Source organism: Gopherus evgoodei, chromosome 12 (assembly GCF_007399415.2).
Source record: "Gopherus evgoodei ecotype Sinaloan lineage chromosome 12, rGopEvg1_v1.p, whole genome shotgun sequence".
NCBI lineage: Eukaryota > Metazoa > Chordata > Testudines > Testudinidae > Gopherus > Gopherus evgoodei.
Genome location: NC_044333.1, coordinates 26,106,095 through 26,250,273, shown reverse-complemented (window position 1 = coordinate 26,250,273; position 144,179 = coordinate 26,106,095). Strand labels below are relative to the sequence as shown.

Here is a 144,179-nt window from a genome sequence, read left to right as displayed (position 1 = left end):
GAAATCAGTTTAAGGGGTCTGAAGGCCCCTTAACATTGAAATTGCTACAGAGACTTTTATAAATACTGATTGGTCATTGCTGGGACCTTTATTGAAAATTGGCATTTTGTGATACTGCAATGTTGTTTGATTTTGATAGCTGTTATTAAAATAATGTATATGCCTATTTTGTTTAGGATATGAATTCCATGATTTTATAAAACCAATCTTTATTTTAAATTCAATAAATCCAAGAAATAAAAACTTGTATTGCTATTGTAGGTTTTCTATTTATTTTTCCATCTTTATATTATTATATTAACACCAATTATTGTTTCTGAAGACAGACAAAAGTCAAATCATGTCACATCAGATGTATTAAAATGAACATACTTAAAATGTAGAGCACCTAGAACACAAACCAAGCAAAATAAAGTACACTCTTCATTTTAATAACGATATATATATAGATATATAAACACTCTGCTGGTATAGTTTTCTGTGAAGATCCCAGATCCTTTACAGATGTTAATAATGTTCAAAGATAGAAATATTTCAGGAGTTGTATAAAATGTGACATTTATTTGAGTTAAAGGCCAGCTGGGAAATATGGAATGTGCCAGTTCCTAACTTTAGCACTGCACATTATGAGAAATTTGTTGCCATTAAAAACAAAGTAAGTGAGTAGCAGCTATCTATAATGTAGAATTATTTATACCCAGTTGTCATTCTAGTGTAGTGTGCAGGTGATGACATATACTGCAAGAGTAAAGCTTGAGTAGTTACTATTATTATTATTGTCGTTTATGGATTTTCCAAGATGTGTTTGGCACATTCCAGGCATACAAGAAGGGATAGTTCTTGACTAAAAGAGCTCTGTTGTCATTAGAACCCATTGGAACCCTATATTGATAACGAACATGATAATGAACACTTTTCTTTTTTGCTAACTTTTTCATCTCTTTCCTGCTGCTGCAATCATGACTTCTCCACTTCTGGTCTGTGTTGGTTTCTTTCTCCTTCCTTTGTAAACCAAACATGCTGTCGAAGTTTTTTTTTTCAGTCTAACGAATTAAAAAATATATTTATAACAAATTTTGTAAAACCAGCCATCTGATAGCTTAAAGAGCTAATACATTATGTTTCTGAGCAGTTAGTCTGTAGAAAGCTTTGCTGACACACCTAATCCAACCTCTCAGTATTAAATTGAAGTAGTTATTTTATTACCAGAACCTCAGGTTCCAAGCCTTAGTGAACCTACGGGACCTTGTTTGCTTCCAGACCTCATAAACCAAAACTTGAAGGATCAGTTAAGAAACTTATAAGCTGACCTAAACAGTATTTTCTCAGTTCCTGACTGTCTTCTTGGAGAGAATACAGGCATTAAATGGGCCCTGATGATCTGCAAAGGACAGTTATTAGCTATTTTGCTTTTCATTGTTACATCATGTTCTTGAGGCTGACATTCCTCCTCTTTCTCAGAAAGAGAACAGCAGGAATGGCCAGATAATCGCTTCATACAGGACATTGAAAAAGGCAGCGTAATAGGCTATACTAAGGCTTCCTCTGACCGAGTGTATCAAGGATTTAAAACCCAACTTTTGTAACAAATATTGTAATGGGAACTGAAAAAGGCACAACATGAATCCAGTTTCAAGGCCACAACTGTAATAAGAACAGGGAAGTGGCAGAAAATGAACTCGTGCTTTACAAGCAAGGGATAGATTTTTAGCTAAGGGAACAACAAGTGAACTCATAAACAAACACAAACTCTGACTGTCCTTTAGCTACTATTCATATGCCTGGTTACTCAATCTATCTGTGCAAATGCTGCATTGTGTGCAGTGCTGGGTTTTGCATGTTCAGAGGGGTAGCAATATGGGCCCACCTGTTGCAGCCATGACCGAAGAGCTATCCCAAGACTTTTAAAATTTGTCTCTCTTGGATACCACAGAGCAGTGGTTCCCAAACTAGGGACATCGCTTGTGCAGGGAAAGCTCCTAGTGGGCTGGGCTGGTTTGTTTACCTGTCGCATCCGCAGGTTCAGCCAATTGCAGCTCCCAGTGGCTATGGTTCCCTGTTCTCCGCCAATGGGAGCAGCAGGAAGTGGCGTGGGCCGAGATTTAGCCTCACCCCCACTCATTCATCTCTTATCTTAGTAAAATATGTCTGTCTGTTTCTCCTCCTCCCCAAAATCCCCAGTCTTGTTGATTGATATCTTAGTGCTAGTCTCTTTTAAAACAGAGATGACTTAAACAGAATCTGTGCTTATGACAAACTATTTTTGGCATTTCTTTCTAATGACAGCAACAAAAAACTCCAACCCAAACTCCCATGTTTTTCAACAAGCTACACAAAAATTCTCTTGCAAAATGAGTGTGTACCAAGATTCAAACAGAAATGTGATTTATCTAGAACTATAAACACCCCAAAACAGGAGGATGATCACAAAACCTCTACTGCTTTCTCCTCCACCATGGCACAGATGCAATATTCTAATTCACTACAGATAGTACCAGTTTCATTCTCTAATAAAACATGGTGCAACCAAAATGCCAATACCCTTTAACTGATCTCACTGGGAATGGTAGTACTTTTCACTGGCACCAGAGAAAGTGATAATGCCTGTTAGCTGACATGACAATGTTTAACTAAGATCTGTGAATATAATTCTGCCCTGTCATTGACGTGACTTTGAGAGAAAGTTCAAAAACTATTCATGACTCATTGAAAACTTTTAAAGAAAGAAAATTACAAACAATTGTGGAACTACATATATGTATAAACACACAGACAGTGTATTACATTCTTCTTCAAGTGATGGTCCCCACATGTATTCAACACGGGTACGCATGTACACCGTGACCCTGAGTTTGGGATTCTTTTTACAAACTGTGTCCGTTGGCCTGCACGTGTGCTCTAGCTCTCCTCGTTCTCTGAAGCAAGGGCTGATGCCTCTCCAGTTCCTTCTTACTGCCGTATGGTCCAAGTTGGAATCTTCAGTGTCCCTAACTCCTTTCTTCTGCATCATTGCTGTAAAGACATAGTATACAGTTAGTTTTTGCAGTGTTGTTGTAGCTGTGTTGGTCCCAAGATATTAGAGAGACCCAATGAGTGAAGTAATATCTTTGATTGGACCAGCTACTGTTGGTGGGAGAGATCAGCTTTTGAGCTTAAATTAAGCTCTTCTTCAGGTCTGTGAAAGGTACTCAGAGGATATGTCTATACTGCAATTAAACACCCATGGCTGGCCCATGGCAGCTGACTTGGTCTCGTGGAGCTCAGGCTACGGGGCTGTTTAATTGTGTTGTAGACATTTGGGCTGGGGGACATCTACACCTCAATTAAACAGCCCAGTAGCCTGAGCCCCACAAGCCTGAATCAGCTTACACAGGCCAGCCATGGGTGTTTAATTGCAGTGTAGACATACCCAAAGTGTTGCAGCTAAATACAAGATGGAACAGATTGTTTAGCATAAGTAGTTAGCACACATTTCAAGAGACCATTCAAGATGAAGTGGACAGTTAACAACTCTCAAGTCACAGGGAGGAAAGAAGATGGGGGGGAGCTGGGGTAGGGGTAATGGGTTATAGATTGTCATAAAACCCCATACATCCAATGTCTCTATTCAGTCTATGATTTTTACTATCTAGCAAAGTTATGAATTTAAGCCCTCAGGGTTGTCTTTTTTGAAGGTGTTGTGCAGGTTTCCTTTGAGGAATAAGGACTGATGGATCAACTATAGAGTCATCACTTTGTGAAAAGTGTTCACCCACGGGTGATATGTTGTTTTTTGTCTTTTGTCATTTTTCTGTGTATGTTTATTTGAGAGCATATTGATTGTCTCTTTTTATCCACATAGTTGTTATTGCATTTAATGCACTGGATGGGTTACAGCTGCAGCTTTCTTTTCCCTTGTGTCATCTCAGTTCTGCTGGCCGGTGCATGGCAGAACAGAACCCAGATGTAACCCATTGGCTTACAGGGGTAGAAGGAAGGGAGGCAGAAGTAGCCCTGCAAATCTTTCTTTCCTCTCGAACCTCATAGTCACTATCCAGAAAGGCTGCATAGGGGTGGGCTTTATGCACCTTGCTCCTCAGAACAGGTATCTATGGACAAGTGACAGCTTTGTCCTACATGAAATACTCCAAGGGCCTATGCTGGTTTTGTACCTGGTTTTCAGGTGCCTCATATGGTGTATATACACTCTTTGTTTTTGTAAGTTCCCTGTTGCAGATTAGTTCTCTCTGAGGAGCTATAACTGAAATGGACTGCATTCAATATTAAAGTTACCTAACAGGAATCTTTGACAATCAGATTATGCTTTCATATCAGATTGTGGCGATGCACGTTTACTAAATCACCCAAAAGTTATTTGCTTGGCTAAAATGTTGTAACAATGCGTCAAAGAAGGAATTGTTCAATTCTCTCCCAGTGGAGTGACTAGCATATGAAAACCCCATTAGCGGTGAATTTCATTATGACCTATGCTAACTGTGTTTGATGGCCTCTGTGCCCATTTCCCACATCTAATGTAGGTTTGTTCTCTTTGTTAAATGGACTGTACATCACATTCTAAACCTAATCTGCCTTTATGAGTATGAATATGTTTTTCTTGTTTGCCATTCCACTCTCAAAAAACCTGCCCACTCTCAGTTTAATTCTTTGCAATTCTTTTGAGGGTTTGTTATACATATAAGTGGAAAACGGGTGAATTAAGGATAAAGGTCACCTGGAACAGTCACTTGGGCAAGACCCTAAACTCTTTGGGAGGAAAGGATCCTACTGGGAACAAATTCCACAATGTGTCTGGCTATGGGGTGACAGAAGGTTTCAGTCTGTTGCTACTTTTTTGTTTTTTTAAAGTCTGCTAGTCAGGGGGTGTTGCTGGGGAAGGAAAAATGGGTTCCCCCTTCTCTGGGCATTGGTGTCCCACTTTAGAACCCAGAAAGCAGATAACTCTTTCAAAGGATGGTGCTGAGCACAGTCAGCTCTAATGGTAAAAACATCATAGCTCTTCCTATAATAATGCTAATGAATCTGTTGTCAAAGGCTTGGGGAGTGAAGTCCGGTGGGCGGGGCGGGAGAGAGGAGAGAAGGATTTCTGGACATATTGCTGTTTAAGAAAATGTTAAAAATAATGCTTTGATTTATGACATTGCAGTCAGAATGCCCAAGCCTTCCCTTGCTTTCGGAGCAGAGTAACAGAACATCAAATATAGATGTGGATCACTAAGTGGATCCATTAAGTTGTGCATGAGTGATACAAGGGGTCGGGGTCTGGAGAGGAAGCCCTAGCGATGACCATTGCTCAAAATGTATGTTTCAAGTGCAGCTATTTCTTTTCTGTGAGAGGTCAGTGTCTCAAAATCGATGCTTTAAACTTCTGTAGTTCCTGGTTATGGAAATACTTGAAATATGCTAAGCTTACTCTGATTCCAACCCACATACCTCATGTATAGAATTTCTGGCAATATACTTTGTGTTGGCATCTCCTGAGTGGTCTATTTGTGTCTCCTCCTGGACATGGGGAATTCTGCCTTTGTGAAATAATAAGGGTGAAACCATGTGACACCGTTAGCCTGGAGGAATCTCTGCGGGCTCCCATTGATAGTTGGCAGGTGCACATATTACACAGATGAATAGAGCTATTCAGTTCTGAGTAAAACACCTACTGACTACTTATCTGCCTGTTGCTTGCTAAATGTCAATTACAGCAATGTCTGTGTATGTCTGGGGAGGGGAGGAGATATCAAACTTAGTGCAAAACATGTACCATATCAGTCACCTGTGCTGCTCTCAGCAGAGTTTCGTTCTCACCCATCTCCTCAAATGAGGGGGACAGGAAAAAGCCTTGCTAAAAGTTAGTCTCCTGTCAGTTTGCATTGTGCATCCTTTAACAGCAAGGTTCACCTTTGGCACCAGATTTTTTTAAAAGGTTCATAAATGAACTGATAACATGTGCATGAACAAACAGCATCACGACATTCAGCTGTACAGTTTTCATCATTAATGGTTATTTTAGTACCTTCCCAGCCAAGGGTAAGTTATAAGAGAGTTTCAGGTATTGGTTCTGATCTCCCTCACACTATGTGTATGGGTAAGGAATGGTGTCCCTAGCCTCCGTTCGTCAGAGGATGGAGATGGATGGCAGGAGAGAGATCACTTGATCATTGCCTGTTAGGTTCACTCCCTCTGGGGCACCTGGTATTGGCTGCTGTCGGTAGACAGATACAGGGTTAGATGGACCTTTGGTCTGACTTGGTACGGCCGTTCTTATGTTCTTATATGTAGCTCCACTGACTTCACTGGAGTTACTTTCCATTTATACTGGAGTGATGGGGCTTCAAGTCAGCCTCTGAGAATCAGTCTTTCAGTCTAGCCACTCACCTACCCTTGCAGAGTTGTGTGTAGCATGCTGCCAGTACACCATCACTTGACTGACACATACAGGGCAGCCCTAGGGTAACATTTATGACATTGGGGAAGGTTTCTATTCAAAACACACATGGGGAAACTGGAGGAGAGAGGCATGGATCTAGGGTTTGATCTGTTACACTGGTCTGAATCCTGAGTTGCTTGGATGCCACTGGGGTTATTCAGGGTGCACACCAGTGTAAGGGAGATCTTAGTGTAAACTAGAGCCTTTTACAATTGATCACACAGCACTTCATAATAGTATGTAACTACTTCCTGGTGTTTAAAGTGAGCACTCAAGCCTGCTAAGGGAAGGCTGTGTTGCTATAATAAGACGAATAGAAGGTAGAATCAGTCAAGTCCAAAGGGAACTCTGGGTTCTTCTAGTAAACTATGGCAGAAGAGGCTTCTTCATATGAAATAAATGTAAATGGTGGGTTAAATTCAAACCTGGTGTAAGACGGTGCAACTCCATTGCAATTGTCACCGTAGCTCCATTGAGCTCTAATACTTTCTTAGAATATTTCCGTTTTTTCATTGACAATTTTTCAAAGCATGAGTGAGTGATTTATTTTTAGATGAAGCCTAGAAAAATTCCTCACATCCCTTTGAGACCTTGAGCAAGTCACTTCATCTCCTTTTGTCCCCCTACCTATTGTCTGACACATCTCATTAGACTGTAAACTCTGCAGGCTGGTAATTTTTTTTTGATCTGTGTTTATATATCACCTAGCACCATGGGGCTCCAACTCAGGAAAGAATTCTCCTCCACCCTAGCTAGATATTTTTCTGTACTTCAAATTCTGGTTGGCTTAATATATTCTGACTTACTAGTTATCTTTGTCTAGCTCCCCCACCCCCTCTGAGATCCGTACAAATGAATTACTTAGTGAAAGATACACTGCAGAAAGATGTAGGTAATAAAACCTACAATAAAACCAATCCTCCAAGATTCCATTCAGACAAACCTTTACACCAAAACAGAGTCCCAGTTAAGTCAAGGGGCTATTCATGGGTGCAAGGATGCAGCCACACACAACTGCCTTTAGGATCGAACCTTTATTTCTTTCCACTTAACTTTCGAAAGACTAGACTTTGCCACAATTCTTTGGGGTTCTTTTTTTTCAATTCAGAATTGATTTAGTCCAGGAAGAGCTTTTAGAATTGGACAAATGTTACAATGAAGGGAGATTTTGTACTGAGAAAAATAACTCATTCACCTCCACCAATAAATCCACAGGACAAAGGACTGGGGAGAGGCATTTTATCTACAGGAGGATTTAATTAACTTAATGATCAATTGCATCTACATTATCATGCACCTAAAATAAATAGATATGTGAAGTTCTAAATTCAGCTGTTGCAATGGAGGACCTACGCTTAGAAGCTAATTAGGTCAGATTTCTAATCCTTTCAAAGTAATTGTGAATGAATTGCATTCAGCAGCTTTAGAATGTATACCCTGATGTCTGCTACAATAGCACTGGTTGGAATCATCCTACTCTCAGATAAGCAACTTATCGCACTGGTACTTAGGAAAACATTTATTTGCAAGAAGAAATTAGGGCCTATGAACTGACTTCATGTAAGTGTTGCTTTTAGAATGGTTTCTATTCCTGCCTCTGCTGATGACCTGCCGTGAGATTTTGGGCAAGTTCCCACCCATTTTCTGACATGTCTCATTAGACTGTAAACTCTTCAGAGCTGGTGACTTTCTTTTGCTCTGTGTTACACAGCACCTAGCATAATGATGTTGGATCTCAGTGTTACTTTAATACAATTCTTTAACAATTAGTGAACAGTTCCAATTCCTAGTATTACAGCTGCCTCATCTTACTGCAAGTTGAGAGAAAATTTGCAATATCTGAAGAACTCTGAACTGGAGTGGAAATGAGACCTAAGTGAGCTGAATGAGAAATATGGAAGAAAAATATTTGCTGAAAATCATAGTCATATAAGTAACAGTTTTAGCTCCTGCGGGGACTAGACAGCTATGTACATTGATATGGGAAATTGTTTTTTGACTTTTAAATCACTGTTTCAAATTCAGTTTAGTTCTAAAGAGGCCAGGTGTCCGTCTTCTGGTGTTTTAAATAAAATGACTTTGTAGTCTCAGTTCGGTTTCTAGCAGGCAGGTTGCAATTGTCATGAGATTACCAAGAAGGATGGAAATTTTCAGCAGAGAGGTCAAGATGTGAGTGGGCCACAAGCTTGAATCCTCCATCCCCTATTGCGGGTCTCTCCAGATAACACCAAAGGCACGGTATGTTGTATCTCCATCAGCAAACTCAGCTTGTAGTAATAGGCTCCCTTGCACCCTGGCATTGACTACACTAGCAAATTTCATAGTCCTAATTCACCACTGGTGCGTGCACTTCCACTGGTGGGGGCAGTGATGGAAGCTGTGCTTCAAGCAGGGCCTCCAGCATGTTTCCTAACTTTACTGAGCTGACAGCTTCCACCTTTGCCATTCCATCGCTGCTGGAGCTGCATTAGCAGTGAATTATGTTTACAAAATGTGTAGCAATGACAAGGCCCTAATATGAGGAAGCCTGCAGCTGTCTATGTTATGGTTAACAGGACTTTGGTCTCCAGAGCCGTGAATCTGGCAGCTGTCACTAGTACCATCTTCACTTATTTCAAAGATATTATACAAATAAATTGTCACCATGTAGTTAACTCAGAAAACATCTTACGGCTGGGTGATAACCAGCCATGGAATGTAGCTGAGCAGTTCAATTCAAAGCTATGCTTTGGTGTTGCACTGAACCTCAAGCCATTGGATAATTTAAAGCCTCTTGAAGTGACAAGTCCTTAATATCGCAGCAGTAAAGTAGAAAAGCACATGTGTGAGAGCAGTCTCCATTTTCTAGGTCAACTGTTTCTTTAGTGCATATAAATGTCTGCTAGAATAAACATATTCCACTATCTTTAACAGAAGCCATAAGCTCTGTGACAGGGTCCAAGCTGTGCATGAAGCTAGTCACATGGGCCAAAGGTCCTGGAAAGTTTCTCCAAGTCTTTATGCCAAAAATAGCAAACGCTCAGTATCTAAAATCAAAGGGTTGCTATAAATAGACGCCTCTAAGCCTGCTGAATATCCATGTCATTTGTCAGGAAGGTTTATTTTTGTTGAGAGCGTTGACACCACCACTTGAAAATCAAAGCTGATAGAAAGACAGCGGGTGAACCTTGAGCTCCGAGAGTAACACTGTACAAAGAACAACGTGACTCTCACGTGAGCTAAGCAGGGGAAGGCTATCACTTGTGAGCTTTATGTAGTTATCTGGTCTCTTCAGTAGGGTAAGATGGACCTCCCCTCGTTTTGGTTGGGTCCCCTAGCATCCCTGCATTTTCCTTCATTGAAAGGCCCTGCCGCGGGGTGACCCTCCCTCTACCCAGAAGGGCTGGATGCTGCACTGTGTGTCGGCCACACATTGTTAGATATTTGAGTGTCACCAGATACCATTCTACCAAGAGTTGAGTTTTCAGCTTCTGCATTATCCCAGCCCTTTCTGACCTGGAAACATTGAACTCTGACTCAGTGATCTGCTGCTAGACTCCCTGGCTCCCTATGTATCTTCTTCAGATGGTTGATGTCCAAAGCCATGCTTCAGGAAAAAGTCTGAATCAAAGGGGTCTTTATCTACTTATAGATCCATCATCATGTTACTCATATGAGCACCTCACCATCTTTAATATATTTATCTGCACAACACTCCTGTGAGGTAGAGCAGTGCTATTATCCCCATTTACAGATGGGGAACTGAGGCACAGAACAGTTAAATGAGTTGTCCCAAATCATACAGGAAATCTGCGGCAGAGCAAGGACTTGACTCCAGGTTTCTCAAGTCTTAGGCTAGTTACCTAACCACTAGGCCATCCTTCCTCTCCCTGAGGAATGGTGAGTTCCTTCCACATGCTGATGAGTTCAGTACAAGGTGGTACAGCAGAGTTGGAAAATCCTGTGAACTCTTTGAAAAAGGAAGCAGTCAGCTATTTTCTTTTTTGTGTCTTCTGTGGATGTCGTAGATGTACACAGCGATTTGCAACACAGATAAAGAGAGACTCCCTACCTTGAAGCTCTTATCAATCTAAAGAATATGGATGAGCACAGCAGGAACAGATGACACAGAGCAAGGGAGGATGAGAGAGAGGACAGTATAATGACTGGTCACTTGGGAAGCTAGGAGACAGGCCTTGAAAGTGACAAATAGGTTACATGAAGACTCCCCTCACCAGAGCAACCAAAGCTAGGACAGACACCATCTGGTATGTCCTCTGTGACAGGAATTCTTTGGGTGAAGGGCTTCATCCTGTGAGCCAGGCTGGGCTTCTGAACTCGAGCCATATCCACCCACTATCTTCTGGCTAGAGCCTGCTGCTGATGGCAGCACACCCACTGTGCTGAGGTGGAGCAAGATTCGTCCTTTTGAGAGCATGGTGTGTGGGATGGCCACTTAGCTAGCTGAGCTGCCAGTGCATTGCTGTGTGCTGTTGATTCATCCTGCCTGACTGCTTGTGTGTGTGATGGGGAAGAGGGTTCCTGTGGCCTCTTGGCCCATCGACTCTACAGAGGGCAGGACTAAGGCCTTAATTTCCTTCCAGTTGATTAAAAATAATGAATTACCCAACTGGAAATTCCAATAAATCAGGCAGTATTTCATGCCGATGTTGAATGAGAGCTCCATAGACCTGTCTTTCCTCTGCTTTCTTACCTCCTTATAATTTTTTTTTAAATCTCTTTTGAAACCAGACTCCCCTCCTCCCCTTTTCTCACTGCTGAGTGCAGGAGGCAACATTTCTGATCAGCCAGGAAGCATGTTAAATATAGTGCAGCTCTGTTGGAAGATACATAGCTCAGTCTGGCCTGGAAGTCTAACAGCAGGGTTTCCATGTTCCCTATGCCAGCAGTGCCTGGGGAGTACTGTGGAGGCAGGATGCTCAGCCCTTGAAGTCAGAAAGAACTTCACATGGCCATGGAGCTGCCCACCAGCAGACATGCAGAGTGTGAGAATAGTGCAGGATGGGGTCTTTTTGGAGGGCTGATGGGGAAGTAATGGGCAAGAGGGGAAAGGCCACTCCTATCCTACAAACGAATAGACGTAGATAAGTCTCTGAGTAAGTCTTTTCTGCTGCAGCAGGACTGTTTATGCAAAAGTCTCTCCATTTGGTTTTTGGGTTATGTAAAACAGATAAAATGTGGAGAAATCTGTGCATCCGATGCTCACATAAACGAGAGCCTGCCTTTGCCTCCGGCCTGAGAAGCATCCTTAAAACCATGCAGTCCACACAGTTTTGAATGTACTTTTTGCTGCTTTTATGAAATGATGAAATCAGTTAAACTAAATCTCTTTTGTATGAACAAAGTCATGAGGCGTGATTCTTTTCTATTTACACTGGTGTAAATCTGAAGGAACTTCACTAAAATCAATGGAATTAAACAATTACAAAACCAGTTCGCATGACAGCACAATCAGGCTTTATAACCTACATGTTACCAGAGGGAACATAACTCCAGTTCTCCTTAGAGGCTCACAAATTCTTTGTCACACTGGTTACGCAATTTTTTTCTCCATGAACATGGGAAAATTCAGACAAGTCTAAAAACAATACAATTGATTTGCCCCTGAGTTTTTGTAAAAGTGAAGCCCCTGCCAAGTTTCCAGGGAATGTGTTTGATAAGAGCTGGGCATCCTCGTGACCTTACTAAATACTACCCTTAGTGTGGGAATATATCTTACACACCATGCTGAATAAGAATAGTAACAAACAGATAGCTAAAAACAGACTACTTCACACCTTGCGTAAATTATTCCAGTATCTGGTAGGCGACGTGCTAAAACCAATGTGTGAGACTGGAAGTTTGATTTAAAAATAAAGGAGTATAAAAAGAGTGAACTCAAATGGTAACTCTAGGGTAATTAAAATATTCTCTTACCTAGCTTCTTTCTGAAGCTAAAGTTACACATGCAGGCTTACATTGCAGTTCACCACATTAACTATGAATAATAAGATAGACACTGGGGAGCTCAAGTTTCCTTCTTCTCCATAGGTTGCTAATGGAAAAATAGCATTTCACAAATTAGAATGTCATGAAGTGAAACTAAAAGTATTGGGGTCACCACTAAAGAAAAATACAACATTTCCCTTCAGTATCACACTATGGCATCTGAAAACAACCTGTTATTTCCCATGTTAAATATAGGGAAATAAGACAGTTTCTCACATATTACAGTCTGGTGACTTAATAAATGTTGACTTTTTTAATTATGACACCTGCCTGGCTTGGCATTTAATGAATAACTAGAATTTCATTCAGTACCAAAATGTATACAGAGAGCGTTGCCTGTATTTGACATAGTCTATCTTTCTCTGTTTCCCAATTCCACCTGCTAGTTTAATGTCCTCTCCTACTGTGCAACAGTTAATATACAGTCCCAGGCCAAGTGAAAAGGTACATATGGGGGTTTGATGTTCATTTCAGTATTTGTCAACTGTCTGCTTTATAGTGCACTAAAGGTCTCATGAGAAAGTTTACAGCAGAGATCAGGCTATATTGATAAATTTAATTAATTATTGATGATAAATTTACAGACTCTTCGTAAATGTGTTTGATTGCCATACTGCCTAGTTCCCGTGGTAACAAGGCTTCACCATTATGTAGTAAACTACAATAAAATATTACAAGAGTACAATTTGTTCTTATGTAGTGTTGACAGCCAACCAAACTGGTTAGCAGCATCTAGAATGATTCAACTGATCCAAAACGCATTAGCACACCCAATCAATGCATCAGGTTTTTTTCTCAGTCACGATTATGAAGAATGTCAAATTACACTGACACAGAAATGCTCTTTATTGTTTAAATGATCAATTAGGCTTCTCCCAAAGTAATGCCTCTATTATGTTAACCAATGAAAACCTGTGCAGCTCAGCAGTTACAAACCTTTGAGATATAATTAGAAGTCTCATTATTTTTTTAATCAAATGTAGGCTTTTTGTTTTAAATTTCAACTTCCTCTTGCAGGCCTGAGGAAGACTCACAATTTATTCTTGTTTTATTCTATCTTAAATATCATTTTTACTTTTCACACAGTTGACCTTCCAACTAAAGCAACTAGTTTCAGCAGTATAAATAGACACAGGAGCGCCTTTCATTCTGATTGTGAACAGGGCTGTGAGAACATACTCTCCTACTATGATTAATATCACCATCCACTCTAGACTACTGGAAGCTGAGACATCCGTCTGACAATAGAAGAAAAACACCTTGATAGATTATTTGTGTATTAGAGGTGATACAATTTAGTTCATCTCTCATAATCAGATCAGTATAATCCTTTCTTTTTTATAATCTTATTTTTAGATTCCAGTGATTTCCTCCCCCACCCTTCTATACACACCAAGTTTTCATGAAAGATGCTTTATAGTGAGCACAGAAGACCACAAACCCTTCTCACTCTTATTATAGGACAGGTACAGCACGGACCAAGGAAACTGGCCAGATTTTCAGCAAAACTCAGCCATACTTTCAAATGTGCTCAGCATTCATTACTCGGTTCAGATTTTCAAAGTGCATGGCTCCTCTTTAGGCAACGAAATCAATTGTGGGTGCTGAGCCCTTCTGAAAATTCTGTCTAATGTGCTGAAAACTGTAGGGCCTAATCCTGTAAGATGCTCATCATCTTCTGAGAGTTGGTTAATCATTGAAACCAATGGGTGATGAAGGAGCCTAGCAATTTACAGGAAAGGGGCTTAAATTAGGCAGGTATCTACGTAAATAATGTGAGTAGGGAGTCAGTAAATTATGCAGAGAGAATGCAGCCACTAGGAGAGCATTACTGGGTCCTAGTAGATGGCGTAAGCTGCTTTGGTTTCTGTAAAGTTATTGATACTATTAAAAGCTTCGACTCCAACGCTGGTTGAGACAGCGCTAGAATGGATATTAAGGGCCTGATTTAATGCCTTCTGAACTCAGTGGTAAGACTGACATTATTTAATTGGGCATCAGATTGGTTTGAGCCCTAATTCAGGAAAGTTAACCAAAATAAATCCGTTTTGAGGAGGGATTATCCATACTAACCTTAGTATCTCTGCCTGGTCTGTCAAGATCCTTATCAGTGCCAGTTCAGATTGTGGTAATGGTGATGTGTGGATAATTAAGAAATGGACTGAGCCCACCAATTTCATTAGCTATTAAGAAAGTCCAGTGATTTATTTTTTTCTTTTAAGAAAACCTGTACTGTTCTCCTCCACTCTTATTCCTCCTTAATCTTTCTAAAGCCTTGATAGTATCTTATGTGTCATTGCCTTTTTTATTTTTATGTTTTGTGTTATCAAGTTAAAAGCTCTTATTATTAGAGCTTTATTTTCAAATGCAGAAGTCTAATACATTATTGACATTTGTTAATGAAGCAAATTAAATACTGAAACTTTCTATCCTGTGGCTGAGTGGGTTGCAGGATGTTTGCTTCTGCACTTTTTTCTTTTTAGACAAAAGTGATGTTAAATTGTCTTTAAATTCTAACATTTACATTATTATAAAATGTGGCAGAAAAATCTCACTTTCCTGTTATATGTTTAAGTATATGACCTTGCACTTTAAATTTTCCTATGTAATAGTTATTTTGCTCTTTAAATTATATTACAAGATGCAATGATTTACCATTCGGAATCAAGACAAAATAGACTGTACTGTCTGACAATAACTTTTCATATATTCCCCACTGGCTCCACCTGCAAGGCACCCTTTCTGATAACAATGGGTCTTTTAATATTATACTTTCTACTCCATGCTCTGCAGATATAACTTTCAACTGGAAATTGCAGTGTTCTGGGAATCCTTGCAGACTCTGGAATGTGCCATAAATAGAGCATGCACTCAGAGGTAGGAAAGCATGACTTACTCTGTAACTGTATACTTGCCACAGATCCAGCTTCCATCCAAAGTCAAATTGTTCTTGTCAGGGATGCCAAGTTGTCAGTCATGCAGAGAAAGCACTTGCAGTGTGCAAGGTGACTTCTCAGACCAGGGAATTGGGGGAGGGGGAGAAGGGGGAGTGAGGTTTCCCTTTTGCTGAGTAACTGCTCTCAATCATTTCACTAGGCTTGGTTTGTTTTTAATCTGAGTTACCTTCCCAGGCTAAGATCAGACTGATTTTTGCCTGTTTTCAAGGACGCTGCAGTACACTATTCTGAGGTGTGTTCTCTGATGAGCCCATATTGGGAGCAGTGGTTCTGCTATTGAGAGGAAAGCGAACCCCTTGCCCTCTCTCCCGCCCTCCCCCGCGGAAGATGAGAATGTAATTGGACTAAAAAAATGAACCTTCCTCTTAATTCTGCGCAACATTCTCAGTGGTTAATGTAGTAATCCTTCTGGCTCTTCTAGAGGAAGAAACCAATGTGGGGATAGCTGCTCCCGCACTCGACTACATAGGGCGTATATTCATATTCTAGTAGGGGGCTCCAACACCACAGGACTTCATTGAATTGCTGAGCACCCAAAGCAGAGGCATAAGGGACATGCCCTAAAGTGCCCCTAATTAATAAACATTGGTGCAGTTGAAATAGGGAGGAATGCCCCTCTTCACATTGAAGCTATGGAAAATACTGAAGAGTGGAATACTGGAAAATCGCTTGTTTCTCTTGAGGGGTGGAGGGGCAGAAGGGGGGAAGAAAGATTCCATTAAGTCCTATGTATTTTTTGTATAAACAAATGAAGAAAACATTCAGTACAAATGTTGGGGAATCATGTGACTTTATAGGGGCATGGTCGAGTCACTAGACTCTAGTGGTCAGAGCACAGGACTGGGATCCAGAAACCCCTAAAATCTAATCCTAGCTCTGGCCTTAGACAAATCAATTGTCTTTGCTTTAGTTGCCCTACCTGTAAAATAGGAGCAGTATTATCACCCCAACTACTTCCTAAGAGAGTTGTGAGAACTGAATAATTAATATTTGTGAAGAGCTCCAAAGATGAAAATTCTTATGCAATATCTAGGCTAGAAGCTGTGGTACCTCCTGAATTACTGAATATCAGAAATATGTAAAGAGGCAGCTCATAAGGGCTGCTACTTACCCAGCCTCATCCAAAAAGGGCAGGGCCAGTTCTCAAAGTGAAGCTTAGCAATAAAGGAAGCTGCAAACACAGAATAAGTTGTCCCTGCGATCTGTTTTCTTGGTCTTTTGGAGGATGGGTAGTGGGTCCCCTTCACTTACTCAAGTCTGTGACTAAAAAGCTGTGGGAATCTGTTTTTACCTCAGGAAAGTACCTGGATTTCATTTGCCAGATATGAATCATTTGTTAACATCACCATTGGGGAAAATTCTTATATGCCAATCTGGTCCCATGAGACTTTTTGTCTTTCTCCTCAATTTCTTCTGTGTGTGTGGGGGTGATTACCCTCCTCTATGCAGTTTTAGTATTGATATTGGCACTTCTGGCCTGTAAATACTCATTACTCAGCTCATCAAAGTAATTACTCCTGCCTTTACTCCTGATGAGCTGAAATGAAGAAATCAACCCTTCTTGTCTGATTTCAGAAAAACAGCAGGATCAAGAGACCCAGTCTCTCTGAAAGTAACTCAGATCAAGTTCGGGGAGATGGCAATCGTGTTCTGAGCTATTGCTTTCTGAAAGTGTCACCCAAGTGATTCTGAATTTTGAGACAAAGATAGAGACAGGTCATTTATGGGTTTGTGTGGGCCCCACTGGTGCTAGTTTTGTCTTTAAAACAACAGCATCCTTTAAGGTGATTTAGCTAGCAGCCATAATAGAATCACCTCAGCCTAGGTGATCCTCCAATAGCATGGAGCAGGTATAACGGCTCCTACACCTCCCTTCTCCCTTCTGCCAGGAAAGGAGGAGTGGGTGGGGAAGAGGATGTGGTTGGGCTTGCCCCTTGTCATAATGATTCCTGGTTTTAATATCAGCTCCTTGGGACTATAGGCAGTCAGTGTAACTCTAAGCAGCCTTCAGGCTTCTGTAACTTACACTGGGGGGAACTTGTCTGAAACGCATCCACCAGACCTCCTCTGCATCCCCCTCCTCATCTGAGCTAGATATAGCTCAGAATTTGAGCCAATATTATAAGATGTTTGTAAGCTCCAAAAATATTTGCGATCATAGCTTCAAAGGGATTCTGAAAATGTGGCACATTTGAAATAAAAACTGTGCTGATGATGTAAGGGATTGTTAGTGGTAGCAAGAGCCAGGTACCACGCAAGTAACTTTCCTTGCTGTTGAGGTCCTCAGTCCTAGCCTGTCACAGCCTTGCTTTTCTAGCCCTGGTATCCTAATGATGCTGAATTATTGAAGCACTGAAACACAACATACCACCAACCCTCCTCTGTATTTAAAAACTTTTACTATTATTCTTTTCTTGGTAATTCCACTGGTTCTAGTTAAAGCTTGGCCTGTCTCCTGAAGTAAGTCAGATGGGGTCTCTTTCCAGTCTAGTCAGCTTTTTGTCTTTTTGTTATTGGGAGGCACCATGAAAGTTTAGTTTGACAACTGTGGTTCTGCTACATGTTACTATAGTGCTCTGAGTTTGGTCCAAATGACAGAGGAAAATCTGAGGCACATAAAAGAATCTTTGGGTACATCTGTGGTAATAAAGCAATAATACTTATAGCCTCTGGCTGGACCCTGCAACATCTTCACTTTTCATTGGCTTCTATGGGAGCTGAGAGGATTGGGCCCTTGCAGAGCATTTCATCCGATGAGCTCGAGGTATGTCACAGAAATCTTGAAACCCCCTCTGCCAGGCAGCAAAGTCTTATCCCCATGATACGGAAGGGCAGGATGAGTGCCAGAGAGGATAAGTAAGTTCCTGGCAGTCATACACTGAGTAAAATTCAGCTGTCCACCCTCCCACGCTAACCACAAGGTACATTAGAAAGTAGATAGGAAAGACTCAAGAGGAGAAACCCAGGCAAGGTGGGAGCATGTTGCAGTGCAGCCACATCAGGAAATACAATCTCCTACTTAGGCTGAAGAGGAAGCTTTAAAACCAATTTGTCTTTTATTGTGAGTAACACATGGCTCAGGGACATCATTACCTTCCTAGAAGAAGTCGTAAAACCTACTAAAGAAAGAACACACTGACGACAGTGGAGTTCTGTTGGGGTACCAGTAGGTAGAACTCAGATCTTAAAGAGACAGGATATTCAAGGAAAAATTAACAGACACTTTGCCTGGGATTTTCAAAGGGACCAAAAGGAGTTAATTAATAGAAATTCACTGAGAGTCAGGTGCCTAACTCCTGTATGCTCTATTGAAAATCCCACCCTGCAGACTTTTCTAAACTATTATCCATTCATAGGGGAACTCTTTTTGTGTTATTGGAGCACATGCACTATTTATTCTTTATTCACATATAGAAATCAGCCAGTCAGGGTCTGAGCGCTGGACAAAAATTAAAAAGAACGTGGCTTGGGTCAGAAACGCCCTAAACAGACCTCCCCACTGTCCACAATGAATCATTCTCTTTTGTTCTGCCTGTCAGCCTTTCCCAACTCCCTGCTCCCTCCCTCCTCCCTCCCTCCCCCAAGCTATGGAAAATAGAAACATCTTGCCAAGTGCTCTGGAGTCAGCACACATGGGCTTTGCTGGACTAGTTTGGTAGAACTGCTGTCCTCTGGGACAGTGGTTGCAATCTCTGGATATTCTGAGCAGGGAGGAGAAGTGGGCTCACTGGTCCTCTCCCTAGGACTGTGCACAAGAGAAGCAATGAGCCATATGAATTCCTGGTGCAACTCCATCTAACTCAGTGAAGTATCCATAATGGAGCAAACCCATCCCTAGTGTAATCTTCTCCATAAAACCCTAAAAAAAATACAAATTGGTGGGAACAGCTCTTCCTCCTTCCCCCAGTGTTCCCAGGGCATGGCCTTGCTTTGCTCCTTCTTTTCATAGAAATCCTGCTGTGCCTGTATTTATTTCTGGTTTGTACTATTTCGATACAGCTACAGTAGATCCTTACTTGCTGGGAGGGTTACAGAGAGTTCAGCCTTATAGTTTCTTTGTATAAACAGCTCTAGCTTTAGAAAGACACTCTGAGCCTCCTTTTGGAAAAGGATTTTTTTCTTGAAAAGGGAGACTTCCTTTTTCCTAAGGGCACTATCCAAGGCTGACAGTGATTCTCTTTTTCCACTGCTTCAGCTGAACTAGCCCTTAGAAGAAACCTGTGTCATACATACAGACAGAGCTGCAGTGTGGTTTCATTTGAAAACATGCTCTTGGAGGTCTATAATCCCTACGAATTACTGCACTGTACCATGAGAGCCAAACGCATACAGTTCTCATCACCTTTGTATGGCATTATGGCTCTGATTCGGCAAGGTACTTAAACAGATGGCTAACTTTGTGTCTGATTAGTCCCACTGAAGTCAGCACACACTTACATCAGTTGTTAATTAAGCACATGCTTCAATCAGTGAATTGTGGGTGCAGTACTGTGTACACAAATTTAAAGGCTGACTTTTAAAAACATGGCCCTTTGTCCTCTAAGCAAACAGAAATGCCACGGAGCTATCTGAATAAAAATAAAGTTACAGTGGGTTCTTACTAAGCAGCCATACTAAGAATCCACACAATAGACAGCAGGGAACACATTTCGACAAAGGGTAAATTAAAAGCTCTTTTTGAAAATCTGACTCAATGGTGTATTCTTACTAATTTGGGACCTGATTCAGCAAGGTACTTAGGCATGTTCTGACTTTTCAGTGAGGTTGTTCGTTAAGCACATGTTTAAGTACCTTGCTGAAACAGCCATGATGCATACAAAGGAGTAGATAAGATTCTGATCTTTTATGGACCAGCTACATGCCTGATTTGCTCTAGATTTAACTTGAACAACTTTTATAATACTGATTTTTGCAATTTTTTTCTAAGATCTAGATAAAAATCTGAATCTTGTGTAGGGCTTAGAGACAGCCATATCCCTGCCTTAACTCTCTAATTCACTTTAGACCGAAGTCAACTTCATTGTTCCAGTTACTGTATTTAAAATGTGGTGCCCAAAATAGCAGGAGGCTCACAACAGACCTCTATCTAAACAGAACATGTTTTCCATGTTTTCATATATACGATTTGTAAAGAAGGAAGCTGGGTTGCTGTAATGGGAGAAGAGATGTTACTGCCTCTGTCAGGGTGGAATAATAAAAAGAGGTTTAAAATAAGTGCTGAAAGGCACTGGTGTTAGTGAAACAAAAGGAATTTTTAATAGTGTCACAGTAAATAGGCAGCTTTGGGATTGTCACCCACTATGGTGCAGAGTGAATCTCATGGTACCAGAATGGCCCATTTCATTGTAGGGGAAGGGAAAGTCATCCTGGGGGTAGGAGCAGATTTAATCCTGCTGGAGGTAGGTGGAATTTAGGAGCAGCGGCTGCAAAGACAATTCAGTGGCACTACCTCCTTCTTGCCTGGTGCCCTCCTTATGGGGGATGTGCTGTCTGATTGTGCCATCCCTGCAGGCACCATGCAACTCCCTTCCTGACAGACATTCCAGCTGCAGGAGCCCCTCACCAAAGTTAGCATCAGCTCATACTGGCACAGACCCTGCATTAGGGACCCTGGCCCTTTAAATCAGTGCACTGTACAGGATTGTTAAAGAAAGCTGATTAAACTAAAATCAGAGCATCTTTGGGAGGGGCCAAGTGCTCAAACTTCCCCCAAACTGTGGGGTGTCTTGGTTCAGACCCCCCTGCTCTGTAGTAGACGTGCAAATCTTTATTTTGAATGTACTCAGTGTGCTGTGATTCCAGCTCACCCTCACCTTTCATTGGTCGCTCAGATTTTGTTTGTGGCCACAAACCTTTGCCCAAGCCAGTCATGGCTCTGGGTTTCCTTTGGAGATCCACAAACCTCCTGAAGACGCTGCTTGCTGGTGGAATTATTGTTTTAAGTATGTTAACTGGCAAAGGTGACCTGGGGAAAGTTTCATAGTTTTTCTCCTGGATGGGTCAGCCTCTCCCATGTGACCAGATGATCAGCAGTAACATTTTACTTGGTTTCTCAGAAAGAAAAGCTGGATTTTAGCTGAGATCTCTGATCTAGATGGAAAAAGCAAGGGGGAATCCTAGCCCTGTAACTGACTCATTCAGGCAGCAGCCTGAATTTGCACATCATTGTTCTTTCTTCCATTAGTTGTTATTATTTATATCATACTTAGTACTGTCACAGTTTTGAAAGAGAAGAGTTCCCTGAGTGGCTGCAGTTTGGATTTAAAACATCAGCAGGGAATTGCCAAAACACTACTGTTTAATGTCATCCAACAGAAGGCAGCCATGGGCTAACACAAAGCAGACTCTGAGACATGTCAGGGTTGCGACTGATTATATCGGAATGCAAATCTCAGAGCCTCCTTTTTCACATTTGGCTTGTAAGTAGTGCGTGAGTCTCGGTTTGTGCGTGTGGCAGGTTGGTGCACACAAATCTGCACTTCAGAAGATTTGTAGCTGAGCTGTCCATGTCCCAGTGACAAAGGCCCTTGGAAACATGAACATTCCCAGTATTGTGTGGAAGGACAGTGAAACAAGGCTCAGAAAGCCTATGTGGGGGATTTAAAAACAAACTTAGTAGAAATGGACTGAATAATAAACCTTACATAGAAGCATAGTGGAATCTCTTCCTCTCCCTGAAAGATTTATCTCCTGTGGCCATAATATAAATATCAAAGCACTGTGGAAAAAAGGTCTAAGTAACTCCTGCCTTGATTTCAGTGAATCTCTGTTGGAGTTACTCTATGCCCAGACATATATGGCCTGAGGCACTTTATTGCTTTCAGGTTAATTGAAATCCTGCCCAGTGTGTCAGGTCTGAAATCTCAGAATCAGGGTACAATATATATAGAATATTTCCCAGGCACTCCAATACCATTGTAATGAGTACACTATAAATACCTTGATAGATGACATGAAAATGTGGAGATTTCTGGGTCGCTGGAATCTTTTATCCTTTTGAGACTATAACAGTGGACAGAGTCCATTGAATTGCCTTGCTTTTCTAAGTCAGTGCTCCTTAGCAATGAAAAAATTAGGATCTGAAATAAAAGAAATAGCATTAAATTGTTATATTGTCAACTCGTAGGTGTCACTGTGGTTACTGGAACAAATTCCTAAGTGGTAGGGAAGGAACAAGAGAAATCATTTATAGTATCTATCTGGTTAGCTAAATATTTAGTAGGTCCAGACTTAGCTTTGTGTATAATTTATTAATAGAAACTGTTTCACCTTGTTTATTTCTGATGGGGTTTGTCAGGAAAATGTTTTGAAACATTACAGTGTTGTTGTTTATATCTGTTCTGCAGTGACATAAGCAGAACTTGCCAACTTTGTCTTCAGGGAAAACTCTGCCACTTGGGGCTTGATCCGTTTATGAGATTATTCATTCAAGGAGAATCTATATAAAGTAAATTTATTCCAAGCAAAAATAAACACATGTTGCAGTGTTTTCCTTCTGTATTGTTAACAAAGTTGTTTATTGCTTTAAACGTTTAATACAACTCTATCTTTGTGCTTCTTTTCACTCCACCGTATATTCATTTCTAAGCATCTTCACACCCTGGGCTATTGAATTTTTATCTTTTTTATTGCATTATGGAAGAGAATTCCTATTCTAATGAAAATCTGCTGAGATGTTGTATGAATCAGTTATTCATCATGCCGACAGCCAGATAAATAAAGACTGCTACCGAAATATGCTACATTTTAAATAGATTCACTGAGAAAAAATCATCAGTCTTCAATGGAATATTAGGTAAAGTGTGAAGGAGTGACAGGAGTAGGAAACTGTCTCAGTTGTTTACCATAGCATGGAAAACACAGGCACTGATTGTCAGGTTGAATGCTGAAAACAGCTGAATTACTACTTCTTCCTTTAGTGATTTGTGTGAAAGCACATTAGCGATGCTCAGATGCGAGAGTAGTGGGCATGATATAGTTAGACAGAGGCTGGTGATGTTGCGACCATTGGGTTTGCAATTGTTATTTCTCTGCATTCTGTATTGAAATACAATATGGAAAGGGCAGAACATCTCTGGAACTAGGTACTGAATGTGGGTACTGGATTGTGTACTGGCATGTGGGCTGAATAAAATATGATTCCAAAACAGGGTTCTTTAAATAAACTTTAGGGAAAACTCAGTCTGTGGGTCTACAATCCTGGAGATCCTGCCCTGGAAAACATTTTTGTTGCCCAACAGTAAGACCATGGGATCATAATTCATAGGATTTTTTCAAAGAATACTTACTGTACAGAAACACCCAGTATTTCCCTTTTTTACAGAGATCCATGTAATAAATCTGTTCAGACACCCTAAGAAAAATCTTTGGCCCAATTCAGAACTACAGTAAATGAGTGCAGCTTATGCCGGGTCTGCATTTAGTCTTGTATCTCTAGGCCTTGTCTTTCATTGGAAGGACCCTAACATTCCTTGGATGGGCCTCATGGTAAAAGATTCCAAAATAAGTTACATCGGCTTAATTACATCATCTTTACATGGCTGATTAACATAATGAAACGAGCTTTGAGAAGGTAACATGCATGGACATAGAAGGGGAAATATAGTGACTGAACTGGTTTTGAGAGGCCATGAAGATAACTGCAGGTTTGCTGACAGAAAGGCACATGCTCAAGGAGGAAAGATGGAAGCATAGCCAATTCTGTACTAGGATAACAGCATATCCATTCTTCTAACAATTGTCCATACTACAAACACAACTGAATCAAGTGACATGATGGCAACACAGTTGCAATCTGTAGAGTGGACAAGACCTAACGATGTTTTAACTATGTTTACAGAGGTAAGGTCCTATTTACACTACAGGTTGCAAGTGTGTTCCATCTAGGTCAGGAGTCAACTGGGTTTCCTGACTCTCACATTTATGTATCATGAATGAGCCCTTAGCAGGTGGCTGGTGAAAGAAATGCAGGTTAGCTATGTTGGAAGCTATGAAGTATGGTAACATGAGTTTTCCTATAGAGGTTGAGGAGGTTGCATGGTGCCAGGGATCAGAATGTTGCCAATGACTGGCCCAAGGCCCCATCATCGGAGCGCATTGTCTGACACCTGTGCCCTATCTGACACCTGCCAACCAGAGACCTCAGACACAATGCAGGGTTAGCCGAGGTGAAAGCAGACACCTGAGATGTCTATTTCTGCAAGTACAGATATTTGTGGCACAGTCCCATGCATCAACGCAAACATTGTCATTTGATCAGATAAGGCCTGTGCTGGGAGAGCTATTCATTATGGGTCTGCTCCCGTGAAGTGCTATGAACTCCTTCAAGGCATTTGGCATTTTGCAGGATCGATCCCTGTGTGGATAGTCAGGGGACAGTGATATGTTTTTTTTCTTTTTCCTGTTTATCTTCCTCCATTATATAGCCATTTAGTCCCAGAATATGAGAGACACAAGGCGGGTGAGGTAATATCTTTTATTGGACCAACTTCTGTTGGTGAGAGAGACAAGCTTTCGAGCCACAGAGAGCTCTTCTTCAGGTGTGGGAAAGGTACTCCCAGCATCAGAGCTAAATGCAAGGTGGAACAGACTGTTTAGCATAATTAGTTAGCACATATGTAAAGGACTGTTCAAAGGAGAGTGGCCCATTAGCACCTCTGCAGTCATAATACAAAAAAGAGGGGGGTTACAGATTTTAATAAGCCATAAATCCACTGTTCCTTTCCCAGACCTGAAGAAAAGCTCTGTGAGTTTGTCTACACATGCCAGCTAGTTCGGGCTGCAGGGCTGTTTTATTTCTGTGTAGACATAGCATGACTGGAGTGCAGGCTCTAGGACACTGCAAGGTGGGAGAGTCCCAGAGCTCAGGCTCCAGCCCAAGCCCAGAAGTCTACACTGTAAAGAAACAGCCCCGCAGCCTGAGCCCCACGAGCCCGAGTTGGCTGGCATGGACAGCCACGGGGTTTTTCTTTGCTGTGCAGATGTACTCTGTTTGGCTCAAAAGCTTGTCTCTCTTTCTCACCAACAGAAGTTGTTCCAATAAAAGATATTACTTTCCTCCATTATAGGTTTCCTTCTGTGCTTATGCTATAAGAACAACCCGTGTGACTGGAACTTGAATATTTTAGTGTGCCCTGGCTTAGCCTAGGGTACTTGCTCCTCTCTGGATTGTTTATGTGCTGCTGTTTTGCCTTTGCTGTTGGGCAAACGCTAAAAATAAGAATTTGCTTATCTAATTTGCATGGATCTTGGTTCAGTGCGTATGATTTCATTGACTCCCTTTCCCCCAAGCAGTGCACAGATGTTCAAAGCCTTATGACTATGGACTATGCATTCATTTCTGTCATAAGGCAGAGGGGTGTTTTTTCTTCCAAAAGTGACATGCCAAATTGAGACAGCCTTGATTCTTTCTATGAGGAATAGTTAGAGAGCATAGTTCCTTGCTCTGTCTGAGCAGACGCTGGGCTCTGTGCTTTGGGGATCTAATTATATTTATTACCAGGACTGGAAATCTCATTAACAGCTTCTTAAAAATCTGTATTATAAAGATGTTTTGTAAAATGTGTTTTATGGGAGTTAAACCAATAATTTTCTCGGTCTGTGTTTTTGCTTTAAAATAAAAGTAGGGCTTGTGAATAGCATAGGGCTGATAGTGGGAAGGTAGAAGGTTACTATTTACCCAGAGAGTGGTTATGGTACAAGTAGTGTCAGTGTAAGCTTCCCCCAGCTGCCCCACACATGTACTTTGAGCCTTGCATGGAGAAGCCATCTCTAGGAATGAAAAGGTAGCTCGATCTCCAGGCCCATCTTGTCCCTGGCTGCTGTCAGGACAACGAACACAAGTACCTATTGGTCAATTGCAATATTGTTTTTCATTGTATGGACAGCTGTCTGCTAAGAACTGGACTTAGACCACCAGCTTACATCACATTGGTCACCAAACAGGTCTTATATGGTAATGATGTGGGTTGGAACCAGAATGGCCATGTATTCCATTACCAAGCCCTGCTCTGAACCACTGGAATGTTTTGAAATGTTACCTCATGGTAGTAGTTTAGAGACAGGCACAGCTGTATGCACACAGTGGCACATACCTAATTGCATGCAGCTATCTAGTGTATGCACTGTTAGGCAGAGAGCTATACGGTTGCACTTATGATTTACACACATGCATTGGGTATATACGTGCACTGCTAAGGCATGCTCAAATGTATGAGTATAACTGCATGCACCAGTCTTCAAAAAGCCTAGTTTCTGATTATCTCCTTCCAGTCAACTGGAAGCAAGTACTGTGGAAAAAAGGTCTAAGTAACTCCTGCCTTAATTTCAGTGAATCTCTGTTGGAGTTACTGTATGCCCAGATATCTATGGTCTGAGGCACTTCACTGCTTTCAGGTTAATTGAAAGCCTGCCCAGTGTGTCAGGTCTGAAACCTCAGCATCAGGGTACAATATATGTACCAAGCACAGGTCTTAAATAAGGCAGAGTAGCCATTTTATTTATATGTTTTGTTCTTTTCTGACCCAAATCAGTAAAAAGCCACACCTGGGTGGTACACCACTGATGCTTACACATGGCAGGAAACCCCTCCCCCATAGATTGATTTCCCATTGTTTCTGTGGTCTTGCACAGCCTTCTGCACCTGCTTACAACTGATAGGTTTGGTTTTTGTAACTAAAATGAGCTATTAATCATTGAGAAATATCATATAAATAAATGACCTTGATCCAGATTCGGTCTCAGCCACACCTGGGTAAATCCAGAGTCATTCGAATGACTTCGGTTGATTTAGTCCAGATTTACACCAGAATAGCTCAGATTATAATTTGGTTCCTGGACTGCAATCTCTTTTTCGGTCTGGGATGGGTCAGACTCTTTAATGGAATAACGAAACAACTAAGGCAAATCGGGCAAATTTCCTCTCTGACAATGTGATGGCAGAAAAGGCCATTATAACTTTGGGTTACATGCACTGAGACCCTCCCCCTTCTGGATGTGGGGCGATAATATAGTATCCTCCTAATACAGCACTTGTGAGGGTACCAGCAACATTGTATTCAATTATTACCAGGGAGGTAGAGACAGACGCAAGGGACTTCAGAGAGGAGAAACTCAAAGGATTAAAGGGCTGCAAAGATGAGCAAGATTAAAAGAACTAACTGTGTCTATGTGATGCATTAAAAGGGGGCTGATAATTATATGCAAATATTGAAGCATGGAAACACTGAGGAGGAAGAAGAATTTTTAGCATGGTGTTTTGCACACTGACCAGTGGTTTACATACTTCCTCTGAAGAATAATCAGAAGGGAGTAACCAGAGGCAGTGTAAAGAAATTCAGAAAAGGACATTTTAAATTAAACACCAAGAAAAATTTCCCAACAGTGCTCTATGCTGTAGTCTCTCTTGGGCAGTGGTTGAAGCCCCTATTGCATGAGATATTTAAAACACCTTTCTATCTTCAGTTTCTATAGCCTGAGCCTGTCAGGCTGTGCAGGTGCTACCTTGAAGATTCCAGGTGAAATTCGGGCCCAGTTGAAGTCAATGGGAGCATTGTTATTGTCATCATTGGGGCCAGGATTTCACCAGTAATTTGCAATAATAACATCTATGTATGTGGTTAGAAGAAGTGGATAACCCATTGTGGGCCCAGAGTTTCTTAAATATCCTCTGTGTTTAATGAAAAAGTGCAAGATAAGTCACAAATGGCTCTAATAAAGTCAAGGCCTACCTGGATGTACCTCATTTGGCCTTAATGAAAGGACCTGAATTTACCCCATTGATTGTAAAACCAGGCTTTCGGCTTATCCTCATTTACTTAGCTTCATAGTCTTTCTACTGAAAAGAGCTTTCAGAAAGACATTTCTGAACTTTGTAGAGACATTCTATGCTCAGACTGGCAACGAGGAAGTAATGTAATAATTACAATTATGCAATGGCACTTGATAAATTAATGTGGACTCTAATGGAAGAAATAAAAGCTAATGCTATTTCTGAGATGCCACTTAGGAAATATCTTGAATAAAGACATGGAGCATAGTTTGATCTGGAGGTCTGGGGGAGGTAGATTACACTGAACTTACAAAGGACAGGGGATGTTCTCTCTTTGTTTCCCAGCTCCCTGACCAGAAGGACACATTTCACCTGAACATTTTTTAAAACTTCAAAAAAAAGTTGGGTGAAAGGTGGTGTATGGAGAACGATTGAGAAGCAACTCCTCTGTGTCTCCATAGAACAAGGAAAGCACAGGCAGGGTTCCCAATACCCATGTGCCTCAGTCTTGCCTCAGTACTTCTTTAGTTCTTGTCATCTCTGCTGGGCTGATAACGGGTAATCAGTTAATTCCAATTGTGCTGGTTAGCTGGGTGATGTGGGAACTGATTACTAGGGGCTCGAAATGAGACCATCAAACTAATTGTAGAACCACCAAACAGCTCTGTAGGGGAAAAAACTATGAGTTCCATTTTGTTTAGGCACTTTGCCATTTTGTTTATAAGGAGTTGTTGTTTCTCCACCATGTTGGTGACCTTCTTCTTGAGACAATTGGTGCCTTTTTCTCTCTAAGGCTGGAAAGAGCAAGGGTCACATGGCCTGTGTTCTGCCTAGTAACAAGAAAGCATAAAAGACTCCTGCACCCAAGAGGAGAGGCTGTCCTTCCTGAATGGCAGCACAGTACGTGTCCGAGCCAAGACTTCAAGGGAGCTACAGAACATCACAGAAGAAGATCCAAATTCCATAGTTCCAGTTATCAGTTCCTGATTGATACCTGTATCCTGAACTCCTGTGTCCTCACCTTGCTATCCTGATGTATTCCATCCGTGATGTCCTCTGTCATGGGTCCATTCCTCTGAACTTGGTGTAGTATGCTGTGTACCTCTGTACCTTACCTGCAGTAAATTCCCCTTTGTCCTCATGGGTTTGGGACCTTGACTTTATGTCAGTTTGTTGTGCCAACTTGTACCTGTCTGCCCTTTGTATATTGTTTTGCTGGGGGTCTTATAAATTACTGTTTCCTGTTTGAGTCACTGTTTAATAAACCAGTTTGCTTTATAGTTAATCCTGTTCTTTGTTGATAGATGTGGTTTGGGGGAACAGGTCTTCTGGGTGGGGACTCTGAGGTGTGGAACCTAAAGCACATCCGTCTGCATTGCATTTGAAGAACTGAGGTTTTTGTACCCACGAAATCTTATGCCCAAATAAATCTGTTATTCTTTAAGGTACCACTGGACTCCTTGTTGTTTTAGAGCACATCCAGTTCCTGGTTAACAGCTCCAGGATGCTAATAACAAACAGCTGCTACCAACCAGGGCACATTCCCAGCTGAAGCCAGGATGTACTTGTGTGTGGATAAGCAGAGGACTGCAATCTCTGGGATTATTAATCCAATGTGTATTATGAGTACTCCATTCCTCTATGATAGAAGTGTGACCATTTCTAAAGCTCATAAATGACCTTGCAAGGGCAATTGCACAACTCCAGGTGAACAAATTCCAAGCATTTCCTGTGTAGTGCTTGCCCCTGATACCTACATTCTGAAAGAGAGGCCATGCGAAAGCCAGCACTCCTGCAGGTTAGGGCTGTGTCTGGATTGCTCACCGTGAGAAGAGCTGTGGGTGGATGGAAATCAGAAAGGACAGCAGTGTCTGAACAAGCTATCCCAATGACTCAGATGAGGAGCTCCCACTGATGAGTAGGGGAGTTGGAGCTGACAGGTAGAAAAGCCAAGGCATGAATGTGTGGGCTGCTTAACAGACTTCTGTCACAGATGTACGAGTTCTGACACTGAAAGAATCAGTCTCTGCAGCAACAGAACTTGATATCACAACCCAGCCCTTGCATGTTGTTGTTCTCATCTTTGTCCTCAAAATTGAAATGCAAATTAATCTTCCTTTTTTTAAATGGATCAACAGAACAATTCTATTCCACCTTAATGATTAAGAAGGATTCCACTAATCTCATTGCCTGGGTTTTGGAAATTTTACAGTAGATTAAATTATTCCCTATCATTACATTTGCAATGCAGGCTAAATTTATGAATGTATATTGTGGGGTGATTATTTTTTTAAGTAAGGCTGCTTTGATAACATTTCCACTATATTATCTTTTACAATTTCATTTATCCATTTACATTGCTTTTTAAATTCCTTCCTCCCTTCACATTTGACTGACAAAACTGAGTAATAAATTTGAGTTGCTATTTATAAATTTCAGTGGGGAAGGTTGTTTTTGTGTTGATTACATTGTATAGTTCCTTCAGTTCTGTTCCTTCAAGTTTATCCAGTTCTTGTTCCTCTCCTAACAAATCAATTGTGCAATAACAGAAACAGCTGCACTGATAAGAAAAGCTGCTGTGTGAATTCTGTCGTGCACTGGGGATCCAATAGCACATAATGCAGGGGCTGATTTGTTTGCTTTCAACTATTTATTTTTTAATTGCATGTGTTTCCTGTCCTGAATGGGGAGCAGCTTCAATAAGAGACCCAGACAGCCCACGCAATAGACCTGAAGCTTTCATCCATATACATTTACAAAGCTTGATTAATGTTGTGTTATCTCTGCTTTCCTGTATAAGAAGGGAGTTTGTATATAGCGCGTCTGCTGTGTAGGGTTGCCAACTTTCTAATTGCAGAAAATGGAACACCCTTGCCCCGCCCCTTCCCCAAGGCCCGCCCCCGCTCACTACATTCCCTCTCCGTAGGTGGCTCGCTTTCCCCCATGCTCACTCACTTTCACTGGGCTGGAACAGGGGGTTGGAGTGCAGGAGGGGGTGAGGGCTCTGAGGTGGGGCTGGGAATGAGGAGTTTGGAGTGCAGGATGGGGCTCCGGGGTGGGGACAAGGGATTCGGAATGTGGGAGGGAGCTGTGGGTTGAGGACGGTGTTGGGGTGTGGGAGGGAATGAGGGCTCTAACTGGTGGTGCGGACTCTGGGGTGGGGCCATAAATAAGGGGTTCAGGGTGCAGGAGGGGGCTCTGGGCTGAAGCAAGGAGTTGGGGTGTGGGAGAGAGTGAGGGCTCCGGATGGGGATGCGGGCTCTGGGGGGGGCTGGGGAGAGGGGTTTGGGGTGCAGGAGGGGTTCCAGGCTGGGAGGTGGGGCTGAGGGATTCGGAATGTGGGAGGGGGCTGCAGGTTGAGGCAGGGGGTTGGGGTGTGGGAATGGTACTGGCTCTGGACTAGGGGTGGAGGAGGGGGCTCTGGGTTAGGGGCAGAGCTCAGGGCTGGGGTAAGGGGTTGGGGCTTGGGGTGTGGGCTTACCTCAGATGGCTCCTGGTCAGGGGCACCATGGGGCTAAGGCAGCCTCCCTGCCTCTCCTGGCTCTGCACTGCACCCCAGAAGTGGCCAGCAGGTCAGGCTCCTAGGTGGGAGGCTCCAGGAAGCTCCATGCACTCCTCTCACCCCCAGGCACCACCCAGCTCCCATTGGCCACGGTTCCTGGCCAGTGGGAGTGTGGAGCTGGTGTTCGGGGCAGGGACAGTGCACAGAGCCCCATGGCACCTCCACCTAAGAGCCAGACCTGCTGGCCACTTCCGGGGCACAGCGTGGTGCCAGGATAGGTAAGTACCAACTTGTCTTAGACCCACAGCATCGCAGACTGGACTTTTAATGGCCTGGTTGGTGGTGCTGACCATAGCTACTAGGGTCCTTTTACGACCTGGAGTTTTGGTCGAAAACCAGACACCTGGCACCGTGTGATGCTATTGAGTTGCCTTTGAGAAAGGATTAAGTGTGTGGAGGAAAATAGCACAGGAAAGGGAAAGGTCTATGCTAAACAGACCCCTCATAGTCTTCTTGACTCTTTTTCTGCATTTTTCAGGAATATGATTTTTTCTGTGTGACTGGTAGTGAGTCGCTCTGACCAGCTGGGTAAAGGAACCTTGTGGACACACTTTCAAAATCTACCTAATTCTGCATCCATCTTTTTGCAGGCATGCTCATTAGCACCTGGCAGAATTCTGATTGTGAGGAAAAGAAGTCAAGACTGTTTTTTTCCACTTCCAGGTATGTTGTTAGCATCATTTGCCAGAGTGCCTTTGACGTTAAGAAGGCAGAATCTGCAAGCTAGTTGACTACCCAGTAGGGCTGCCAACTTCAGATCCAGATCCAAACTCTTCCAAAGTTTAGAGGTCTTTGGAACTGATTTTTTTTGTTTGGGCTGTTGTTTTCCAAATTTGTATGCATAAATGCGTACTCCTGAGGGAATTTTGCATCACTGAGCATGTGCAAAATTAATGGCCCCCGCCAGATTTCTTTGCTTCCCCGTAGAAAAATGACTCCTAACAGGGAAGCAAAGGGAAGCTGCAAGGGCAGTCATGCACCTCTCCACAGCAGTGTAGGCAGGTTAGTTTGGGCACTTAGAGCAGCCGGTAGACACATAAATCACTGCCAGGGTGGGAGGGCTCAGCAGTCGTGCATGTGAGAGAGAGAGACTCTATCCTTCTTGCTCACTATTGTGGCATGCTCAGAGTGGAGAGTCAGGGCTTTGGGATGAAGTAAGTGTGGGGCAGGCTCTGACCCTCAGGCAGAGCAGAACGTAGCAGCCTGCCTGCTTAGTGAATTGTTCCCATTGTTCTTAATGCATTACCCCAGGAGTGTAAAACATGTAAAGATGTTAAGGCTCCTTTACGTTGCCAAAGTGGTGTAAAGGAGCCTTACTGTAAAGGACAGTATGGCCTTACAAATGCTTATGGTGCTTTAGCGATTAGAACTGGTCTAAATTTTTGGACTGAAAAAAATTCCTATCAAAATGTGCTCCATGAACTGTTTGCTACTGGCCTTTCTGGAGATGGTCAGTAGCCAGTATAAATTGTGAGTTGGAGTCCCCAGCTCTCACTTGCTCTTCAGTTGCCTATGATGTAACACTGAGAATATGGCTGCATATGTTTGTTGACTAATAATTGAAAGTAAAGGATCAATACTAGCTATGTTACTATTAGACAGAGGGGGTTTGATGACTTCTTCCAATGCCCCCCACTCCCATTCTCGATTCATTGTTCTATAGTTTAAAGAAATTACCAAAATAATTGAAACGGGCATGATTATACTGCATTATTTTAACAAATAATATATGCAGAATTTTGCAGAATTTTAAAATATTGTGTGCAGAACTTTAAAATTTTTGGCCCAGAACTCCCCCAGGAGTAAATGCTGTTTCAGTGTGGTTAACTTGCATGATGTTAAAAGTGCCTCAGCAGCAGTTAACGTAACTAGGATAAGGGGGTGTGTGTGTGTGCGCGCGCACACATGGATGCACATACAAGGTAGGAGTGTATTTATATATCCACAGTTGCATACATGCCTGCTCCCTAAAATCACTTCCGAGCTGGACCAGGGGCAGTTAATTGAGCAGCGTGCCCACTCTTTCACCTTCGCAACAGTTATGTATTCAAGTCAGACACACTCATGCATAAACCAAAAGGGTCAAGAGAGAGCTTATAAACTTTTACATCTGTTTCAGGTCTAGAGAAAACAATTACCATATTTAAGGTGTTATAGCCACTCTGGGGATGGAAAAAAGTTTAAAAATACACTTCATGTTTACATTCCTTTTACAGTAATGGCTCTATTCTCATTTTTGGTTCATTTGTTTAATGGCTGATTGCTGATTTTAAAGCTTATTTTGGATTGGAAACTGTCTAGTTTCGGCCCCTCTTTAGTTGCGTACTATATATGGATCTGAACAACTATCACTCAATTTCTGTTTCAGCCGTGACTGCAAAAATTGTATGAGAATTGTGGGAGTGGGAACGGATGTGCTGTCAAAGTCATCAGTGTATAACTGTGAATATCTTACACTTTTAACAGTCTGGTTTTAGAACTTTAACAAAGTACGATTTCTGTTCCCCTTAATTGCTTAGCTGCTGAATGTTAAGGTAGGTTCTGCCAGAATGCACTTTCTGTGCTGCTAAAAATATCAGGTATGTCCTAATGATTTCCATGGAATGTTAATGGTGTAGTATAGACCCACTAGTAAAAGAATTAAGGAACTTTGCTGCATTTGGCTAAGTGAAATCTGACTGCCCAAACGAAGGCTTTCCACAAATCAGACAAATCAGAATGTTTTACTCAAATATGGAGCTACAATACTGGTTTATCACTATGGCACAAGAGACTTTCATCTGACTTGTTCCTGAAGAGGGACTGTGATACAATCTGTTACCTTTTGTGCTGCATGGCTCCTGTTTATGACTTGAGAAGCACCTTGGGAATTAAGTTCTTCTTGATATAAAACTTAATTCTCAAGGAGCTAATGCATTTTTATTTGCCACTCAATCTTTTTTTTTTTTAAATCTCTTACTCACTAGAGGAGACATCAATGCTCCATTTGTTTAATTATAGTTTTACTTTAATGAATGCAAGTGTTCTTACAGTTTGAATTATAACTGAATATACTGTATTCATTCCATGCCGCAATGCATCTTGCATGATTGCAAGGCGTGAGTTTGTGTGACCATCTCCTGAGGACACTCTTTGAAACAATGGTTCAGCTTTTATCATTGGCTAAGTATTAGCAATTACAATACTCCTCAAAGCACCTGCTTGAACCTGGGCACTATTCCGTGAGCTGGGAAAGAGATTTATTTTACTCATAGGTATCACCTTTTTAGGACAGGGGATGAATATGCATAATGCAAGGACAAGAAGAGCAGAAATTCAGCTAGTTTTCATGCAGTGAGGTTGCACATTTATTATGGGAAGCTTTACTTAGCTATAGCAAAGCCATTTATAGAAATGCCTCCCCATTCTAGATCCTAGTTCCTTCTGCCTCTGAGAAAGCCTCTAACCTGGTAGAAGCTAGTTCACTCAGGTTTAGTACTAACCTCACTGCGCTAGTGTTTAGGGTTCTAGGACCTAAAGATCAGCTCTGCATCCCTGTGTAGGGTGGTAGAATCCGGCACCCTTCTGCTACGGGATATCAGTTGTCTCGGTTTGTGAGGTGGAAACTCCACTGGAGTTTACTCTCTTCAGAAATGGAATGATGGGCTCATGGAAGCATGCCCTCCCCAGGAAACCAGCAAAGCATATTTTGGTCTCAGATCTGACTTCTGTGCAGGGTTCAGTCTCAAGTCTAAACTGAACAGGCTGTACTGCATGCCCCAGTCACATCAGCCTCAGGAGGTCAGTTTTATTTTCAGAAAAAAAGAAAAAAACAACATGCAGATGGTGGATTTAATTATTATACAAGTTACAAGCTTTGAGATCAGCTTCAATTGTAACAAAGGTCTCCTCCCCCACCTTCTCTTTCAATAGAGCTTTGTTACAACAGAACCAAAACCCTCTTCTAATCCCTGGGGATAGTTGTGTGTATGGGGTTTTTGCTGTTTTAGTTTTGTTTTTTATGAATTATAAATCAAATATTTGGATTGACAAAAGCCCCCTCAGCCAATTGACTGCATTTTAGTTTCTAAAAATGATTGTTCATTTTTTATTGTTTAGACCAGAAGGGGGCTGAAGTTTCACCATGTGAGCATGACCATGTAAGAAAATGGCCTTAAATGCAATCACAGGCACAGGCTGTGGTTCTTAAAGGTTACTTTCATCAGGCAGTGAAATGAAACTTTCTGCTAATCAAACATAAGCGGGTTAGATCCACAGAAAGCCGATGAGCAACTCCAACTGTAAAGCTAGCTAACAAGGAGGTGTCTACAGCTACCAGGAAAACAATAGGTGGCTGGATTTCTTTTGCTTGATTTAGGAATAGTTCATGCTGCTTTTGCTCCTTCCTTTATCATCATGAAAACCTAATTGGCAGTGACATTCTCAGTATGTGCATGTCTCTGTATTTGCCACCTTGGACTAATAAAACAGGACATCCCTGTCTAATTAAAAAGACAACATGTAGCTTGTGGTGATAGCAGATATGTGTCCAGAGGATGCAAAGAGGGGATGTTTGCGCTTGCTCACAGAAAGCTGAAAAACAGTCAGGGAAAGGCCAGAACTGAAACCTCCTTTGTTTTAAACACAGTTTGAAAGGGGAATTAGAAAAGGGAGGCCGAGTTGACAGAGTGGCCCCTCCGTGGATTTGCTCCATCCTCTCAGAGTTCTCCCACGTGGGTTAGTGTGTGAGCTCCTATAACGATCACAACTGGGGGGAAGAACGAGAATTCTTGCTGTGCATACAAGAGCTGTGCAACAGAGCTCCTTCCAGAAGGTAACAGGATGACTTTCAGGACATAATCTCTTATGGCTAACAATATCAAGTGGAGCAAAGAATCCTGTGGCACCTTATAGACTAACAGACTAACAGATGCATAGACTAACAGATGCATCTGAGGAAGCGGGTATTCACCCACGAAAGCTCATGCTCCAAAACGTCTGTTAGTCTATAAGGTGCCACAGGATTCTTTGCTGCTTTTACAGATCCAGACTAACACGGCTACCCTCTGATACTGAATATCAAGTGGCTACTTCTTAGAATTGCCTACCCTTGGTTTGAGTCTGGGATTTTCAAAGGAGCCTAAGGGAGTTTAGGTGCCCAGCTCTTAGTAAATTTCAGTGGGAATTGGGCACCTAATTCTCTGTCTCCTTTGAAAAAACCTAGCTTTACACACTAGATTCTATTGACTGTAAGGGATCATTATGGAGCACTGGGTAAAACCCACATCTTTTCAAATGACTGCCTAGCACACAATACATAGACTCCCAATACCACAGCAGGTTGTGGAAAAGCCAGGCAAGACTATCAAGTAAATAACATGGTTTTCGGAAAAGTACAAGGTTGTATTTCTAGTGAGGCCTAAACCCAGCCTCTTGCTGTCTGCATGCAATCTTGAACATGCACCTGCATGCACACCTGTAAACCCTGTTGAGATTCTCACACCTGCATGTCCAAGTGATAGAATTGTCATTTCCTATCCCATCAGCTGAGTGCACAGGGGGGTAGAGTCTAGTACCTCTGCTTGCAGGTGGTGCTGCATTGCAGTGTACACTCAGGAGTGTTCCTGCGCAGAACTGTGCAAACACAAATGGGAGCCAGGCTCTGATAATCCAGGCCCACCCGATGTATGTATCTGATTTTTGGTTACACAGCAAAAATAAAGGAAATCATGAGCCAACAACCACATTCAAATAACACTGATTACAAACAACCCTCCCAGAGAGTTGAAATGCCACCCACACCTTGTCTCCCCTGTCACCATCGTTGTGCTGAGGAAAGTGGCTTGTTATTACTGTCAGCAACTATATCTGCATCTGCCAGGCATATTGTTACCAGTGAAATGCAAGAACACAAACTTTTGAGCTATTGTTGCAATGATCCAACTTTTGTACATACCAGTTTGGCTTAATGAGTTATAAAGTGAGTTTTAGGGAGAGGAACTGTTACTATCAATGTCCACACAAGTCCTTACACCTTTTCACCTCACTTTGTAAGCCTCTGCTTCACCTAACCTGTCTCCATATTTGGGCACTGAAGGCAAAGCAGAAGTACAGGCCATCTTAAATAGTCAGTATTTTAATAGATTACTCTATGAACTGCCGCTGATTTATAGGTAGTTTCTGTGGTTGTCTATGAAAGAGACATCGCATTTTTCCGGCTAAAATCCAAGTTACATGTTTTAATAGAATCTCGGTAAGCTGTGCCACCACATCTAGGAGACACGGGGGGTAACATTTTCAAAAGTCACTGAGGCCTGGTGTACACCTAAAACATAGGTTGACCTCACAATGTTCCTCAGGGCTGTGAAAAATGTTCTATTCTGTGCAACGTAGTTAAGTTGACCTAACCCTCACTGTAGACACTGCTGGGTTGACAGAAGAATTCTTCAGCTGACCTAGCTATTGTCTTTAGAAGGGGTGGATTTACCACAGTGATGGAAAACCCCATTCCATCACTGTAGCAAGTGTCTACGCTGCAGCATCACAGCAATGCTGCTGTAGAATTTATAGCATAGTCAGACCCCTAGGTAACTTAGGAGACCTAGGGGCTGATATACAAAGATAGGCATCTAAAGATAGGTACTTAGTGGAATTTACAAAAGCACCTAAGCAGTTTAGGTACTTAACTCCCCTTTACTTCAATCCTGATGATGTCAGTTAAAGTCAATAGGTATGCAGAGGCTGTAAATCAACACAGAAATTGTCCCACAGCTTTAAGTACCCAAATGAAATGTCCATCATCGTCCAGGACATTAAAAATCCCTAAAAGCAATATTTTAACCTGTAAGAGACAGCTCGTAGAATCACAGTCACTGTCAGTGAAAGTATTTAGTGTGTGTGTTTTATACAGAATTGCATGTGTCACATAACTACAAACAACAGGCTGGATCCCTGACTGTGGCTGAGATACTCTTGGTGCAGCTGGGCTGGCCTGTGAGCAAAGTTACCTTTGTGTGCCCTCAGTCTTGGAGCCAGGCCAGTCCCCAGTGGAATTCTGGGTGGCATTAGGGTCCATTCTGGCAGCCAGGGATCATCAGGGTGGAGTGAGTGTTGGAGCTATTCTGGCTGTTTTTCTACCACCCAAGGATTTCACTTACACCAGGGATTCCTCGGGAATTCAGTTCAGCCAGCTTCCCAGCAACTAGACTAGACCTGAGATTCAGGCCCAGTAAATATTAAATCTCCATGTTTATTGGCAGTGTTTCCTTGCTGATGTTTCACGGCCATGGGAAACAATGCAAAAAGCAGTATCTTCTCCTTATGTAGATTTAATTGAATAGAAGAGATCTGAAATGAGCGTTAATGTTGTTGCTTTAATTTCTTATAGTGCATATTTATTTTTCAACATCTGGACATAATATAAAGACAAGCAGAGACATACTTTAGTGAGCAGAGTCTTGTTTATAGGTCACTTAACGTATCAGAGAAAACAAAAGGGTCATTTAATTACAACATTTAATAAACTCCATTGGATTCATACAATTTATAGCACTATAAAATTCATGAGCTCCAATCATCATTTAGCCTCCCAAATTGCTTAGTGCCCCATGAAAATTTCACAGCAGGTAGAAAATGATAGCTTCCCAGAAATCTACAATTCTTTAATATCTTTTAAAGCAAATGTCATTATTTTTCACTTGCAGTAAGTTGGAGCAGAAGGAACAGAAGAGTATTTTTCTGCAGTGCTGAATTGAGGCCACTAGAATGGTAGCTCTGAAAAGTATTTCAGCTTTCATTTGCAGTTTCTGATCTTGTCACTGAATAACTAGAACCCATGAACTTCCAAGGGGCAGGAAGAAGAGAGTAGAAAGTATTATTTGTAAGAATGAACAGGGATGTAAAATAGCTACTGATTGTTTTTCAGCCATTATTGTTAAAAATTCTGTCTTATAATGGGAGATTGAAGTGAATTATACACACACAATGTGATTGGGCTACTCTATTACGCTGCAATACAGGCTAACACTGCTTATCACGACAGGGATGCAAGGCAATTTTCTAACGAGAAGTACCCTAGCTAAAGAAAAGAGCGAACAAGTTTCTACCAAATCAGCAAGGCTTCCATGGAGTCCAGACTAACCTAGACCTTGTGCTGCTCTCTTACTTACTTGGGGCTTGATCCTGCTTTCATTCAAGTCATCAGGAGTTTCACTATTGACATGAATGGAAACAAGGTAGGACTTTCTATTTGGGCTCAATTCTGCAAGGTGCCGAATGCCCTCAACACCCAGCTAAGAGTACCTATTCAATACCTTTTAGAATCAGGCCCTAAAAGAGAGAAAGGAATCACATTTCCGTTGCTCAAGATGATACAAACCTGGAGTCCCTGGGACTTAGATACTCTCTGTCTGTCCCCAATTTACTTTTTCAACCCAATTCAAACATTCTTACACTGACAAAAACCATTCTAGTTTGTTTTTTCTAGTTGAAGGAGGTTTCCTAATAAAGAAATATGACATGTCAGTTATGTAGGGAGTTCAATCACTGCACTATTTGTGATATATACTGTATATATCCCATATACTGTACCATATTGAATGTGATTAGACACACTGTGTCAGCTGACCTAGCCATTTGCAAGTGTTTTGTAAAATAAGTTGGACCATTATTTTGCTGTGTCATGCTATGGACTATAAAGGTTGTCACAAGCTTTGCATTTCTTCTTTTTATTAGCTCCCAGGAGGGTCAAATGAACAAAGATTATGAGCACAAAGAAACCTGGGGGGAGAAATGGAAAACAAAATGAGTTTAACACTAATGAGCTCTTTGTCAGTGTTCACATTTTTGTATTAGAACAATTCACAAACCAGTCCTTGTTATTTTTTGCTTTCTTTGTTGTTGGGGTTTTTTTTGTGTTTGTAAATGGTATTGGAAGTGAAGAAAAAAATGTGAATATTATGGCAGGTAATAGTAAGAATATCAAAACAAAGGTTGTGCATCAGCGAATACTTCCACTGAAATGCTACCTCGGCTACAAATGAGCAGACATGGAGTCTCTAAAACAAAGTAGACTCTGGTTTCTTTTGTTTTTGTGGGCAATTCCATACCTATTGTTCCCAAGGTACCAACGATAATGCTCACTGCAGAAATCACTGTAGGCTTCCCTTCCATCCTTCCAACCTCTTGCATGCATTCTCCTTCCATGGTACACAAGCAAACAGTCACTGGGTTCAAAAGGAAAGACAAAGAATTCAGGATTAACTCCCACGAGGGAGATCAGAGATGAATAGGGACAATCCCCTGAGTTGAAAGAGCATTCTCATCAGAACTGACACTGGAGGGGAGGATGATGAACTCCACATGGACAGATCTTGTGCCTGCCTGGACCAATCAGTTCCCATGTGGGCACATTCTCTAACATGTTCCCACCCTCTTGCCTTCCCACCCCTTATTTTGTTTCAGTCTGTACTAACAATAGTTGGATATGGCATACCTGCCTATACTGCCTCCTCCACCAAGTCCTGTACTGATTCTTGTGGTAAAGTATAGTTAAAATGTAAGGCAGGGTGTGACGTTATCTAATTAGAGTATAACGATGCAAATAATTGTTGCTACCACTGTTATATAATTGCAAGGAATCTTATACAAAGTGTGACGCATGGCCAGAAAGGGTTAAGCAGCTTGCAGGCTGATTGACCCAGATTCAACCTTTAGGGACATATTGGTAGATAATGTTTGTATTTGCATATATATTGTTATCAATGTAATTTAGCAGTCCTTGTCTATGCTGTATTCTGTGAATTCAGAGATCAAAAGGAAATATTAACATTTAAATGAGCTGTAAACATAGGCTATGGCTGTATTCATCTCTCTTTGAAAGATATAGCAAATCACCTGCAAATGGTGAAAACAAGCAATTGCCTTATGTTAATATGTTGCTAATTACCGGTGATGCTTAGGAAATAGGTTTACTTCAAAGTCTCCATGATTGCCTACTGTTCACCTAAGGACTCCGACCTGTCAAGAGAAGGCCTGGAACTGTATAAAACCCCTTTGAATCTTGATCCTTTTTATTTCAGATCTACTTGATGCTTCATGCAGGGGAAGCTTAAGTCATAAGGCTGAGATCTCCAGTCCTAACTGGATTACCCTGAATATGGACATTGACTATGGACTAAATCTGAAAGAACCCTTTACAACTACAAAGCTCACCATCTCCACTATGAATCTGATCTCAGAACTGTCCTCATGTCTGTAGGTATACTGATTTTTTAACCAATACACTCTCTCTTTTCTTTTTTAATAAATTTTAGTTTAGTTAATAAGAATAGTCTGTAAACGTGTATTTGGGTAAGGTCTGGAATATTAATTAGCCTGGGAGGTAATGTGTCCAATCCTTTGGGATTGGTAGACCTCTTTTATATGATGAATAAGATTTTCAGTAATCCTCATCATATTTGACTTGGGTGTCTGGGTGAAGGCCTGATGCTGGATTGCTTTTAGGGAACTATGCTGGCTTCTTGGTAACCAGTAAGGTATTATAGAAGCTGTTTTTTGTTGGTTTGGTAAATCTAAGTGTGGGAATATCCACCAGCTTTGGGGATTGCCTGCCCCATTCTTTGTAGTTCACCCTAATTGAGTGACCTCAGTGCTGCTCCTTTGGGATCCTGGTCACACAGGATTACAAGGTTGGGAAAGGAAAAGGATCCTGAGTTTGCAGCTGAACTCAGCTCTGCCTTATTTGTACCAAAATAAACTCTCCTTGACAATCCAAGAATGGGAATCAGAGAAAATTATCTAAAACTATGAAAGAAAAGGATAAGCAGGCACAGGCAAAGACCTGGTATTCATATGGGTAAAACTCAGACAAATGGGAAATCAGGTCATCCTCAGACTAGGATTCAGAGTTTATTTTGCCCAGATTAGTTCGACTATCCCCATTCTCAACCAAATTTTTTTGATGAGCACCTCTCCTATCAGATGTAAACAACCCTGAAGCATTTCTCTGCCCTTGCCTAGCTCTTTGGCAAAAATAAAAACCATCTTCTGTATATTTTTAGCCCTAGCTAGCAATGTGACAGGGAGAGAAATTGCAAAGAAATCATTAGCAAAATTATTTTAAAATAGTAACATCTTCAGTAATAACAACTTTCCAACCCTACTTAGCACAGTTAGCGTTATAAACTAACATTTTAAAAGCAAGAGCTTGGCTTGTATTCAACTCTGTATGTACCAACGAAGCCTCAATTCTGAGATATCAGTCTTAACCCTTTCATGAGAAAATCATTTGCATTAATAGAACCCGGTGAACAACTTACAATAAATAATGTATAAGGTGAATTTAGCTCTTTTCCCAGTTCATAGATTGTCTGCAAACAGACCTGTGATTTTATACATTTGAGATTCAAATTGTTTGACAAAAGCTTTGTGTGACCAAATCTCTGTGAAATTCTTAGGCACCCATCCTGCAAAGATTTATGCATGTGCTTAACGTACACATGAGTGGTCCTTTTGAGTTCAGTAAGGCTAATCATGTATTTAAAGTGGAGCATTTGTCTACCTAAACTTACAGATGCACTAGTCAGTTTCACTAAAGACCCAGTCCCAAGACCATTGAAGTCAAAGGGAATCTTTCTATTGACTTCAATAAGACTTGGATCATGGGACATTCAATGAAATTAAAAGGTGGCAAATTTAAAACTGATAAAAGGGAAGACTTTTTCACACAGTACATAACGTGTAGATCTCATGGCCACAAGAAGTCACTAAGGCCAGGAACTTAGCAAGATTCAAAAAGGGACTTGTCATGCAATGGATAACAAGAATATCCAAAGATATAACAGTTAATGCTCACAAACATTTTGGAAAGGATATTAAATCTCATACATCAGGGTTTAAATCAATGTCGATTAGATTAGATTGGTAGATTAATGGGAGATGTCAAATTTCCCAGGTCTGCCTATTGTGGGTTCTTAGACCTTCCTCTGAAGCATCAGACATTGACTTTTACAGCTACGTCTACAAAGGGATAAAAAACCCACTGCTGGTCCAAGTCAGCTGACTCGGGCTCATGGGGCTCAGGGACGAAAAAGTCTCTGTGGAGACGTTCGTGCTCAGGCTGGAGCCCAAGCTCTGTGACCTGCACGAGTGGAGGGTCCCAGAGCTTGTGCTTCAGCCTGAGCCCGAATGTCTATACAGAAATTTTAGCCCTGCATCCGGAGCCCTGCAAGCCCAAATTAGTTGACCCAGGCCAGCCACAGCCATGCTGCGGGTCTTTTATCCCTGTGTAAACGTAGCCTATCAGAGACAATGGAGTAGATAGACTTCAGTCTGACCTGGTATGGCAGTGACTCTGTTCATAATGTCCATGCCCTTAGTATTCAATGGCGCAATAGCTCAGTATCCTGCAATGCTCTTATGAGGGTGAAAGAGTCTTTTAGAGAACTCTTCTCTCCTGTCTTCCCAGCGCTGTAAGTGTGCTAGGATTTGGCCATTGAATTCACAGAATTCTCTTATTTGAAAGTAAGTGCCTGTGTTAATCAATGGTGTTACTGCTACAGTTCATTATATGTATTTACTTTCTTACTGCAGTCTTTAAAAAGGAGCTATGGAACAGTAGTCTGATTATTCTGCTGCACCCCAGTTGTCTGTAGTGATGCGTCGATATTAAATGTTTCCATTTATCTTTTCAGTGTGTTCGCACTTAGGATGTTTCACTTAATGATCCTTAAAATAGCCCCTCTAAATGGTTCTCTTTCAAATACAAGTGCAATGCATGCAGATGAATCTGTGTAACAATTTTAAATACAAAAATCAAAACATTACAGACTACTGGACTCACCCACATCTACTGCAATGGGCTCCCAAAAATGTAAGTGCCTGCTGACCTTATAAAATGTAACTGAGCCTTTTGAAACATCTTATGAATTCAGAGAAAACAAACTACAGTGCATTAATGATTTAGAAATCTCAATATACTGTGGCGTCGTGTAGTTGATTCTGATCTTGCAACTGGATCTGTTCCATGTGCTCACAGCATCCAGTTACAGAATGTGTGACTTAATATAAACTGAAACTATAAGAATAGCATTTCAAACATAAACTAGTACCCTGTGATTCCCAAACTGTGCTGAATAGGAATATGTCTGAGGTCTTGTATTTTAGTTATGCTATAGGTTGTTGATGTATATTGTGTGTTTCTATGTTTTGCAGCAGTGCCCAGACTGAAGAAATAAGAATGCACTCCCTTGAAGTGCAGACTGTCTGCTAAAAGAAGAAATGTCTCATTAAAATACAGTTTTCCCAACAATGTCCCTGATTCTGGAGTGAGCTCTAGGCAGGGAACCCCTGTGCAGAACCCCACTGACATTAACAGGTGTTCATTGCAGGATCAGATTAAGTCAGTAAATGTTTTGCAGTTATTTTGGTGTCATTTGTTCATTGCTCACACAAGCCTGTCCTAACCCTTTAGGTTTGTCCCAGCACTTAGCTGCCTGCACATTTATGTAACAGTGGTGAGCCAGAGGCGCACCCTGAGTACTGGCAGGGCTGTGAACAAATCAAGCATCCTCCTGGTGTATTCAGCACTGCCACACCATGCAGCTGTGTGAACCAGACCAGGGTTTTCTCCAGGCCAGATGCATAGCCAAGGATGTGCTTTATCCTATTAAGGCTCATCAACACATGGTACAGCAACCTGATCTGATACTCCTGACCTATGCAGTGAGAGGAAACATGCCCATGAATGCACACCTAATGTGGGGGAACCTCATCCTGCCAGTCCTCGGAATTTCAAACTGTTGTAAGCCTGGATTGCTCATATGCATGCTCATAATCAACATACTCTCCTAGATTGCATCCTTTCTTAGCAGTGTTTTACTCACAGTAGCAACTTCTAAGTGTTAGACACTTTTGAGGATGGTCTTTGCACTGAGGAACTCACAGTCTTAAGGACAGAGAGGTTTGGGAAAGGAACACTAACAGTCAGATTATAAACTAGTCAACTCGATATGCATTGGGACAGGAGGATCTTTAACAGGCACTTAAGCATAGACAGTGGAGGAGCCATTCTGGTAGAGTTCTTGGTAGAGTTTCACACTCACTGCATCCAAGTTGCAAGGTTGTGCAGAGTCAAGTTTGAATGCACCAGTTATGTGTTTTCTGTGCTTGTACAGGTAAGTACTACAGAAAGATTTCCCTTTCTTAGCCTCCTAATTTAAAAACATGCTCTACGCTAAGCTAGACAGTATTAGTCTATCCATATGTGTCCCTAACTTATTCAGCTGTCTCTGAATTTGAGCCCGTTATTATCTATTTAGTTGAGTGAGTGTCATCAGTAAGACTGGCCATAAGGTCAATTGATCATTCCTGTCAGACACTTAGATGAGTGAGCAGTACTGACCATCTGCCCATGGTGACGTTCTGGGGTCAAGGAAAGGAGATGGTTCAATTCTGTTTCTTCTATATAGGGCTCAAACAAGCAAAATTGTAAGAACTGACACTAAACATGAGGATAGTGTTCAAAATCTCCTCCAAATGCCAGATGGAGTAATTGCCCATGGGGTAGCCTTCTGTTCTCCAGCAACAGAGTAAAGTGACAGGTTTCAGAGTAGTGAAGCTCATTCCACCAGCCCTTTCAAATTTCTCATGATCCTTTGCATAGCTCCTTGATTAGGAGCTGATTCTAAGCCCAACTCTCAAGCCCAACTCAGGTGCAGCTTTCTCTCCAGCTCCTCCTCTTATCAGTCCCAATATAACAGCAAAGCAGGCAGTTTCTTTCTCCCCTGGGAGAAGTTATCCCTCTCAGCTGTACTGCAGCAGCAGTGCTTTGCTTCCCTCCATAGGTGAGTACAGGCCTGGGAGAACTCTCAGGCCCTGTTTGTAAATGGGTTTGTAGCTGCTTTCAGACAATGACCATAGCAGAACATCAGCAGCAGAAATGTCCCTTGTCTGCTAAAGGTGCAAAAGCAGCTCTTTAAATAGCAAATATGGATGTCCAATCCTAGTTTTGTAAAGATAAAGATGCCCAGAGGCAAAGCTCAGTATAAAATATAAGGTACAAGGCCCTTTCTCAAACATACAGCTCATATAAGCTGCTCAGAATTACACTGGCACAGACCCAAAAGATGACACCTGTGATGATACTTCTGTTCTGAGCTGCTTTCACTTTTTAGCTACTAGCAGACTGTGCTGTGTTATGGCATGTGCCTTCTTTTGAACCTGGAGTAGATTATTTGCTGTGTTCAATCCTGTGTGTTCTGCTCATTATCCTCTAAGTAAATTCCACCAAGTTTATCAAATTAGATTTGCTATTTATGTAGACTAATTTTTAACAGCTCATGTTTCTTCCCTGTTTTGTGATATCATCTCTCATTCATGTGCCTATGATCTCTCCTGCCACTGAAGTCAGACTCACTGGTATGTCTTCCCTGACTCTTTAGATCCTCATTCCTCCTCCAGTCTCCATACTTCCCCCTCTCTGTCTCTAAATAGCAACCATTAGACAAAATCTCTGTATATGGATCAGCAACCAGCCCAGCCATCTCTCACATGTGGTGCTTTTCCATCCAATTACCATAGCTTCATCTGGGTCTGTAGTAGGAAAATTACTGTGGATATTTACTTGGGAGAGGAGCAGTAAATGAACTGTTAACATGTACACTGTTGGTAGTTAAAATATGTTTTGCACTGTTAATACAATCCTTGAACAGGGCACCTTAATTATGTAACTCTTTGGGGCTCTAGCATTGGTGTTTGTTCGTGAGGAAAGCTTTCATTTTCTTTACATGACATAACTAACACAAGAGGTTCCATCAGACATTAGTTTGGTCTAGGTTCTTGGTAATAAGACACAAATAAGGCAGAGAATAAAATAACTGATTGCATATCTTCTGTTGAAGTTACAAATGTTTTCACATATACAAACGCAACAGCTCAGATGCAAAATAGAAACATAGATTTTTGGTTCTTGGTCCAAGGCAAAAATATCATTCATGCATTCACGTACATACTGTCAGAGAAACAAAACTGCTCTTCCCAAAATGTGTTCTGGCACTCAGGACGGTTTGAAGGAAGGCAGCAAAAATAGTGTCAGTGGGAATGCCCAGAACAGCCTTGGCATTAGGCCACTAGAAGCAAAATGCTATATGGTTTAATTCTCTGGAAAATTCATTTTTATTTTAGCTGAGGCATGTTGCTAACCTGGACACTTTGAGTAACAAGCATGAAATCTTTCTCTGTTATGCTTAATAATTTGCACTGGTTGGAGAATTTTGAAATAATTTACAAGTCCTGCACATATTGAATAGCTTGCTGTGAATATTTCACCTTTTAGAATCAGAGAATATCAGGGTTGGAAGTAACCTGAGGAGGTCATCTAGTCCCAACCCCCATCATCCCAGCCAGGGCTTTGTTAAGCCTGACCTTAAAAACTTCTTACTTTAGACTTGTGGATTTTAAGGCCAGAATGCACCATTCTGATTATCCACTCTAAACCCCTTGTCATGAGTGTCCCTTATCAGCCAAATCATGGACTTGCTTCTCTCCAGGAGGTATAGGGAGAAGGTGACTAACTGGAGATACTCTGAGGACTTTCATCAGTGCAATGCAGACACATGTACCGTCCCACAGTGATCATGCTATATTGTGCTTACACCTGCTACAAAAAGGAACAGCATCTGCTGTCGCACAGTGTGGCAGGACCCTGGCCATGCTGCTAGCCTTGCTGGCCATGCTGCTTGGTGTAGTCACTTTCCCCACACAGCCTTAATATTAGGTCTATGTTGTCTGGCTCCTGCACTGATGTGCTAGCTGGAGAGGCTCCCTGTGCCCGCTCCACTTCCTAGAGTTTTGGCAAAGGGGAGCTGTAATTATTTAGCCCTTTATTTGGAAGTGACCAAGACAGGTCCAAAGAGTATCCTTGGATTTTCCTGTCTTTCTTTCTGTGTCTTCTCTTTGCCAGTCTGTCTCTTAGGATATGTCTACATCTACAATTTTGCAGCGCTGGTTGTTACAGCTGTATTAGTACAGCTGTATAGGGCCAGCGCTGCAGAGTGGCCACACATACAGCAACCAGCGCTGCAAGTGGTGTTAGATGTGGCCACACTGCAGCGCTGTTGGGCGGCTTCAAGGGGGATTCGGGGAACGCGAGAGCAAACCGGGGAAGGAGACCAGCTTCGCCGCGGTTTGCTCTCGCGTTCCCCGAACCCCCCTGCAAACCGCAGGGAAGGAGACCTGCTTGCACGGGAGTTCGGGGAACGCGAGAGCAAACCGGGGAAGGAGACCAGCTTCGCCGCGGTTTGCTCTCGCGTTCCCCGAACCCCCCTGCAAACCGCAGGGAAGGAGACCTGCTTGCACGGGAGTTCGGGGAACGCGAGAGCAAACCGGGGAAGGAGACCAGCTTCGCCGCAGTTTGCTCTCGCGTTCCCCGAACCCCCCTGCAAACCGCAGGGAAGGAGACCTGCTTGCTCGGGGGTTCGGGGAACGCGAGAGCAAACCGGGGAAGGAGACCTGCTTGATTACCAGAGGCTTCCTCAGTTATGCTGGGATACCTGCTTATTCCACGGAGGTCAAGAAAAGCGCTGGTAAGTGTCTACACTTGATTACCAGCGCTGGATCACCAGCGCTGGATCCTCTACACCCGAGACAAAACGGGAGTACGGCCAGCACTGCAAACAGGGAGTTGCAGCGCTGGTGATGCCCTGCAGATGTGTACACCTCCTAAGTTGCAGCGCTGTAACCCACTCACCAGCGCTGCAACTTTGTGATGTAGACAAGCCCTCAGTGATCCTTCTTCCTTTCAGAGGGTTGCCGTGGGGGCACTCTCTCTCTAGCTGAGATGAGGAGCAATCACCCACCCGAAGATGTTCTGCTGCTGCTATTGTCTCTTAGCAGGCCTGCCATGTTTACAGCCAGCATATCTGAGCAACCTTGTCAAATCAGGGACTTTCCTGAGGTTGCACTTGACCCTGCATCTCCCCAGTGCCAGATCTCTCTGCTGTTACCAACTCTTTGTGCTGCCTGATGTGAGGCAAGACTTTTTTTACAAGCAGATGGCTGTAGTGATAGCTTTAAAATTGAAGCTCCAGCGTGGCACATGGGGTGCTGTATATAATGAGAATGGCTTAAATAATAGAACACCAGTGTGATTATAAAAAAAACACCCTCCAGATTAAAACCCAGAAAACAAACTGAGTGCTATGTGAGAAGACATTCCACTGCAGGTGCCACATTACAGGTGCCACATGGAAAGAGGGGAAAAGAGAGAGGCCGGTAGAGACCATAATTTACAAAGGAAGATCTTTATAACTCCTTAACTTATTAATGTGGAGAAAAGAGTAGATCAGGGGTTCTCAAACTTCATTGCACTGCGACCCCCTTCTGACAACAAAAATTACTCCATGACCCCAGAAGAGGGGACCGAAGCCTGAGCCGAAGCCCGAGCCCCACCGCCCCGGGCAGGGAGGCCAAAGCCCAAGAGCTTCAACCCCAGCAACGCCTGTAACCTGAGCCCCACTGCCTTGGGCTTCAGCCCTGGGCAATGGGGCTCGATCTTCAGCTCTGGCCCCAGCAAGTCTAAGCCAGCCCAGGCGACCCCATTAAAATGGGGTTGTGACCCACAGTTTGAGAACTGCTGGAGTAGATCAATGGATGTGTTATAAGAACCCTCTCAGCATGAAATGCGTTCTTATTACCTGGTAGTTGAATGTGTTGGGCTTTAGACGGAGTCCCACTGTCTTTCAGGATAATGGTAACAAGGTGCACTTTGGGTTCCAGCCAACTGATTCTCATGGTGAGATAAGCATGTGTGTCTGCGGAGTAACAGAGAACATGCAAAATGAAACAGAAGGACAAGTATCAGAGCTGGGGGTGAGAAGGGAAGGAGAGAGAGAAAAACAACACAAACCAGCTGTGGCTTGCATTCATTCCGTCTCTTCCAACCTTACACTGAAAATATTCAGGTTTCAGAGTAGCAGCCGTGTTTAGTCTGTATCTGCAAAAAGAACAGGAGTACTTGTGGCACTTTAGAGACTAACAAATTTAATTGAGCATAAGCTTTCGTGGGCTACAGCCCACTTGATCAGATGCATACAGTGGAAAATACAGTAGGAAGATATATATATATATACACACACACACAGAACATGAAACAATGGGTGTTACCATATACTATAAGGATAGTGATCAGTTAAGGTGAGCTATTACCAGCAGGAGAGAGAGAAATTTTTTGTAGTGGTAATCAATATTATAACAAAAAAACTTCAAAAACAGACTCCAACAAGAGACTGCTGAATTGGAATTAATTTGCAAAATGGACACCATTAAATTAGGCTTAAATAAAGACTGGGAGTGGATGGGTCATTACACAAAGTAAAATTATTTCCCCATGTTTATTTCCCCACACACACACACACACACTGTTCCTCACAACTTCTTGCTTCTTGTCAACTGTGGCAAATGGACCATTTTCAATACCACTACAGAAAGTTTTTTTTTCTCTCCTGTTGGTAATAGGTCACCTTAACTGATCAATCTTATTAGACTGTGTATGGTAACACCCATTGTTTCATGTTCTCTGTGTGTGTATATATATATATCTTCCTACTGTATTTTCCACTGCATGCATTCGATGAAAGGGGCTGTAGCCCACGAAAGCTTATGCCCAAATAAATGTTAGTCTCTAAGGTGCCACACGTACTCCTGTTCTTTTTTAAAATATTCACTATACTTTCCAGTGGCTATCAGAGCCACCACTTACAGAGCAGTCCCCAGTGTGATTGTAATCACAAGGCATCAATACCACTAGTGCTCTTGCTGATTGAGGGCCTAGTCCCACAAGGTGCTGTATAGTCTAAAGCAGTGGTTCCCAGACTTGTTCTGCCACTTGTGCAGGGAAAGCCCCTGGCGGGCTGGGCCGGTTTGTTTACCTGCCATGTCCGCAGGTTCGGCCAATCACGGCTCCCAGTGGCCGCGGTTTGCTGCTCCAGGCCAATGGGGGTTGTGGGAAGCAGCGTGGGCCGAGGGACATACTGGCTGCCACTTCCAGCAGCTCCCATTGGCCTGGAGCAGCAAACTGTGGCCACTGGGAGCCACGATCGGCCGAACCTGCGGACATGGCAGGTAAACAAACCGACCCGGCCTGCCAGGGGCTTTTCCTGCACAAACGGCAGAACAAGTTTGGGAACCACTGTTCTAAAGGCAGGAAGCACTCTGCACCTTGCGGCACTAGGCTCTGAGAGCCAAACACAAAAATCTTTGTTACAAAAGGTTGCCAAGTGACATCAATGCCATGGCCCATCACATCATTTATGAAGCCTGTACAATCAAAAGGAAGGAAATGGAGTTAAGGACACCATACAATTTACACTGCCCATGTAACAATATCCTGGATGAGATACCTTGCTGCACCTCTAACACATGCAACACAGAGCTCACAGCCCAGGAGGAGGGAGGCTATGGTGGCTTAGCATTTGCCTGATCCTGGGCTGCTGAGGAGGCCCCCAGTGTACCTTAGGGGCTAAGGGGCTAAGTTATGGCAGCCTCCTTGCACCACCATACGGTCTGTGGCACTGCCTGGAATCTCGGCAGTACTATATTCTGCCTTGCTTCTAATGTACCCCTCCCAGGCCAGCCCCTGCTCTTGTCCAGGGCTTGCAAAGGGGTGCTTGGGAGACAATCTGACAGCTGTCTTCCACAGACCCGGCACCGGGAGAATTTTCCCCCAGTTGGAGCCAGGATTTGTAGGCCTCCTTTCTGCTGCTCTGGCAATTTTACCTGGCATAAAGGGGCCAGAGGAGGGGTCATGATTTCACCCATTATTTTGATCAGAAATGAGTGTTATGTCACAACACAGCAACCTTAACTCTGACCCAAAATAACCCCCATTCCATCAGTAACCTCAAAATACACAAAGGAGACAGGAAATACTCACGCGCACACACAGGACACACACTGATCAATATCAGCTGCAAAGAGGAATACATAATGTTTCCATAACGATATACACTTTCCTATTAAACTATATTTACGACATTATTCTCAAGAAGCAACAATAATAAGGACTTCCTAAAAATCTTACTGTCCATTGACAAATACATTAAATAATATTTTCTATCAACAATAGCCCTTAACAGAAAATACTTTGATTTTGGTATCTGACTAACACAAATATTATATTAAAATCCCTACTGACCCATCTATCTCTCTATCTTAGAGTTTTATGCAGCTGGTATTTGTGTATCTTCCATGTAAACATCTCATAGATCTATTTGCCAGATGTAAGAACTTCCTTTGACTTCTGAAAACTAACCAGAGGTTGAATTATTTCAGAGGCTGATGACAAAACCTTTCTCTGTTGCTATAATTCCTTTCTCCGTAAGCTTCATCATTGAATGATAATCGCATCTGGCTTTCAAATATTGACAGTTTCTTAAACATTTTACTACTCCTGCCTTTGAAAACTGCCACTTGTGTGAACCAAAGTTTAAAATATTTGCAATTGTCTGTGTAATGTTATCGAATGCGGTAGTCAGATACACACAAACACACAGGAGACAATTTCCAAAAGTTTCAACAGGGTGCCATTTTAAAGTCTTTTGATCCCCAAGTGCCTATTCAGTTTAATCAGCATTTTCAGAAAATCTTCTAGTTGCTATTAGACTTGACTGGAAGAGCTGGAAAATGTGAGACTATTACTCTTCTTTAAAAGTTACAAGGAGATCAAAATCAGCCTTATAATGGGACTGTATTTTCAATCTTAACTAGGAAAAAAAAACTCTACTGGTTCTCCCTAATAAAACAACCCTTATGTGCTGACCTGGAGTGCTTGCCCCCCACCCCCACTCCAAAAATACTGCCCTCCATCACTTGAGTGGAATGGAGAACTGTTAGCAGTCAGCTATGGAAAAATCCCATTGCTCTCTAGGCTAAAACCAGTCAATTGAAGGAGCATGATCAAGTGCTGATCCTGCTCCTACTTGAAGCCAATGACAAAAACTCCAATTGGCATTATTAAGGGCAGGAATTGGGTCAGTAACTTCTATTGAAATCAAAGGGAGCAGGATTGGACCCTCAAACCACCCATAACAAACAATATTTGATCATTTGGCTTAATTAAAACTCTTCTCCTTCAAATACATCCTGAGCTTTCTGGGGGTGTTTAACCAGTGGAATGTTTGGAAGTGTAGTAAAAAGCTGTTAGTGTAAGACCCAAAAAAGAACAAAAAGCAAATTTTGAAATCGGAATAACCTTTTAGTGACCTGTAATGGAAAAACCGTTTGCCAGATGTCCTTCCCACTTCCCACAAACATTCTCCTTGGCCTTCATGTTCAACATGGGAATTCTCAGCCCAAACAATTTTCCTAAGACAAAGTTAGAGGGGGACTAAAACAGGGCTTTCTATCACTTCTCTGTAACGAAGCCTATAGTTACCATTCACAATCACACACCATTGATCAAGTTGATCCTCCAGTTTCTCTGAAGCATGGGGCTATTGGCAAGAGCAAAAATCAATGGGACACTGTTTTCTGCCCCATCGAGATCAAATGCACTGATAATGATAGATTGCTTTTCCCTCTGAGGTGTGCAGAGATGGGATTTGGAGTAGTCTCCTACTAGGAATGGAGAGTTGTCATTGACATCCAAGATGTGGATTGCTATATCAGCAGTGACCATCATTGATGGGCTACCTGCAAGAAAACCACAAAGTGAAGCAGATAAAATTGCAGTGAAATTACTTCTGAGCTAGAATTACTGCTGTTTATAAAGTTTCTGTGCTCTTCTGGAAATCTGGAACCAGATCTTCAAAAGTGTTCAGTACCCAACTGGCACCCAGCATTCTGAGCTGTTCTGAAAATCTGGCCCTGATTCTGGGTGCTGAGTCCTTTTGAAAGCTTTAGCCATAAAACTTGAGAAAGTGGGAAGTTTGTGTAATACCATGGAACCAGACAGTCTCATAAAGGAAATGAGGTTCACAGAAAGCCTTAATAGAATACAGTTCTGAATCAAATACTGTAATGCGATCATGGTCTAACATCTTAGGTAATATAACAGCTAGTATCTTGGAAGCTTCCTCACATTTTCAGCCTGGTCATACAGCATGAATCATTTGGTCTTGAGAACCTTCAAGTAACTTGTAAGGAGGAGTATGAAAGCACATCTCCTTATCTAACTTTGTCAGAAATCCTAACCCTTTCTCCCCATAGGAAGTCAGTGTAGACCAGGGGTCAGCAACCTTTCAGAAGTGGTGTGCTGAGTCTTCATTTATTCACTCTAATTTAAGGTTTTGCATGTCAATAATACATGTTAACGTTTTTAGAAGGTTTCATTCTACAAGTCTATAATATATAATTGAACAATAGTTGTATGTAAAGTAAACAAGGTTTTAAAAATGTTTAAGAAGCTTCATTTAAAATTAAATTAAAATGCAGAGCCCCCCAGACTGGTGGCCAGGACCCGGGCAGTGTGAGTGCTGCTGAAAATCAGCTCACATGCTACCTTCAGCACCTGTGCCATAGGTTGCCTACCCCTGGTGTAGACTTTCCAGTGCCAAATTTTCAGGTGTTCTCAACCATTTACACCTATTGATTGCTAGCATACAAGTGAAATGCACTAAATTACAGCATCCAGTCTACATGACCAAATTCTCATTTGTGCACACATGTATGCGTGCATTTTTGTGTCTGCACATTTAATAGCAACAGCTGAAAATATAGTCCTAGCTTTCTTATTAGTGCATTGGTAAAATTAAAACCAATCATCTTTGTTTTTTTAAACTCAATACTTGGGTCTGAATGCAGTCTTTCATGTGATGTACGATATAGGTATCAGTTATAGGAGAGCAACACTCTCAGTTGTTGATACAGCAACACTCAAAGGAATATCTATAATTTTAAGCTCTTCATAAAAGGGATGTTCTTAGACTAGAGAATCTGAAGAAGGATGACAAAGAAGTTCAACGGCTGAAAATTTAAGTCTCAGCCCATGTGAGGAGGATGCTCTTAGGTGAACTGATTGATATTTCTTAGAATTTGCAATAAAACAATATGTATTGGCAAATACTTTCCAAATGTCAGACCTAATGAGTATAGTCATGAAATCCCCGTTGGAGTTAACAGACAAAGATACGCACCAAAACTGTCCATGTACTCTGCCCCAACCACATGATCAAAAGCCAGAATGATTTGTATTGTGTGGCAAGTCTTGTGAGCCTCACGTTGAGTCACTAGCACCTTTACCAATATAAATTTGATAAAGTGGCGGTAGGAACAAAAGATCCCTTACTAAGTAGTAGCAGCCAGGATCTGTGTTAGAACTGTGGAGGTGATTCCACTGTTGCCCTGTCAGTACTGGGAACACTATGTGTATGGTTACAGATAGTTCTATGAACGGATCCTCCCTCAGTAACCAGGGAACACTAAAACATCAGGGTACAATCCTGGGATGTGCTGAGTTCCTTCCATAAGGTGCTGAGCTGCCTCAACTTCTACTGGCTTCAGTGCCTTGCAGGATTGGGCCTTTTGAGCGCTTGTGGCTATTTATATTTTGGAATGAATCATCCTATTTGTTTCTCACTGCAATCATCTGTAAAGAAATGTGATCAGTCATTTCCTTGACCTTGCCCCTTTAAATACATTCAGTGATTTACCATTCAGTGGTGGCTTTAGGCAATTTGAATGTCAAGCCTTTCATCCACTGCACACTGCAGCCAGATGACTATAGCTTCATACGACATAGAAGATTTTTATATAATTACAATACTTGCATTCACATATGATTCTTTCATTGACAATGACAATAGTAAATTCTCTGTCTGGTGTCAGACACAGGTGTGAATCAGACAGGCTGAAAGAGGAATGTTCTTGTCTGAATTAGTTTTGGGGTTTTTTTAAAGTAAATTTGTGACATCATTGAAGTGTGAATCATTGCTGAGAAGCAGCGTTTATAGGAATGAATGGTTGATATGCTTTACTTAACAGCTTTGGTCTTTAAAAAACAATCTTGTCATTTTCCATCCATACAATCAGACCATGCACCTGTGTTCACTGATTGCAGTGGTGGTAGAGTTAGAAAAATTAAAATCAAGTTATGCTGTTTATGATGCTGAATGTGAATTGAATATCACTCAGCAAGCTCTCTTGTTAAATACAACTGAAAGAGTTTAAGTCTGGACATTTCAATAAGGCCATCCATATATAATTCTTAGTGTGGAGAGGTATGGAAGACAGACTGTTAATCAAAGCCATTCACCACAGAAAAAGTAACTAGCTTTTCTTTAGGTATGTTTCAAAATATTTGTTAAATAATTTGTTTTCTTAGCATTAAACAATTTCCCTTAAGTTTCCCAGCTCTGTGGTGCCCACTTTATTTTTAAATTGACAAAACACCCGGGGGAGTAGTAGGGGAGTGATATCTCAGGTTGGTTGGTTGGTTGGTTGGTTGGTTTGATGGTGAAACAAAAGATTATTCTTTTCTCAATTACCTTGATGTAAATCTTGTGACTTAGTGATGTTACTTCAAATTTACAGCATGTAAATGAGAGCAGAATTTGGCTGTAACAGATCATCAAAACTACTAATCCTTGCAGTCTGTATATCTCAGATACGGATGTGTAGATGACGCATAGGTCCAGGAAGTGCAACCTGTCCTTTTCAATAGTAAATGGACCACCAGTAAGTCCATTAAGGAAGGATTTTGGTGAAGGTGTCTTCTGCTGCACATTTCATATATGGTAATGACAGAACTATCAGTTTTTACCTCATAATGTAAACACAAGCCCAGCACTGCTTACAGAAGTCTTTAGTCCCATGTCCCTAAAGTAAGCAGGAATGAAACTTTAAAATAGAAATCTCTCTCTCCATGCTGTTGCAAAATTAGTGAAATCGTGCAAGGTTTCATAGACTCAGGATGCTCCTGTCTTTGTAATCAAGATTGGCCCAGTGTCTCTCCATAGAGTCTATCTGAGAGATGTTTCAAAGTCTAGAGCAAGCACAACTTTTCTGGCCCCCTGTTCCAAATGCATATGTTATGCCAATGTAGACTGAATGTCTTATTTAGACATATACCCACTTACAAATATGCCACTTACAAACCTGTTTGCATCACCTCTGAGTTTGGTCCTCTGTCTCTTCCCTGTGCCTGACAGCAAAAGAAACATCTCTCATGCAAAACCAAACACACATTCTTACCTTTGTCCTGAGCAATAACCTGCACTGTGTAAACATCCTGCATCATTTCTCTGTCCAAAGCCTGCATGACTCTAACTTCTCCAGAATGCTCATCAATGGAAAGCCAGTTCATTGAATCATTCCTTAGGGAGTAACTGCAGAGTGAAGTGTGATAGCTGTGATCTATAGTATGTTAATTTAATATTTTATTAAATGAATAATAAGACCATAGCCTACTCTGTTATGTTATTAGCCTGGAATATCATTGCAGGTTCACAACGAGCAGAATATGATTTATTCCTCATTAGCCTGCCAATTCTACTATGAACATTTATGATGCAGCTATTAATTATATAAATTCACTTCACCTTTCCCCTGAACAGTAAGATTCAGACTGTGGGGTAAAGTCAAAATCACCAACATGAAATTAAAGGAAAAAAATTCCAATCTGCTAATTCAAAAATTAAGATGGAATTGACAAAATATCTAGTGAGTCTGAAATATTCAAGCCCAGAGCTTTAAAAACAGATATGTCATATAAATAAATGTGAAAATAACCCTGTTTCCTTTAAGGAATTCTTAAAGGAGCATTACCTGTAAACTGGGGACAGTAGATAGAAATTCTCCTGGGGCCATATTCTCCCATAGAGGGATACAGGTGATTTCCACTGAAGTCAATGAGAGGGCCTCTTATTCTGTGGAGTATGGGGGCTGTGTAGATCAATTCAAGTTCAATGAGTTAAATCACTTGTGGGCCTGATTCACAAAATTGATGCTTTTTATTGCTATGGGTGAAGAGTTATGGACCAGTTACGGGTGGTGGGCAGAACAGATGGGGGTGGAGAGAGATGTACACCACTGTTTTCAATCTGATGTACTGTCTGACTGGTGGGCAGTAGTGGAGTTTTTAGGGCCAGATCATCAGCTTCACCAGCACTCTATCCCAGCATGCTCCTGGCTCCAGAGTATGCAGCAAGGAGGATTCCTGGAGTTGGCTACACCAAGTCTGTGCCAGCTGACAATTCCATCACTTTGAAAGAATCCCCACCTGCATATTCATGGACTTTGATACTCAGGATATCTGACATGGTGGAGAAAGGGGAGCCAGAAAATGAACCTGAGGGGGATGAGAGGGATGTTAGAAAGGCCAGAGAGGAGGAGGCTGCAATAGCCAAAATGGGAGAGGATGAGACAATGCTAGCATGTTGTAGCATGCATTTGGAATTGAGCCATGCAGCACTTTCAGAAGTTAACTCTGGCTTTCCCAGGGAAAACTGTATTTCAAGTACTGGGTACAAAATGGAAATCCAGAATTTTGAAGGCCCCCAGGAATCTGCTGGGTAGGATTCCCTTTGAATTTGTATTTAATATTGAACACTACTAGACCACTGGTTAATCCATTTTTAAAAGGATCAGATTAAAATTGTGTCCTTACTTTAATGCTGTTTGGGTACACATTTACAGAAACAAATAAGAGGTAATTTGAACTGTAGACTGTGCTTTGAAGGAAATTATACACTGGCTCATTAATTTCTGCTTGCTTTCCGGCAGGGTTCCAGGGCATCTATAATTTACCTCCCCCACTTTAGCCAGAAATCCAAACATGTGCCTCTAAAACATGTGAGAATTTTTCATTCTCTCTTGCTGTTGATGCTCTTTAAACAATTACAATTTCCATTTTATGTTTTGAATAAAAAATGAACTGTTAACCTTCCATTTGGTAAAAACAAACAAACAAGAAAAAAACACACCAAACCCATGCTTCATGGGCTAATGCAGATGAGTTTAGCATTTTGAATTCATCTATAAATATCTTTTTCTATCTACTGTCCCCAGTTTAAAGGTAATGCTCACATGCTGGTACATGCAGTTCCGGCTCATGTATTAATTTGACAACCTCTCCAGCATCATTATGGAAACAAACTCCACATGTCCGAATGAACAAATTTATCTCGCAGTTAGCATTCATTATACTTGGCTTTTAGGTTTATTCAGATAGTGAAGGATATAAATGTGATCATATTTATGAAAGCACGGGTACTGCATTGCCTAAACAGGAGCCAGATTATGGCCTACACAAGAAAAGCCCGAATAAAGTCTACATGTTTCAACTCATTTTTCTGCAGATCATCCCTTTAACTTAGGGGTGGATTTACTTCATTGCTACTAGCAGGAGAGGTGTGAGTATAGCCCTCAAAATCCCATCGGGAATTCTCATGGATCTTGGGGGAGCCAGGGAGGTCTGGGGCAGTTGTGTGCCCCCTCTCTATTCCCTGCTCTCACTGTAACTCACTTCTATCTACCTCTGTCCCTCAGGTTGTTTCACAGTGCAGAGTAGTCACCGGGTTAGGAAACTGATAACACAGGGCTTGATCTATTGCCTATTCAACTCCGCAGCAGTCTGTCCATCTGGATCTGGACTGGAGATGGCAGTGTCATACATAAGGAAATCCCTACAAGTTTGAGTGTGGTATGGTGCTTTTCTTCTGCTTCCTCACTGCCCAGTCACATTCCTTCCAGTCATGGATCCACCAATGTGTGGATGTGGTGTTTTGGACTCAATCTTCACCCCTTTGGCTCCCTTCTAGGGGAAATTCACAATGCCACCCACTCCACCCTGCATGGGGCTTTTCTGAGAGTAGGGGCTGGCCCCAAGTGCTGGAAAGTTGCCAGGGTGGGGAACATCCTTTTGGGTTGAAATAACACATTATTTCCCTCTAAAATCACAAGCGTGCCAGCATCTCATATTATTCTTTTTGATCAGCCCATTCTCTCCAGGCATCACCTCCTACAGTTCCTTAGTGTGATAGATTCCCTAGTATGATTATTTTAGTTCAAGGTATTGTCATTTCATGGTTATAGATTCATTACTGAAAGTGGTTTTGTCCCATATATCAAAGAATGAGGCCAGGAGTGGCTATCTCTAATGATGCCAGCGGATGGGCTAAACGCAGAGGTGAAAGTAAGCCGGTATTGCTGCCACTACCCCAGCCCTAACCCGAGCCCTGCTGCCCTGGGGTAGCAGTGGCAGGGCTCCTGTGGTGATTTAAAGGGCCTGGCGCTCCACAGCGGCTGGAGCCCCAGGCCCTTTAATTGCCCCTGAGCCCCAGGGCTCCCAGCCACCTCTGCACTGGTAGCCCTGGGGTGATTTAAAGGCCCTGGGGCTCCCAGCCACATCTGGACCCCCAGGCCCTTTAAATCTTGAAAGGCCCTGCCTTTTCTGGTTGAGGCCATGCCTCTTTTGGTTGAAGCCATGCCCTGCTCAGGACTGCGGCATACCAGTAACTCCTTTAAGTTACTTTCACCCCTGGCTAAATGCCATGTCGAAGCACCAGAAACAACCACGTTAACTGAACACATCATTTCGGGCTCTTCAACTGAGAACGTTCCAGAGCACTTCAAAAAATCATCAGTCCCAAAGGATGCACCATAGCGCAATCTAATCTGATAAAGGGAAAGTCTTACCTTAATGATGGTGTGTGGATGTCAGGATCAGTAGCCTTAACGGTCAGTAGTACTGTTCCCAACGCTATGCTTTCTGGTATGCTGACCTCATACCTTTTCTGTGTAAGCACTGGTGCTTCGTTTACATCCTTAACCAACACATGTACTGTAGCTGTAGAGCTGGCATCCTGCTCTTTCCCAACCAGTTCTTCATCATTTCTCACTGAGACAATCAAAACATACTCCTGAACAGTCTCATAGTCAAATTCCTGTAATCAAATTAATTGGGTGTCTTTGTTAATCAGGTTAGTCAAAAATTTCTTGATAAATTTTTTTTGATAGAAAATCAGGTTTTGTGACTGAAGTTTTGCACTAAGAGCAGCTGCTTTCGGTGGAAAATATTGTCTTTCAATTGAAAAGCTTTACACCCAAAATCCAAGAAGTTCAAATTCAGAAATGCTGTTGCCTCATAGCAACAGTTGTAGTCTATCTGCCTCATACCCCTATCCTCCTCTATGGGCCAGGTCCCCTCACCAGACTACATTTCCCATGATGCACCAACACTAAAGAATCCCATGATGTTCAGCGGGCTGTGGCTCAGCAAGAAATGAGACTCTAGTGCATTGTGGGAGATGTAGTCTGGCCAGGAAGCCCAGACCAAAAAAGAGAGAGGGGATACAAAGCGTATAAACTACAACTCCCTTGAGACACTGTGGTACCATTTTGACTAGAAATTTTTGCTTTTAAATTTTTTTGCCACAAAGTTAAAATTTTCCATGGGGAGAAACCATTTTTCCAATTAGCTGTTTTTGTATGTCACCATATTTAAAGGTAAGCCATTTCAATCACTGTGTTTTGAATTATTTAAAAAAATAGGAATGAAATAAATGTTTCATCTGAATCCCTAACAGATGCACTGAAACCAGCCACCTATATCTAAAGCCTTTTGAATTTCACTGAGAGGAAATTTGAATCGCCAGATCCAAACATATGCCTAGATTTTTGTTCTGGGTTGGGTCCAAAACTAGAAGGGATGTAATTTGGGTTGTCTGTGAGTTAAATTTCCTGAAAACAGACTTTTTCCATGACAGCTTCAAATGGTGAGAATTTGAGACTTCTACCACTTAGGCCAAATTCAAACCCTGCCCTAAACTTAATCTCAATACCAGCCCTTCTCTAATTCTTAGAGCTGAGTTCTGCCTTCAGGTATTTTGATTGGGAGCTTACACCTCAAGGCATTTATGTTGTATTATGTGTAATAAATCTTTCAAGTCCCTTCTATAAAAATACTACAGTAATTACTCTTGTGTTTTGGACCATTACTATCAAATATCTTAGTCCATTTGTGAAAGGGTTTCCCATTACATTATTAGCACTTGTGGTTTAACATGTAAACCTGCAGGTCAGCAAGCACAGCAGGAATAGCTGAGAGAGATGTCCATTATATGCAATATTTCACTAAGGCTTGGATGCAGAAATCTCCTTTCTTCCTTATTTGGTCATGGCACAATACTCCATGAGCATTCCGCCTCCTCTGTGTGCATTGAAATCCCCCTGCTAAGAAACTAACTTGTTTTGTAAGTATTCCTCTGCTATACTGAACTGGTGGAGACTTTGGCATACTGACTCTGTCATAATGAGAGGTATGACAAACATTACTGAAAGGAAGATGCAGTTGTAATATGGGATCTTTTAAAAGAGGCAAAATATAAAAATATAACACTGCCTCTTTCATTCCAGAGAGGAAGTGTGGTGTGCTGGTTAAGCACCTACTGGGAGTCAGGAGATACTGGTTCTATTCCCAGATCTGCTGCTGAGTCACTTGGGGACCTTGCTCAAGTCATTTCATGTCTGTGTTTCATCTTTCCTGTGGGTAAAGCGGGGCTAATATGTATCTAATAATGACCTGATTCTGTGCCAGTTAAATCAATGGAAGCTTTGCCTCTGACTCCAGTGATCAAGCCCTAAGTAAATAATTGATGATGTGTTTTGAAGTGGAATCCTGGTGCTATATAAATTTAAATTATTAGGCACTGTAAAATATTTCATTTTATTCTACCTATAAACTACAATGGTTGTCTGACGTTTTTACATATAAATACAGATTGCTACTGCCACTACTTAGCACCGATCTAATACTTTTGTCTTCTAAGTTTTTTGTTTTTTTACAGACATTAATGAACCCCGACAACCACAATGCAAGGTTGATAAAAACTATTATCCCCATTTTCCAGATGGAAAACTGAAGCAGAGCCACTTGCCCCAGGCCACAAAGAGGAGTTTTGATGGAGCTAGGATGCTAAGAGTGGCAGTGCAGACATAGCAGGGCACAAGCATTGGGACGGGCTAGTTGCCTGAGTACGTACCTAGAGTTTCACACAGATTGTACTCGGGGCAGCTAACCCATTCTGACACCCATGCTGTTGTGACATTATTGTAACTTTCCGCTGTCTAGCTTGATCAGAACTAGTGTAGGTATGTTGACCTGAGCTGGAAATTTTACCTCCTGCTCCAATGTAGACATACTCTGAGAGACCCATCTTCTGCTCTATTTTCAAGTCTGATTGTAGTTGAAACTCACTTCTAATGTGTTTATTTGTTTAGATACAGAAAATGCTTTAATTTCTCACTTCCTTATGTGTTAAAAATCAGCAAATTAACCCCCATCCCAAAAAAGCCCCTAAAAAGGAGAAGGGAGTAGGCGGAAGGGAGGGGAAGGTCCCAGCGAAGCTAATCAGGACTTCTGACAAGAAAACCAAGGGCCCCAAATTGGAGCCAGGGAGGAGGAGCACTCTGAAAACTATGATAACTTGATAGAATCTTGGTTTTACAACTCTCTTGGACTGGCAATGATTTACTTCCAGATGTGCCTGGCTTGCGTCAAGGAGTAAACAAACCACAGAGATGGGGTAGAATTATTAGTAACCCTGTTGGTTTACTAAACACTAAAACAAAGTTAGCATTCCTCTCAAAGATTTAAAATAAGATTAGAATAATGTAAATCATCATCATTCTGTAAGGGCAACTTTTAAAACACAGACCAAATAAATACAATCATGGATTGAAACAGCACTCTGGGATTGGCTGCAACTCACTTTTTGGTTCAGGATTCCTTCCTTTCTCCTACTGATTACCTTTGATTATGTGTAGCTATCTCCGTTATAGTATCTCTCTGAACTATAATATTGTGAGAAGACAGGAAGATTGATAGATTACTCTCCAGTAGGTTTAACCATAGTTTTAAGCATTCTCCGGTAACTTAGCACTTACATTTTCAATAAGCTTCATCATGCTTTTTAACTAACTAATCCTCACTACCTTCTGAAGTAAGTGAATTGTGTAATTCCCATTTTAGGGATGAGGAAACTGAGACTTGAGACAAAGTGACAAGGCTGCATAGCAACTAGAAGTTAATGTCAGAGGATTAGAACTCAGGTGTTCCTGACGTTGTGCTCAGTACCCTCTGCTTTGGTGCAGAGATACAAGGGGATTCTTCAATGTAATTTCCATCTTGGCTATGAGCCAAATACGGTCTTCAGATACGTGTATGTGATTTCAGCTACCCCATTAACTCCAGTGATATGCTAATCTGATGGTGGAATTTGGTCTGATATCCCTGTTATCAAGATTAGAATTTACCCCTTAAATTTTGTGCCGGGGTCTGATCAAAGCCCATTGAAATTCATGGGAGTCTTTCTATTGACTTCAGTGGGTTCTGGCTCATGGCTTGTGGTTTATGCCTATAGAGCATCGTAGGCAGGGTTAGCGTTTTGTGTTTCAGGTTTTAGGGTCTAGCACTCTCGGTGGCTGAATCCCACCAAGAAATGTGTTGATTCAAGAGCTGCTTTCTCTGATTCATTCTCATCACATGGTTCCTGACAATTGGGTTCTCTGTCCCCCTGCTGTTCTAAAGGGGGAGACCCTCACAGCAAGTCAAGTGCTGCAGTCTAAAGGCCAGAATCTGCAACTCATGACAGTGAAATACTGACTGGCTTAAGTCAGGGATGGTGCAAGGTTCTTCATGCAGTTCAGCACAGTTCATCTCAAATTTAACTTGCCACATCCCATCCTAGCTGTCTCCTGAGCTAGGACTCCCAACTGTGATATTAGAGGGTGTATTTGTCCATCAGGTATTCAGCCGATACCACCGAACTCTAGTATTTATGACCCAGACACTGCAATTTGGACAAACTATTTGAACTTTTTGTATACTTCTTATGACCTCTCACTTCTGTGCTATACAAAGTCATATGCTAAAAATGAAGCTCTGTGCCACTGAGCCCCTAGTTTTTATTATTATGTTTAACATTATGCCACTAACTTTTTTCAAGGGCTTAACTGTCCTTGTAAGTGGCACATGGCAAGTAAAAAGGTAAGGCTTTAGCTGACTTCACTGAAAGGAAGTGATCACTTATACTGCTGTCTGCTGAAGAGTATCAGCACTTTCAGTGATGACACTGAAAAGCCAAGCTTTTACCCTTTCACTGACGTCAATGGAAAGGTAAGACTGGTTTACACAGAAATAAACCAATAAGGCTGTACTGCATTATATAATTACTAAAAGTTAATCTCCTTTGTTGCCTTTATTTATTAGTGACTCATATGGTCCCAGGACAGAACCCTCATTGTCTTCTTCTGGCTTTGTTTGTTCCTTCTTGAATGCAGAAGAAAAATGGATACATGATAATATAGAAGGGCTTAACCAGGCAAAATTCCCAGGAGTCCAGGGTCACATCTCTAATGGCAATCTCCTTTCCTAGGGACGGTGGCCAAATGACTACTACTGTTGCTTGTTATTTAACAATGCAATGACTTCATTATACACTCAGTCTGTAGTTGATCACTTACTCTTTTAATTCAAGCCAAAATTGCCAGATTAAAGTGAATAGAAAAACCAAAACTTAATTTCTAGGAGTTTAGAGATTTTTTTTTATAAGAAAGGAAATAATTTAACTCCAAAGTTCTAGAAAGTTGTGTATTATTGTGTTTTCCCCACCTTTCTCCTGTAACTTTATATTGCATTCTGCTGGCTCCCTACAAAAGAGCAGAGTAAAAGGAATATCTGTCATAGGAATGAGGAGTTTGCTATAACCCTGCTCACAGCCTTGTCTGTTTTTCTTCAAATTTTCTATTGAGACAACCACTGGTAGGTAGTCAAGTATCAGAGGGGTAGCCGTGTTAGTCTGGATCTGTAAAGGCAGCAAAGAATCCTGTGGCACCTTATAGACTAACAGATGTTTTGGAGCATAAGCTTTCGTGGGTGAATACCCACTTCATCAGATGCATGTAGTGGGAATTTCCAGGGGCAGGTATATATATGCAGGCAAGCTAGAGATAATGAGGTAGTTCAATCAGGGAGGATGAGGCCCTGTTCTAGCAGTTGAGGTGTGAAAACCAAGGGAGGAGAAACTGGTTTTGTAATTGGCAAGCCATTCACAGTCTTTGTTTAATCCTGAGCTAGCTGATGGTGTCAAATTTGCAGATGAACTGAAGCTCAGCAGTTTCTCTTTGAAGTCTGGTCCTGAAGTTTTTTTGCTGCAGGATGGCCACCTTAAGGTCTGCTATAGTGTGGCCAGGGAGATTGAAGTGTTCTCCTACAGGTTTTTGTATATTGCCATTCCTAATATCTGATTTGTGTCCAACCCACCCAGCAATATCGTCAATCTATCCAACTACACACTCAGCCCAGAAGAAAAGCCTGTCCTATCTCGGGGACTCTCTTTCTGCCCTGCCACCCCCACCAACATGATACAGTTCTGCGGCGATCTGGAAGCCTACTTTCGCCGTCTCCGACTCAAAGAATACTTTCAGCACAACACTGAACAGCGCACTGATACACAGGTACCCTCCCACCAACAGCACAAGAAGAACTCCACATGGACTCCTCCTGAGGGTCGAAATGACAGTCTGGACCTCTACATTGAATGCTTCCGCCGACGTGCACAGGCAGAAATTGTGGAAAAACAACATCGCTTGCCTCATAACCTAAGTCGTGCAGAATGCAATGCAATCCACAGCCTCAGAAACTACCCAGACATTATCATCAAAGAGGCTGATAAAGGAGGTGCTGTTGTCATCATGGACAGGTCTGACTACCAAAAGGAGGCTGCCAGACAACTCTCCAACACCAAATTCTACAGGCCACTTCCCTCAGATCCCACTGAGGAATACACTAAGAAACTGCAACATCTACTCAGGACACTCCCTGCACTAACACCGGAACAAATCAACATACCCTTAGAGCCCCGACCAGGGTTATTCTATCTACTACCCAAGATCCACAAACCTGGAAATCCTGGACACCCAATCATCTCGGGCATTGGGACTCTCACTGAAGGACTGTCTGGATATGTGGACTCTCTATTCAGACCTTATGCCACTAGCACTCCCAGCTATCTCCGTGACACCACTGATTTCCTGAGGAAACTACAATGCATTGGTGACCTTCCAGAAAACACCTTCCTAGCCACCATGGATGCAGAGGCTCTCTACACGAACATCCCACACACAGATGGAATACAAGCTGTCAGGAACAGTATCCCTGATGATGCTACAGCACAACTGGCTGCTAAGCTCTGTGCCTTTATCCTCACACACAACTATTTCAAATTTGATGACAATATATATCTCCAGATCAGTGACACTGCTATGGGCACCCGCATGGCCCCACAATTTGCCAATATTTTTATGGCTGACCTGGAACAACACTTCCTCAGCTCTCGTCCACTCATGCCCCTTCTCTGCCTACACTACATTGACGACGACATCTTCATCATCTGGACCCATGGGAAGGAGTCTCTGGAAAAATTCCACCATGATTTCAACAGCTTCCAACCCACCATCAGCCTCAGCCTGGACCAATCTACATGGGAGGTCCACTTCCTAGACACCACGGTGCAAATAAGTGATGGTCACATTAACACCACCCTATACCGAAAACCTACCGACCGCTATGCCTACCTTCATGCCTCCAGCTTCCATCCCGGACACATCACACGATCCATTGTCTATAGCCAAGCACTGAGGTACAACCGCATCTGCTCTAACCCCTCAGACAGAGACCAACACCTACAAAATCTCCACCAAGCATTCTCAAAACTACAATACCCGCATGAGGAAATAAGGAAACAGATCAACAGAGCCAGACGTGTACCCAGAAGCCTCCTACTGCAAGACAAACCCAAGAAAGAAACCAACAGGACTCCACTGGCCATCACATACAGTCCCCAGCTAAAACCTCTCCAACGCATCATCAGGGATCTACAACCCATCCTGGACAATGATCCCACACTTTCACAGGCCTTGGGTGGCAGGCCAGTCTTTGCCCACAGGCAACCTGCCAACCTGAAACATATTCTCAGCAGTAACTGCACACCGCACCATAGTAACTCTAGCTCAGGAACCAATCCATGCAACAAACCTTTATGCCAACTCTGCCCACATATCTACACCAGCGACACCATCACAGGACCTAACCAGATCAGCCATACCATCACCGGTTCATTCACCTGCACGTCCACCAATGTAATATACGCCATCATATGCCAGCAATGCCCCTCTGCTATGTACATCGGCCAAACTGGACAGTCGCTACGGAAAAGGATAAATGGACACAAATCAGATATTAGGAATGGCAATATACAAAAACCTGTAGGAGAACACTTCAACCTCCCTGGCCACACTATAGCAGACCTGAAGGTGGCCATCCTGCAGCAAAAAAAACTTCAGGACCAGACTTCAAAGAGAAACTGCTGAGCTTCAGTTCATCTGCAAATTTGACACCATCAGCTAGCTCAGGATTAAACAAAGACTGTGAATGGCTTGCCAATTACAAAACCAGTTTCTCCTCCCTTGGTTTTCACACCTCAACTGCTAGAACAGGGCCTCATCCTCCCTGATTGAACTACCTCATTATCTCTAGCTTGCCTGCATATATATATACCTGCCCCTGGAAATTTCCACTACATGCATCTGACGAAGTGGGTATTCACCCACGAAAGCTCATGCTCCAAAATGTCTGTTAGTCTATAAGATGCCACAGGATTCTTTGCTGCTTTTACTGGTAGGTAGGGTGACCAGACAGCAAATGTGAAAAATTGGGATGGGGTAGGGTGTAATAGGAGCCTATATAAGTAAAAGACCTAAAAATCAGGACTGTCCCTATAAAATCAGGACATCTGGTCAACCTCCTGGTAGGAGCACTAGTGGTCATTGATGTTCATGAACAGCATGTCACGTAGACCTTGAGCAGGGTTAGACAATACCATGCTTAAAACATCAGCAGCCTCCTAGAGCCCTGGCTAAATTAGTGCTCCCACAATTGGTACCAGTGGTATTTTAGCACAGAATTCCTCCTAGAAGTGGCCATTGTAAGCAGAGATTTCGCTAACTCCTTTTTTCTATCGCAGATGTTCTTTTTAGCTTAGTGCCCATTAACTCGACTCTTTTTGTGGATCCTCAGAAAAATGAAGTATCAAGTTAGAAGGAGAAAGAAGAAAAAAAGATAAGTTTCATAGTGCCTCCTTGTTGGATACGGATTGTGGAACATTAGACATCACATGAGCCTTTTAAAATACAAGGCAGATGGACAATCCTTTCTAGGGCGCTTGTCTTCATTGCTAAAAAAGATGCATTTTATTTTTTTATGTCAGGGTAACTAATCTGTGTAAGCTGTCCTGAGATAAAAACACAGTCAAGACAAGGCTTTAGTTTTACCACGAGGTAAACTACATAAGGTCAACCCCAAGCGAGGATATAGTGCTGACTTCGCCTAGCTTAACTTGTCGTAAAACTTGCCTTGTATTCACTGTGTTTTTACCTCAGGATAACTCATGTGCATTAGATACCACAAAGTAAAATATGCACCTTTTTTTATTTTTTTTTTATTTTTTAGCAATTAAGACATGGCCTAGGTCTGACAGTCGGGCACCTTTCACAAACACTGTATATGCTTAAAAGAAATTCAGAACAAAAGCCCCTTGGATTTAATGTTTGGAGGTAGAGCTGGGCTGCTTCTAAAGTCTCAGTAACCCCTATCTTCATTAAACCATAAACTAGAGATGGGTGAGACTGCCATCAAGATATGTTCATACACTTTGGGTAGAATCTGGATGTCATTTAGAGCTGGTCGGATTCATCCAGGTTCAGACAATTCAGTGCTAATGGCATTTACCTTATCATATGGTGCCACAAGACAAAGGAAAACTGTAGTGACTAGAGAGAATGCTAAGTACTGACTAAATAAACATATATTAAATTAAAACAATTCTGTTATCAGTATGGTGCTGTTGTCTCAGCAAGAGAGCAACTGCCTTAACACTTTTCATGAGAGCCAGTCTCATGACACGGAACAGGACGTGACTGAGCAGATTCTGTTCTTGGTTCCACCAGAGTAAATGCAGAATAATTCTACTAAAGTCATTAGAATTACTCTATATTTACTTTGGAGGAACTGAGATCAGAATCTGGCACAGAGGTTTTAATTCAGAAGTGACACTAAACTGCCGTAATTTATACCTTTTGAGTAAAACCAGCCAAGACTCAGGGTTTGTCTACAGGGAGAGTTAATGCATGGCAAGTGCACGTGTAAATCTATGGTGCACTAGCTTGCCATACTCTAATTGGCTGTGTGGATCCTGGTACTACACACTAAAAGTTCTATAGTGCACTTTGACATACTCCTGTCACTTCAGAACTTTTAGTGTGTGGTAGCAGGATCCACATGGCTAGTTAGTGTATGGCAAGCTAGTCTTCTGTAGCTTTTCATCCTGGCTGGCCGTGCACTAAATCTCTGTGTAGACAAGCCCTCACTCTTTACATTCTCATTCACTTACAAATAGGTACCCTACACCAAGTTACACATTGTCTCCATTTTTGGCCCACTAAGTCTAAGGGAATCTATATTAGTGTAATTGACTGGTTGGAGGAAAGAGGTGTAGAAGGAATAAGAGGTGGTAAAAATGGGTATATTAAAATAATGGAGCAGCCTACTGATCTGAGCAAATTTAAACGTAGAGGCCACTCCTGTAGTCTTTTTTACACACACGCACGCGCACAAGTACATAGTACCTTTTCAAGCCAGATGCTGGCTGTACCATTTTGTGGACTGCTTAGAATTTTGAAAGTTTCATCTTCATTTCCTGATTCCACAGAAAAGTTTACAAACTTGAACTTTATCTCTTCATCCGCGTCTGTTGCTGTAATGGTTGTTATTAGTGTACCTACTTCTGTATCCTCAGGAAAACTGAATGGCCCATACTGCATTAAAAAAGATGAAAGAAAAAACAGAAGTTCTATTTCTTATTGTGCTACTGTTTTACACTTTCCCTCAGGTTACTTTTAGATGAGGTAGAAGAAAAGAAGTTGGTATAAAACATGATGATTGCACCAGTGGTTATAAGTATAGGATGATTACTGGACAGTCTCTCTCTCTTTCTTTCTTTTTTTATTTATATATTTAATCTAGGATTGGTTTAACTAGGATTTGGTTTACCCATATTATTTGCATTATTCCTATTATGATAGTGTCTAGAAGTCCTATTGTGCTATGAGCTATACAGCCACGTAGAGAAAATTATCCATGCCCCAGTGATCTTACATACGAACATCCAAGTAGTTATAAAGGAAATGGAGGGGATGAAGGAAGAAGGAGGAGGAGGTTACAGTAGTATAAATATATTGCATAGACAAGCTATGTGCACAATTTGTAGACAGCCAGTTTTTATGTAAATGGTAAATAAACACGGTAGTATCTTAAGTCCATACAAACTCTCCTTTTTTTTACTTTGACAGGTCTTTGACTCTCTAGCACTATGTATCTGAATTTATTTGTAAATGCATTTGTTATTGTAACCTTAGAAATTAACATTTGTGATGAAGTGCTAGGTCTAATACATAGACATTAAGGGAAGGATTTTCAAAAACACTTATTAACTTAATTCTGCTCCCACTGAAGTCAATGAGAGTTTTATCCTTGAGTTAAATGGGAGCATAGTTAGGCCAACACTGAGCATGTTTGAAAATCCTACCCTTAACCTTTCCTATATCTATCTACGTATGGAAGTGATTAAGCTACAGGGTTATTTGCATTATATTCAGTGCACCAGGGTGCCATGCTGTAAGATGTCAGCACTCCTTTGACAGCTAGCTATCAGAACAAAGTTTCCAACTCTGGTGTGTTAATCTTTGAATTCTGTCCCCACTGAGATCAAACATTGCACCTTCTATAATAAGAGTGACAACATCTTAACAGGGCTGATACCAATCAAGAGCACTTGGAATCACTTCTGTGATTTATGCTGTGTTTATTTTACCGTTAAGCAACCCAGGGAAACATTGAAATTACAAGCAAAATCTGTTGTCGTTCTTTTTGAAGTAGTACTCAGTTCATCAGCACCATTTGTGTGAAGCAAGCGAGCCTTTGCTTTTGTAAAATAATGTTGCAATCAGTACAAATGCGATGTTGTCAAAGCTGCTACAGTCAGTCAAAACTCTGACCTGCCGTTAAAAGTTTCACGAGTCGCTTCTCGGTGTTTTACCAATTCTTTGTGTCTTTATCTACCCAATTAAGTGTTGTTAAGGCTCATGATTCTGAGAGTCGTGCGATATCTAGTGGTCTGCTTATAGCCCAGCTCCTAGAAACAGGTGATTATGTGACAATCTCAGCCTTTATTTAAAAAAAATGAAGTTTTTTGCTCTTTTATCTGTGGAGAAAAGCTTAAAACTGTGACTGGAATGTTACCTCCTACAAGTTCAAAAATTAGAAAGGGAGGGGGAAGAGCCGCATATTTATTTTTTTCAAAATTTTGTGTTTTTTTTAAGATAACCTCCTGATTTGCGGGGCCAGACTCATGGTTTTTGAACATCTGCTGTTGTCAGTACTGTCACTCCCTGTGCACAGAACTACCCCTACATGCACACACCTTCTTTCCTAAGGGGGTTATGGGTGTTCCCTTAGTTATCAGTTCTGCGATGAGTAGGGGAGGAGAACAGTATCTCGAATTGGAAAATACAGATGTGTACACACCAACACAACTACATACCAACTATCTATGCACCTACACGTACACAAACACACGTGCAGGAACACCCCCCCCCACATACATCCACATGCACACCTGCATATACAGCCCAACCATACAAAGCTGATGAAACTACATGCTGCTAGTCAAAAATGCATCCTCACTTGAATGCAACAGTCTAAAACTGCAGACACCTTTTATAAACACACCAATACACATGTACAAGACACAAATAAAACCATGCACAAACACAAGGCCGCACCTACCAACCCATGCACAAAAATATGCATCCATGCACTCACATACCCATTCACAAACACAAGCATGCATATACCTACCCAGGTGTGCCCCTGCCCACCTGTGCATGGACATTGGTGTGTGTTCCTTCATTAATAAAGACAACATAATACCTAGACTACATTTTTATCTTTCTTGCTTGGACTGTTGAATCTAATGTGCTCTGGATTCCTTTCATCAATAGAACTGAGGGGAGAATACAGCATGTGTCTTTACAGTGCTGTAATATTCATCACTCTGTGGATGTCTTTAAGACCATATCATATCTTCCCAGTCACTGATCTACACGTATTGTAAATCACTCGCATACTGTGTAAGAGGGTTACCTTTGTCTGTGAGAATACAGGAGGGCTGTCATTTACATCCACAACTTTGATCAAGACTGTACAAGTGCTGCTGAGACCTGGAAACAAACAGGATTTTTTCAGATTTCTTGACCAAAGTAAATATTTGATGCAGAAGCAGATATTCTGTAATGGAAGGATGTCTGGGATGCCTGGTACAGAGTCAGGAATATTGTGCTTTTGAGAGGAGATGATAATCTTGTTTCTATTCAGGGCCTGATCTGAATCTGAAGACTACAAAAGCCAGGAAAGCAAAGTCTGGGTGCTGTGTGTAGACATCAGTGGGAGCTGAAATAGCAGCTCCTTAATTCCAGAATTGTCTGTATTTCAATGTGTGTGCATACAAATCTAAAAAGATTATCTAAAACATATGACACACCAATTCACTTTAAAAATAATCTTTCACTCCCTCTTTCTGTACCCCAGGCATTCCAGGATGAAACCCTGCCTCCCCCTCAGTTGTACGGTCTCGCTCTAGTGTATGTGATCACTCACAAGAGTTCAGGGACTATTTTTTTTTTCTCCAGGGGTTGCAATGTGTTTTAACACTGTAATCTGCGTGTGGGAGGGAGCAAGATACCTTGGTTAGCAGATGAGACTGAGACCAGATTCTCAGCTGGTTTAAATCAACAGAGCTCCATTCATTTCACTGGGATTACACCACTTTACAGTAGCTGAGAATCTGGCTCTTGAATTCTAGTCCTGGCTCTACCACCTTGTACAAAGTGTGAATAATACTCATGTCTTTCTCAGGGAGGCAGGAGGTTAATTTCACTGGAGAGAGACTGAAACTTTACAATCCAGCCTGAGTAAGGTGCAGCGCACAGCTGTGCCAGGAACCAAACTAGGACTCTAACAGACAGCCTGACCTGTGCTTGGCTCCTGGAGAAGGTCAACTGTGGAAGTCCTTTTATTGGTTTAGCTTATTGTTCCTCCCTTTCAACTCAGCTGCACAGACTGGCCCATTGCAGGGGCAGTCCTCAGGCTCCTCTCACTACTTCTGCCTGCCTGCCCACCCACTCTCAACCCATCTCTGCAGCCTAGCAGCAGCTGGTCTTCCTCCCACCCCTTCACACAGTCTGGTAATGCCAGTACCCAGTTTGGGGATGAACAGGCACTTCTTATTCTTTGCACGGGTGTACTACCAGACTTGTAAGTGGCCTTTAGTATTTGTAAAGTGCTTTGAGATCCTCCCATGAAATGTTATAGAAACTGCAAGTGTTGCAGTCGCTGAGCTGCACCCCGTGACTTAAACCAGCAGGTTCAGGAGCTCCAGTGGTGCTGTGTCACTGGGCGATCGGTAACTAATCATCTAGATTCATGATAGTGTGCCTCATAACAAATTTGTATGCAGAATGTGAATGCCACAGCTACTGTCTGACTAAATATTTACATGTAGGAGACCTACTATACTGAGCAGTTTCCCAGAAAAGGCAATCATTTTTGGACTTATTGAATTTCAGTTCTGGACAGTGATGCATGTTGTGTCAATTTCATGCCATCTGCAATTTGATCAATGTATTTAACTGAGGGAGTGTTTGTTTTAGGTGAGGATGTTTTTTTTTTTTTTTTTACATTGGGCACTGCAACAGGTTAGTAACAAATCTCTGCTCAGACCCCATGATCCTTCAGAAAACATACCCCCTTCAGTCCCAGCAAGATCTGCTGCGAAAACAAGGAGGTGATAGTACTTTGCAGCATTGGTCTTCAGTTTGGAATCCTGTAATGTTATCACTCCACTGTCTTTCCCAATATGAAATAAAAAACCTTCTGACCCTTGAGGCTCCTGGCTCAATATCTCATAAGCAATTTTAGCATTGTTGGTCTTTGGGTCATCATAATCTTCTGCTTTTAGTGTGATAATCTCACTCCCTGCATGCAGAGAAACATCACTAGTTACCAGTGAATAAAGGAACTATAAACGCAGCAATTAAAAAAATGACTTTTTAAAGCAGTGATTTATTTGTCATTTCAACTCTTTAGTTAGCATAAAAGATGAGCCTAAGTTGCAACGTTTAGAACCAGTTCCAAACTTTCCCCAAGATCAGTGTGTTTTGATCTGCATTTTGGAGCAATTTCTTCTTAATATACAGGATTTAGTGAATATGTTGGCACATTATATCTTCACAGGAATACAACCAAAACAAGAAACTAGACAAAAGGACATTTTGGAACATGTCCATTTTAGGTAATATTAGTACAGGCAGTTACCACTTTAGGTAATATGGTTGCCAAATTTACGCATAATTAAATTACAAAGGTTTTCATTTCCCTCTTGTACTAATCCTATTGGTTTATATTTAATGTTTATGTTTTAAGGTGAATACAAGAGTCACAAAGTGTTTAGTTTGCCATAATCCACTTCTTGATGGTGCTCACATGGTGGCTTACGGGAACAAGCACTCCCCTTTGAATGCAAGGAGACTGAGTTCAAATACTCTCCTTGCATTTTATTTTAGGTCAGACTAGAGGATCCTAATTGCCCTTCTGGCTTTAAAAATCTATGACCCTCTGAATTATACCTCCTGCCTCTTGTGCAGGCAACGCTCTCACTGAAGTCTGGCCCGGGGTAGAGAATGGTCATCTTATCAGTATTGCTTCTACCCACTTGTTGGCCACCATAAGCTTTTTGCTTCCTGTGATGCCACAGATAAGACAACTCTCACCTTTGGCTGTGTTCTCCTCAAGTTCTACCTGATAAATCTCCTGGGAGAATACTGGCCCATTGTCGTTCTCATCCATCACTGTTAGCAGGAGCTCTAGTGGCTCATTGTACAGCATTCCATCCTCGTTCTCAGCAAAAATCTGAATCTCATACTGACAATGTTCAAATGAATTCATAAGAAAATTTATAATTAACCTAAGATTTAATCAACTTTATTCATTTAATAGAGCTTAACATTTATATTTGCCCTTTTAGACAAGTCTACTCAGTGCAATGGGGATAGAACCAATATGCTTCTGTAAATATGATAGGGTAGTTCTGTAGACATTACCCTAAATCTATAGAATTCAATAGAGAATGAGATGCTTTCTTTAAGATTTTAAAGCAATGCTATAGACTATTATAGAAGGGATATAATTCTGTGACAAATTATATAGACTGGTTACCATTCTCTGTTACACTGTATAGAACTTTCCTATGAAACTTCTTATGGGTTACATAGGGCCTAATTTTGCACTACTTAATCTGGCAAAGCTCCTATTGAAACCAATGGGAGTCCTGCTGAAAGAAGAGTGTAGGACTGGACCTGTAATATTTAAAATTCTCTCCCCTTTCCTGTGCTGTAGATTGTCCCTGCAGCTAGGGGAAGTGATCCATATGAAATTAATTCTTATGAAACTCTGTGCTGCATGTGAACCATGACAGTGGGTTCTATAAACAGCTGAGTTACCAGCACAGTCTGACTTGGAAACTAAGCTTTACCAGAACATGTTAATCTTGGGTCATATCCAGAACATGAGCCTTTGTCCCATGAGCTAATAATTTCTGGACTAGCATGCCTCTGAAAGGCAGAGCCAAAATTTCATTCTATTTATAAACTATGCAGACAAGTATTGATCAAGATTCAAATTACAGTATGATAAAGTGGGGGGTTTGTTTGTTTGTTTTTTTGTAACAGCTCTCTAGACCTTCACTTAATTGGACACAGTGCTATCAGCTTTATACTTTCTAGGGATATGAATCTAGAGTTTGAAGGTAAAACTTGTCTACGTTCTACCATCAGTGATGCTTTAGAAACCCAAATGCCAGCTTGCAGGCTTTCCAACTATTTGGAAGGTCCAGGCCTTCTGCTATAAATACTAGGGCCATATGTTCCCTTAATACAGGAAAATCAGCAGACTCTGTTCTGAATAATCCCCTTGCCAAAGAGTGACCTGGCATTGTGGTCAGGACACTGCCTCCTATCAACATGTAGACCAAAACTGCAGACAATAGTGTCCAAATCCTTGAGTCCAGCCATGTTCCATTTGGCTCAGTATCTGCACTCAAACACCACGATACCCCAGCTGACTGCTGGGAGCAAATTCAGAAGGGACCCCAAAGGCCAGTTACAGCCAGGGATTTCTTGAGAATAGTAGTGCTCCAGCCAGGCCCCCCTTGCCTCAGGAATGCCCCCATACAGCCATCTATACTCTCTATCCCAACTGGGGACTCTGTGCACAACATAGGCCAAAATCTGTCTCTGTTCTTCTCAGTGGGCCAAGCCTGAGGTCCTTACTCAAACCTCATTCAGGTAAATAAATGCCCGTTGATAGTAATGACATTCACCAGAACCACTGCTGAATACAATCTGGCTGAAGATCTTTAACATTTAGCCCACTGGGAACAACTACATGAACAAGCAGAGGCCAGAGTGATATTGGTATACAAAGACAGACCAGTATCTGTCTTGTATTTGGATGAAAGAAAAACAAAATACTGGCTTATTTATATTTGGCAGTTTGCTGAAGGTGGAGTCTGAAGATGCTAGGGGTGCACTGGTGTAAACAATAGCAGAGTCTATCACTAATAAGCGAGGAAAGCTAGTCTAGGGGATAGGGAACTGTAGGTTTAACTCCTGGCTCAACCATAGACTTCCTATATGAATTTGGGCAAGTCACTTAATCTAGTCCATGCCTTATTTCTCTATCTATCTGTAAAATGGGGATAACAGTACTTCCCTACCTCCCAGTGATGAGGGCTATATAAGTACATAAATAAATAGATTCTAGTTGCATGGTTCTAACTTTAAGATTCTGTTTCACATACGTGCAGGTTTGTTAATGAAGAAGTATCTAGTGAATTTTCTCGTTAGTCAAATCTTCAAGTGCTAATTAAGGGTTGGGTACTGAAACTTCAGACTTATTCAGCTAAACTCCCTAACTCATCACTATATTCATACGTACCTCTGCTTGGCTTTCTCTGTCCAGTGCTCGTGTCACATAGATATTCCCTTCTAGGTCAATTGAAAAAAGGCCTTGAGGGAAGCTCCCCTTCAGATAGTAATGGACTTCTCTGCTGTTCCAGTTAACCTGGAATCAAGGGGACAGACAGCCACAGAAATGACAAGTATTCCAAATTTCACAAGAAATGGCAATAAAATAGGAAAGGCTCCATCTCCAGAATGTGCACCAATGAAACAAGTTGGTGGTCTCAGTTCAGTCCTAGTGGACAAGAAATCACTCATAGTCACTATCACAATGATCACTAATGGCACATTTGTTGGCAGTCTGAGAAGCGAAACAAGAGATTGACTATACGTAGAAATGAACTGCCTTCTCACCCTATAGGTCTTCCATTCAGATCATATTGGCAGAGCAGCATGGGGTTGTTTCCACAGTTTCCCTGTTTGATGGATAAATGGAGGCAGTTGATCTCTGGAGTTACCAGTCCAGCACCTTTCTTTAAAATTATATTCATTTTTTAAAAGACAGTCATGGGGAGATGTAACAAGCAGCATTGCTCTGATACCTAGACAATGTGTAGTATCTGTCTTTAAAGCAGCTGTGGTTGGAAATCATGCCATGATACTTTGCTACAAGAGATTTTAAAAACAATTTATATTATCTGTAAGTACTGTATAGATGTAGTCTGCTGGCTACAGCATGGTTCTGGGAATCAAGAGAACTGGGCTGTATCCTCAGTACTGTCAGATTGTTGTATGGCTGTTGGCAAGTCACTCAGGGCCTGATTTTTCAAGGCTGAGCAGCTCCTGTTGACTTTAATTAGATTTATGAGTCTTCATCACCTCTAAAAATCAGGTCTTCCCTAGCCCCTCTGCCTCTGTTACTGTGAAATAGGCAGTAGTTGCCTACCTGCCCTTTGGAGTGCTGCAAGGCTTAAATACTTAATGTTTGTAAGTGTGCTTTGAGATCCTTCAGTGACAAGCACTATAAGATCATATTATTGTTAATCAGGCTGCAGATGAGATGGCAAATGTCCACTGTACCCCAATCAACATTTATATCCACTAAATTTGAATGGCTAATAATGCTTTGATCACTGGATGCTAAAAATAACTGAAATTCTTATAAAACTTTGGGACAGGTTTCCTTGTAGTGCTGTGGTATAATCTGTACATCCTCTCAAGCCAAAGCAAAATCAAATCAGCGAAAGATTTGCTTGGCATCCTTTAGCAGACTGAAAGTTAAATCACTTCAGATTGATTTAAATCCAAAATTAAATTACTAGAGCTAAAAAGATCTGCAATATCATACCAGCAAAAAGTGATAAACAGTCTTAGGCCAGATATTATGAGGGAAAGTAGACAAGCAAACTCAGAGCAATTTTTTACTGTTGCCATAGAAATGTTGTAGTTACAAACACTTTTGTTTAGACTGCACAGCCCTGGTAAAATATTACCTGTCAGTTGTTTTTACAAGCATAAACCCTTTCAGCTCCATGGGTGCAGAACAGTTCCTAACAAGGAGAAAGTGGAATGGTAACTCTTATAAACGGGATGTGTGTAATGCTTCATCAAGTCTGAAAATAACAGGGGAGAAGCCATTATGGAGGCTGTATTCTAATTTAAACATCCATTTATTTATGCTAGCGCTAATGTGTCTTGGATGACTTTGTTTAGATTTCATGCTTCTCAACCAATATGACTCTATTCCCAAACTATGTACATGGAGTTGTGTGGCTGAAAGCTCCCTTACTGCATTTCTTGACTAGCCACCAGAGGAGAGTAGGAGAGACAGTGCAGTCTGTGAGCAGTGTTTAAAATAAGAATGTTATTTTAAGCAACTTTTTTTTTTTTACACTCTTCATCTGTTCATTCCTGAGGGATTCCCTTCAGAGTTCCAGTAAACAGAACTACAGCAGGTTTCTGTCCATACATTACACAGCAACAGCGCTGCATTTCTGGAATTGCTGGAATGGGGAGAGCTTTACAAGAAATCAGGCAGGTTTGGCTGAAGAAAGTTGGGAAATCCAACAGTGATATCAGCTATTGTGTGTTTAGGGGTATGAATGGCAAACACTGGTGTTGAGCTTTGACACTTTGATAAATAGCTACGGCAGTCTGAAAAACCAGTGGGTGTTTAATACTATGCCATGGATGAAGCATACATCCATCAGTCATCACTTTAAGATCACAGAACAAGAATTCTTTTCAGTACTCCTAATTAAACTCAGCCTGCTGGTTTTACTTTGGCTTTTTAGCTTTTTGACCACAACAGTCCTTTCATAAGGAAGCTACATTCCATGGCTGCAGTCTGCAAGTGCACGTGTAAGTAATATTATTGAGTTCATTGGGACTATTCATATACCCAAGGTTGCTCACATGCATAAGAGTTTGTAGGATCAAAGCCTATCCTACTAATGCAGGAGAGTGCTCAGAAATAGTTCTAAGGAGTGTGATGTTAATTCAGTCAAGTAACATGAATTTGAAAAATCTGCTTCCTTGACTCACCTTTGAAATCTTCTTTGGATAAGTTACATTTAGGTGTTCATGAAGGAGAACGGGATTTGGGGTTATCCAGGTGTTCTCCACAACTGCAATTTCAACGTTCGCTAATGCACGATATCCCAAAGACTGATTTCCTAGGTCTTTAACCTGCACAACTAGTTTATAATTGCTGACCTGGGACGAATCTAGCAAAGAGCTACCTGCAAATACAGAGAATCTTGTCAAATACATTTTTATATCCTTTAGGAGGAACATGAAAACTGGATGGGGGGACATGAAAACTGCCTCCCTCTTCTTTGTTAGGTTAGGCCAAACAATTAGCCCAGTTAGTTTGCAGTAGGGGTCAGGGATTCTGTGACTTCCTATATTCCTCTTCCCCATCCACCCCATGACTCAGAGAACAGTAACATCAGCTTTGCCATTCCCACAAAGTCAGAGGTAGAAGTGCCACCTCTGCTTCCCCTGCTGGTGATAAGTGGTAAGTACATTGTATTCCTGATATGTCACTGGTAGTGGTGGGATATTTTCTGTTAAATCTTCTCTCAGAGGTGATTTCTGCTGCTGAAAGCCACAGGAAGCAGACTGTAGAAGAACCTGCCAAGGGATGGAAGTGATGCGTTTGGACTCACTGGGGAGGGATGTAGCAAGGGGTAGGTGAAAGGGAAAAATGAGAGTTGGAGCCAGGGAAGAATTCAAGGTGAATCACCCATTCTGCTCAGGACCAGACTTTGAGCTGAATTTGTCATCACTTACCTGCAATATGTTCCACAAATTTCCCAGATTTCCCACGACATACTAACTGTGCTGTCTGCAATGTAGCGCATGACTTCATCCCATTGCAAAAAGTCAGGATATAGGGCTTCCAGTGGCTCTCATTAGGACTATCCTGTTCCCGCTCATTAGGCCTATTCACCCAATTCTGCCACATCTTTAGCTGTACTGGGTCCTAGGGTCTTTTCCCCCCACCATCCATTGGTGTGATGTTGGCTGTTCACACTCTAGTGCTGAAGGGGGTTGATGCCAATTTGCTTCATTGCAGACCAACAGCTTTGTGGGAGAATAATTTCAGGATGTTTCTCACTCTAGTGCAGTCCTGGCTGGGACATGTCACACGCTTCCCCTGTTACTCTCTTCTTTAACCAAAAACCACTATTCCCTTCTTCCCTAATTCTTGTCACACACTCACACTCCAGATCTGAACCCAGCTGTTATTACCTTACCACCACTCTAATGTATGTGCAAATGAGTCCCCCTTGTTGGGATGGCAGCAAAGTATGGAGCAGGTTATGGGGAGGAGACATTCACACATTGACTCTTGGGCCTTTTAGTAGGGGCTGGCTTTGCACAGGCCCCCAGATTTACTTTAGACAGCCCTTCCTGCCCTACAGCTCTGTCAAGTTGGAGAGGAGGGTCTAAACCCACAAGTGATCCCAACCAAAACCAGCCAATACTCGAAAGGGCTGCCCCGGAGAGCTTGAGTGAAGCAGGATGTGAATCCAAGGAGCAGTACCATTAGGGTTCCTGGGGAAAGGCAGAGGCAGCATTTTGCCCCACATCAGAGACCCTAAGGCAGGGATCTCAAACTCCAATCACCACGAGGGCCACATGAGGACTAGTACATTGGCCCAAGGGCCACATCCAGGGCTGGCGCTACCATTCAGGCACTCCAGGCAATCGCCTAGGGCGCCAGAATAATTGGTGGGTGCCGTTTTGCCGGAGGGGGTGGCAGGCAGCTCCGGTGGAGCTGCCGCACTGGTGCCTGTGGAGGGTCCGCTGGTCCGCGGCTCCGGTGGAGCTGTCGCAGTCATGCCTGCAGACGGTCGGCTCCTCATGCGGCTCCAGTGGACCGCCCGTAGGCACGACTGCGGCAGCTCCACCGGAGCCGCGGAGCACCGGACCCTCCGCAGGCACCACTGCAGCAGCTCCACCGGAGCTGCGTGATCAGCGCGCGGGGCGGCAAAATTGCCGTGCACCTAGGGCGCTCAAACCCCTAGCGCCGGTCCTGAGCTCATCACTGACACCTTTTCATATAAAGATACAAAAGCACCCCCCCACGCCCACTCCATCCCTTCCATGAGGCCCTGCCCCTACCCTACCTCTTCCCACCCCTTCCCCAAAGTCCCCACCTCAATTCTGCCCCCTCCCTGCCCCATTCCAACTCCTTCCCCAAATCAGAGCTCAGACATAAGTGAAGCAAACAAATCTCCATGGTTGGTCTCTGTTTCCTGATTGCTCCTGTGACCTTTAGCTTTTATCTAAGATGCAGACAAGAGCTCTCCTAAGGAATGACTGACCACTCACTATTTTTCAAGGCAGATCTTTAACCTCAGTCTCATGGAAACACTTAGAGCTACTAATCTCAGCCTTGAGCTTGCTTTCAAGTGCACGTTACATACAGTAGCCGCTCCTATCTAGCATTTAAAAATGTAAAAATAAAAGTAATAAGTAAAACCAGGGCCTGGTTTCAGACCTAGGTCTTGCATTTGCACACCTAAATTGTGTGCATTCACTGCACTAATGCAGTAATGCCATGCACAAACAACCAGCTCTTGTAGCTTCATAAGCAGTTATGATGCAGTGTAACACACACATTTGCACGTGTTGTTGAAACAATTGTACCTTTTCTCATGCGGACCTCTTTAAATCAGGCCCCACTATCTCTTTCTTATTTTTGTTGTTTTCTACTTGCTGCTCTATTTATTCCTGGATTTTTGAGGAAATTTTACTCTATAATAACCTATCTTCATACTTTAATATCATGGAAATAGTCTCTTTAGTTAGACAATATTCTACAACACAAGGCAGTTAGAAAAGAAAGGAAAGTCTAAGTCAGCAGGACCTGCTAAGAGTAATATCCACTGAAACCCACACAAGAAGATTCCTTTTTCAGCTGTTCTAGCATGGGATGAAAAAACTCTAAAGATGGGTATTCTGTTGTGGGGGAGCAGCAGACATTTAACCTATTAAGGATTTTTCTTTGCCAACATTTAATATTATTCTATTTTCTTCTAGGCTTTTTACAAGAGTTATTTTTCTCTTAAGCCATTTGGTTCTCTACTCCCCATTGATATCAAATAATGGGTTAGGCACAATTTGTGCCATGAATCGAATTATGGGTTTAAAAAAGCTGTAAAGAATGATTTAATCCCCTCTCCATTTGTATTGACTTAATTTAGCTGCACTTTCCTGATTTTTCTGAATGTTACATTCACATGGGCTCAGTCTTTGTAGCCTCTTTCATCCAGTTCACGACAACTGCTGGTATGTGCACAAAGTGAATTTCTAAAGGACCGTTCATTGCACTACAAAACCACAGCTACAGCCTGTCATTACCAGCCATGTAGTATGTGGGTGTACACAAAGCATCTGGCTGTATTTTACAAGGGTAACAATGTTTAAGTGCCCAGCTGTATTTTATAATCTGCAGCTTCAGAAAAATCTAGTACAAAATAAAACCTGGTTCCCTGCAGAAAGGATTTTAATCACAAACCAGGTAGAAATCTGTGTGATTAAATAGTTTCCTACAGCACGGCAGTATAACTGGGTAGCCTGGTGGCACAGTCGAAAGGCAACGGGAAACCAAGAGCAGGGACTCCATCCAGGATGATAGACAATCTACTCAATTTGGAGGTTATGATGAAGTGATACTAAAATGAGTAATGGGATGGGATTAGATTGGCACTATTTAGATGATTTAAAAATCTGAATCAGAGTCCTGGTGGAGACTCTTGGAAGGTGCTTCGCTACTTTGTCAAAGGTATGGGGAGCTCTTGGAAATGTAATATATAAAAATTTAACAAGGAGTTTCATCATGGAGTGGATATTGCACTCTGTTACTTTTCCATTGTGTAGAAATTTTACGATCCAGAAGCCTGATCAGCGGAGTGAGGCTAAGTCTACACTAGGGAAAGGAGTCAACCTAAGATACGCAACTTCAACTACGTGACCACTGTTGACTGCTGCCACTCCCCCGTCGACTCTGCTTTCGCCTCTCGCTGCGGTGGAGTTCCGGAGTCGACGGCAGAGTGATCGGGGATTGATTTTATGATGTCTACACTAGACCCGATAAATTAATCCCCAATAGATCGATCACTACCTGGCAATCCGGTGGGTAGTGTAGACATACCCTATGTTACATGTGAAATAGACTTGCATATGCAATGAGACTTTCCAGTCTATTAGTACATAAACAATGTAGATGCCAGCTCTCACAAGGAGTGCCTGCTTGCTTTCCATGGGTATGCACACAAAAGGAGGCAATTGACCTCGGGCCCTTCAACCTTAAGGACCAGAATTATTCAGACACTTCAGTACAAAGGACAAAGCTACCCAGCGTTATCTTACCTTCTGCAGATAATGAAATAGCCCCTGTCCTTGAATCTACCTGGAACATATTCTCTAAGGGTTGGCTTGGAGTCTGAGTGAGGATTTTATACCGTAGATCAGCATTTGATGTGGAAGGGTCATCCAGGTCAATAGCACTGACTCGCATGAAAGACGTTCCTGGGTTTAGAAAGATCACAGATTGGGTTTGGCGGCACAATGGTTTATCTAAAAAAACATTTTAATTCAACATGAAAAATGCTTTCTGTCACAGAATTTCAATTCTCCTTCCTTAACTTGAATCTTCCCATCTAGAATCAATTTAACTGTGTTGTGACTATAGGGATTTTATATGGGATTTATTTTTTTTCATGTGAAGGTGACAGCGTAAGTATAGTGTGTGTAACTTCCCCTCAGTTGCTTTATTTAACCTGGCTTTGTGTATTCATGCTAGTATACTAGTTTCTTTTGTAAAATTACATCAATTAACATTTTAAATCCCATGGATCCTTCAGCTGGCTACCATACATGAGCTGAAATAATAAATGCTTTGCAGTTATGTAGCACTTTCTACGCAAGGCACTTGGAGTCCTGTACAACCAATGAGTTAAACCTCACAACATTCCTCATGATCCCTGTTTTACAGGTTCCGTGTTTCCAGCCCTCACTGTAGTTGGTGTTTTTCTTAAAGCACCGACCCCTGGAAGCATTTAATCAGGTGAGGCTCTCAGCTTTCAGTGGGGGAAAAAGTAAATGTCTAGCTTGCATGTGGGAGAAACGAGTTTGAAAATGTGACCTAAGTGCTGTAAAGGCTCAGAAACTGGAAGGCAAATATACTGCCCTCCCCACAGTATTATTATTTATTTTATTTTTAATCTCATGATTTTTAAGACACTCATATTTTTGAGGCCTGATTCAAGAACACCAGAGCTGACTGTCTTTAAGAGGTGGTCAAAGTAGAGCCAAGTTCTGCCCTGGTTTTACCCCTTGTGTAAGTGGGGAAAGACAGAGAATGGAGAGCAGGAATTGGTTCCTGGATTATACAATCAGTATTCATAAAGTGCTGCTGTCACACTGTCATCACAGTCATTTGGCGGGTTAACAAACACAGACAGTCCCAAGCACCTGCCCGCTGACCTAGTTCCCTTCGTTCTTGGATAAGCCATAACGATGGTCCAATAATGTCTTTAAGGATCATTCACGGGGATGAGCAGTATGAACTATCAGACTCAATACTTCTGCTATGTTCCTGTTACCGTGTAGTGGGGGAAACTATAGTTGCATAAGGGTTAACAGTTGGACTAATACAAATTGGAAAATAGAATTAGGAAAATGCTGTAAGGTTAAATGCCAGTAACGCATTCAGATTGTAGTAGTATAGTTCTGTTTTCCTCAGTTTTTGTGACAAATTGTAGCAAATGACAAGTACCCATTAAAACTCATTTAGTCTTCACACTGTGAAACCTGTTACTGCAGCATGAGATTGCTTCCACGTCTCACGCAATCATATGGAAATGCACTCCTAACTTTTTATAGCATTCTACAATACAAAGAATGCTCTTGTCAAGAACCCCCTCCTGGGATATGATATATAACAGCAGCACAACCAAAGCAACCCAAATGAATGCATTGAGGAAGCTGTCACACTTAAGGCAACTACAGATTTCAGACAAAGAAATTGTATTATTAATTAAGGGCCTTATTCTCCTCTTATTTACACCTGCTTTACAGCAATATAAGCCAGTGGAGTTCAATGGAGCTACACCACGGCCTCTTACCTGGTGTTCTGACTGACACCTGTATTAGCATAAAATGCTACCTTGCTTAGATGGGAGCTTTTTATACCTCCTTTCCTCTCACTTTGGAGGGGATGATGTCAGTGGAGAACCACCCCAGTGTTTAACCTAGACCCTCATAGGGTATGCTAGGCAAGGATGAGCAGTGTTTTTTAAAAGGTGCTTGCTAACATGTTTTAAAACTTTCTTGTAGATAGGACAAGATGTCTTTTAACACACATTAGCAGACAGAAGTGACCCATGAACTCCCCTCTGGGATTCACTTGAACCGGCTAACATTAAAATACAACTTGCCTGTCACCACTTGAAGCTTAAAATGTGATTTATTTTTTTTAATCTTCTCAAGACTTATCCTAATGCACTGAGGAGCCAGAAGTGTAAGTTAAAATAGGGTGGGGGTTACCCCTACTTAGACCTCTTTGGCCTTGGTAGAGTGGATGTAGGTAGTGCTAAGCAGGGCCAGCTCCAGGCACCAGCGAAGGAAGCAGGTGCTTGGGGCGGCCAATGGAAAGGAGCAGCACGTCCGGGTCTTTGGCGGCACTTCGGTGGCGAGTCCCTCAGTCCCTCTCTTCCTGTTTGAGCTGCTGCCGAAGTGCTGCCGAAGAGGAAGAGAGAGAGTGAAGGACCTGCCGCCAAATTGCTGCCGAAGAATGAAGTGGCGCAATTGAGCTGCCACTGAAGTGCTGCAGATCGGCTATAGGTTTTTTAGTTTTTTGGTTGTTTTTTTTCTTCGCCACTTGAGGTGGCAAAAAAGCTGGTGCTAAGGGAGTCTGTTAGTGTAACGGGAACTCACTTACACATCTTTTCTGATCTTGGCTCTCTCTATGGTACTGGGTGAGCAATTTAGGCCTAAGTGTTCAGAAGTGTCCACTAATGTTGGATACCTTAGTTCAAGGTGCCCAATTTGAGACACTTATCCACTGTGCCTTGGTTTCACTCAGCTCTTCCACAGGGGCATTGTGAGGTTTAATGTTTGCGAAGCATGTTGAGATCATCAGTTGAGAGGCTGTAAGTGCAAAGTACCTCAACATCTACTACAAGATATCACAGCTCATGAGATGTCTCAGAACAACTTGTACGTACTCAGTGGAAATGCTGAGCCAAGGTGGGGTTGCACTGGTATATCTGAGATGTGAGTTTGGCCCCTATGTCATAGAATCATAGAAATTTGGTGCTAGAAGGGACTTCACGAGGTCATCTAGTCCAGCCCCTTGTCATCTCATGCTATCATGACATATCACTTGGAAGATACCTCATTTCACTCAGGTGCCTGACTTTTTGGCGGGAGTAAATTTTCAGGAAACCTCTCTCAGTGTTTGATAGCCTAGATCACATTCAAATGCCTTTGTTGACATAAGGAGTTAGATTCACAGGCAGATTAATCTGATGGTTTAACCATGTCAAACTTTCTGACTCCCTATAGGAAAGCCCTGAAATTACTTTGGGTTCCATTTTAAAAACACTGTCTTTATGACTTTATGCTCAGCTAGGCAATAACGTTTGTTGTTTGAAAATATGTTGTGAATTTTATCTATAAAACTAATGATAGAACAGTCTAGCTTCTAAGATAGGCTCCTTTTAGCCTGCTTATCTCCTCCCTGACATTTCACTACTGAGCATCAGTGATCAGGAAGCTTTGTACTGACATCTGAAAGCAGCTACACAGCAGCCGTGTGCAAAAGGCTATGGAACAAGCAATCACATGGTTTCTATATTTTCTCTCTTGTTTACTGCATATATATCGGCCAAATGGCAAATAAAAAGAATGTGCTAATCCCAAAGAGAAAGGCACTCAGCTTCTCACATCCACACGTATGGTTATGGTTATCTCTAAGGAGGGAAGCCATTTTGTACTTGTTCATTTTCCCTCTAGCCCACTCGTCCTCAGAGAGCAGATAATCTCTGAGTTGTTTCTAATATAAACATGATACAATTTATATAAATGGATGGATGGTCTTAAAAATGAAACATTTCATCAAATGTACCAAGATTATCATACACAGTGTATAAAGACCTTGGCATGAGTTAAGCGGCGGAGGAAAGTAAAAATGAAATAGATCTTTATAGAAAGGAGTCAAGAAGTCACTGTTACCTTGCTTTGTCCCTTTGCTAAGAATTCCAGAGAACATATCCTCGGTCAAGACTGGCATGTTGTCATTTTCATCTTTTACTGCTATTGTTATGGTTACAGGGTTAAAAACCAGCTGCTTGTCTTCATCTTTTGCAGTCACCTGATTTTAAAAGAACATGTATTTAAACAGTGCTCATTTGCACATGCTGCCTTTTAAGGTTAGTGTGAGGGTATGTGTACTATTTCTGTAAATCTAGAACGTGAAGCCAAGAGGGAGGGGTGCTGAGGAAGGTTCTAGGCAGAAGCATTGGGAAACTAGACTAGGTTTAGGGACAACTTTTATTTAAAGTTTATAATTATATTTAAAGTTCCTTGTTCAGTGTTAGAAGAAAGTTTGTGATTCTTTACTGTTGTCACGACAGTAAGATTAATATATCCTGTGTATACGCCAGCCAGCTGTGATTTCTTAGTGACAAATGTGCTGCTCATTGTGGCCACCTCTAACTTCACTGCAAAAGTGGGGACTTGACCCAAATCCGCCTGCACTGAAGGCACAGGCTACTAGCCCTTGAACTGATGGAGAATCACCATTAGCTGTTAGCAGTATGGGGTCTATGACACTCAGCCCAGTTCTCATTCTATCCAGTAGAGGGCAATACTCAAAATTCAGAAGAAAGAAACAAAACATAACATGGAGGTTTATATGATAAACAATGGTGACCTCTGGCTCAGGCCGCACCTGGCCTCAGTGCTGAAATAAATAATATGCCTCTGGAGGCTGTAGGAAGAGGTTGATCGGAGACAGCTCCTGTACTTCTTTTTGTGAGGATGCAGTTGACTTAGGTCCCCAGCCGGTGCAGAAGGGGAAGGAGAGCACGGCCTTGCCTTCAGTCCACACTCCCCAGGCCTTTCAGGGTGTTTTGCACCGCACCACTGTCACTAGTGCTAACAGCCCCGCAGGAAGCATAAGTTAGGGGACTGTGGTTGTCCCTGACCAGGTGAACAATGGGAGGGAGTTCCTTGTACCCTCTTCTGCACCCACAACCCACAATCTGGCCTCGTGGGTTGTCCAGAAAGAAGGCTGTGTGGGCAGACATTCCAATATCTGTATTTAAATTGCATTCCCATTTCATATGCAGAAAACAGCCCACCTCTTTTACTGCTGGGCAGTCTATTGAAATGATTGTCTAACTTCAGCTTGTCACAAATACACAACAACATCACCAAACCCATGCATGGGGAAAAGTACATTCTCTGCCCTACAGAAAAACACTCATGGATCAGCCACAGTGGGAGGAGGTCTCTGGATCAGGGTTGAGACCATTAGAACAGCAGTGAAGGATGTTAGATACTTATGATGAATCTGAAGAAGGATAAATAGAAACTCGTGTTAGGAATAGGTACTGTGCCTTTAAGAGCAGAGCACATGTTAGAGAGAAGGGGATTGGGCGAGGAAGAACCAGCTGGAAGCAGTCCAGATGGTTTCTTGGAAAAGGCTTGATATGGTGCTCAGTTACTGTAACTCCTGTAGAATTCAGTGGAAGTTGTTGGTTCTCAACAGGTGCTCAGGAAACCTCCAGATCTGGCCCAAGCTGCTGTAAAAGGTGGTACAAAGTAAACTCAATGTGCCAGTAATAAGAGTATTAATGCACAGTGCACTAATGCAGTTTTGTAAGGCTCAGTGTGTAAACAGGACTCTGTACATAAGCTTTACTTTGTGTAAATGCTGAATCAACTGGAGCAGACTAGATCTAATGCATTTAGTCTGTAAACCTTGATTTCAGAGAAGAGTGACAGACCTCCATGGAGTCAAAAACGAGGAAGACACACTCTCCGCCCCAAGCCCAGGGCCATTAGTTATTAAATTCAAATTAGGGCACCTAAATGAATGGCCAAAATGATTTCAGAGGGGCTGAGAGTACCCATAGCTTCTGTTGATTTCTATGGGAGTTTGCCAGTGTAAGGACTGAATAAAAGCTGAGGGAAGATCTTAGGAGTTGGTCCTTGAGTTTTTTCCTTTCGGTATCTGGCAATATTTACTTCCAACAGAACAAATGACAATGGCATTAGACAGCTGGAGTGGGGGGCTGAAGTAGGGCAGTGAGATGAGATGGGGCTTGTGCCGTCGGAGTGTGCCATACCTGAAGAGTGTAGAAAGCTTGTTTCTCCCGGTCCAGGGGTCTACTGACGTAGAGAATGCCAGACTCTGGATCTATTCCAAATAGACCTTCTTCATATCCAGCCAACTGAATGTCAACCTCCCCATTGAGCGTGATGTTTATCTGAAGTTGGAAATCAGGTAATTAAGGGAGTATGTTAGTGCAAAGCAAAAGAGGAGAAAACATTTTACTCCGAATAGATGCATCTTATTTGCCATTTGGGGCTTCACAGCTACTAATGCTCAAAGCGCAATGCCTGCCATTTGTAAGGGCTGGCCACCAAGGGCCATTAATTCTTCTAGGTACTTGCTCAGATTCCATGGATACTAATGTGAGATCACCACCAGGCATGGCCCAAACAGCACAACACATCTGTGGAGTAGGCAGAAGTTGGGGAGGTCTTTTACCACTGGATACTTGGAGAGATTTGTCATCCGGAAGTGACATTTGTCTCTGGGAGAGGTAGAATCCCCAGGTTCCACTTTCAAAATGGGAGGCTGTGGTGAGCCAGCAAGTAGGAGGGCAGTGGGGCATACTGGGGAGTGATGCAAATGAAGGAGGCTCCGCTCTTCTGACGGGAGCTCTTATGTGGGCCAACACTTGACATGTATCCAGGAATGGCCTTCCCCGCCATGGACCCAGAGCAATCCTCATTTGCAAATCCATATGGTCAGGTGGGGATTCTGGCTGACGATGTTAAACAGTTGCATAGTTTTAAAATAATATTTGTTTCTAATTAATTTTGCTTTTGGGCTCCTGTTCCGTTACTACTACAAATTCTTATTCTTTAGATAGAGCTGCACGTGCACATGGCACTTTGCAACAGCTGATCTGTGTCAAATAAACAAATCTCTGTCTCAAGAAGAACAATAATACTTGGCTCTTATATAGCACTTTTCATCCATGGATCTCAAAATGCAGGGCTTAAAATCTAAAGGTACAAGCAAGCACAATACACAGACAAACACAGAGTGGTGTCCGGTCATTAAGGGCCCATTCTTTCTATATTTACTCAGGCAAAATATCCAGTGACTGTACTGGACATTTTGCCTAAGTAGGAAATTCAGGATTAGCTTGAATGCTTCAAGAAACAAGTACATTTTGTAAGTTATTTTCAAGGAAGAGGCATCTTGACACACAATAAGATACTGAGTTTATTATTCTCTAATAATTCTGATAAAAATTGAGGGGCAGATTTGCAGTCTTCAAAAATGTGCCTACAAATATTTGCAGGTATATCCATTTGCGTGCCTAAAATTTGAATTTGCACACACAATTGGACAGTTGTGCATTCAGACAGCCCTATGACCCTTACATGTTGCACATGCAAGGCTTATTTTTTCAGGCCCCCTGAAAATATGGCCCTTAATAATTTTATTTTAAAAAATGTCTCTGTCCCTGGCATCAATCCATGTGCCCATGTACTTAGAAGGTACCACCTCTGGAAAATGATACTTCTGTTACTATCGACAAAGTAGTTCTGACATCAAAGAGTCGGGCCTGGAAATACCCATATTTTTGTGCTAATACTGGCTTTATCTTTACTGACTATCAAAGCTGACTTTAAAGCATCCGATTTGGTGGTGCAGAAACAGCTGCTATAAAATGGCAGTGATCTGCTTTAAGTCATTTTAAGTACACACAGAGTCACAGAAAACACTTATTAAATGGCAGATGGTGCTTGTGACTATGAAAGAAAATGACGCTTTACTTGCTATTCTAACAGAGATCAATTATTGAATTCAAACAGGTTGTTATGAATTAAAAAAAATGCAACTATCAGTGATGGTTATTGATCCTGTTTTGTTTCAGTAATGTGCTCTCTGACTTTTGTGTTAAAATGACTTAGCTTTTTATTTTCTTATACAGGTTTACGTTTCTAGAGAATGACTTTTTAGAATCCATTAATCGGAAGAATATCTATATGGCATGGGATTATTTAAAATACACATTTAACCTGAATGACTACAGTAAATGGTGTTTACTTACAGATTTGGGTCAGCACTTTTTATTTTCATCAAACATTATGGAAAGACCACACTGGAATGGATACTATCATAGACTGGCCTCTATTTCTGTGAAGATTAAGGGGATGGGCCATAGAAAACTGAAACATTTTGGGTACAAATAGAAAAATTTCTATTGGAAATGCCAGTGAGGTGCCTTTTAGAGTTTTAGTTTTGGTCCCTTGTGCCCTCATCCTTCTCTATGGACTGGGTTCTCCAGACAAACATTTTCTATGATGTACCATGGCCAAGAAATCCTATGATATTCAGCTGGTTGGGGTTCAAGAAGAGGGAAGACTATGGTGCATTATGGGATACATAATGCAGCTAGGGACCCCAGCCCAGAGAGGAGAATGAGATTATGAGGCACCTGGACTAAAACTCCCAGTATCTAGTCCAGCAGCAATTTCAAATCAAAATTTTCAGCTTCCAACCCCTTGTTTTTTAGTTGAAACATTTTCAGTTTTTTATTTTTTGCTAAAAATTCAGATATTTCCATAGGAAATTTCAACAATTTTTTTCATAAAATTAACAACAAAAAATAGAAAATTTCAATTATTGAGTTCTCAACTCTTTAGGCAAATTAAGATAAATAGAATTCACATTGAACTCCCAACTTCAAACCACTTCACTAACACAAGACATGGCTGAAATAGTTAATCCCTATGGAGCAAAAAACAGATTGCCAAAACAAATGTATTCAGTTCAATATATTTTTATATGATGACAACAGCTGGCTCCTGTGTTTCCTGGATACTAGCACTTTGAGGATGGGAGAGAGCTACTAGGGATTAGAAAGCAGACAGAAAAAGAGTTAAATTGACTCTTTTATATATAGCAAAAAGGTCCTGTTATACAATGGCCCATTGATAGAGGGCTTAGTAGTCTGACTATCCTCTCCAAAACTGGCATGAGTCCATTAATTTTGGTGGAGATACTCTGGATTTACACCAATGAAGATGGGGATCAGGCCAATGAAATCTTGATTAGGTCTTTAGCTGAAGTCTAAAGTATTTGAACATTTGTCACCTTGTTGGTTGTATGAAACAGTATTTAAATTCCTACCTTCTTCAGATACAGTGGGAATGAACCACCATAATTTTCAGGTACCTCAATGTGTTCTTTGCTGCTGGTAGGATATATTGCAGACAACACTGGGAAAACCTGTGGAAGAGGATTTAGCCTCTTAGTTTTGTCAAAAGCAAATGAAAATATTTCTTTTCCTGGCAACATATCCCTTGCTTCAGGATCATGGCCCAGATTCTGATCTTATTGACACTAATGTGACTCCATAGAATATCAAGGTTGAAAGGGACCTCAGGAGGTCACCTAATCCAACCCCTTGCTCAAAGCAGAACCAATCCCCAGACAGATTTTTACCCCAGTTCTCTAAATGGCCCCCTCAAAGTTTGAACTCACAACATTGGGTTTAGCAGGCCAATGCTCAAACCACTGAGCTATCCGTCCCTCAAGTTAGGGGAGTTACTCTGGATTTACACCAGTGTAAAGAGATTAGTATGGGGTTCTGTATCCTCAGACTTTTCCTAGTGAGAATAAATGTATATGCAGTGTCTGTAAGATGTTACTCTAATCTGTCTCTGCTCAGATAAGAGATGTGGAGCTGATATAGAAATGGCAATCATTTCGCTATGAGTTAACAAACTAAATAGACCATCCTATTACATATCCATCTTCCTTTATGGTCACTGTCAGCAACCTGACACAGAACAGCTAGTCTCTGCCAAGGTTCAACCTGTTTCTAGCAGCAAATAGGACAAAGGTAGTAGGTCCTCATATAAGACCTGATTTTGAAAGGTGCTGAGTGCCCACAACTTCCATTGAAATCAGTGGAGCTGCGTGCTATCATCACCTCTTAGTACAGTATTAGCTTTTGGTCATTGTGATCCTAGCTCCCTAGCTTGACAACAAAACCAGAAATGGCTCCTCTCCCCCATCCCCTGCCCTTAAAGTGATAGCTTGCAATTGCCACACTGTCCTCAATATACCACAATAAATGTTTTGGAGACCTCTTCTTCGTCAGAGCTGTCAGCTATCATGATGAATACAGTGCCTAGATTGACAGATGTTGGAGTAGCCTCATACACTACTTTTCCTTTGTTGTATTTTATAGACTTCATGGATTCCATCTTATATAAAATGCAAAACAGGAAAACTATGAATATGGCTATAAACACACCTTGCTCTTTAGTTAATATGATGTCATCAGGACTCCTTGCTATGCATAGCAAGTTCTGGTGTAGTAGTGTCTTCAGTATAAAGTGTGTGTGTGTGTGTGTGTGTGTGTGTGTGTGTGTGTGTGTGTGTGTGTGTACATAGAGCATATGCCAGCCTATAGAAATTGAAATCACAAGTAACACCTTTTATTTATTTGATAACTAGAGTTAAATTATATATGCAATAGCAACTGAGAAAGGAAGATACACTATTATTGCTCATTATTCTAATACAGAGACATAGCCAAATCTTGAACCTCAGAGAATTGTATTATAATGTACAATGTTACTCTAATGGGTGGTGAATGTGTTACAAAAAAAATCCAGAAAGGTACAAATGATTCACAGAACAGTAATAAATATAAAAAAGAGAGCCTTGAATAGACAAGGACCGCTCTTATAACCCTTCACAAACACACAGAACATTTCCCACTGAATACAGGAGTACAAATAACTAGAGATGGGGAGAGGTCACCAAATATGTGTCTCTTTGGTATTAATATCTAAATATCAATACCTAACATCAAGAGATGTCAATGAAGTAAATATTCTTCCATTGGAAGTAAGTGGGCGTGTGTGTGTGTGTGTGTGTGTGTGTGTGTGTGTGTGTGTGTGTGCACGCTCGCGAGAGAGAATATGTTTTGTCAGTGTTTGGGTGTATGTGTAAGAGAGATTTATTTTAACCTCTATAAGCTCTACATCATTAACCTCCTGCAGTATTTTGTACTTGTGTCCATACTTCTCTACTCTTGTTGGGTCATTGCCCTTATCAACCTGTTCCCTTTCTACCTAAGTATACAACAGATGCATTAGTAAGTGCACCTTGGTCAAATCCAGGAATGGCTTTAGGCCTATTCCATCAATTCCCCTGAATCGGGCCATGCGCCTAAGAGGGCCCCGCACCCAGTGAGAATCCCTTCCCTGGCTAGAGGCACCTTTTTAATTTTTACGCATCCGGCAGCGCTCCGGATCTTCAGCGGCACTTTGGCGGCAGGTCCTTCAGTGCCGCCAAAGATCTGAAGCGAGTGAAGGACCCGCTGCCAAATGCTGCCGAAGACTTGGAGCACCGCCCGGTGAGTACAAGCCCCACGTGGTTTTTTTACATTTTTTTTTTAAGTTATCCCTACCTGGGTCCTGCCGAAACTGTTTGAATTGGGCCCCGCACTTCCTAAAGCCAGCCCTGGTCAAATACATTATGGATTTATTGTGTTCAGAGCATTCATAATCATATTTAGCTCCTCTGCTCGTGTATACACCTGTAACGGTTCACAATATGCTTCAGAAATAGGTTCAAATCAAACTTCTTCCCATGCTCCATGAATTGTGTTTGCAAAGCTGAGGGTTCTTCTGAGCAGTAATATGGGAAGATTTGTGTCACAATATCATGGGCCAAACAACATCACATCACAGTAACATTATGGTTGCTAACCCCAAATTCATGGAAGTTTGTGTTCAGTTTGCTATTGCTGAGAACTTAGCCTGTTCTGGAGAGACTGGATTTTAATCCTTCCCAAACCATTCACCAGCCATAACCAACTTCATGACTATGGATCAATTGGTAAATGTGGCAATGATGAGAAGCTCTGGCTTCAGCATTTGTAGGTGTGGATAAGAGTTGTATTGGAAGACGTGCTAGGTAGGCTTCACAATTAGGACTTTTTTTTTTGTTTTAGATACTGCTGCGTATCCAGAATTAGACTCTCTGGGCCCAATCTTCTGCTGCATTGCATCTTGTGTATGTAATACTGACAGACCCCAGTTGTCAGCGAGCGGGATCAAACCTGGGACCTTGGAACTAAATGCATGAGCCTCTTGGCCAGAGGCTAAGGCTGTAGAGCAGATTGAGTCTCTTTCTCCCCCACCCCCCAATCGGACAGAACTCCAACCCAGGAAGTGTGTGGGTTACATGTACCATTTACACCTGAGTGCAGTATTTCTTATTTGGTAGCATTTTACACCCACTTTGTACAGTGTCTTCATTAGGTGTGTGACAGTGAAGAATCAGGCCCTACACACTTCATCTGATCTAACTTACCTCCATGTAAACTTGACTGAGTGGGGTAGCTCCTGACTGAGACCTGATGCAGCAAGATTCTTAAGCATGTGTTTAACTTTACGCACATGAGTAGGGGGACTAGTCCTGTGGGACAACTCGTGTGTTTAAAGTTAGTCATACACTTAAGGACTTTGCTAAACTGGGGCCTTACATTGGTAAGCAAGGTCAGAATCAGCCCCAATAGGTGCTGCTGAGCCAGAAATGTCTCTGGACCCAGTAACAGAGAATCTAATTTCTGTTTCTTCTCTTATTAAAAGGCACAGGCCAGATTTATGGCATAAGAAATTTATCCTGCACTTGGCATCATAGGAGTTTAGAAACAAAGGGGAATAGGTGGGTTGGGAATTACAAAATTGTTCTTAAAGCTAAAAGTTCTTTCATTTAATTGATTATATATAATGTCAATTTTAGGGTTTAATATTGTTTTCCTCTTTGTTCTCAAGAACTATATCTGATACTTTATGATAGAATATTGTACCAGTCTATGTACAGATAGCACCTGTGAAAAAATGTGATGGGGGTGGGGGATAATAGGTGTCTATAAGAAGAAGTCCCAAAAAATGAGACTGTCCCTTTAAAAATGGGACATCTGGTCACCCTAAGTTTATGTTCATTCTGTTATAAGGCTCTTTTATTGTCTGACTTCTAGGTTATTTAGTATATGGAGTCTTGCAGTATGTACCATAATAGAGTTATTAACATAAGCAATGCATGTATGTTCATAGAAACCTAAGATGCAATACAAACACGATATGTGTAAAATATATCACTCACTTGAATAATGGAAGAGTAGATAATCAGTAGCCAGACAGGAAACATGCATTTAGACACCCTAAAGTTAAATGAAAGAAACCTCACATGAGTTGGAATTCACTTAAGAAACAATAGTTTCTCCTCCTGACTTAAATTCTTTTGCCTCTGAAATCACATAGCAAGATAAAATTGATATGGTGAAACATGGTTATATTACATATCTGAGCCCATTTGAAATAAGTCAGGGACCTAGAAATATACAGGATCTGACCAGGAAATATGTAGCCTGCATACCATCTAATGTAGAACTGTTGTTCCTAATGTAATAGAAGGTGCTATATGATACAGCTGGTCACTCCCATTTTCGAAGTTATGTATTAAATCTATCTACGATTATCCATTAAATGTTTTGAGTGTAAACATCTAACCACAGAAGAGTTTAACTTTAACAAAGAGAGCTTTCCTCCCAAGTGTTTGCAAGAAATTCAAGTTAAATAGGTGTTAATAAAACTAAATAAACAATTTTTAAACAGCCTGACTAAAAATCCCTTCTCTGTTAAATTGCTCAGGTTTCAGTCTTGTGAAGTTATAATCCATTCAACTAGTTTGTTAAAGATTCTCTTCTCCTTCAATGCACAACTGAGAAAGCTCCTACTCAAATCCAAGGAGTTAAGTAGTAGATAAACAAAAACCAAGACTTAATATTCCTGATGTTTGTAATGGAAAAAACACAAAGCAGAAAAAAACTTTTTAAAAACTTCCAAGCTTTCTTTATGCAACATAAAGAATCAAAAAAAGGCACAAACACATTTTTTCTTCTGCAGGTCACCTTTAACATAATCCTACAGTATTCTTATTTTCTCTCTCCCTGAGTCAAAATAACTTGGGCTGGTAGTAGGCCTCTTACTGTGCTAGGTTCTAGTGTATACTATGCCAGGAAAATACTGGTTCACACAAGCTCAGCCTGCCTTAAATACATTGCTCATGTCTCATGTTAATTTATTTGCAGACCCTTAAGCCAAAAATTAAGCAGAAGACCAAAACAAAGACAAAAAAACCAAACCAATACCAAAACAACCAAACAACAAAACAAGGGTGCCAGGATATCTAAGCTCTTATGGTTTCTAAAAAGCTTTGCCTCCTTTCAAGGCTAGGAGTTTCAATCTAATGTAAAGATACCGTGTTAATGTTTTCAATGTTCTAAACATGAATACTGCTAAACAGAAATACATATTTGAAAGAGAGTAAATATTTATAAGCTAACAAGAGAGGCTGGTATTGCTAATGACATTGGGATGCTAATGTGAAAGATTGTTATAGCATAATAGCCCTTAAATTAGATTAAGTGATGGTACTGTGGACACAAATTGGACAGATTTGAGCCCAGTTCTCAGTTACCTCCAAGACAGATACAGGGGTTGCAGGGTGTAACCAAGTTGTTCTTATTCTACACGTGTTAGAAATATCAAATACTAAAATAACAAATTTATGAATAACAAATACATTTCTTACCCACAAATAAACCCACTATTAGAGAATTCCAAGAGAGAGGAGGACATTTGGGCTCAATAGAAATGTTTAAGTTTATTATAAGACAAACAGCAAGGGAATAAAATGGGAAAAAATTGATTCTTCAAAAGCCAGTTATGATTTGCTGTTAGGCTCAGTGTGAGAAACTTGGTGTATTTGTATCCCTGATGTACAATATTTTAAAATAGCTGACAGTTCCCAGGGTACAGGGCAACAAACCCAACAGCAGATGAATCATTTTCATTTCTTCTGCTTTTGTGTATGTATTGGACATAGTAAGTTATTATTCTATCTGTTTCCTGATGCCTTTAAATCTATTATTTATCAGGGAAGGAATATTGGATTGAACACTGAGAAGAGTAATGCTAAAAGAGAAAGAACAAGCTGATAACAATATTAATCATGAGGGCACTAATCCAGCAAAACTCTAACTCACGTGCTTTAATTTAAGTGCCATTGACTCTTATGTGAGTAAAGTTAAGCACCTGTGTAAGTGTTTGCAGGATCAGGTCAAATTATTCTGCATGTTAACTTTAGTTTGGATTTTTTGGTTGTTCAGTAAATTGTAGCTTGGTATGTCCTGGTCCTGCAAACACTTAGACGTAACTTTACTCACGTGCATTGTGCTGTTGAATTCAGTGGGTAAAGTTAAGCATGAGTAAAGTTAAGCAGTGCATATGGTACATCTTTGCAGGATTGGGGTCTTAGTTTCTATTTTTAATCAAATAAAGCCAAGAGCTTTACAGTAGTTTTTGTTGTTTATTGCCTACCAGACATAGAAACATAGTTTCATATTTAGATCATTCAAATATTCAAGACTGTTGCAACAAAACGAATCAACAAATCTTTGCTGGATTCATTTTCTCAGTTGCTCTGTTTGGGTGCATGCATCTGTCAAAACATTCTTGCCTAAAACACAGAGCAAGAAGTAGTATCAGATGCTTCCTATTCATAAGTTCATCTCTCTCCTCATTTTCACAACCCCCCTACCCCCCAAAAAAAGGGCTTTGAGATTGAATAGACCCAATCCTGCAAGGGATGCAAAATCAGATTTTATTACATCTGGGACTGTAAGGAAAATATAGGATCATTGGGTGATGTTCCGGCCACATTGAAATCAATGGCAAAACACTCACTGGCTACAAAGAGGCCAGAATTTTACCAATTTTATTTGTTAATCATTAGTCCCTGTCATGGCTGGCTGGCCGGCCCTTTGAGGCAAGCTGGGCTCAGCTTTGCCCATGATTAGCACAGGGGTGGGCAAACTATGGCCCATGGGCCGGATCTGGCCCACAAACCGTTTTAAGCCAGCCCAAGAGCCACACCAGCAGCTCGATCCCGCTCTGGCTGGGGTGCTGGGTCAGGGATCGCACCAGCAGCTCGGTCCTGCTCCAGCAGGGGCGCTGGGTTAGGGGCCGCACCAGCAGCTTGGTCCTGCTGGGTCTGGGGCTACATCACGTGACTTGGCCCTGCTTTGGCTGGGGTAAAGCATCAGGCTGCACCACATGGCTCCTGGAAGCCACAGCATGGCCCCACTCCAGCTCCTACATGCTTTAATGGGAGCTGCAGGGATGGTGCCTGCAGATGGGGCAGTGTGCAGAGCCGCTTGGCCGTGCCTCTGCATAGGAGGCCGAGAAGGGACATGCCACTGCTTCTAGGAGCCACTTGAGGTAAGCCTAAGGCCTCCATGATCCTGCACCCCTGAGCCTCTCCCCCCACCCCAATGTCCTGCCCCAGTCCTGATCCCCCTCCCACTCTCCAAACCCCTCAATCCCAGCCTGGAGCACCCTCCTACACCCCAAACCTCTCATCTCTCACTCCACCCCAGAGCCCACACCCCCAGCCAGAACCTGCATCCCTTCCTGCTCACCTGCCCCAGCCCTGATCCCCCTTCTGCCTTCTGAACCCCTTGGTCCCAGCCCAGAGCACCCACCTACACCCCAAACTCCTCATCCCCAGCTCCACCCCAGAGCCCACACCCCAACCCCAATTTTGTGAGTATTCATGGTCCTCTATACAATTTCTATTCCCTGACGTGGCCCTTGGACCAAAAAGTTTGCCCTCTCCTGATTTAACAGCTATCCCTCATTTGTGAACTGGCAAAATAAGAGCTAATTAGTGGTCCCAGCTGGGTGTAATGGTGCTTAATTAGAAAGTTTGACCCCAGTCAGTGGTGTTGAAGCAGGGTGAGCACTGTTTAAACAGAGATGGGAGCTCAGGAAGACCCTGGAAGGAAGTTTCCCTCTGGGTAGAGCCTGAGATAGTCAGGCTGTCACCCACAGGGCCAGCCAACGGAGAGAAAGACTCATAGGAAGCAGAGTAGGCTTCTGTGGGGATCATTGTGATAGGCCCTAAATGACATGGGAAGATCATCAAAGGTAAACTGCAGGAGTCCCTAGCAAAGGGAAGTAGCTGAGGAAGAAGCAAGATACGAGAGGCTCTGCAGGGATGAGGAGAAGGGGTGGAGAAGCCCAGGACTTCAGTAGTACCTGAGAAGGGCAGAGGAATTATTAGTCTGAGCATTTGATTTGGACTTTAAGTTGGGTCTTTTTTGTTGTGTGACTTGGCCAGAGGGCTGAGCTACAGACTCCTACAGAGGGAGTGAGGAGAAGACAGTGACTGGGATTGGCCATAACAGCCAAAGAAGTGCCCACTGAGGGGAGTACAAGAAATGAAGTTCCTTGAAACATGGTTCCCAGGCTTGAGGGGCTACCCTAGAGATGAGGGTACACACACATGACAAAATTCTAAATGAAATGAGGTTACTGTATACCATAAAATCTCTAAAATCTTCATAATCTAATAGGTCAATGACTTACATAAATGAAAGCAAAACCCAGACCTCAAAATAAGGAAAGAGTGTGTGATGTACTGCACATCAGTCAAGCTTTTCTTTCCCTTCTCTTTCCAAATGGCAGTGGGTAAGAGCACAACCATCTCTCCTGTTAGAACATTGGTGATGCCCTAAGATCCAATTTAGGTCTACCGTAGGTTGTCTTTTCTCCTAATGAGGAGCAACTGATGGGTACTGAATGAATGGTACACTTCATGATGTACTGAATCACTGCGAAGAGTCAATAAAGGAAGGTTTGGGTGGAAGGAGAAAAAATGTAGACCAAATTCTACTCTGAAGTCAACAGGGTCACTCTTGATTTACTCTGGTATAATTCAAAACAGCAGTGAGTTTTAAAAAGGCCATACTGGGTCAGACCAAAGGTCCATCTAGCCCAGTATCCTGTCTTTCAGCAGTGGCTAATGCCAGGTGCCCCAGAAGAATGAACAGAACAGGGAATCATCAAGTGATCCATTCCTTGTTGCCCATTTCCAGCTTCTGGCAAACAGAGGCTAAGGCCACCCTTTATGCCCATCCTGGCTAATAGCCATTGATGGACCAATTTTCCATGAATTTATCTAGTTCTTCTTTTAACTGAGTTTATTTTCTCTCTTGAGTGAAAATGGACACTTTCTACTAATTATTGCAAAAATCCTCAGATTGCCAACCCCAAATGTTTAAAAATCATGAGTCAGGAACCAAAATATGAGATTTAAATTTATTTATTAAGTATGTCTGAGAGTGATTGTGTGCAGGGTGGTGGTGGTGTTGTGTGTGCCTTTTGGGGTTCATTCAAATCACATTTTCATGCTTTTCTCTGCATCCATGAGGCCTAGGAAGCTGAGTGTCTCACACATCACTTGTTTCTAGGAGTTGGAACTTGAAGGAAAACACCATGTATTGCCAGACTCATGATAAAACAGCGAGAGTTGGCAACCCTGACACCCCTAATGCTGAATCATGGCCTAGTTCTCCTTTGTAAAGTTTAGTCTCCCATTACATTCATTTGCTGAGTTGATGATTAAACCATTTCTTAATGATTTTTAACTATTTTTAATGTACCATGCAGAACTATATTTACAGTGAATATCGTGAGAAACAATGTTTAATTTGGTGTAGCTTAATTAAAGTGCCTCCTTGTACTGGTTATGTGTACCTGATAAATCTTCCCCTTTCCACACCCCCATAAAAAGGATTGGGTAAAATAAAAGCAGCAATTTAGTGAAGCAGGACAGGGGTATAAACTGAAGTATGATAGCTTTGTTCAGACTTTCCTCAGACTGATGCCTGCAGATTTTGGTTTTATTCCAGTTCAAAATATAGTGCCTGGTCCTGCAAATATACCATATAGTCACAGGAGTGCTACTTACACAAACAGCCTCACTAAGCCAAATTCTGCTTTCAGTTACCCCCTTGCACTGAATGAGTACAGCCCCAATCCTGCAAAGATTTAAACATGTTTAACTTCACACACAATGGGTACTCCCATTGATACAGTGCATGAGGTTAAGCATGTTTTTGTCTTTCCAGGATCAGGACCTAAATCCACTGATTTACCCTGGTTTTACTAGAAGCAGGTTTAGCCAATTACTTCAATGAGATTACATGCATGAGCACTACTCACAGGAGTAAGGAGCTGTAGGGTAGGGGCATACATTTTGAAATAAAAAGGTTATTCCTTTCCCTGTAGCTGCCCAGATAATGACGTTAAAATACAGTAGTAAGTAATATTAAACTTTTCAGCTGAGCTCTTCCTTGTTCATCCTTGTGGAAAAATCTAAAGTTGAAAGAAACTGGAAAATTAAAATGCTGTACATCTACTTAGTGCATTATGCACCAAGTGACCCTAACAAGCCACATTCAGTGTCATGTAAAATGTTGAAGATGTTTATACGGTTTTGACAGCTTTCCTCACAATCCCCTAAAGATGAATTCAAGGTCGTGTCTGGGAAGATGCCTAAACTTCTTCACAAAGGTTTACAAACTTGATCTGGAATTGGTTCCCTGAAATGGATGTTAGTAACCCTTTGAGTCTTAGTTATACCTCTATCTTGCCTGTTTGGAAAATGAGTCTTGCCGTCAGTGAATTAAAAATAGCTTGTTGTTTCTTAGGGGGCCCTTTGAAATACGCAGTATAGAAAACCTCCCGCAATGCATGACGCTGTGAAGAAAACAATTATTCTGGCAACATAGAGCCTCCTCATTCGCTTACTCTCAGTCAACGCTCCCATCGTCTGTCTGAGCTAAATCCAGACCCTGACTTATGCAGCAGTAAGGGATAGATAAGCTCCTTATAACTGCATAAAGCAGCAGCACTTCAGGCTGACGAATCCTTCAGTGGGTGCATGAGGGTGGGGCAAGGGGGACCAGTGCCTGCTGGGAGTAGCTCAAGGGCGAGGCATTAATGCAAGTGACCCTTTTATTTCCTGTCCCCAACTCAAGCAGCTTCATGTGTCTCCAAGCCTGCCGACTCTGCTCCTTGGGTTAGCAGGAAAAAGTAACCTCTGCCCTGGACTGGGACCAAGGCTCTATATTTTTTAATATGGTACTGGGAACAGGGGAGTCTGGGGTCTTCTTATACCCCTGACTGATTGCCTTCAGAGGGGTATTCTACGGCCTATTGGTCCACTTGTTCCTTCCCTGTCCATGAAACAATATCTCTGGGGCTGGGGTGAAGCCAGAAGGCTGATTGCTGCATGGACACTTGAGTCCATTCCCTGCATGGAAGCATCAGGCTGTCCTAGCTCCCGCAGACCATGTCTGTTGTCACTCTCCCCTTCCCCCCCATCCATGGTTACGCAGTGCTCAGTCAGGTTACTCAGGCAAGAGACTGTGGACTGGTTTGCCCTTGCATTTGGTCAAATCCTGAGAGCTGCTGAGCACCCCTGACTGCTATTGACTCCAATCAGAGTTGCAGGAGCTCAGCACTTCCCAAGATTTAGCCCCTGGCTTTTTTTTATGTATTTTCCCCTTAAATCTTTAACGTGCCCTTAGCATATTTGTCTAATTTCACCATTTTTGTGTTTACTCATTTTATACCCCCAACATGGCTTCACTTAGCATTGTGATAAAACATTTTGCCCTTGTTTTACACCAAAAGCTCTGACAGAAGACATTAAAAGAAAAATTCCAGTTAAAACTAATGTGATTTTTTTAATTTAAATGACCTTAGCTTTGATTTCTGATTAGTTTGCTACCTCGATGAATCACCTCTAGCGCAAAACTAAAACCCTAACGCACAAACATTTATCATTAAAATCAAACTAACAATATTGGTTGGTTAATATAATAAATGTTCAAAACTTTTACCCAAGAAAGACCTGAAGTTTATGCCTAGAATAGTAACTTGTCTACAATAGTCACAAAGTTTCCACCTCTTCCAAAAATTGTCAGCAGTTTGTTTTTCTGTTTGACATTTGCTCGCCATCACATCCCCCCCCTTTAATACTTTGTTAGCATGTTTCTAAGCATATTTGCAAAACAAGAAGCTTCAGAACCTAAAATCCAGGCAAAACTGCTAGCTTTAGGGGTGGGTTTCAGAAGGCCAGACTGAGGCTGCCTTACCCTTGGCAAGTGGGGGACACACATCCCTTCAGTGGGACCAGCGTGAGTAAGGAGTTCACAATCTAGCTCTGAATCTTGGCAGGAGGATGAAAAATCTAACCCGTTCCATGCTTTTCTTGATAAAAGGAAAGTGCTCCTTACCTCATCATGCTTCTTGAAGGGCAGAACATAACATTGAGAATGAAATAATAAAGGCCTGGTGGTTAATTATTTACTTTATAATTAAAAATGTACCAATCACTAACCAGGATCCCTAGAGGTTAACTGTGCATTTAATGTACAGCTTGTTTTCCAAAAGCTGGGTATGAAATTGTTCATCACAAATCTGTTAGTATTTTGGGAATTCACGGGATTTTTAGAAAACAACATACCTTCTCTTAAACTCCCATAAAACCATGGGAGTCTTGTCATTGATTTAATTGGGAGCAGGACTGGGCCTTAATCATGAATGTTAATCCAAGATGAATGTTAATGCAAAGGAAACATTGGGGATCATTAAGATGAAGGGTGTGTTGTTGAGTGTTTCCATACTATATCCTTACTTTCAGGGATTTATCCATTTCAGTTTTTGATCTGACATTTAATTAGCTATGCTTTGTAGTACAGGTAGTTGTGTTATGCATGCATGACTGACTTAGGTATCTGGTGAATGTGTGTGTCTTGCAAAATGTGCATTGAATGAGATGGTGTTCTGCAGGAGCTGTTATTGGCTTGACCACAGCCACTTATTCCTTGAATTTAATATTAATTTTGTCTCTGCACCACATTTATCTGAAAGTTTAAAAACTGTGTATTAACTTAACTATGAAAAAGGAACAACAGAACTGTGTGGTGTTTGTTTTTTTAAAGTGGGAAATTCCAAAAACATTGTTTACAAAGCAGTGACAACTCCAGCAGTGCTAAGCAGTCTCCTAGCAAGTTTGTCTAGTAGAGAATTCCCTGTTTCACAGACAAATTCTCCAATGGTGCAGGGTTAATAGAGTGACTCTTATGCTGGCTTTCTCCTAGCATGCAGTACAACCAACATATCCTTTGCCTGGGTTCCCAGGAGGGAGTTTAGCAGCCAGGGATCCCCAGGCATGTCAGGTGTAAAGTAGCACAGTTTTCAGATTCGGGTTGCCATCTGTCTAGTTTTCAGCTGGACAATCTGAGTTTTGGCTTGCATGTCCAGATGCCATTTGACAAGCCCTGAACCCCAGGTGTTTTTTATCTGGGGGGAAGCGGAGCAGGTGGCGAGGCCTCAGGAGTCTGGTTACCAGCCATTAAAAAGGTGGCAATCCTTCTTGAGGTGGCTCCATTTTACACTGGAGTCTGGCCTGTCTGCCAGGCAGACTTGGGATTTGGAGGCAAGGTGGAAGAGAGGACATAGACATGTACCCCTTTGGATACCTTCTAGTCAAGCATGAAGCTCAGTTCAGCTAGAGCATAACTGGATCATTTTTATTCTACCAAGTATAAAGAAACACACATTCTATCATGCTCTTGAGCTGCTGCCTGTCACTGTGGTATCATGTCCACATTAACTCTTATATTGTAAGCTCTTTAAGGCAGGGGTTATGTTTGTTCTGTGTTTGTACAGCTCCTAACACAGGGGGGTCCTGGTCCATCACTAGGTCTCCTAGGCACTATCACAATACAAATAAATAGTAGTAATAACTCTCATATGCATGAGCATGCACACACTACATGTATATTAATATAATTCTATTTCCTTACCTATGTTACAAGTATTTTTCTGGTTATCTTTTGTAAAACTCCAGAGAAGGGAGTCTGCACTCACCAGGAAATTGGTGGGAGAAAGGAAAGGGGAGGAGGGAAGGGAAACCTGCTCTCAGCGTTTATCTGTGTATCTCTCTCCGGTGAAGAAGGGAGGGGGGAGTGGTGATTCAAGGAGTTGAATCAGGCAATCTCCTAGTGTTCCCAGGGCGGGAAAAAGCTGGGAGGAAGAAAGGAGGGGGGAAGGGAAATGGTTTATTCCCCTTTGTTGTGAGACTCAGGAAATCTGAGTCTTGGGGGTCCCCAGGGAAGGGTTTGGGGAGACCAGAGTTTATCAGGCGCTCTAAATAAGTCCTAATTGGTGGCAGCCTAGCAAATCTAAGCTGGTAATTAAGCTTAGAAAATGTCATGCTAATACCCATATTTTGGACGCTAAGGTCCAGAATTGGGAATTATATTATGACACAAGTAAAAACCTTATCTTATCTGAAAGAATTAAAAAGCCTAATCTACTTTTCACTATTTCTGCTTGGTGATGTCTTTGTATTTCAGCATGGGCAGTGAATAGAGACTAGGTGCTCAGAGAGTACAGAGATGAGAATATGGTACATAGATTGATAGACACTAACTAGTTTTGTATTTTCATAGTTAGTTCCCATTTCCAGATTCTCCTGGACTAGCACAAGGCTGCAATGTGTGGGTTGCAAATCCTGCAGAGAAACATTGATTTGTTGAATAAAATGTTTTAACTGGAATTTTTAAAAAATCATGGAAACCTTTCTACTGCGCCTGTGACCTGATAGCGATTCTTTAGGATCTCACATCAAGCTTCTAAGCATATTTTCCAAGTTGGACTGGGTAGCCTGGTTGAGCTGCAATAGTACGATAAAGCATTCTGTGAATGGTGAGTGCAAAAGAGCATATGCAACAATGGCTGAAAAGATTTCCACTGCAGAATGGACTTAGGGTAAAAATGAGGGAAGGATGTCAGATTGCATTAATTATTAAACGCTCCATCCCTATCCATCAACAGCTTGGCTACAAGTGTACCATTCCCCCATTGCCTTGTAAGCACCCAGGACCCCTGACATTCAAGGAGAGATTAATTTAATTTTCTATGCTGTCTTAATCATGGATGGATGTACAGCAAAATCTGACATTTTTATCTAGATTTTATTATTATAAAACAATGGGCTGGGGGACCCAGTTTATATTGCAACTGTTGACAGCTGATGTTTTTCAATAATTTTTGTAGCAGCAGCGGAGTGTCACTCTCCTGCTCCCACAGAACTACTGCTGCAAAAGTGATAGTACGTAACAATGAAGGGTGGATAGATGTAGTGGAAGTTGGCATAAAATGCTGAGCATGTTATAAAAGGTACTAGCTTAACATCTGACATATGAAAAGAGCATTTCATTATTGTTTGTGCTAAAGCAGGTCAATGGATAGACCTCATTACCAATTCCGGCCGTAGAAAGTTGTTGACTTTAAAATGGAGTGCATGTGAGTTGGTTTGCTTTTAAAATGCATTGTAGGTTCTAGTTCAACCATGTTTTGTTTCATTGTTTAGGGATTTGGGGGTTGTTTTTTATAACACCCTGGATCTTGGGAGGTAGTGAATAGATCTTTGCTTTGATGCCTCATAATGTATCAGGTCAATTTGAAATGACCTGAATGTAAAACCAACTGTTAACTTTGTTAACTTTGTAAAGTTAGGAAATACCACAGTCTTAACAATAACTTCAGTGAGCTTTGCAGGTAACCAGAAAAGAGGCACAAAGAGGAGGCAGCCTCAGTGTTATCCAGCAAAGGCTATTTACAACTTTCTAGATAATCCTCTGCTACTTGCATTGCACCTAGAAATGTATGAAAAGCCAGGCCAGAGCACAGAAGTTATGTGCTCCTTTTGGCCTGACCAATTTAATTCATCTGGTGATATTTTCTGCTAGCTGAAGTTTCTGGATGTTTTGTTAAGCAGAGCACATTGCAATAGTTCAGCCTGTTCTTCTGCCATGGCATCTGCAAAGTATAGACTCTTCTGAGTGGGGGACATCATGGTACAGATTCTGTGCCCACTGCTCAAGTCCTGGCTATTAGCTACCTCCCAGGCACCATTTTGGGGCTGAGTGGAACTGTTTTTTAGGAGAATGGGAAAACAGATATTGTATGTATAAAATACATGTTCTTGGGCTCAATCTCTTTGCCAAATTGATGTCAGAGTCAGATCTTTTACTATTCATGTGATGTGATATGATATAGGACATAGAAAAAGTTTGCCAGCTCTCAACTGGTTTTCAGCTGATTGTTTGTTTTAAACGGAACAGTTTGAGGAGACAAAGAAAAAAAGAGACTGAGACAAGAAATCCTTTAAATGTTTTTTCCATCTGTTTTTTGTCTGTGGTGGTAATCCACTGGGGAGAAGAGTGACAGTTTTCAGGATAGGTGGTTATTAGGGCATGAAAGTTGTGGGAAGATAAGAAGTCCATAGCTGTGCCTCCTAGAGCGGAGTGCTAGAACTTTGTGTAGGCTCCTAAACTGAATCAGCTGTTCCCCCTTTGATTTTTAAATAGTATTTCAGTATAACTTTATTTAAGGATAAATATTAGATCCCTCTTCCTGTCCTTCGAGGTGCAAACTGTCATTGAGTGGGGAGGCAGTTCAAACCAGTCAAACTCTTTAATTTTTTAAACTGGAAACTTGTTTTAAATGTTCAAAAATTTCAATACTGGCAAGGTACAGTTATTTTTATTCAAAAAAGAAACAAAATTGTCCTAGGAATGCTAGACAATAACAAATAAAATAATAGACAATGTTAATTAGACAACACCTTTGTTTAGGGATAGAAATGCAGTGAGATCTTTGAGATGTACAAAGCAACCATACATAACAGTACATCATTTTTTTAAATAGAATTGGCCATTGAACTTTACCTAACTTCAGCGTAATAGACTCATAGACTCTAGGACTGGAAGGGACCTCGAGAGGTCATCGAGTCCAGTCCCCTGCCCTCATGGCAGGACCAAATACTGCCTAGACCATCCCTGATAGACATTTATCTAACCTACTCTTAAATATCTCCAGCGATGGAGATTCCACAACTTCCCTAGGCAATCTATTCCAGTGTTTAACTGACAGTTAGGAACTTTTTCCTAATGTCCAACCTAAATCTCCCTTGCTGCAGTTTAAGCCCATTGCTTCTTGTTCTATCATTGGAGGCTAAGGTGAACAAGTTTTCTCCCTCCTCCTGATGACACCCTTTTAGATACCTGAAAACTGCTATCATGTCCCCTCTCAGTCTTCTCTTTTTTCCAAACTAAACAAACCCAATTCCTTCAGCCTTCCTTCATAGGTCATGTTCTCAAGACCTTTAATCATTCTTGTTGCTCTTCTCTGGACCCTCTCCAATTTCTCCACATCTTTCTTGAAATGCGGTGCCCAGAACTGGACACAATACTCCAGTTGAGGCCTAACCAGTGCAGAGTAAAGCGGAAGAATGACTTCTCGTGTCTTGTTTACAACACACCTGTTAATGCATCCCAGAATCATGTTTGCTTTTTTTGCAACAGTATCACACTGTCGACTCATATTAAGCTTGTGGTCCACTATGACCCCTAGATCTCTTTCTTCCATACTCCTTCCTAGACAGTCTCTTCCCATTCTGTATGTGTGAAACTGATTGTTCCTTCCTAAGTGGAGCACTTTGCATTTATCTTTATTGAACTTCATCCTGTTTACCTCAGTCCATTTCTCCAACTTGTCCAAATCATTTTGAATTTTGACCCTGTCCTCCAAAGCAGTTGCAATCCCTCCCAGTTTGGTATCGTCCGCAAACTTAATAAGCGTACTTTCTATGCCAACATCTAAATCGTTGATGAAGATATTGAACAGAACCGGTCCCAAAACAGACCCCTGCGGAACCCCACTTGTTATACCTTTCCAGCAGGTTTGGGAGCCATTAATAACTACTCTCTGAGTACGGTTATCCTAACTTCACTGAACTCCTGGTGAGCATTCCTTTGGGTTCTTAATCCTTAGTTCGCTGTTCATTCTTTTTCACTTAAGAATTATCATAACAAGGGCTTAAATTCAGCCAGAGCTACCAAAGATCAGAGCTCTGGTAAATATTTTTAAACCTGTGGGGCTAAAGCCCCAAGCCCTGGCATGCCTCCTCCCTCACAGGGCTAAAGCCCTGAGACCTCCCCAGTGTGCAGCTGAAGCCAAGAGCCCCAGATGGGGAGAGGGAGCGTGGGGAGCTCTGGGAAATATTTTTGAGAATTTAAGCCCTGATCATAACCATGTTCTACCACTTCTTTATGGTGATGATGGGATGACTTTAGTAATACTTTTTTCTGAGAAAATATTCCTGAGTGAAACTATTATTTGGTAATGCTACAATTTACCCAAGAAATGGGAATTTAGGGAATAATAAAGCATCCAGGGATTTGACTCTTTCTATTGTAAATATTTTTGGCACAGGAAAGAAATTATACTTGTTTAGCATCTTTCCTATTGTAAAGCTATAGTGGTAGCTTAATAATAAATTGAGGAGACTTCACTTTGTTTACAAGTTAGCTGGATCAGATGTAGGTTGGATATTAGACTATTTCCTTCCACCGTAGAACATAGGTGCTGGAACTAGGGGTCTGCCACACCCCTTGGTTTGAATTGCTTTCCCTCATACACAGGTTCACAGTTCTGGTTCAATGGCTCTTAGCACCTCAACTATACAAATTGTTCCAGCACCCATGCCATAGAAAATGCTGATAAATCCACTGTGATCAATTGTAATTATGCCAACAACACAAAAGCCACCACTGAATAATAAGAAGCTCTCTAGTTAGCAGTTCGCAAAAAGGCAGAGGAGTAAAGCTTGTGGAGACTGAATTACCTTCCTATCCTAAAGCCTGTTCCTCAAAGTCGGGGTGATGTACCATGACAGAGCAGTACAGGGAAGCCTGCAGTGCCATGGCCTATGCTGTGTCTGTTCTGGAAGTAACCAGAAGACTTTGCTCCCTGCAGATCTCTTTCTGGTAACTTTCATAAGCACTAGACACACACACACACACACACACACACACACACACACACACACACACACACACACACACACACACACACACACACACACACACACACACACACACCCCAATAACATTCTGAGCTGACTTTCCAATTGCAGATCTCAAAGTGCAAAAAATTAGAGATGATACTGATACTCAAAGATGTGGGGTGGAATTTTCCAAGGCATTTAATAGAATTGGGAACCCAATTCTCATTGACATTCAGTGAGTTGGGCACTTTACTCCTGTAGGTGCGATTGACAGTTCCACCTAATAACATGAGGAACTTCATGTTGTATTTCATTGATCCCAGAAGTATTGTCCCTAGAAAACAGCAATTCTTCTGTTACAGGAAAATGAATTGGGATTAAATTACTATTAATTATCCTATTCTGGTAGCACCTGAGGCATCTAGTCATGAATTGGGATGCATTGTGTGAAACTCTGTACAAACATAAGACAATGAGTATTTAGAATAAGCATCTTTGTACATATTTCAACAAGGGAGATGATTAGATTGGTTGTGGTCTCTTTAGACCAACTCAGTTTGTTTCATACAGTTCCACCTTGTGACAATGCATTCTCTATTAACAATTAAATACTTTGTATTTTATAAAATCTCTGCCAGGGTGTTCATAAATATGTCAGGTTAAAGACTTGTCCAAAATCCATTCTTGTGAATTAATGAATACAGAAAAATGTCTGATTTACAATGCACAGTATTCATGAGCACAACTATTAACCTTGACCTTGAGGAGGCTTTGCTGCCACATTCATGTTGTAGCATTAAGGGACACAATAATAATACATTGTGCCTTACGAGACCCCAAATTTTAAACAGTGAGCTTGCAGCACATTCCTTATATTTGTTAAAAATGGAATTCAGAGCCCACATTCAGTGAAGCAGCTGTATCTAGTGTATCCTACAAACACAGGATAAATCTGCCAGGCTATCAACCCTCCAGTGGTCATTCTGAAAGCACAATGTGACTAAAAGAGCAAAGCTTCATAAAACATTTGTAGTTTTGGCATTGAGTGCAAGAGGAACATGCAGGTGCATGTGACTTGGGATGTTTTGCAGCAGAGTTAATGCTCTAGTGTAAATAGATGCAGCTGTTTTGCCACAGCTGATCAGGGTTAGATGAGAGAGGCCATAGTTTAGTGAGGTGAAGAATACTGCATTCAGTTGAAGTTTCAGGGAGAAAGAGTGTGTTAGGGAAATGCATGGAATCACCTGTGTTGGACTTTAATCAAAACACCAAGGTTAACACCTCTTATGAAGATTGTCATGGGCTCTTTACAAGCATTTGATAGCTTGGTTTTGTGTGACCCAGGATTCAGTGGTGCCTGGCACTATTCTAGAGCCTTGATTGACTACAAAAAATGCCATGTGTAAAAGCACCAATTCCTCTTCCTGCACTACTTAGCTTTTCCTTGGAGGGCTCTTGTATTGACCTACCCCAACCACACTTAGCTTATGAGCACCAAGATCCAGCAGTAAGGTGGAATGGATGTACACTACTTATTCTGTGCATGGAAGAAGTAAAAAAGCCACCTATACAAAAACTTGTGCATGGTAGTTTGAAGCTCTCTTTTGAGAATATCATGCTATATAGGAGGTGAGGGAAGTAGGAGAGAACAGGAAGGAGTGTTTTGGTCAGAAAGTTGGCCGTATGACTTTATGTAAGAGAATAAGCTCTATGTCTGGAAATTAAAACTGATGCAACAGGTGACTTAAGACAACAGCTAGACAAGTCAGTCTGAAATATTGATAAGGAAGCAAAGCACTAACAGTAAGTGGAAACAGCACTCTGGACCAGAATGTTGTCACTCATATTAGCCACAATGCTTCCAAGCTGAGGCTTTTATCAGAGTGTCTCAGAATTCCCTGATCTGCCTCTTCTGCAACAGGACAGTTCCCAATGGGGATGGAAAATGAAGGTCATTTGCTCTTTAGACACCATGTAAGGCCATAAAGCACCTTAGGAGTAGCACAGCATGAAGTTCAATATATCATCTGTTTCAGAGACTTGCATCTGGCTAAAGCTTTTGACACAGCAGGCTTATTCCTGCTCCTGTTGAAGCCCATGGGAGTGTGACAGCTTAAGGGCCTGTTCCTTCACCTGTTTACTGACATAACTAGACCCATTTATTTCACTAAGACTACTCATGTAGAATGGATCTCTGTAAAAGAATCAATCCATTATACATATTTATATCAAATACTCTTGATTCAAGATGAATTACATCCATTTTTAAAACCCAGAATCTTAGCTGGTATAAATAAACTCGAGTAGATGAGAAAGTTCCTGACTAACTGGACACTTATTCCATTTTAGTTTAATGCACTTCCTTATTCTGGAATAAGATTCATTCCTGAGCAGACAGAGTCCATGTGTAGACAAGCCCTAATTAGGCTCTGTTCTTGGTAGATTTTTTGGTACAGTAAACACTAACAGAAAAATACTGCTGTCTCATTTTGTGCTTGCTATGAGAAAAGCCACAGCCTAATAGTATAACAGGAAATAACTTTATTATAAAATCTGCATGTAAACAAGTAACAAATTGAGTAACAGTTAATAGAAGTGCAAATTAACTTCATAAAATGTTTTATTCTGTATTTAACTATATATATTTTGCTAACTCCCATTCTAATGCTGTTTGAACTGCCCCCCTCCATTTAAATTTAAAAATTATTTATCATTGCTTATTTTATACTAAAAAGTGTACGAGCCTGCGTACAAACGTTTTCAAGTTTTGCTTTGCAAAGGAGACAAGTTTATGGTGATATTTCACTTCCTATCATCCTTTATCTTTGCATCTCTGGTATCCACAGGACAGGAGGACATGCAACAAATGTACACAGTGAAAACAAGGGCATATGAAGCCACTTGTTTAAAATTAGTTCATTTACTTGCACACTGATGCTTAAACCATTTACCACTGAAGTGCCCATGGTAATACAACCTCCAGGTCTTGCTTATGAACCATAAGGCATTAAGGAGTCTCCCAAGTAAGTCATTCGTTTTTATCACCATGTAGGTTTGTCCACACTTTTCATAAGTCAAATGCTTGTTCATAACCTATGGGCAACATCTGGCCTTGCTGAAAGATTCTAAAGCACAGATAAATCATGGCAAGACTTTGACTTTGCCTTGAAAGCCATCTTCTTATTGTTCTTTGCCACAATTCTCCCAAGGAATCGCTTTGCCTTTTTGCTTATGCTTTCTCTTCTTTTTGTGTTGGCCATTCTCCTGGCATTGTCTTCCTTACTGTCTTTGCGAAGTCTGATTTGTCGAATGATACCTTCAAACAGGTCCTTCACATTATGATGAAGAGCAGCTGATGTCTCAATGAATTTGCAGTCGAACACCACAGCGCAGGCCCGTCCCTCTGAAAAGGGAGAAAAAGAGGCAAGTGAATGACAGAATGAGATTTTTCCCTTCAAGTGCACTGGCATCCAAAGCTGCCATGTGACTTAGGTGTGTGTGGGTTGTTGTTTAATTAGGGGAATATGGCCTTTATACCACTAATGTACTTTGATGCATGTTGAGATGAATATTTCCAATCACAGAACTGAAAGGGACCTCAATAAGTCCTCTAGTCCATTCCCCTGCATGGGCTGGATCCTCAGAGGCTGTCCCCTGTCTTTTCAAGATAAAGATGGTAGGGTTGGAAGTCTCAATTCCACCAATTTGATGGAACATAAGGCAACAGACAGTTGCTCAGACTGGCCCACTATTGTTCAGTTTAAACAAGGTGTGCAAACATGCTTGTAGAAGAGGGCAGCCAGCAAAAGGCAGAGAGCAGGTATCACCATTTCTTTCAGGTGAAAGCTCTGGTGCAGTTGTACTACCACTGATTACAGCTTTTGCAGAATGTGAATTGTCTAAGATAGTTCCAAATAAAGCATGTTACAGCTAAGAAGGCCAAATTACCAGACCCGTAGCTGGAGGTCAGGAAGGCATAGGTCACTTTGATGTAGTGAGGTCTGCATCTACAGTAAGAGGTTGCAATTCTAGTATTTCAGAGATAAAAGCTACTTTTCACCACTGCTGAAGCATGAATTTCCATGTTCAGCCTGTGGTAAAACAATGACCCTGAAGCTGTAAATTTAATTAACTTGAGCAGAGTTAACCACACCAATAAATAGGATCACCACTGGGGCAATAAAGACCTTCTGGGCACAGCACCAGCCCACAAGCAAGCTATTGCTCCATGTTGCCTGGGTTGAACTCCCTATGCAGGCTAGTGGGCAGGGAATGACAACACTACGACAGAATCACCAGACTGAAAGAGCTAGTATCTCATCAGGGTACTGATGGCATCTTGTAACATTCCATCTAGGGAATATAAAAATGAATTTTTAAAAAATGGATTCAGTGCTGTTGATAGATGCTTGGTTGACAGTCTTGGACATTGACACACAGAAAAGTGTCAGCCTGGACTCAAGCAGGGCAAGCGTCCCCACATTGCCCTGCCAATATATCTCCATCCCATCATGAGATCACTTTATAGGAGAAAGGACTGTTCAGTCTATATTGTCTTGCCCTCAGCAGGAGCTGCCAGTTGTGAGTTTTGTACCTCTGTGCATTAGGAACAGGACTGAGACATCAACTCATTTAATAAGTGTCCTTGGGCAGCCAGAAGACGGCTAATGACCATCACTATTGACCTTGAGATGCATGCAGTAGTACCCTGAAGCTTCAGCTCTAAGCCACAACTTTACTACTGCAGCTTCAGGGCACTATGCCAAGGATAGTCACAAATCAACCAGCTTTGCTTCTCTATGCTCCAAACTTTTAAAACATGGAATGTTTATGAACCAGACTTCAAATCATGTCCCTTTCTGCAGTAGAAAGGGATTCTCTGCAGCCTTGGTTATTAACTTTGACTTGAATTCACAATTCAGTAGCATCTCTTACCATCTACTGAGACTTCTCTGGATCGGACAAGGTCACTTTTATTCCCTACAAGAATGATGGGAATATCTTCTGTTTGTCTTGCTCTTCTTAGCTGAATTCTCAGTTCTGAGGCCTTTTCAAAACTAACTTTGTCTGTCACTGAGTACACAATAATATAGGCATCCCCCATTTTCATACAATGATTCTGAAGCCACTGACTGTCATCCTAGAAGGAAAAGAGAATGGAACCATTTATTGCATTGAAAATACATAACTAAATGTTCCTGATTCTAATAAGTGAATGATTTTGGAAACCCTGCTACAGCTAGCTTTCTTAATGTAATAAAAGAATTGCAAGTCACTATTAAAAATTTTACTAAATCATTCTTGGGAGGAAAAAATCCCAGTTCTGGATTTTTCCTTTATTAATGAAAGCTTTTCTATTTCCACAAATTGCACCAAGGCCTGGGATAGGCAAGACTGCAACCCCCTTACTCTGACTGATAAGCAGCTACTCACAGGACTGCCTCATTGGCTTGACTGAGTCTGCTTGTTCGGGTAACTCCCCAGCAGCAGGAGTAAGGGGTTCAGTCTGGCCCTAAACATGGTCTGAAATAACTTAGCTACTAAAAAACTACATGAGTGAATACAGAACAAAGAATCTCAATATTATTTTCTATTAGGCTGTTACTTAACAAGTCACCACACACAATCATCTTATTGTGAAAGTATCAGGAGGTAGCCGTATTAGTCTGCATCTACAAAAACATGGAGTCTGGTGGCCTCTTAAAGGCTAAGAGATACATTTGGGCATAAGCTTTCATGAGTAAAAAACCTCACTTCAGATGCATGGCGTGCATATGAAGTAGTAAGGGTTTTTTTTTAACCCATGAAAGCTTATTCTGAAACTATGCCTAGGCTGTGCAATTAACAAATGACCCATAAATAAAATGAACTATTCATACCTGCTCCCATATGTCAAACACTATGAGAGAAGCTTCTTCTCCATCGACTATAATCGATCTGTTATACGTATTCCCTATAGAGAGAGAGATATATCATTTGACTTCAAAAATCTTGGCAATAAGGACACTTGACAACACCTGATTGACTAAGGTAGAGTAGTTACCACAGTTATTGCTTCCAAACCTGTTCATACCTAATCTACTATTTCTAGATATTTTCATTATGGTGACAGAGGCAGTTGCATGGTTTGTGCAATTAATACTGTTTGTCTCTAGCAAATTTTGAATTTAACAATTTTTTTTAAATGCTTCAGTGTTCAAGTACTGAGTTAAGCCAAGAAAAGTAGGTAAAAATCAGAGTAAAGGCCATCACTCCATCCTTCACTCACCATGTTATACCTCAGTATTGTAGCATATTTTAAAATAATCTTTACTGAGTCAATGAGAATGCCTTGAGTAAGGACTTCAGTGCATAATATTCTGTACCCTGGAGTACAATCCTGAAGTCTCACCCCAGAGATTCCTGCAGTTCATTCGCAGTACATAGGCGCAACTATACAGAGTGATAAAAAACTTAGCTCTGCACTTTCCTGCTGTTTGGGTTAATGAAAACCCTCATTATTTTAGGGAGTGTTTTTTTTGGTTTTGTTTTTTTAAAAATAATGTCTGGCTTTTTTTGGAGTAATGTTTAAAAGTGCCTCAATTTACTTACTCCTCATGAACAAAACTGAGAACTTTGCTTCAGGGCAGTTCTAGTCAATTGACTGCCATCTACATCGTCATCAATAAGACAAATCTGGAAAACATACTTTATGTAAAATGGGGATAATGATACAGCTCTCCTTTGTAAAGATCTGATAAACTCACTGTAACAGCTGCATGTTATTAGTTACATGAACCTTTAAACCATCTAATGGGACTGTATAAAAATAATTTGTTCTATAGCCAAACGTTAAGTGTTAATCTCTTAATCATAAAAAGCCTTTGTTTATTCTAGAGAATAATGCCCTGAAACAAAGCCTTTCCTTACTAAGAAGAGCACATAAGGGGATCCCAAATCAGCTACATTTATGCAAATATTAATGTATTGATGTGACTGAGTTAATCATCAACTATAGTCACTTAATATGCATTCATACAGTAATATGCTTATGCAAGCCTATTGGTGTGTGAATACATTCATTTTGTTGAACCACAAATTGTGTTCTATCTCCTACTTGTCTATGTATATCTGTGAGCACACGGAGTTTATGGACACACTGCATGTCCAGCTCTAGAAAGTGTCTGTAAATGCCTCCCACTAGAGCTGCAGTTCGAGGCCAGGCACTGTTAAAGAGGGCGGCTCTGAAGCCAAGTCAAGCCCGGGGCTCGCTGCCTGTCTGGGCAGGGAGAGGAGAGTTGCTAGCGCCAGGGCGCTAGGGCTGTGGACGGTGCCGCTTTCGCAGCCCACTCCCCCCGCTCACCTGCCTCCTCCGCATCGGAGCAGTCCTCCACCCCTCCGAAGATCCTGGCCAGGCTGGTCTTGCCCACGCCGTGCTCGCCCAGCAGGATCACCTTGTAGAGGTTGCTGTCGGAGTCGCTGCCCGAGGAGATGACCGAGTCGGAGGAGTCGGACGCCCAGCTCTCCCGGTCAGGGTTGTAGGAGGTGCAGCGGACCAGCGGGGAGAACTCGCCCAGCAGGGCGCCCGGCGGGACGGACGCCTGCAGCTCCCGGTCATCCACGGGCATGCTCCGCCGGTGCAGGTGCTGGTGGGCGGCGAAGGGCGTGCTGCAGCGCCGCTTCTCCAGGTAGCGCAGCTTGTCCCCGCGGTTCAGAGTCATGGGGGCGCCTAGCTGCGGGGAGAGCGACCGGGCGGCGTCAGGCTCCGCATCTCCCCGCCTGCCCCGCGTCCTGCCAGGCACCAGGGCGCTGAAACAGCCTCCGCCCGCCCTCGGGGGGACCCCGGCGGCTCTCCCCACCCCTCCCCAAAGACCTGGGTCCGTTCCCGGCCGGCTTACCTGGGACGGGGCCAGGAGGGAGACGGGATTCCCCGGCGGTGCCTGATGCCCGTCACCGCGCTCACGCCGCTGCCTGCTCCTGGCAGCCCGCGCCGCCTCGCCCCTATTTATGCCGCGGCCAGCCCGGCCCTCCCCGGCGTGACGCGACGCTGAGGCAGAGCTCGGGCCCGCCCCCAGCGCCCGCGCCCTGGGAGCTGGGGGGTTCCGCGCGCCTGTACACACCGGGGAGTAAGGGCAAAGCCCAGGCTGCGGCCTCTCCTCGGTTAGTTAATGCGCGTCCAGTGCCTGGAAGCCGTGCAGGCAGGATGGACGTGCTGAGTACTAATAATGGTTCCTGTAAACCAGCGGTCTGAGGTGTCTGGCTCATCACTCATCTGCGTGCCCTTAGCCCTAGTTACAAATACAGAAATAAACGTGGGCAACTTCTATTTAACTGTTAGCAGTGCAGTAGCCTTGAGAGGGCTGCAGTGCTAGGCGCTGGACAATGGTAAAGTAAGAGACCGACCTTGTCTCTAGGGGATTGCAGTTCTAATTTCAGTAAAACTGTGTGTGACCGTATTCGTATTTATTTACTATCTTTTTTTTTGTGCATGAATTTATTCGAGGTGAAATGTGCCAAACTCACATTCTAGAGAGGAGGATGCTCAGTTTTACTAGATTCTAGAGCAGAGGCACGGTAGTAACAGTGCAAACCTCCAACTCTGCCCTGTAAATGTGCTAGGTGTAGTTTTATTTCCTTAGTCATTCAGTCTTTGGCTTTTTTTCTTAAGAGCTGCAAACAAGGTGCTGTCTGAGATGATAATTTGTCCCTTAATGAGTCTGTTGGGAAATGGCTATGACCAGCAAATTTATTTCCCATAAATACCTACAGTATTTATGGGAAATAAATATATCCATATTATCCATATATCCAGTACATCCATAATAGCACAGTTTATGATGATGATGGTGTTGGGACTATCAGTACAACTCTAGTACTTTTTTGTAAGGGTGAGAATTTTGTAAAGCATGAAACCAGTTATGCAAGAGTGTATTAAGAGTGTTTGGGGCCCGTGAACCATAGAAGAATGTATTGATATTTGGGACACTACCATATTAGTGTCCCAAATATTTGCTCCATCTGAAGAAGCGAGGTTTTTTACTCAAGAAATCTTATGCCTGAATAAATCTGCTAGTCTTTCAGGTGCCACCAGGCTCCTTGTTGTTTTTGTGGATACAGACTAACACGGTTACCCCCAATACTTGGTACCATATTAGAAATATTACGAAAGGTTGGAGTCTACCATATTAACCAAGCCCCTGGTTTGAAATGCACTAAAAAATTATGGAAAACTGATCTGTAACATAATTTTAAAAGCCGAATATTTCAGTAAGAAGCGTGTTCCACACTTCATTTAATAATGTCTGTGTTATAAATTTATAGAGCTTTAAAAAACCTCCTTTTGTTAAAGCAAAGGCACATTGGCTAGGTTCTACATCTAAACAGAGCCATTTCCGGTTCTGTCCCCTTATGTGTGCACATCTTTGTGGAAGATGCCAACACTGCCCACTAAATATACAAGTCTAACTGCTTCCTTTGTTGTTCCCTATTACAGTGCTGTATTTAATGTTTGCATGTGTGTATTTGTGAATGGTATAGGATGCAACACACTTTTTGTCACAGGGCTAGTGTTGTGGTGTTCTTTTGAAAATGTGTATCCCACCGTTTCTCAGATTTCACTTTACTGGTCAGGAGTTCAAACGTATTGCTGCTGTTTTACAACAGCATTAGGACTTAGTACTTTGGCACCGAGGAGTCCTGCTCAGGGGCTAAGACTATATTATGCTAGGTGCTATACAAACACAATCACTGTTCCAGCGAGTTGTGTGTCCTTGTGTAAGATTCTCATAGACCAATATAAAACATAAAGAGACAGGTTCTTCTCAGTTTCACCTGGGCAACCTAATGTAACTGTGACGTTCTCTCTCCAATAACAGAGCTGCTCTTGTCATTATCCTGTAACCACATGGGTAGATATAACTAACCAGACATCTCTATTTATATTCTGTATGGCTCACCTGAGCATAATTTACAATTATTTATTTTCACAGGACCCAAACTGTGCTAGGCACTTTACTGAAGGACTAAGGCAGTTTCCTGCCCCTAAAAGATTATAAGCCAAGGCCACACTTCTGCAAACTGAGGGATATGGGCAAATCCCTGCAATCATATGGAGTCCCTTGTGATTGGGGTTCCATGCAGGTATAAGAATTGTCCATGTAGATCAGCCTCCAGGATCAAAGCCAGTGTGGACAGCATACCAAGGAGGGGGAGAAAGGAAGGAAATAGGCAGAAACAGATGAGAGAGAGGAAAGAATCCACAGAATAGGTAGTGGGGTTGCTGGATCAGTTCAGTACATAGCATGATTGCGCCTAAATTTCTATTCTCATGTAACTTGTTGTATAGTTGAAGCCACTTACAACTATAAAGGGACAAACCTCAGGGAACTGTGAGTTCCTTCCTGAACTTGATCCTACCATGAAGTGATCACTTAATAATAAAATATTCAGAGTGGATTTATGAACTTGTTTGCTCAACCTTTTTGAGTTCCTTTCTTGTATTTGAGGGTCAAATCATGGAAGCTGGCGTGTAAGGTGTTTCTTTCCCCTCCCACCCTCTCTTTTCTGACAATTCCCTTGCTGAGGAAGGCATTACTCCCTGAAACAAAATAAAATAAACACACAACATATCTATGGAAATCAGTGACGCTTTGGTGGGGAGGGCAGAGGTACAGGTGGTTCTCTCAAAACCACCCTCTTTGTCAAAAAAAAAAAAGTGGAGAGAGGGAGGACTGAACAAAAATTGGGACTTATTGGAACACTTCTTTGATTCATTTCCTGCTTTAATGAAAATCTTACATATTTTTATGGTGTGATTGCAAGATAGAGCCCTGAAGGGAAAAGAGACAACGTGAATAGGTCTTCACAACAATTATTGAACAAAAACATCATGAGAACAATGCTACAGGAAAATAAACTAAAAATAAAAATGTACAGTAACAGCATTCAAACAAAAGAAAATCGTACCAGGATTATGTGAGAAATATAGGGTGTGTGTGTTTGTGTACATATATGTACAATGAATAGATCCAAATATGTGATAAGAAGGAGCAAACTCATACTGAAGCATTGACTCTACTTTTAAAAAACCTAAAAGATTAAAAAAAAATTTTCTAAAATTCTAGAACTATCCTGTTGTGACCCCATGGAGGAAATCCACTCCGAATACATAGGATCCAGTCCATTCTTTGGAAACAGTTGTGTGGCTCTTTGGCAAACTTGGGAGGGTTGTTGGAGTGTACTCTGGCTGTACTTTGGGGAATACAATAATACACCAGGCATGCAGGGACTGCTGAGGCATGATACCTCCAGGCTCAGAGGGACTTGATGCTGGGTTATATGAGTACCCTTTTTACAGAAAGTGAGATGGCCTTGGATTACGTCATTGAGGATTCACTTATCCCTCGTGGGATGACTAAAAGTTTCACAGAGGGAGCACAGTGGCCAGGGAGTTAGGTCTGTTTCTCATCCGCCTCTGGATCTGTGCCTGGAACCTGAGAAAGAGATTCATGACAGGTCATACAGCTACTTGATGCCCCTTGATCTGCATAGGACCGACTATTCAGTGAAGTTGGAAAGAATTAATAGATAAGGCAGGATAATTACTGGAGACGGATCACAACATACTTCTTTGCATAACATCTCATTCTATTTATTATTGTTATTATTATTATATTACAGTAGCATCTAGTGACCTCAGTAAGATCAGGCCACTGTTGTGCTAGGCACTGTATAAACTAACAGAGAGAGTTCCTGCTCCACAGTGATTACACTCTAATAGATAAGATGCACAAAGAACGGAAGAAAGTGAGTGTTCTAATACCCAGTGACTTGTCCCAAGGTCACACAGGGAGTCTGTGGCAGAGCTGGGAATTGAATTCAGATTTACTGTGTCCCGGGCCAATGATTTAATCACAAGGCCATCCTTCTTGTAAATTGAGTTAAAATATGAGGCAAGCAAAAGCCACTGAACATAGTGGAGATACAGCTGCACTCCAAAGTGCCCTGCAACCCAAGACTAGATCATCTACTTTATCACTTGTGGCATTTCCAAACTTGTTAATAGCATTATCTTATTTTACATCATTCCCAGAAGTACTAACAGCAAAAGCAGCTGTACCGTAGGATGGATAATGCGGTTCTGATAGAAGAACAGTCTCAAACATTCACCCACATCTGGAGCTGCATCCGACTGGAGGGAGGGGAGTTGTCCTGGCTTTACCAGGAATAACTGGATGAAATTAAATAAAGGAAACTTCCTAGTTAAGAACTAATGAAATCAGAATATTTTTCTTCTGTTGTGCCTTCTATAGCACCCTTTTTTAAGGATCTCAGTGCACATTGTATAGTGTATAAAGTTTCACAATATCCCTGTCCGGTAACTTATTGTTATCCCCATTTTACAGAGGGGAAAGCTAGGGCACAGAGCCATTAAATAACTTGACTGAGGATACAGAGGCGGTTAATGGCAGGGTCAGGATATATTTTATTTAGTTGTCATATTTAGATACCTAAATAAAAGTGGCCTGATTTTTCGTCTGTGTTGAGTACCTGTATTGCAAACCTTCTCACTGAAATCAGTGGGAGCTGCATGTGCTCAGTACCCATGAAAATTGGCCCATTTTTATTTAGGCATCTAACTGGGGGCACCCGAGTCTGACAATGTTGACCTTGGCTCTTTGGGGCATTCCCTCCCTCAACAACCACCTCCCTGTACTTTTAACAAGTTTTTCAATTGTAATTAATTGCTAATTAAATGGCAATTTTGATTATTGCTTTTTTTTTTAACTTATTTCTGCTTCTACTGGACCAGTGGCCTATCTGAATAAGAGCTTTATTCATGGACCATAGACTTGGTGTCTTCAGCAAATGTAACGCATAGTATCTCTCACCCTTACATGGAAACTGGAAATTGGTTTTGCATAAAGCCAGATCCTGAGTCTATTTGTGTTTATGGCAAACCCCATTCAAGTCCTGCATAACGGATCTCTGGAGCTTAGCGAGTGAAGGCTATCACCTCTGGTGAATTCTGAGCACAAGATTCTTTAAAAAAGGATCGTACATTTATATGTATTTCTTTTCCCCTATTTTTTAAACCCTAGCTCGTTCTTTTTTTTAATTTCAGTTGCTTTCCCGCAGAAGGTTTTTTCCTCCATACTTCATTTTTCTACCTTGCCTGGTTTCTTTCCCCTTATTTCCTCCAGTCCCTTTTCTTCTCTGCCTCCTTTTGTTCCCTTTTCAATCCTTTCCTAGCTCTTGAAAAGTGCCAGTATTCAGTTCCAGTGTGTGTCATATGGGCCGGACTACTCTTCATTATATGGAAATTGTAAAACACTCTCTGATTTTTTGTCCTATTAGTTGTTGCTGGGAATAATGCTTGTGCCTTGGGTTGCTTTGTGCCATATGAAGTGTAGGATGCATTTCCCATTCTAAATAACAGCTACATTTACTCTCTGCAAGGTAAATTCTAATAACAGGAGATGAGGGCAGAAGAAGAATCTTATTCCTTGATCCCTTTGAATTTTGTGTCGGGGAGCAGCAGGTCCAGATTTGATTCATTGTATATGAGTCTGTCTCAGTGGTATTGGTTCCAAGTCAAATGACTCATTAAGAGAAATATAGTACAGACACTCTCCGGGTTACACAAACCCAACTCACGCAAATAATTCTATAAGTTCCGTAAGCTAGAAAGTTGGCTTGGGGTTTTTTTTTTGTTTGTGTGTGTGTGTGTAATGGTCGGGAATACGTTCCCGACTTATGCAAAATTTGAGTTACGCAAGACATTCTGGAACGCTTGCGTAAGTCAGTAAATGCTCAGACTTACGAACACCAGAGTTACGAACTGACCAGTCAACCACAAACTTAATCTGGAACCGGAAGAACACAATCAGGCAGCCGCAGAGACCTCCTCCTCCAAAAAAAAGGCAAATACCGTACAGCACTGTGTTAAACATAAAGTACTAACTAGCATTTTTCTTCTGCATAGTAAAGTTTCAGAGCTGTATTAAGTCAATGTTCAGCTGTAAACTTTTGAAAGAGTTTTGTTCAAAGTTACAAACATTCTCCATTCCCAGGGTGTTTGTAACTCTGAGGTTCTACTTTATGTAAATTGTGTAATATAATATTTACAGCCATTTTCTGCTGTAATTTGTGTGCAGTGTTGTTGTATCCATGTTAGGTCCCAGGATATGAGAGTGAGAAGGTGAGTGAGATTGGTCCAGTAGAGGATATTACCTCACCCACCTTGTCTCTCTTTCTCATAACTGTGATTCCAGTCTTTGCATTGCTGTTTGTTTTTCTGTTTGTGTTGTTTCATCATCTTCATTTAAATCAGTTCCAGCTCATAGGCTGGAGCAGTGCATAATAATAATGAAAGAAGTGCCGGGGCTCAAAGAATTAGGTGCCGGGGCTCAAGCAGTTTTTTTCCTTTCATAACTGATGTGGCAGGCCCAGAAGAGCTGGGGCTATGAACTGTCAAGCCTAGAAGAGCTGGGGCTCAGCCACAAATTAAGCACTGGGCTGGAGTAGCAGTGCCAAGACAGGGCAGATAGAGTTGTCCATCAGCCTGGTTCCATGCTAGGAGAGGTGGAGATCATCTCTTCAGTCTCTCTCCCCTAGTTCCCTTCAACTCATCTCCATAGAGCCTAATTAATCAGGCTGTATATGGGTGAAGGTAATTCTACCCAGACTGCAGAAATATCCATAGAGATCTGATCTTGCCAAGCTGTACGACACATTGCTCTGGCTGGAGAGTGAGGCTGGCCATTTCCCAAATTCCTGGACTAAAAAAAGATATAGAACCAATATTTTTATTCTTTTTTAATTACAAAACTAGCACACTGGGGTCAAAGAGAGGGGAGATGGGAGGTAGCAGTGGGAAACGGCATCTTGGTATTTTACACAAGCAAGAGAAACAGAAGTGCAGGGAGTAAAATAACAGACTATTTCCATCACCTAAAGTGTTCTAATATCTCTTTATGTGCAGAATCTGTATTAAATCATGAGGGCAGAATTTGGGTATGTGGGATATATTCAAAAGTACGTTAGATATTCCAGTCTGTGGTGTACTATGTATTGCATTATCTCATAAATAATACAGAATGATACAAAGTTAAACCATATTTTATATCCTATCCATAAAGATACAAATTCAGGATGTAGCTTGCATCCTTCGCTTTGCGCTTCCTTTGTTCTGATCGCCTGATTTCTCAGCATTAACTTGGCCTCTATGCTAAATCTGTGCATAGAATATTCCCAAGGGATGGCATTACAACTGTCTGGTTAACCAAGGAGCCAAATGAATGAGCTCTGTAGCCACATCTATTATTGCATTTAGTCGTATCCAGTCACCTTTGATTGAAGACTGGTGACTATGAATTTGGGCCTCGAGGATGAGGTGGAAACGGGGAAGCCTTCATGGCTTTGAATGGTTACAGAGCTCACCAGAGAGAAAAAATGCCCGAAGGGACTTCATCAGATTTAATCCTTGTATCTATGGAATTAATAGGGGGTCACAAACCCAGAATTGCTGTGATCATGTACTGGCTACTAGCACAGATGCTGTGATGTCTTTTACATCCAAACTAGAAACTCTAATGCCTCAATTGTTAGGGACTTTAAAGGAATTTGCTCCTTTTCAGGATTTTAGATCAGTATTTCAATATACGTCTGTGCTTTCTTTCCCCCTCCCTCCCCCCCACTGATTGCCACATAAGACAGGGATATTGTCAGTAACTACCTCTCTGAAGTACCAATAAAAAGCTTCAAAAATAACTGGGGATGGAGATTACTCAAATGTTGCCCATCTTCCCATTGCTTTTTACTTCATATTGCTTTGAGAAATTTCCAGAGATTTCATCACTGGGCTAACATCAGGACCAACTGGACTGGATGAATCACTGCTCTGAAAAAAGACAGTCTGGACGAATGGTATATCTAATTTCACTTCTGCCCACAAGAAATTTCCCAGGTTTTTTTTTGTGTGTGTGTAAAAGGATCAGATTGGTGGGGCTGTATATTTGGAGGGGGTAAACTGACCCTCCAGGACACAGTAGTAAGGAGTGGTCTGATGCAGTCTAATTTCAGACTTAAATTTATTTTTAGCGTTTGGTCTTCAGGTCTATTTCTTACTGGCATAGTAATATCCTGATAATGTGCCCTGACTTAGTACTAAAGTCACAATTTGGGCATGCCCTTGAGTCTTTTGGTCACTGTGAAGCTGAATCATGAGCATGTACCATATGTGATCATCTGTTTGCTCCTATTGCATTACAAGTTTGGAATAAAATCAGGATGTGACCTAAGCTCTTTTCTTAGTTATTTTCTCTTAAACCAGGGATAAGCAAACCTTTTGGCCTGAGGCCACATCTGGATATGGAAATTGTATGGTGGGCCATGAATGCTGATTAAATTAACAATTCAGAGATATTCAAATAAAACTTTATTAAATAAAGATACATTTTAGTGGAAGTAAACATTAAATCTTACTTCCTATTATAAATGTACCATCATAAAGTATTACAATAATTTAACCAAATTTACCTCCTTTCCACTCTTTGATTAATGTGAACAATGCAGCTGGCACTCCCTGGCCAACTACTCTTTGTTTTATCCTCAACAATGGAAAATTAACACTACTGAAACATCAAAGTCACTGAAGCCAACAAGTAGCAGGCACGTGGGCTTGCAAGTACCAGGCTCTGATGGCGCGTTTGGGTTGTGCAGCCACAGTAACATGCATGCCCTCACGCAGGTCCCACCTGAACACATGGGAGCGTCGGGCAGGCAGAGTGGGGCAAGCCCCCGACCCTGCTCCTAGGGGGGCGGATTAAAAGGTCTGAGGGGCCGGATGTGGCCTGTGGGCTGTAGTTTGCCCACCCCTGTCTTAAACCCTTTCAGTGTCAGAGCCTGTCAAGGCCAGCGTGTGCAACATACACCATCCATAATTTGACTAAGCATGAGATAATAAATATCTTGTTACTATTACTTAGGGTTATTTGCTCTTGAGGGCTGAGTGAAGATGACTATCTCAGCCTATAACAAAAAGCCCTACTAGTCTGATGTCAAGTTGAAACCCTTAAATGGTACAACGCACAACATCTATTTCTTCTATTCAGCTAAAAACATGGTATCTATGAAAGTCACCTGTATAGATGCTTCCATACGATACCCCAGAAAAGGTGTAAAAGCTAAGGCCTGGTCTACACCTGAAACTTACCTTGACCTAGTTTTGTCGCTGTTTGAAAATTTTCCAGCCCTGAGAAACATTGTCAAGTTGACCTAAGCCCCAGGATAGACACTGCTAGGTTAACAGAAGAATTCTGCTAACTACCACCTCTCAAGAGTAGTTACTCACTGTAGCAAGTGTTTATGCTACACTGGGGATAACAAAAGGAGAGAGGGCTGTGGGATTCAGGGACTGACGATCTGGGCTGTATTTAAATAACAAATGATCTCAGATAAGACTAATGTAAGATGGATGCTTTTATGAATATGGTGGCTGGACAAAAGTCTATTGAGAACTAATACAAACCTGGGCAGCAGGATCGTTTTCACTGGAGTCTTTGCATTGAGAATCTTTCTGCATATGTGCAATTGTGGTGATGTGGCCTATCGTCAAACCTGTGGTAGATTTCATATTACTGGTGCAGGGTTTTTTACATTATGCCTTCCTTGAGGATTATGCTTTATACACTTGCTGCTCCTTATGACAAATGGGACTTCATGTAGACTTTGTAGCATGCTACAATGCAATTTGCTGTGACCATGTACCTCGTCTTTTTCAGTGTGATCCAATAAACGATGCACTTTTTCCCACAGGTCATAATATTGTTCTAAACGAGATCTAGGGAGCTGATGTTAACAAATCCATTTTGTCAATATTTTTGTTTTTAAATTAGAAGTTTCCCCATTAATACCAGACCTCATATCATGATACCCCTTTTACAGGTAATGGCCTCATTTTGAAACATTTTCACCTCTATGATAGCAAGTTTCAGGGGGAAGCTTTCATTTTAATAAAAGCTTCTGACTTCCTTCCTCTGATTTAACAATGAAAGGTGAGTCTCTCAGATTTAGGTTGTGATCCAGTGAAGCATGTAAGCATTCGCACAATCTCATTGACTTCAATGGAACTTTACTCATGTTCTTCAAATTGATTATGTGTTTAATTGCTGAACCAGGTCCTTAATAAGTGAATTGACTTCTTGATTAAGAAATATGGCATGTTATTTCACATGCAGACATGTGCAATGGGTTGATTTTACTCAGCTCCACTGGGTGCTGAATTAAAAGTTGCCTATTAGATGGAAAAGAGGTTTTTGGAAAATGTTCTTCCAGTGAAAATCCATAACTATTTATTGGGTTGGACACAGGCATAGACCCAGGGATCTCAGAGGAAATGATGGGAGAACTATGGGAATATGTATCAGAAGGTTCATTCTCAGAGGAAACTAGACAAAAATATAATTTAAAATGTTGGTGTCAATGTAAAGTGAAATTTGAATTGTACTTTCCTCTTCTGTGTGCTGATTATGGTTAAGGGCAGGGTATTCTCCTGTCAGCGAGTTTCTGCCCTCCCTTCCAAATGCACATTTCTAGTTTAACCACCTGTAACAAAATATAACTAGTCAGTGCACATCATTGAGAAAGTACTTAATAATAATTAATATAATATGTGATTCAGTAACTATAACTTTCAGCCCCATCCTCACAAAACTGAGCCAATGGAATCTGGATTAACCAGCCTGACTTTTGTGGACATAATATAAGTTTCAAATGATCAAAGTCTAACCCACATTGCAAAATGTGAGGTAAAGAACCCAGACGAAGGCTGAAATAATAGAGTGGTTTGAAATGTTTACTCTGGTTTGTGATTTGTAAGAGGTCATGTGATAATTATTAGAGTGATGCATGTATATCTTACCACAGGGAAAATTTTCTTTCAAAAATAATTATAAATGGACCCAAATCAAACACAGATCCAATTTCATGGCCAGACCTTCTTTCTAGAATGAGCTAAACCAAAACCCCTCAAACTTTGTGTTCAAACTTTGTGACTTGGGCCCATCTCCAGAAGTAGTCCCCTTCTCAACCACCTATTGCAAAATTATTCTATTTTGCTGTCAATCTTACTAGCCCTGGAAGTAATCACTTGTTTTCAGGTCCAAAGAATGGCAATGTAATGGAGTCCTTTCAATTGTATTTTCATTACACCAGGTTGTAGTGGTGGTCCAGAGTTATTCCTCACATTCTTGCACTCTATATGTTATACTTGTGATGGGTTGGATCTTCTGGGATGCCACCTGATGTGATGGACTCTCACTGAGCCTGCTCTTTCTCACTGGAAAGGGACTTTCCAATAAAAGATGCCTTTGAAATGAACAGAAATTCAAGGGTCTTAGATGTGGTTTTAAGAATTTCTTAAAATTGCTAATTGTCAAAAGTATCTGCGTTTAAATAAAGGCAGTAGAGGTATAACTCCTAATTTGCTATCTCCATTGCTGTCATGGAGTTGCTCCTCATTTACATTGCTGTAAGTGAGACCCAGAGGGTCCATTATCTCCTTGATACCTACTCTCAGTGGTAGTTAACATGAATGGGATTTACGTGTGAAATCCAGAGAACAAAAGGCCATGCAACCACTTCCTTGACACTAGGCTCTAACATCAAAAACGTCAAGTCTGTGACTTCACTGCCAGCTCATGCTGCAGTGGCTGGATTATGAGGAGAAAATGGTCTTATTTAGCAGCTAATAACATAAAATATGAGTACAGTACATTGCTCCTAGTATAAATGTTTTATCTTATTCACATTTGCCCCGCTTCATGATCTTTCTTTAATAATAATCACCAAACAAAAGATTGAGTATTGATCATTACATCTCTGCTCATATTCTGGCAGCAATAACAAAAAAAAAATCATTCAGATGACTTTACAGCCTTCTAAGGTAACAGCAGCAAGTAACTAGGCAACAACAAAGAATATAGTAGTTTGTTGAAAGGGTTTTTTAAAATGATCTCACTCTGATGCAGTACGTTTTCCCTTATAAGAAGAAAAATGTTCATTGAAAAACTAAAGCAATGACTCTGCCATATGTCACTGTAAAGTCATATGGGTATATATGAAACTACGTTTCTTTTGATTAGCTGATAAAGAAAATATCATACCAGTATATTGCACTTTACAGATGTATAAAGAGTAGACAAATAATTTGCTTCACAGAGGCTAAAAATCATATTACTTTGTAGATTTCATTAACCGTAATCCTAATTAAAATTGAACGCTTCAGTAATTACCAGGTCAGCTGGGATAAATCCCATCCCAGTGCAGTTGGGACAGCCTCAGAATTGAAAAAAAGATTTCATATTTCAGACTGAGAAGATACAATGATATGGAGAGCTCCTTTGCAAACCAGTACTTTACAATATCTCCTGGTGCAACTGCTCTGATTCTGGATCCTACGAGTCTAAGACTTTTGGAAGATTCAGTTCAGTGAAAACAGAAGAACCAAGCAGAAAACCTGGAGTAACAGATAGAGTGTGGGCACTGGATACTATCATGGTCCAGTCAGAAAGGATAAACAACTCCTCATTCTACAGCTCAGTCTGGCACCATGAAAGGTGAAGGAGAAGACCAATCACTTTTATTGTGTGTATCTGGCGCTTACTATAAGCAGGAGACAGCAAGAGTTCTGAGACGAGGTATAAAGATTGTCTCCTCCCAGCTCTCAGTTGTGTTTACTTTAAAAGTTAAATCTCAGAAAATGTTGAACTGTGTGAAACTGCAGCACCATCTGCTGGCATAAGGCTAACATCACCTAAGGAGCACTATATGAGGGTGTCATCTTGAAGTTTCAAGAGGATATTCAGTTTCTGCTGTGGTGAATATTTATGTACAGATGTCTCCAACCAAAACCTTGTATTGAAACACCTCTGAACTTGGGGGAGGGGGGTTTCAAGCTTTTGATCCAGATCTCAATGTTGCACTGAGACACTAGACGCTGTAATATTACTAGAGATACCCTTGAGCAGGAGGCCTGACCGTACTAGTCTCAGATCAGTCACATGAACAGTCAGCCCCTTTCCAATTCCTCCATAGTCTTTCCAAACCATATCTGTGGGAGTGCATGCAGCGCATACTGTTGCAGTTTCTGTGCTGAATACTTTTTACCATCTACAGCCAATGTGGGTAACCAGAGTGCAGCTAGGGTTTCCCCTAGGCAGCTTTCATCCATGCAGTTTATCTCTTTGGCATATTTGTTTTATTTGTGTATTCTAGATCCTCTCCAATGGGAACCTTTCCAGTGATCCCAAAGGGTGATGGCTTAAGGTGCTATTCATGCCACATTGTTCTGTTTACTTGACTTTCTTTCCTTTCTGGGTCAAGGACCTAACAGAAGAGTGGCCAATTATATGTACAAGAAGAAGAGGGCAACCCAACATCCATTGCAGTCAGTGGAAGAGTCCTGTTAACTTCATGGGGAGTTGGATTGGGCCACAAGAGTTTTTCAATGTAATAGAATGAGTGCTAACATTTGGGGAGAAAGTGATATAGTATACGCTTCACCTTCCACCCTCAGTGTTAAAATGGCAGAGGGTGCCATGCATACACATCCTGTATTTCCATTGTGATACAAATATTGCACCTATTTTTATGTATTAGTGGAATCTATTGTTATTGCAATTTCCAGTTCAGTTAATGGTGCTGGAAATAGCATTATCTGGAGTATATTATTTTAGCTGTGGGATTAATTTTGTTCAGCTATAAAGTAAAAAAAAAATCAGTAATTTACTACATAGTCTGATAAACATACAGTACAGTGTCTGATAGACCTAAATGCTTATCCAAGGACATTTAGATAATTCTGACTAGTGTATGAATCAACTGCATCTGCATTTGAAGTGATGCTGTCAAAAGTGATAAGGTTAAAATTTGATTTAACTTTTGTTTTATGTATATTTGTTTGTCAAATTAATTTAACCCTTTATTTTTGCTACAAATGACTCAGTGCTCTTCTTACTGAAAAAAATGCCAACATCTCATCATTCATATGAAAGTTTCACAGTGAAACCTTAGAACAACAATCAGTATGTGACCTCAGTGTGTGAGCAGTGCCTTGCGAATTTGCAGAATGAGGCCCTGGACATACAATGTACAGGGGGGAGAAGAAACTGGTTCAGAAACAGATGTCTCCCCATCACTTATTAAAAATAGTAACCATCATTAATGCAATGTAATTTGACAAGGTATTTTTCAAGATCTGCCTTCATCGTCCAAAAACAATTTATAAAAAATCATATGCTATGAAAACAGAAGCCAAAATTGAGATGGAATAATCTATCTGTCACTTGTTGCTGTTTATCAGATTTTTCTTCTCTATCTGAGAAGCAATTGCCCTTAATAAAATGTTGACTACAATGCTAATACAACCACTTTTTTCAAACACTATATTTTAAATAGCCAGGCCTTATTAAAAAGGTTTGAAAAGCTGTTAGTGTCCCTCGGTTTCCACTGTGAAGGTTTCAGATTATTTGGATGATGTATTTGTTACCTTGCAAGAGGGGAAAAAAGGCAGCTAAGTAATTTCTTAATCCTTAGATGGTGACAGATGCCAGCACTTCCATTAGCACAAATCATCTCAAATTGGAGAATTGCAACCCTCTGACATCATGGGGTTAAGAGCTCTTTCTAATAATACAGGTGCCCCTATAATCCTTTGAGACTATTGGAGTCTAAATCCTATGTGTGCCAGATTTGATGGTAGCCCAGATTAAATCTGGCTAGGTAGGCTGTGAAAATAAAGAATGCTATGAAGAACAAGCATCTATGAGAATAACAGAAATTCCCTTCACAAAAGCTAAGGGGAAGGCGCTGATCATGAAGGGGTTACCCTGACCAACCAGGGATTGCGTCCAACTCCAGCAGCAAGGAAGGAGAAAATTCTCCAAAGTGACCAAAGCCCAGATGCTCAACCGTATTGAGGCACCTAACTCTCATGGATTTCAGTGGGAGCTAGTGCCTCCATATCTTTGAGACTCTGGACATAAGTCCCTGGCTCAGATCAACCCTGTTCTGCCAAGTCTGTGTGCAGCTGCTATTCAGGCCTGTTCCAGTTACCACTGGACCCTTCGCTCATGATCTCTAGTGGCTTGTGTGGTTCATGGACAGCCTGGTTGTATTCTCTCTCATCTTAACGGCCTAACTTTCTGTTGCCTGAAGATCTAGAGTATCCTCCAGCCCTCCTGGGCTTCTATGTCCCTGCAGTTTGGGGCCCAGGGATTTGGAGTGACCCATACTGGGGCAGTATGGGATTTCCTGTCCCCTTGTGCTGTTTGAGGGAAGTAGCCGGGCTGCCTGAATGGCAAGGAAATGAAGCGCTTAATGAGAAATACAGAGCAAAGTTTATCTGCAAGAGAGATAAGGGCTGATTCATGATACCTCAACCCCACCCCCATTAGTATCACAGTGCATGGTCCTCTGTATGGCCACGGCTTCTTATCAGATCCACCTCTGAGGAATTATTTTAGGCATTAGGGCAGCGGGGACACCCTAAGCATGGTACAGGGAAGACTCACTCAAATCCTCCTGCAGATGGGAACTCCTCAGGACAGCAAGCAGCTGCTTGTAGGTCTGTCTCCTGCCATAGGCTGAGGGGTGACTGTCTGGACGGGAAGGAAGAGGTGTCTCGGTGATAGGCAGCACCTGGGTGCAGGGTGTAGTGTGGGAAAGGATCTGCCAGACTGCTCTTGCTTGGTGGGCTTGGGTGTGCGGCAGCACCTTCTCGCTCCACACACCATGCTCCAGATCTGCCTGTGCCCCTGCTGTGCTGGAAGGTAACTCTCCCCAGAACCCCCTGAGTCCCTGGCTCTCCCCAGAACCCCCTGAGTTCCAGGGCTGGGCTGGAGACAGCCTCCTAGCTGGGGTGCATCGTGCCTTGCCTGCGCTGTGGGGTAGGGAGCTCTGGTTGACATGTTGGAGGAGCGTGTGGGGTGGGTCACGCTGCCTGTTGAGCATGCCCCCTTGGAGAGGTGGTTGATTGTGACTCCTACAGAGTTTGGCTTGGAGTTACTGGTCCAGTGTGCTGCTGAGATCGCAGCTGTTAATGCTCAGCAGCGAGGAGTGGTAGAGATCTGAGCTTGTGTGGACACTTGGCTCTGCTCAAATACCTGAGTCTAGCAAGGAGTCCTCAGACTCAGTGTGTACAGCAGGCTGGTTGCACTAATTGGTTCATACCGGGATGTGCAGGTCTGGCCATTGTGCACATCACAATCGTGGCACCAGTATCTCAAGCTCTAGGCTTTGTAGAGCAGGGTCAGGTTCCTGTATTGCTTGCCAAGCTCAGGAAAAATCTTAGTAATGCTGTGAAAGAACAAGCGTTGCATGTCCTAAATAACTTCCTGAAAGGCTGGGATGTCCAGGCACAATGGCTCTAGTGCCCTTACCCCAAAAGGGATCAAGACAGTTGCTGCTTGACTTAGCAAGGGCTGTTTGTGCATTTGCCCATGACAAAAGCTTCGCTGAAGCGCTGTACTCCGCCAGCACTTTCCCAGCACATCTGAGGGTACTTAGTGCAGCTAGCAGAGGCAGCAGCAGCAGCAAGTTAGAGAATGGCAGTGAAGAGACTATTTTAACGTGTGCTGTAAGGGGCTGGGCCTTGAGGGCTGCAACTTGTGAATGCTGTGAGGATCCTGGGAAAGCAGCCTTGCTTCCCATCAGGATAGGTGAGAGTGGCTAAGAAATGTCACTCAAAGAGCCTGATGGTGGCATGGAATAACGCTGTGACTGGTGTGGTAGCAAACCATCGGTGCACCCAGGATACTTTGATCACTGGGGACAGGGTTGTTCCTTAGATCCATGTGGAAAAGTCACAGCTTCGGCAGTAAAAGTTCTTCTCAGGTGAAGTTAACCAGGGTAAATACGGTAATTAGCAAAATCAGTTATGAGCCCTAAGTCTCGTGTGTTGTCAAACTCATGCTTCAGGGCATAAAATAATGTGTTTCTAAGGGGGCTTGGAAGTTATTCTATGAGCTAGCGATTCTATAACTGCCTGCTGCAGAGATTTTTGCACCTTCCTCTGACACTGTTGGAGTCAGGATACTGGACTATAAGGACCTCAGTTTGATCCAGCATGACAATTCCCAGGTTACTACTTTTTTTGCTATTACTGTCAATTGCTCAAATTTTTCTCTCAGATGCTTCCTGGAAATGATTTTATATTTAATTAGAAATAATTCATTTCTTACTATTTAAGTTCCCTTTGTCCTATTCATGTTTTTAGGTATTTGGAAATGAAAGTCTGTATTAAACAAGAACAAAAAATTACTTTAAAGGAAAATAGCAGGATTTTTTTTAACTAAAGCTTTTAGCAGAGGTTTAAGGAACATGTAACATGGCTGTTAATGGTCATTGAGGCATTGTGCAATGTAAGGTGTAATGTGTGGGATCAGCGGAACTTCTAGAGCCTGAGCCTCATCTAAATCACATCAGTTCAATTCAAGAATGAAATCAGAATCGGGCCCCTGTCTTTTGTGTTCATTTTATTTTTTCAAATGTTAAAGAATTAGCGACTCCAGTGGAGAACCACATGAAAGGAGAGAACTTGCATGAACAGATCAACACACTTTCCCACTAACACATCTTATGCTTCTTGCCGAGGTGGAGTTATTATGCCGACAGGAGAGCACTCTCCCATCAGCATAGCACGTCTTCACCATATGTGCAACAATGGCACAGCTGCACTGACACAGCTGCACTGATACACTCATGACAAGTCTATAGTACATCTTCTCAACCAAAAGGGCTAGACAGTTAATTTAAAAAAAGAAGAAAAAGCCCACCTTAGATTCTAGAGATATTGATGGCACCCACACAGGAAAGGATCATATATGCACAGAGGTGGATTTTTCTTGTCCTGATATACAGCACTATATACACTAACTCAGAATTATTATTTATTTGTTTCCAGTAGCACTCATGATGTACAGGGTGGCTTCCAAACACATGAAAGGCACAGTCCCTGCCCTGAAGATCTTAAGTATAAAAGGACATCATCGTGTGTCAGCTGGTGAGGAAAGGGTTCCCATAAAAATGACATTGCTCCTCATTGTGTCATAGGAGTGAACATGCTGGCTGAGTTTATGTCATGGAGTCTGTCATGGAAGCTCCACCAAATAGGAACAGAAGTCCTTAGTGTACTTTTGCAAGATCCTTGTGATGTGAGAAATGCCATTTCCTCAGCAAATGGAGTGGAGCATCTTGTAAGGTTGCTGCTTTCCCAGAGAGAAAGTATGGTGTAAAACACAAGCTGAGCTCTTTGCTATGTATGTCCTGGTGTTAGTAGGTGTGCCGTGTGAAATCTTAGCATGTCTTTAGCTTCTTGGGCAGCTGGGAAACAAGCAGTATCATGAAATTACCTTACTGGTAATGGGTTTGCCACAACACTTGAATCAACTTAAATGCATAAATAGCATTGCTGCCCAGAGAATTCAGGGGCTGGGTCTTCAGTGGCGGACCCCGGGGTGGAAGGACCCCCCGCCACGGGTCTTTGCGGCACTTCGGTGACGGGTCCCAGAGCAGAAGGACCCCCTACTGCCAAATTGCCACCGAAGACCCAGACCGGAAGAAGCTCCAGGGGCCTGGGCCCCTGTCATAAACAGATAGCTAAGGGTTAATGTCTCTTTCACCTATAAAAGGGTTAACAAACAGTGACCTGAAACACCTGACCAGAGGACCAATCAGGAGACAAAATACTTTCAAAACTGGGTGGAGGGAAGTTTGGGTGTAAATTCTTTGTTCTTTGTCTTGGGTCGGTGACCCTCTCGGCTCTGAGAGTGATCTCTCTATCTCCAGGCTTTCTAATCTTCTGTTTCTAAGTTGTAAGTACAAGAATAGTAAGACAATAGGTTTATATTTTTTTTTTGTATTTACATGTGTGTAGTTGCTGGAATGTGTTAAACTATATTCTTTTTGGATAAGGCTGTTTATTCATTTTTTCTTTTAAGCAATTGACCCTGTATATTGTCACCTTGATACAGAGACCATTTTTATGTCTTTTTCTTTCTTTTTATATAAAGCTTTCTTTTTAAGACCTGTTTGAGTTTTTTCACTGGTTAATGCTAAGAAACGAAGGGAGGGTGAAAATCTCTTTGTGTTAGATTTACTAAGCCTGATTTTGCATACCCTCTGGGTGAGGGGAGAGAGAGATTTGATCTCTCGGTACTTGTGTTTCAAGGACTTGAAGCAGGGAATATCCTAGAGTACCCAGGGCTGGGAAATCTGGGAGGAGCTAAAGAGGGGGAAGGGAAGTGGGTTATTTCCCTTTGTGGTGAGACTCAGGGCATCTGAGTCTTGGGGTCCCCCAGGGAAGGTTTTGGGGAGACCAGAGTGAGCCAGACACTGAAATTTTCTGTCTGGTGGCAGCGATATCAGATCCAAGCTGGTAATTAAGTTTGGACGTTTCATGCTAGCTTCTCATGTTCTGAACTCTAAGGTTCAGTTCTGAGTAGGAAAGTTATGACAGCCCCGTGAGAGTTTTCCAGGGCCCCCGGAACCAGTGAAGGACCCTGCTCCAAGGGCCCCAAAAAACTCTCGTGGGGGACCCTGCGGGGCCTGGGGCAAATTGCCCCACTTCTCTCCCACACACCCCCAGGCGGCCCTGACAAATAGCTGTGTCAATTTCAATTGGACTTACTTGAATAAAGTACACAGGATATGGCTCCTGTGGATGGCATTCACCTTCCCAAGGGAAAGTTTGCTTTTGCTTGTAATATGAAAGTCTTCCTTTCAGATGAGGAAACAAACATAAACTATCACTCGCTCACTCTCTCTGTCTATTTCAAACTATATTTTGTTAGGAAAGGGAGAAGTGGCATAGCAGCCTGTTTGACAGACTAATGGGAAACATTTGTAATAACTATAAAACCATTGCAAAAAATGTAGTTTATAAAATGAGGTTCCAGAGGGAGATATTTATCAAACTGCTCCATGGATGTAAAAACATTAATCTCAAGCACAGGCAAAAGACCAAAATAACAAAACATTCTTTTTACAGACTGTTCCAAGTGTGTGTGGGATACATGTTACAACCCCCCAGGGATGTGAGAAATGAACAGGAAAAGTGTCATCCCTCAGTATGTAAAGTTAAGTTTAACACATTTTCTCTGGGTAGTGTTTAGCTGTGTCTCTAGATACAAAGCTAGCCCAAACCTTTTATTCTCCACTCACAGGGCTCTCAGAATCCCAAGATGAGACTGTGCTGGAAGGCAAGGACATGGTCCGAGTGGCTACACAGATGACTCCGTACTCCCATGGAACAGAACTCTGCGTGCTGGCCCAGAATATGCCAGTGAGTAAAAAGTGGGGGAATTGAGGGCTTCCCAGAAGCAGAGATACTCAAACCATAATGGTGCAGATCCAGTGGCTCAAACCCACCTTAGTGTGCATATTGGCTACAGCAGCTATTCCAACATCTAGGTTAGAATAGTGCCCGTGAGTGTCTTGTATTGATGCCGTGCAGGTTTGGAGGAATGAATTCCATTCTCTAACCCCACAGAAATCCTGGCACAAAGCCAATGAACTTCATCTTTTCCACCTTATTCTATACCAGGGATTGGCAACCTTTCGAAAGTGCTGTGCCGAGTCTTCATTTGTTCACTCTAATTTTAGGTTTCGCGTGCCAGTAATACATTTTAACATTTTTAGAAGGCCTCTTTCTATAGATCTATAATATATAACTTAACGATTGTTGTATGTAAAGTAAATAAGATTTTAAAAAATTTTAAGAAGCTTCATTTAAAATTAAATTAAAATGCAGAGCCCCCCGGTCCAGTGTCCAGGACCCAGGCAGTGTGAGTGCCACTGAAAATCAGCTTGTGTGCTGACTTCGGCACATGTGCCATAGGTTGCCTACCCCGTTCTATACAATGTCCAAGCAGGAAAAAAGCTTTCCGGTGCTCTGTGTGAGTTTGAGCCTCTTTGTATCCCATGTGCCTGGTAGAAAGAGGGATATTTTCTGACAGGGCATACTCTATTGTGAAGCATTACAGAGACTAAAATACTTTCAAAAACACAAAGTTTGGTGCAAATTATTTATAAAGATGAATCTATGTTCAACCTCCTCTCCTTCCACCTTTGTTTTTTGAGGCTCACGTCTTGCTGCCATTGTCGATATATTTTCATTCAGAATCAATCCAAGTGAGGCAGCCTATAGTGTGGGTGCTTTGGTCCTAGATAAAGCACTCTGAATAATGCCCTAGACTGAGTTCAACTGTAAACAAACATGATGACAAGGTAACTCTGGATAGCTAATGGTTTGTCCTTTCTGTGGATTCATGCTTGGAACTGCCATCACTAATACAACATCCACGCTGGTCAAAGAAATACACCAGATCCAGAGCAATACAGGGTTTCAGCGCCACAAAGCTCTAAAGGGTGGTGCCCAGCCACGTTTCATTGATAGCCTCCAACATCTTTCCTGAAAGCTCCCCTTATGTTTAATTAATACAAAACCAAACACTTTAACCACATACTGCTGACTAAGTGACCAGGCAGTTGAGGCAAAGTGCATCTCCAGAGCTGCTGCCTGTGCCAGGTGTCACCATACAGGTGCCAACACCCCAAGAAAAAAAAGCACCAGGTACCACCGTGTATTGTGCAGCCCAGGCCACCAAGGAAGTTGTTAAACATAATTTCCAGACTTCTCCCATTTGGAGACAGAGATGGGAATAGAACCCAAGCTGTCCTTCCTGCCAGTACAACACTTTAGACCAGGGATCGGCAACCTTTGGCGGGCCAGGCTGCTTTGTTTAACTTCCGCATCTGCGGGCTCGGCCGATCGTGGCTCCCACTGGCTGCGGTTCGCTGTTCCATGCCAATGGGGGCTGTGGGAAGCAGCGCAGCCTGGGGGATGTGCTTGCCCCCACTTCCCGCAGCCTCCATTGGCCTGGAGCGGCGAACTGCAGCCAGTGGGAGCCACGATCAGCTGAACCTGCAGACGCATGCCAAAGGTTGCCAATCCCTGTGTGATGCTGCAGTCTATATGGTTTTATAAAAATTTGATAATGAGTAAATACAATGTAACCAGGGCCGGCGCTTCCATTTAGGCGACCTACGCAGTCGCCTAGGGCACCAGGATTTGGGAGGGCGGCATTTTGCGGCCCTCGGTGGCAATTTGGCAGCGGTGGGTCCTTCCGCACTCCAGTTCTTCAGCGGCAATTCTGCAGCGGATCCTTCACTCGCTCTGGGACCCGCCGCTGAAGTGCCCCGAAGACCAGGAGCATGGAAGGACCCTTGCCTAGGGCGCCAAAAACCTTGGCACCGCTCCTGAATGTAACTGGAATATGCGTCATGCAAAAGGTCTCTTGTAAGGTATCATTACAAAGCTTATAATCTACTGAGTGTGGACATCCTATTTGTATGAAGGTATCACTCTTGTATCTGAAACTAGAAATTTGAAATATAACTCTGAGGGCCTATTGTAATCAGGACCAGCGCTTCCATTTAGGCGACCTAGGCGGTCGCCTAGGACACCAGGATTTGGGAGGGTGGCATTTTGCAGTCCTTGGCGGCAATTTGGCGGCAGGGGGTCCTTCCATGCTCCATGTCTTCGGCGGCAATTCAGTGGCGGGGGGTCCTTCTGCGCTCTGGGTCTTCGGCGGCAATTCTGTGGCGGGTCCTTCACTCGCTCCGGGACCCGCCGCTGAGGTGCCCCAAAGACCGGGAGTGCGGAAGGACCCCTCCCTCCGCCACCGAATTGCCACTGACTAGGAGTGCGG

General features: G+C 41.9%; 2 protein-coding genes across 2 annotated transcripts; both read right to left on the bottom strand.

Moving 5' to 3' along the window:
* Positions 1-40,359: 40,359 nt before the first annotated feature.
* On the bottom strand, positions 40,360-106,833 carry CDH16 (cadherin 16). The gene is made up of 18 exons (XM_030582289.1): positions 106,805-106,833; positions 98,758-98,815; positions 94,761-94,857; positions 91,670-91,818; positions 89,550-89,688; positions 85,683-85,841; positions 81,342-81,538; positions 78,835-78,960; positions 76,611-76,761; positions 75,586-75,816; positions 73,927-74,003; positions 71,352-71,540; positions 61,305-61,552; positions 57,861-57,994; positions 54,123-54,362; positions 50,369-50,485; positions 40,784-40,900; positions 40,360-40,454 (listed from the first exon to the last, which is right to left on the bottom strand). Exons 1-18 carry the CDS (start codon positions 106,831-106,833, stop codon positions 40,360-40,362), a joined length of 2,553 nt encoding a protein of 850 aa, XP_030438149.1.
* A 9,154-nt stretch (positions 106,834-115,987) lies between these two features.
* On the bottom strand, positions 115,988-121,381 carry RRAD (RRAD, Ras related glycolysis inhibitor and calcium channel regulator). Its single transcript, XM_030581639.1, has 5 exons — positions 121,308-121,381; positions 120,773-121,142; positions 119,310-119,383; positions 118,366-118,570; positions 115,988-116,833 (listed from the first exon to the last, which is right to left on the bottom strand). The coding sequence occupies exons 2-5, from the start codon at positions 121,128-121,130 to the stop codon at positions 116,556-116,558; spliced, it is 915 nt and encodes a 304-aa protein (XP_030437499.1). The 5' UTR covers positions 121,131-121,142; positions 121,308-121,381; the 3' UTR covers positions 115,988-116,555.
* Positions 121,382-144,179: the final 22,798 nt, after the last annotated feature.

What these genes read in the sequence shown, in the direction of transcription:
- CDH16 (XM_030582289.1), bottom strand. Translation starts at nt 106,833, where the DNA reads ATGTTCTGCCCTTCAAGAAGCATGATGAG. An exon ending in TAGCAAAGGGACAAAGCAAG is followed by an intron (nt 85,842 to 89,549) that starts GTAACAGTGACT and finishes TTCTAAACCCAG; the next exon opens with GAACGTCTTTCATGCGAGTC. An exon ending in CTGTATTCTCACAGACAAAG is followed by an intron (nt 71,541 to 73,926) that starts GTAACCCTCTTA and finishes TTTTTAATGCAG; the next exon opens with TATGGGCCATTCAGTTTTCC.
- RRAD (XM_030581639.1), bottom strand. Translation starts at nt 121,130, where the DNA reads ATGACTCTGAACCGCGGGGACAAGCTGCGCTACCTGGAGAAGCGGCGC. An exon ending in CTCCGATGCGGAGGAGGCAG is followed by an intron (nt 119,384 to 120,772) that starts GTGAGCGGGGGG and finishes CTCTCTCTATAG; the next exon opens with GGAATACGTATAACAGATCG. An exon ending in CAGAGAAGTCTCAGTAGATG is followed by an intron (nt 116,834 to 118,365) that starts GTAAGAGATGCT and finishes CTCCCTTTTCAG; the next exon opens with AGGGACGGGCCTGCGCTGTG.